Source organism: Hermetia illucens, chromosome 6 (genome assembly GCF_905115235.1).
Source record: "Hermetia illucens chromosome 6, iHerIll2.2.curated.20191125, whole genome shotgun sequence".
Lineage (NCBI taxonomy): Eukaryota > Metazoa > Arthropoda > Insecta > Diptera > Stratiomyidae > Hermetia > Hermetia illucens.
In genome coordinates, this window is record NC_051854.1 from 34,951,481 (window position 1) to 35,095,659 (window position 144,179).

At 42.6% G+C, this 144,179-nt stretch overlaps 3 protein-coding genes across 11 annotated transcripts; all 3 read right to left on the reverse strand.

Moving 5' to 3' along the window:
- Positions 1-7,729: 7,729 nt before the first annotated feature.
- On the reverse strand, positions 7,730-97,189 carry LOC119658869 (ATP-dependent 6-phosphofructokinase). Of its 9 annotated transcripts, XM_038066632.1 has the most exons (13): positions 97,117-97,139; positions 96,620-96,861; positions 79,425-79,766; positions 79,215-79,369; positions 78,956-79,064; positions 62,829-62,912; positions 59,558-59,746; positions 33,553-33,831; positions 33,237-33,400; positions 32,561-33,180; positions 13,880-14,102; positions 13,734-13,822; positions 7,730-7,845 (listed from the first exon to the last, which is right to left on the reverse strand). In XM_038066632.1, the coding sequence occupies exons 2-13, from the start codon at positions 96,773-96,775 to the stop codon at positions 7,745-7,747; spliced, it is 2,511 nt and encodes an 836-aa protein (XP_037922560.1). In that variant the 5' UTR covers positions 96,776-96,861; positions 97,117-97,139; the 3' UTR covers positions 7,730-7,744. The 9 variants fall into 9 exon arrangements, with proteins under 9 accessions (XP_037922560.1, XP_037922558.1, XP_037922564.1 ...); XM_038066630.1 differs by having other exon boundaries at positions 96,620-97,189; XM_038066633.1 differs by lacking the exon at positions 7,730-7,845 and adding an exon at positions 13,032-13,180 and having other exon boundaries at positions 96,620-97,189.
- A 16,705-nt stretch (positions 97,190-113,894) lies between these two features.
- On the reverse strand, positions 113,895-117,329 carry LOC119659082. Its single transcript, XM_038066994.1, has 2 exons — positions 117,077-117,329; positions 113,895-116,488 (listed from the first exon to the last, which is right to left on the reverse strand). Exons 1-2 carry the CDS (start codon positions 117,327-117,329, stop codon positions 113,895-113,897), a joined length of 2,847 nt encoding a protein of 948 aa, XP_037922922.1.
- Positions 117,330-117,380: 51 nt separating this feature from the next.
- Positions 117,381-119,651, reverse strand: LOC119659083. Its single transcript, XM_038066996.1, has one exon. The coding sequence runs from the start codon at positions 119,649-119,651 to the stop codon at positions 117,381-117,383; it is 2,271 nt and encodes a 756-aa protein (XP_037922924.1).
- Between the last annotated feature and the right edge of the window lie 24,528 nt (positions 119,652-144,179).

A 144,179-nucleotide genomic window follows, 5' to 3' on the forward strand; every position in this document is an offset into this window, starting at 1 on the left:
AGAAAACTTAGAAAAAATAACAGAAATCCAATATACAGGAAAGAAAACAGCAATTTCAAGTTCAATTGTACATGTTATAATCATAATCATACTTACATTCTATTGCTACTGTAAATTAAGCAAAAAACAAAACAACATCAGAAACATAATGCCTAAAAGTGAAAATCAGCCAATAAAATCCAATAAAGATGTAAAATCTGTATCCTTCGAGGACGAAGTCCAATCAAAGGAGGGATGGGTTACATGTAACGCTTACCCTATACAATAAACATCAATGACTCATAATAAAATAAGACTGAATATCCAATACTTGTAGCATAAACAAGAAAATTTTAGCAATATCGAATAACATAAACACCTTCAGAGACTAAGGAATATAAAATGCATATTCAGCAATGAGCCATTGTAAGAATAGAGTTACTGGGAAAAATTAAATAAGGCAAGATTGCAAGATCAGCAGTTTGTGTCTTCTGTTAGAAATAGTATTTAAGTAACAATTGTTAAATCGGAAATACGGGGACGATCAATTTACAAATGTGCATCTATATGTACAGTACTCGGTGCTAGGCAGTTTGTTTGTTTAAGGTAAGGATAATATCTATGTTTGTTTCGAAAAATATGAAGGAATATGGATTTCTAGCTATATCATCATCATTAGCGGCGCAACAACCAGTATCCGGTCTAGGCCTGCCTTAATAAGGAACTCCAGACATCCCGGTTTTGCGCCGAGGTCCACCAATTCGTTATTCCTAAAAGCTGTCTGTTGCACTGGCCTACGACATCGTTCTATCTACGGCAGTGCCTGCCTCGTTTTCTTTTCCTACCATAGATATTGCGCTTATAGACTTTTCTGGCTGGATTATCCTCATCCATACGGATTAAGTGACCCACACACCGCAGCCCATTGAGCCGGATTTTATCCACAACTTGACGGTCATGGTATTGCTCATAGATTTCGTTATTATGTAGGCTACGTAATCGTTCATTCTAATGTAGAGGTACAAAAATTCTTCGGAGGATTCTTTTCTCGAACGCGGCCAAGGGTTCACAACTTTTCTTCCTATGAACCCAAGCCTCCGCGGAATACATGAGGACTGGCAAGATCATTGTCTTGTACAGTAAGAGATTTGACCCTATGGTGAGACGTTTCGAACGGAACACTTTTGCAAGGTCTGTTGGTTTTCATCAACCGTCCGTGGATTTTATCGTCATAGCTGTTATCGGTTGTGATTTTCGACCATAGATAGGAGAAATTATCAACGGTCTCAAAGTTATAGTCTCCTATCCTCATTGTTCCCCTTTGACCAGTGCGTTGGCTGGTTAGTTTTTGGTGCTGGCGTTGCCACCACGTATTTTCTCTTTCTTTCATTGATGTACAGCCAAAGATCTCGCGCCGGTAGCCACCTACTCGATCTGGATAAAGGCAGTTTGTACGTTTCGGGTCGTTCTTCCCATGATGTCGATATCGTCAGCATAGACCAGTAGTTGGGTGGACTTAAAGAGGATCTTGACCCTTGCATTTGCCTCAGCATAATGGATCAGTTTTCCCAGGGCCAGGTTAAAGAGGACGCACGATAAGGCATCCCTTTGTCGTAGACCGTTGTTGATGTCGAATGGTCTCAAAAGTGATCCTACTGCTTTTATCTGGCTTTGTACATTGATTAGGGTTAGCCTTAAAGTCGATGAAAAGATGGTGCAACTGATGTCCATATTCCACCAGTTTCTCCATCGCTTGCTGCAGAGAAAATCTGATCTGTTGTTGATTGGCCTCTTTTGTATGAGCCAATGATTTTGTGAGCGTATGGAGCTACCTGACCTAGCAAGATAGCGGAGAATATCTTATAGATGGTACTCAATAACGTGATGATACATAGCTCCCTTTTTATGTATAGGACAGATAATGCCTCGTTGCCAGTCGCTAGGCATTGATTCGCTGTTCCACACCTTGAGCATAAGTTGGTATAATTGGTCGCATCCATCTTTAAACAATTCGGCTGTAATTCCACCGGCTCCTGGTGACTTATGATTTTTAAGCCGATATATTGCACGGAATGTTTCTTCTATACTTGGTGGTGGCAGTATTTGTGAGCCACCTTCAGTTGGCGGGACCTCCAACTCGCCGATGTTCTGGTTGTTCAACAGTTCACCAAACTATTGAACCCATCGCTCCAATATGCCCATTCTGTCGGAAATCAGGTTTCACTTTTTGTCTCGGCAGAATGAACATCGAGGTGTGTAAGACTTAATCTTGCTGACTTGTTGATAAAACTTCCGCGCCTAGTGCGGTTGCTCCCTGTACTTTTCGAGCTCCCAGACCTGTTGGTTCTCCCACACTTCCTTTTTCCGTTTGTGAAATCACTGCTCCGCTCGATGGAGCTCGTGATAAGTAAGTGTAGCTATATACCGATGGGAAAATGTGCATAGAAGTTTCTTACATAAAATGAACACAAAACTTTTACATCCGAAGCCCGAGCTTCCGGTATTCTTACTTGTTTATATTTTTAGGTTGGGTAGTTCCTGATAATACATTTTTGTCACTCCTTACCCGCGCATTTTACATCTTACGTAAAAATGAATATAAGCTTTGCAAATTACTAATCAAGAGCTTTCGTTTGATACTCTTCATTATTATATTCTGTGAAAAAAAAATGTACATCCCCTCCATAAATTTATGTTACTCATTGCATACGTAGAATTTCATATTTCCAATCATCATCATCATCAATAGCGCAACAACCGGTATCCGGTCTAGGCCTGCCTTAACAAGGAACTCTAGACATCCCGAGGGCCACCAATTCGATATCCCTAAAAGCTGTCTGGCGTCCAGACCTACGCCATCGCTCCATCTTAGAAAGGGTCTGACTCGTCTTCTTTTTCTACCATAGATATTCCCCTTATAGACTTTCCGGGTGGGATCATCCTCATCCATACGGGTTAAGTGACCCGCCCACCGTAACCTATTGAGCCGGATTTTATCCACAACCGGACGGTCATGGTATCGCTCATAGATTTCGTCATTGTGTAGGCTACGGAATCGTCCATCCTCATGTAGGGGGCCAAAAATTCTTCAGAGGATTCTTCTCTCGAACGCGGTCAAGAGTTCGCAATTTTTCTTGCTAAGAACCCAAGTTTCCGAGGAATACACGAGGGCTGGCAAGATCATAGTCTTGTACAGTAAGAGCTTTGACCCTATGGTGAGACGTCTCGAGCGGAACAGTTTTTGTAAGCTGAAATAGGCTCTGTTGGTTGACAACAACCGTGCGCGGATTTCATCATTGTAGCTATTATCGGTTGTGATTTTGGACCCTAGATAGGAGAAATTGTCAACGGTCTCAAAGTTGTATTCTCCTATCCTTATTCTTCCTGTTTGACCAGTGCGGTTTGATGTTGTTGGTTGATTCGTCTTCGGTGCTGACGTTGCGTTTGGGCACTGCAGTGGGAAAGCAGCGGAATGGAAGGAAGTCTATTAGAGGCTTCTGCGCAGTTGCATGTAGTTTTGGCCAACGAAGGTAATGCCAGCACCTTCCGAAAAGGGGTTTTTCTCCAATTGTAGGGCAGATCTTTGTCAGCCATTGGTTAGTTCGTGGAATGCCCTGGCACGCTAGCGAGGACTAGACTCACAGCGATCACCAGCCAAATATTTTTGAACTTGACAGAGGCCACAGGGCAAGGAAACGGCAGATCCAAAGCCGACAAAGGCATCAGGCTGGTCTGCAAAGACATTGGATGAGGAAAGCTTCTTTGAAATGTGGTCAGGCCAACCTACTAAGGCACGCGGGCCCACGGTCTTGCATGTGACACATTCCATCGGCAAAGCATTTGAAGTGTCCATGCCTAAGAGATACATATTCTGCAGTAGAAGACGCAACTACAGATAGAATAGTGAATTGGTCTTGGATCAGCGTGTCACTGAGCTAGACGGCTCAGAGGGGACAGGTATGATCAATCGAGAACAAAAGAACCATACCTACAAGGAAGCTTGCAAAAACCTTAAGCTTGTTATCCAGCGGAACAACAGGGAATATTTTAAGGAGCTCTGCTCGGAACCGAATGTGAATCCGTGGAGGGGTGCCTATAGAATTGTAACAGGCTGGTTCAGAGGCCGTTCTTACCCACAGATTACGTGTCCTAACCTCTTGTTGAAAATCACTCAGGGGTTATTCCTCCAGCAAGAGAGGGACACTAACAGAGATCTCTGAATGTGACGGCAATTCAACATCCAATTGAACGAGAAGATGAAAATAGCTTGTTGATAGCAGAAAGGAGAGTTTGGTATGATACCGATGACGGATTCCAGAAGTAAGTTATCTCCGCGGGTGTCCTGCAGGGCTCTGTACGAGACCCGCTATTGTGGACTATTATATAAAATGATGTACTTAATCTTCTGATTTCGGAAGAGGGCCGATGATATAGCATTGGTTGTAGTCGCAAAGCATCAAGAGGATGTTGAGTTATACCCATTGGAAGCAATCGGTTTTGTTGAGGTCCGGTTATAGAACGTTGGACTGGCACTTGCGGAGGAAAAACTAGAAGCGGTACTCATCACAAGCGCCGGAAACGAAATCCCGGTGGTAAATTAGAATAGACAATCGCTCCTAAGCCAGCCATAAAATACTTGGGAGTGATGATATATACAAAGTTAAGTTTTAAAGAACTTGTGACAAAGGATCCACAGCGGGCCTTGACAAGGATAATGCTGAACGTTGGAGGACCGCGGTACATTTGTGCTACTTATTGCCAGGGTGCCAAGGTAGATCGTGCTTTATGCTATTTTGGAAAGGGCATTTCGCATATCATGCAATGCCCATAAACTGAGTGCGGTCTATAGGACAGCCCTAAGAGTGCCATCAGAACCGTCTCAGATAAGGCAGCATTTGTCAATCCGGGAATGATGCGGATTGACGGCATCTTGGCAGATGAGAAGACGAGCATATACAATATGAAGTTAGTCTCTCTTTTGTCGGAGACGAAGAATGCCGAAAGGGAAAAATGTGTAAATATATGCCAGGAGCATTGGGAACCATCGGGAAATGGCCGGTGAGGGCTTATCCCCCTAGAAATGGCTGGGGAGGTTAATTATAATTTCACCCAGTTTATCACGGGGCATGGACGATGGGTTTGAGGAGAGATATGGCATTTAAATTTTTTTGTTTTTTCTTACTTTTTTTTTCCTTTAATAAAATTCATAATATCGCAAGCATATTGTGTCAAAACTCCAAGCCGATCAGAGTAAAAGTGACGAAGTTATCAGTATGTGACACTTCGACTGCCTTCGGTGTCCGCGCAGTGGTTTCGGCGCAAGCAAGCTTTGCCTTCAGCGCCCGCGCAGCATTTTCACTTTTCTCGTGAGTCAGGGACCTCACCCCCTGCCATCTTGTCTGTCAATTTGGCCAAATGCGCCCTTTAACCTCGCCGCCGGAATTTAATTGAATTAATTTCAATTGTCTGTATTATTTTTGTTCTCGAATAAAGTAACCGTTTCGTTTATTAACTTGAATTCAGTGTTTTCATTAATTGGCCCCTCTATTCTTGCGGCACAAAGTCTTTAAGCGAAATCAACCTTAAATTGCAAATTCAATTAACTTTAATTTGCAAGTATTTGAACGTCCGTTGCTTCAGACCGGGTTGTTTAGTGTGCACAATTTTAAATCAATTGTTTTAGCTTTGTAGTTGAAGTTGAAGTCCTTATACGCCATAACTCAAAATCGACTGTACCAATCTTTTTGAAATTTTTTACAGTACTTCTCCAGGTATCGTTGGGAGCTTTTGTTTTTTTTTTAATAATTATTAATTTTACACTTTTTTATATTCCCCGTTTTCTCAGCGAAAATCGGATTTCTGGCTTCCAAGTGAGAAACATCTCCTTTAGCAAACGCATTCTGATTTTTTTGTTTCAGATCATTGGCAGATATCATTTACACCGTAAAACAACTTTTTCCACAGGTTCCTCCGGAAATTCACTGTCACTCAATTTCCAATAATTTACACTAGAAATTTCGGAAAATATTATTCAAATGTTCCATTATTTAATAGAAATTGACTAAATAAATTGATACTGTCTGTATCGGTAAAAAATCTTAAAATCATGCCATTTTTTCACCGATTTAACCTTAAAGGGTTAAGTCTGTACATATCGAAAATTCGGCATTTTCAATGTCTGATAGATGTATCCAATTATCCAATCGAAAAATTTTGAACCGCACTATAAATGCGCCATGAAGTTGTTTGGCGTATTAGCGCAATAACTGGTGTCCTTTGCGATCAATCCATCATCGAGCCCAACGTCTACCGAAGCGTTATGATCCGATTATTGAACAGTCACCATATGCAATGAGATGAAGTTGCTACGCTAAATCAATGGCATAATTCGCCATAATCACCTCCGAAATGACGACAAGTCGACTAGCAACGACCTAATGACCGTCCAAAACATCGATGGCTTGAAATAGTAGATGATAATAAAAATCTCTGGACTACACCCAAAACAAACGAACGGCTGAGAGAAGTAGCATGTCTTTTCTTTACGGGTTGACTCTGCTGCCGAACGAGAGCGGCTAAGAAGAGTAACAAGCGATAACGTTTTATGTTTGATAATAATCGCATCTTAGATACACAGTGGTAAAAAAAAATAATAGGGACAAATAAATATTACTCATTACTTTGGGTTTACACATTTTATTTCAATGTAAAATTACTCCGGATAGCTGAGTGGTTAGAGCGCAAGGCTGTCGTACGGAAGGTTGCGGTTTAAATCTCACTGGTGACAGTGTGACCTGAGTCAAATCACATCACATTGCCTCCTATAGGGTACTGTTATCTTATAGTGTACCGTTACGGTCTTGAATGAAGTGCTCCAACACATTTCAAGGCCCTGATCCAATATGGATTGCTGCGCCAACGATTATTATTATTATTATATAAACTGAGTAATTCTTTTAAATGTACAAGATTCAGGCTGAGGAAAGTATTAAATTATTAATATTCCTTTGAAGTATTTGAAGTAATTTATCTAGTAAATATCAAGAATTGTTTAAAATGAAAGGAGCTGCGACATTGAATCGAAAAATTCAGTACAAATTTTATTAGGGATGCTGTGTCATGATCACCAAAATCACCTTCACCGTTATGCCTACGAGTTCCAACAGCCATTTTCAAAAAACCCTACAAGTGTTTTATACGTTCATCAATTTTGTTGAATACCCGGTATCATTTCACTTTATTGGCATTTCTTCCTCGACATAATGTATCATTTTCATTTTAAGGGTGTAGGTAATCTCAAACCTACGATCATTCCAAGCAGGGAAGACCCAGACTAGCAGCTGAAAAGGAAGTCCGAATCATGACCGATCCGAATCTATGCTTTACGGTCTTAATGGTGTACTTCATCCGTTTTAACTTCAGGACGTTTAAAATATTTTCCATCGGATCAAAAAAACTTCATTTTGGTTTCGTTAAACCAAAATACGGGTAGAATGTGATTATGGGCGAATTCCAACTTTTGCTTTTTTACGTTTTTTTTGCTTTTCCCGCTTTCTTCCCCTTATATCGACTTGGAAGTCTAATGAAACGTTGTTTTTGCAATACCCTATTTTTCATAGTTTCTCCCTATTTTCGTAACTTTACCAGAAGTTCCATTTCAAATGAAGAATGATGTTTGCTGTGTCCCATTTTTGATAATTCTATTTAGAATAAGAATTGGAATTACTTTCTTCGCATAATAGATAAACTTAAAAATAACCAAGCATCATGGAACAAAAAAAGGATTCGCATTCTCATGATGTGCAGGTAGGTAGTCTCTTGCATACGTTTTGTTTACCACCAAGCAGAGAAGATCAGCACCAGTGTCTAAAAAGATATGAAAGATTTTGTGTACTTCTTTTATGAAAACATTTGAGTAAACGTTTGTCTCATTACTACCTAGAACGTAATATATGCATGTATAATATTATGTAAGAATATCCACTTTCGCGTGATATTGACATTCGAAGCCTTGAATTTGCATCGAAGCGACAACTTCGACCTACAACTTTGTTAGTAATGGTGCGATTTACAGCAAACTTGGTAGGATCATACTCTATGTTATAGCCTACTTTGCTGAAATTTCGCGATTTCAGGACGAATTATAGTAATATGGAATTATTAACTTTATTTGGATAGATATCGGTATTTCAAAGCCTACGCACCATATAGTGGCAGCCATTTGATTTTTTTCAGATTTTTCGGTTGGGTAGTTTCTGAGAACGGTGATCATCACTTTCGACCTCCCGCATTCTCTGCTTTTCCAATAAATATCAAAACTGGCACCGGGTACGGAAAGTACTAACCGCGACCTTTCATCACACTCCACACGACTATATTTGGTGAAAATAAAATTTACACCTCTCTTTTGTATGTTAAGACCTCCTTTAAATTTGACATAGAATGATATAACTCACTGAATGCCTAAGCGTTCACAGCTCTGATCTTTCCACCAAATTTCGTATTAATCACTATAAGAGTTTCTGTGAAAAATGCGTGTGACAGACAGTAAATCGATTTTAATAAGGCGCTCTCTTACACAAAACTTTAAAAAAGGCTCACCTAATAGCAGCAAAGGGTAAAAGTGTTGTGGAGAGCTAACTTCCGCATATATGGAACCTTAATATTTCACTCGAATATCAATCAATTTAGTACTCCTAGAATGAACTTAAGGGGGTTTTTCAGTCAATTTCTAAAAGTTGGTAGTACACTATTAATAAGTTTATTTGAGCAGATATCGGAATGGGAGATATTTTGAGAGCCAGATTTCATATAACCACACCAACCCGATTTTTTTCGATGTTTTGATTTGGGTAGTTTCGAAAATGTTTCCTGTCTCACCTAAGTGTGTATATTTTGACTCCTTACTTGCACACTTTATAATTCAAGGAAACGGAAGCACGAAACGAATCCTTTCAATTGATACCCCACAGACAATATTCGATGAAAAAAAAATACATTCCCCTTTGCATGTATGGTTATGTTAGCCTCTTTAAACTCCACGTAAATTTATATCACTCATTGCATGCCTGGGATTTCATAGTTGCCAGATGTCCACTAAATTTCGTTCGGATTGGTTTATCCGTATTTGAGAAACGTGCATGTAACAGACAGACAGTGAATCGATTTTAATAAGCTTTTGTTTTACACAAAACCTTAAAAACAAACCCGAAAGCTGAATGCTTCAGCTAGAAAAGATTTTGTGTATTACTACATAAACACATTTGAGTTGTCATTCGTTCCATTTGTACCTAACTCTTAACGCTTATGCATTAGTTTGTCAGACCATTCACAGCAGGATACTGACTTTCAAAGTCTTAGAATGCACGAAATGCACAAAAGTAATAACTTTGACCTATTATAAATTTGTTGGTAATAGAGCGATATCCACCAAAGTTGGCAGTATCATGTTCTAAAGTATAGTTTATATTTCTGCAAGTAATTGATTCTAGGATAAACATAAGGGGGTTATATATTAATAATAAATAAGTTTATCCAATATTTTTGGCTTTATTTAAACTGGTATTGGTATGGAGAGTATTTGGAATGTACATGTATATAGAATACAATATTTGATTTTGTGTTTAGCGTGAACATAACATCTACGTATATCTTTTAGTTTAAAAAAAATATGAAGGAATATTTTAGGTCTTAGCCATATGCGAATAGAAAAATGTGCGCAGAAACACATAAGATGAACAGAACCCCTTTCTACCCGAAGCGCCAGTTTTGTGTGAATAAAAACTAGTGTCCGGATAGCTCAGTGGTTAGAGCACTAGGCTGTCATACGGAAGGTCGCGGTTCAAATCTCACTGGTGGCAGTGGAATTTGCATCGTGATTTGATGTCGGATACCAGTCGACTCAGCTGTGAATGAGTACCTGAGTCAAATCAGGGTAATAATCTCGGGCGAGCGCAATGCTGACCACATCGCTTCCTAGTGTACCGTTACGGTCTTGAATGAAGTGCTCTAACACACTTCAAGGCCCTGATCCAATATGGATTGTTGCGCCAACGATTATTATTATTAAAAACCATGTTAAAATCAATTCAATATTTATTTGTTCGTCAGTCTATCTGCCCGTCTTTTTTTCTGTAAGCAGATAGGCATCTTCAAAAGACTGGTCTGGGCACGCCAGAGTATGGGATTTTTACCCACTAAAACTACCCTCGACTCGCCCCTGCCCCGTGGAATCAGCATAAGAAATTACATCACGGGGCGGAGTTAGCTCATTTTAGCTATTTCTCCTATCTTCTATACACGACGTTCATAACCGCACCTTCCTCACCCTTTCCACTTTTCGCAGTTTGCCCTGTATTGATGCGATCATTGTGTTGATCTCAATCCTCGTGCGAAATTAGCGTTCTACTCACCACATTTTCCGGTATCAGTGTTTCACCTAAAGTTTCCTCCTCTTGTTCCTGACTCTTCCAGACAGTGGAAAAATATCTGCTCTAAGTCCTCGAGGACTCCCTCGCAGTTTGGACAATTAGGCGAATTGTCCAATTTGACTGACGATATCTCCCATGCCTCGTCAGAAACTGGGTGAGATTATAATTAATCTCCTCATCTTGTCTCCCCAGCCACTCCTTGATGATAGGGGCCCCTCCCCGAATGGTCCTAACGTTCTTGTGATCTATTTACAGATCTCTCCCTCCGTCGCCGAAAAAGGATGGACTGACTTCAGAATACACCCTCAATGCCTTTCTCTACAAGTATACCGTGACCCTCCCACGTTCAGCAATATTCTTGCCAGGGCCATACTTGCCGGAAATCCCTTGTTACAAACATACTACACATGTTGTTCAAAACTTAACTTCGCATCTATTATCACTCCCAAGTATGATGATGATGTGATTGTCGACTTTAATTCGGCCGTAATTTCGTTTCCAACGCTTTGTGATGAGGAGCATGCAGCGCTCCCTAACGGGGCCTTAATAGAACTGACTACTTCGCAAGTATAAGTCAGCATCCTCTAGATGCTTTCCATAATTGTACATGAGAGGGACAATGTACTCCTTGGATCCATATCCATATGTCATATAAGAGCGGCCTTTCTCGGGTATACCAATTGTCAGCGGGCACTTTCGTATAAAGTTCCAATCGGCCGAATTCAATGCATTTCTCACACCCAGGGTTATCACCACGCAAATTTTAGCTGGTACTGCCCCTTCCATGAATTGCATTTTCGGTCTAGTAAGTAACCATTTTGAAGACATCAATGGTTGATCTGGTTTTACGGGACCCATCTCTCATCGTCTCATGACTACTCATCAGCTGAGCCCAGTCTAGGCCCCAACCTGGCGCTTTCGAACAATAACTCATACTCATGTCGAGTTTTGAATTAAAGAAAAATAGAAGAAAGTGGTTACGGTCACAATCAGGGTGGAGGTACGAGGTTCTGCAATCGAAAGTGACCAGCCAGAAAAACTTTTTGCGGGTAGGGTTTCATCTAGATGGGTGTATACGAGTATCTACGTCAATACCAGCGCTATTCAACTTTGGTAGTTATACATATGTAGGCTTTGGTGCATGCAGCAAAGTGGGAGTATTCAAGGTAGGCGTGTAAATATATATGTGGTAATGGACAATGTTTGTTTAGGATGAGCATAACATTGATGTTTTCAATATGTACATATACTTGAAAGTTCGGAAATACATGTATTAAGAAATATTTTGAATTTGTAGCTATCTGCGAAAAGCAAAACGTGCGTACAAAGTTCCTCACATTAGAAGAATAAAAACCTTAATACCTGAAGCGCTCAGCTGCCGGTATTCCGACTTGTTCATTAAGGTTTTGTGTAAAAATTGTTTAAGGTTTTGTGTCTGTCTGCCACACGCGCTTTTCTCAAAAACGGCTAAACCGATCCGAACGAAATTTGGTGGATATATGAGAACTATGAAATCCCACGCATACAGTTTGTGACATAAGTTTATGTGGAGTTTAAAGAGAGGCCTTGCATATATCCATAGTGGGGATGTAAAAACCTTTACATCGAATACAGTCATATGGGATATCAAGGTTTCAATTAGTACTTATGAATCTGATATTAGTTTTCATGTAAATTGTAAAGTGCGCAAGCAAGAAGTCAAATGACAAGTGAGACAGGACTCATTTTCGGAAACTACCCAACCCAAAAATCCGTAAAAAATGAGGATTGTGCGCTTATATGAAATCTAGGCCTCGAAATATTTCCCCTGTTCCGATATCTACTCAAATAAACTTACTATTAGTATACTACCATTTTTTAGAACCACCGATATTCAATACACGCACTGTATATGTACACATGTATGCTTTTGTGTACGAAATCGAAATATATATACGATCAATTTATATACGTGCATGTATAAGTATAGTATTCAATATCTACGGCTGTGATATGTACGTATATATGGTAGTTTCAAAAAAATATGAGGGAATAATTTGGGTTTCTAGCCATATACAAATGGAAAAATGTGCGTAGAAAATTTCTCACATAAGTTGAACACAAGCACCAGTTTCCAATATTCCTGTTTGTAATAATTTTCGAGCGGTTTTTTTCAATTTTTTTATAAAAACCACGTCATTTTCGCAAATATTTGTGCGCCTCTACAATGGTTTAATAACAGTTCAACTTAAAATATGCCTGACTGATAATCACATGCTTCCGCGCAATAAGTTATTGTCACAGCCAAACAAAATGACAAATAAAGTACCGTTATTGAAGATTCTTTTACAATGGTTGCTAACATAAAATATATTTCTTTTGCTGATTGAAGTGTTGATATAAATTCGTGTCTATTATTTAATAGCGCCGTTTCTTTAGATTATTTCTCTTCTCCAACATTCCTTACATGAGATCTATGAACAAGAAAAAATTCTGTCGGTTGTAATATAAGTGGTGTTCGGCATCGTCATACTTGGACGAAAATTAAGTAAATGGTAGCTTTGAATTTATAAAAAAAAATGTTTGGAGGATAGTACCTTGAAATGAGGTGCAACATTACTTATATAATGAAATAAATCAAGCTTTGATACTTTTACATATATTTCAATATCTTATACTTTCCATGTCATAACTGAAAAATGATGAAGACTTGAAATTATTACCTTCACTAACAATTTGATTTATTCTTTAGTTTCTGGTAGTCACTTTAACAGGAAGAATGCGATTCATACCTGCAATTTTCAATAAGTTTTGGCCAGAAAAATAAGTAAGTGATTTGAATCAAGATGTATTACTGTATAATAACTATAAAATAGAAAGTCGAACGGCAAAATAATACTTATCGATGGCGACAAAACAACGCGGTGAACAATGTAAATTGCATCTTAAACCCCATAGTAGCATTTGAAAAAATGATTGACATTTACCTATGGAAGGGAATCATGATTTGTGATGTGTGAAGAATGTTAATGAATGTCCATTTTTAATAATGAATCTTATGGACATCTACTTACTCCATTCTGTTTAAATATGACAAATATTGGATAAATATCTCTAGCAAAAGCATAATAAAGCATAATAAAGACTATATTCAAAAACAATACGAATGACTTCTCCCCATTATTTATAATACAATCAGCTTAGGGAACAATTATTCAAATGTTCTAACAGTATGTCTAAACGCTACAAATACAGAAAGTTGTATTGATGAACAAAAGTAACTAGAAGCAATTCATATGATGGCAGCGTCACTGGCACACTCTTCCTCCACAGTTATGTACATACCCTCCTCCTCGTAAGCAGAGTCATGTTTGGCGAGGATCCGCAATAAGGGTCGTAATTTCAGCCACCACTGTTTCTTGGGGATACGCTGCCTGGAATAAATTATCATTATCCTCAACACTGGTTGCAATATATTGTTATTAATGTACTCAAAATTAGTTTCACTTATGAGATCAGCTAATGGCGTAAATCTGTATTGACGCCGAACGATTCCAAGTAAACAAGCACTTGCAGCGTCTTCAGCTCGGATTGTGCCGTCAGGTTGCGTATTCTTTTTACATTGCTCAACAAGCCATTCAACACACTTAGCTGCCATTTTTGTGCCCATGTTGCGATCGAACGGTGATGGAGATCCACCCTGTTGCATATGACCTAAAATGGAAACAGTAGATAATTATACGTAAAAGTTTCTTATTAATGATTCCTGGAGACTAGTTACAAAAATGCAATTAACATATAAAACCCAGAATAAAACGACAATAAATCTACTGGCGTTTCGCATACAATAGCAGGCAGACGGCTTTCTGAAAAACGCACGTAATTCGTCAATATTTTCCGGTTAAAGAAAAGCGATTTTTTTTACATATTTCAAAAGTAGAAAATATTACTGCTGAAATTACATATTGAAACTCAAAATATTTCTATTCTTCTTGCAATATAACTGCAAATATAGGTATAAAAACGCCCACTAGTCGGCAACAGCTGTTCCAATCGTTCCTTTCTATATAATATCAAGGAACTTATATTGATATAGTCAACTGGGCCAAATCTACGTATAGTGTAAATATATTTACTGTTAGAAATTAATAATTTGACACAGTATACGAGAAAGAATTGGGGGACATTTCATGAGCTATGAAGAATTTGTTGTCGGGGGGAAGCACTCATAAAATCCTACTGAATTAGTTGAAATTTCAATTCTTTATTGTGGGCACTCATACCGATATGTGTATCTTCAATTTAAATAAATATTTGAAATATTTGTATATTTAGCGTTCCAGATATTACGACATGCCTATGGAATACAAAGGAATTCAGTTTCTTTCAATTCGTTAATTAATGCATCCTACCTAATCACACCCCTTCGTCAACGGAATCTAATTCAATTGACCTTGTCCTCCAGGTTGGGCCTGCGACCCGTCATACACCAAAAAACAAAACATCATGTACAGAAACAGAATGAACAGCCTCGAACACGATTAATACCACGGAAATGACCGCATAAACGAGTGAATGACCGTGCTTTTGGATCCTGGAATATTAGATTAATAAAAAAATCTGGTGTTGTCAAAGGCCTATTCCATCAGCAGTCCAGGAAACGAATTGGAATGGCTTGTCAACATATATCCGAAGAAACAGATAACGAAGTCAGAGAAGAACTTTTCGATAGCTTGGAAAGACTATACGAGTCATTGCCTCCGAATTGTCTTCATTTTCTTCAGCCTTTGTCCCGTTCACAAGCGGGGTCGGCTTGTCGTGATCTGTTTGGCCATTTGGTTTTATCAAATGCTTGATCTGGATGCAATCTCGAGGCTTTTAAATCCCCATCTAGCATATCAAGTCACCATTGTTTCGGCCGGCCTTTTGGTCGTTTACCATCGACCACGATTTTCAGACCAATCTTGGCAAGTGAATTCTCGTTAGCGCGAATTACGTGACCATACCATCGAAGACGCCTCTTTCGCAATTTTTCCACGATCCGGGCAACTCCACATCAATCGCGGATATCCTAATTTCGGATGTGATCTAAACGAGTGACGCCACTAGTCCAACGTAGCATCTTCGTCTCCATTACCGCAAGACGCCGTTCATTGTCCTTTATAGTCGGCCAATACTCAGAACCATAGAGAGCGACTGGATGGACGACATTGCGGTAAATTTTAGATTTAAGACGTTCGTTGATACGTCGATTACAAAGAACACCAGTTGTGGAACGCCACTTCATCCGGGTTGCGTTAATGCGTGAAGAAATTGCATAACGCAGTTCTCCATTGGCTGATAGCGTTGACCCGAGGTATTTAAATCGCTCAGTTCTGGGCAGATCATTGCCGCTGACAGTGATTGTACCTGTTTCATGGGGATCGGTCGTCAAAAATTCAGTTTTATTTAGATTCAATCTGAGACCGTGTTGCATGAGGCGATCATTCCATTTTTGGACAAGTTGCTCGAGATCATTTTTGCTATCAGATGCTAGGTAAACATCATCTGCATAAAGCAGCATATATGGCGCTGGACGTTGGATGTCTCGTGTGACAGTGTCCATAACAAGAAAAAAGCGGAGTGGTGAGCGGGCGCTTCCTTGATGAATACCAACAGAGACACGAAGCGGTTTTGATATACCTGCCACACTTCGAACTTTACCTTTCGGATCGTGGTAGAGCAATTGAACCCAACACACGAGTTCTTCTACCAGATGGGTGCGCGTGACACACGGTCAAACGCTTTTTCTAGATCCGGAAATACAATTGCTCGCACAGTGTTTCTCCGTGGGTAATCGCGCTCCGCAGTTGTTGAAAAATTCGGCTTGATTCAACGTTATTTCGCGAATACGGTTGTCAAGAATCTTCATGGTACGAGAAAGTAACCGGATCGTGCTCTAACTAACATCTCTAACAACTCCAACCCCTCCAACTAACTCTAACATCATCCAATTGGATTGTTGTGCCAACGATTATTATTATTCATTCATCGTTATTCCTAAGCCAAGTATCTCGGTTGATGCACCGCTTACCGGGTTTGGTGTCTCCGAGAGTTGCAAAGGCCGCTTTGTGGATCGTTTCTTTCATTTGGTTCCATTATTCTTCAACATTCGTAATGGTTGGTAATCGCGTGATATCTTTTTTTTTCTTCTCACGAAATCGCCATCATTTTATATGTGGGGAGACAGTGCGTTCCTCACTCTGTTTTATCGGTGGCTTCAGTCGCAGGACGGCAATCAGCGACCGACGTTATCAGTGACGGTGATAAAATGTCGGCGTCTTATGAGAATATAGTCGATTTGCGTTTTACTGCTCCCACTGTAAAATGTAGGAAGATGAGACAATCGCTTGATAAACCATGTATTCACAAGTACAAGGTCAAGAGTGTTCGCTAAATCGATTATACGCTCGCCACCCTCAGTGCGCGTTCGAACCCCATGGCACCTGTTATCCTCTGCCTTTTCACATACATGACCCTTAAGGTCGCGGGAAATGATGATATATACATCGGCAGGCAAGTTGCAGGCCTTTTCATCGAGAAGTTGAAAGAAGATATCTTGCTCGGCATCAAATCTGTGATGCGTACGCGATGAAGAAGTAAATAGTGCGATCAGCTGATGTAATGGGGAGTTTCGCCAGCCCGACAAAACGTTTGCCTCCTTCATGGCAGCACGGAAACCCTCTGAAATGGCAATGCCAACTGTGTATTGGGTGTGTTGACTACCCAAATAGATAAGTTTATAGCCATTTTTACCGCGTTCGCGTTCGAAATCGCAGCTTTTGGCACCAGACCATCGGATTTCTTGCAAAGCGCAGATAGCAATGCGCCTTTTCCGAAGGGTTCTTGGGAGTTTCTCGGTCTTTCCAATTAGGGTGCCAATATTTACCATACAATTTCCTGGTTGGCGTATCGCAGCACCTGCCACCAAGAAAGACCAGGTAGGATTTGTTTGTTTAGGCCGGTCTTTTGGTCGTTTCCCATTGACTTCGATGGTTAGACCAATCATGCCAAGTGAATTCTCATTAGCGCGACTTACATAACCATACCATACCCCGCCTCTCTCGTAATTTTTCCACGATCGGTGTAACCAACCCCATATCAATCGTGATATCCTCATTTCGGATGTGATCAAGGCGAGCTACGGCACTAGTCCAACTCTTCTTAGCGTTCATTGTTTTTTATAGTCGACCAATACTCAGAACCATAGAAGGCGCCAAGGCGGACGGCACCTACACGATTGATACCGGGTTGCACCCACCCTTAGTATTCCCTATGCATTCCTTATTGGAGTATAGGGATTCCACACAGTCTTTTTATTGTTATTTTCTTTTTAACTCACAGCAGCGTCAGACATCCATGACGACTGAGATTCGAACCCAGAGCAACGACATTGAGAGGCTGACGCTCAACATGAATATATAATTCGCGACAACTTCTGAGTTCTTCTCAGAAGCTAAGCTTGAAATGAGCATGGGAGTCGATGGGAAATGACTAAAAGACCGACTGAAACAACAATGGTTTCACACGTTAAATGGTAATTTGAGAGCTTCTCGACGGCATCTGGACCAGGTGTATGATTTGTCGATTTCTTGTAATTCATCGTTTATTGAAAACAAATTGAAACCCGGAAGTTCGGCGTTTCAGGTATGGGCTGAAAAATTCGTAGGCTAACATAGAAAAAAAAATTTGTTGATGAAATTTAATTTTATTATTCAATATAGTTGCCTTTGAGGGCGATACAACGATTATAGTGGTCATACAATTGTTCGATGAATAGGCCTCGGTTTCGGCGATTATCTCTCTTTATCAGCGCAAAATTTCTTTCTTTGGAGCGGGTTCACCACTTGTAGTCCACTAAGATGACGATTGTTTCGATTCTGGTGTGAAATAATGGAGCCATGTTCCGTCGACTAACACATAACAAATAATTTCGGATTTTTTATGTAGAAAAAGCTTCAAACAATCCTCAGAATTGTCAACTCGTTGTTTTTGGCCGATTTTGAGCTCGTGCGAAACCAATTTTCAACAGAGTTATCGCATATTGAAACATTCATGCACGGTATATCCAACACGTTCATTTAATATCTCTAGAACCTAAGCTATATCGATCAACTTCACATTGCAGTCATTCAAAATTATTTTGTGGGCTTTTTTGCACTGTGCACTGTGTGCATCGTCCTCGGTGCTCATTTCGCCTCGTTTAAACTTAGCAAACCTCTTCTCAACGCTTAATTTTCCTGGTGTAAAGGCCGAATAATGTTTAACAAGCCAAGCTTTGCCTTAAAGAGTATTTTTTTTGCCAAAAAGTAGTGCTTTATTAACACAGGAAATTATTTCATCGATTTTCTTAAAACTAATAAAAGTCGCTTCACTCAAAATGCTCTAGCCCACAAACTAATAGTCCGAAAACTGTGAAATCTATATTTGTGTAAAACATAACCTAATTAGAATCGAATCGATGTCTGTCTGTCGGTCACCCCCGATTTACTCAGAAACGGCTGAACCAATGTCTATGAAATGCGGTGAGAACCCCTTCACACACATTTTGCACTGGTTTTAAAGGGTGGTGTAAATCTTTTTCCACAGAATATGGTGTTTAGAGTATGAAATTAAAATGCTCAATTAGTACTTTTCGAAACTAATATTTTTGATACTGGGTGAAACAAAGGGGAGTGGGGGCTCAAAATGTGTGCCCAAAAAGTGTAACAGGTCTTGTTCTGAGAACCTATCCCATCGAAAAATCAAATTACAGCCCATTGCGATATCTGCTTAAATAAAGTTAATAACAGTATATTACCATGTTTTCGAAATTTACCCGAAAACCCCCCTTATGTTCATCCTAGAAGTACAGAATTTAGTACGGTTATAAGTAAAACATAATGCATAATTTTGGAAAGTTTGATAAAAATCCAACCATTACTAACAAATTTATAAACCCTATCTATCAACATCTATTATAACTAACTATCAAAATTGTGTATTTCATGTGAATTGACGTCATCATCATATGAACGCCGGATTTGGAGTTTAGAAATACATACGTATATCAAGGAATATTTTGAATTGGAGGGATATGCAAATGATAAAACATGAATAGGGACACACACGAGATGAATACAAAACCTTTATACCCAAAGGATCCAGTCGGGATACCTGAAACTCGGCGCTTCGGGTATAAAGGTTTTGTATTCATCTGATGTGAAGAATATTCCTTCGTATATTGCCAAATTCCAATAATTGATACTGATATACAAATAATTAATCAAATTGGAAAACCGGAATCGGAAGATATAAAGATTTTGTGTTCATCTTATGTGAGGAACTTCCTATGCACGTTTTTTTTCGCAGATAGCTACAAATTCAAAATATTCCTTCATATATGTATGTATGGCAGTAGCCGTGGTGCAGACAAAACTCCTGGAGTTGGATCGAGCTCGGAAGGCGGCGCGACGGAGACGTGACATGGACAAGCTGGTATAGCGAACCAGAGCCTCCCCCGCGAAGTAATACTTCACGGTGGTCCCGCGGGGAGCGGCGGAAGAGTGGGGGTGGTTTTAGTGGGTGTGAATCCCACACACTGCTGCAACCTGGCGCAGCAGCGTCTTTCTAAGATTTCCACCTCCATCCATAAAAAAAAAAAAAAAATATATATATATATATATATATATATATGTCCAAACTTTCAGATATTATGTGTATGTACATATTGAAGATATATATATTATTATGCGCATCCTAAGAAAACATTGTCTGTTAACCCATACTGATGCATATATACCTACGCACATACCTATCTAAATTGGTAGCATGTATTTGAATATATCCACTTTACTGTAAGCCACTTAGCAAACATAAGTACATATATAATTATAAAAGTTGCGACAAATCATACAAATGTACATATGGTATATAAGCACAAAAGTTGATTACCACTGATACTAACGTAAATTTATATCTGGATGGAACACTACCCGCAAAACAGGGTGGAGGCGATATCTAATCAAACGCTGCCTTGCGCCTCCACCCTGAGCAGCGTTACGGAAACCGACTAGGGGTGGCATTTTGCATCTTTCTTGGTGCTTACATTATTCCGAAAATAATAAACTTATTCCTAGAAAGAAAATCCAACGTGGACTTTTTATACGACAATTCGCAGAAGAGTTAGCAATGCTAATAACTGAATATCAAGATTAAGATCAATCAACAGATTATGCTAAATAGACCAACCAAATTGGTGATCGAAAGTTACGAGGGAAAACCAATAGACTTCCCGCGCTGGAAAATGACTATATGTTTGTTTACGCCGAAGTAGCAGTTTCACCTGCAAAATTACCATATCCACTAAAAAAACTCAATTGGGAACACTTTAAACGGTTTAAAAATTGAATTCTCACAAGGCGGAAAAGAAAACGCAGTGACGTCTTCGAGCGAGCAATTTGAATTTCATCTACGTGAAGGCATTCGGTTTAGTGTCTGTTACTTGTTACTTTTCCACTAATCAATCAGTTTTTAACAGGAATGTCGGAAATTGATGGGTGAATGGACAACCCTTCAAGTTACTTTACACGTTGGGGGTCAAGCAGTGTACTGCAGGATAGACTGATGCGGAACATAGCTCCCTGAGGCCAACCTATCTTTGTCTAAGGATGAGTTGTCTCTCCTCTGGGACGGTGTGTGCCTTTTCAGGGGCCAAGCCTCTCGTCTACCAAGACCGTTAGTGAGTGGTGATAGCCACACCCTGTACGAGGTGACCCTACTATTAACAAAACGCTACGGATCTAGACTGGGGAGTCGAAAAACACCTCCCCTAATCCAGGGTGTCATGCGAACCGTGCCCATTGGATAGTTTGCAGTCGGGGGTAACTGACTGTATTCGAACGGAGCCTCACTGATACCTGGTCGCCTCAGTGAGTAAGTTAGATCTTACCGTGCTACGGGGGGCTATGGCACGGCGGACCTCTTAACCCCCATACTCGTGGGAATCAAATGAGTACTAAATTGGAAAAAAAAAACAAAAACCAAAAAAGCGGGGCCCCGTACCGCACCAAAACTGGTTAATCAGGTGGAGGCACGTCTCCGAATTACTGAAAGCCAGGTGACTACACCCAAGAAGGGAGAAGTTGGGACGTCAAGCAGTGGATCCAAGGTGAGCATTGGTATACTGCGTGGACTACAGCCAACGAACACCACTGCTCAAAGAGCAGGGACCAGCAAAAGCACGTCTGAGATAAATATAACAGACGTCAGGAAGGAGACAGGTCTCAGTGGCGCCGGGGTTAAATGGTACCTGCGCTATCTGAAGGAAGGCCTGAAACCAGAAGAGGCCCTTAAGAAGGCTCAGGACAGACCTAAGCCATCTCTACCGGAGCCGAGAAAGCGGGGAGCAGCAGAGATCAGCCCGCATGAAGGGAATGCCCCCAAAAAACCCAGACCTGAACCCACGGGAGGAGAAAACCCGGGCAGGTCAGGAGTGAAGGCAGGACCCAGGAAGCCCGGCATTAGCTATGCTAGTGCGGTCAAGGGCATTCGACTGGCCATACTGCCAAAAAGGTTTCCCGAGCAAATACTCACTCGGGAGGAACAGGAAACCATTGAAGAACTTGTCGTCAAGCAGATGATCAAAGGATGGACGTCGAAACTGGTGTTCACCGGGATACGCTTTCGACCAGGCCTTATACTGGTGGACTGCGCGACGGAAGGTACCGCAGAATGGGTCAGAACCATAATTCCTAGATTGCCAGGCTGGGAAGGGGTGGAACTGTCAACATGTGCTGGAGATGATATACCAGGAGCCCACATGGTGACAGTTTTTCTCCCAAAGGCCGCGGCAATAGTAACAGAAGACCTCATGAGACTCCTAATTGCTCAGAACGAAGATCTCCATACTCGACTATGGAGAGTCTTCAGAAGCAAGGTGGAGGGAAAGGGTAAACTCCTCACGATCGGGGTAGATGACCGATCCCTAGAGGCAATTAAACGTCGGAGTTGTCATATCAACTACCGATTTGGCAACATACCCGTGCATGTGCACAAGGAAAAGCCAAGGAAAGAGACCTCGGAGGAGGCATCGGGTGGAAAACTTACCGAGGTCCCTGAAGAAGTCGCGGAAGCCATAGAGGCGGAAAGAACGGGATCAACCAGGGAAATAGACCTGCTGCCCAGTGAAGAGCAGAAGCTGGACGACCTAGACCTAGGACTGCTAGGGCTCGGGGTGGACAGCGACGCGCAGGAAAGCGCCATGTCGGAGGAGGAGGGTGACACTCCGACAGTGGAGAAGAGCTCCAAACAATAACGGAGCCAATGGCCAGCACTAGGATAGCCCAGATAAACCTCCACCATGCGAGAGCTGCATCTGCAGTGATTGCAAGGGCAAATTCCAAGGAGAACATTGGAATAGTGCTGGCTCAGGAGCCCTGGGTGTACCGGGGGCAGATTCGCGGTCTGCAAGGAGGAGACATGCAGGTAATTTGGGACTCGTCTTGTGAAAAACCAAGAGCTTGCATAATTCTCAAACGTAATCTAAAATACATATGTCTTTCAGAGTTCTTAACCGGGGACCTTGTGGCTATCCAAGTCTCATTGGAAGCCGGGAGGAGCACTCGAAAGGTAGTGGTAGCATCGGGATACTTCCCAGGAGACGAGAGCTGGGCTCCACCGGAACAAGTCGCAAAGCTGACGGAGTATTGCGAGGAGAGGGCGTTACCACTTCTTCTCGGCTGTGATGCCAACGCCCCCCACGTAGTGTGGGGAAGCAGTGACACTAATCGTAGAGGTGAGTACCTTCTCGAATTTATTCTTAGTAATAAGTTAGAAATATACAACGTAGGGAACACTCCAACATTTGTGACCAGCACCAGACAAGAGGTACTAGATATAACTCTAGGAAATACCCTAATGAACGGGATGGTCAGGAATTGGAGGGTGTCGGATGAACCCTCAATGTCTGATCACAGGATAATCAGATTCGACATTGAGGGTAACTCCGAAATAAAAAGAATAATAAGGAATCCCAAGAGAACGGATTGGGAATCCTACACAATGCACCTGAGCAACAACATTGCCCACCTTCAAGGGAGCGGTGACATCAGGAGCGAATTAGAATTAGAAACGGTGGTGGAAGATCTCAACACAATCGTCATTGACGCATATGAGGCCAGCTGTCCGGCCAAGACAGTCAAGTCATCAAGGGATGTACCATGGTGGAACAGAAACTTAGCCAGAATGAGAACGGAGGTACGAAAACTCTTTAACCGGGCAAAACGAACCGGGGACTGGCGGAGGTATAAAAATGCACTGACTGCGTATAGCAACGCCATCAGGGAAGCGAAACGGAACAGCTTTAGGGAATTCTGTGAAGGGATTGAACAGATCACAGAAGCAACTAGGCTGTACAAGGCTGTAGCCAAAGACGGGAGAATATCCTCTGTCTGCTTGAAAAAGGAAGATGGGACATTCACCGAGAATGAGGAGGACAGGGTACACCTGCTTCTCAGAACTCATTTCCCGGGGTCCTACCCCTCCGCGGCAGGCGACAATAATCTGCCTGACACCCCAACAACGAATAAAAGGGGAAGGAAAGAGAGCTGGAAACTAGCAAAAGAGGTATGCTCAGAAGCTAGGCTAAGATGGGCAGTGGGAACCTTTCAACCAATGAAATCTCCCGGAGCAGATGGCATTTTCCCTGCACTTATCCAGAGAGGCCTAGGAATTATCCTAGAGTCTCTTCTGAGGGTGGTAAGGGGGATCATAGCACTGGGTTACATACCAAGGGCATGGAGACGGGCAAAAGTGGTCTTTATTCCGAAGGCGGGTAAAAAGGATCCTTTTCACCCTAAATCTTTCAGACCAATCTGCCTAACATCGTTCGTACTCAAAACGGTGGAGAAGGTCATAGACAACTATATTAGAACTAACGTTCTAAAGCGTAATCCCTTACATCACTGTCAACACGCTTACCGGGCAGGAAGGTCAACTGAAACTGCTCTGTATCAGCTGACAGAGGTACTACGGGACGCCATTGAAACAAAAGAAATTGCACTGTGCGCGTTTTTGGATATCGAAGGAGCATTCGACAACACATCGCACACAGAGATACAGGATGCCCTGAGCCGCAAAGGAGTGGGAAACACCCTGGCACTCTGGATGGGCAAAATGCTAGAAAGCAGACAAATAGAGGTACAAACAGGTACAAATTCTATTATCATGAACACCACTCAAGGCTGTCCACAGGGCGGAGTACTATCGCCGCTGATGTGGAGTATGGTAGTGGATGAACTCCTGGACGTGTTAACTAATACTGGAATACAAGTCCAGGGCTACGCGGACGACATTGTTCTAATCTGTAGGGGCAAATATGAAGATACCCTATGCGATAGAATCCAAACTGGATTAAGGGTTACTAGTGCCTGGTGCAGGAAGGTGGGACTGCGGATCAACCCAACCAAAACCACCATAGTACCATTCACTAGGAGGCGTAAGCTGGATCACCTGAAAGCCATAACATTACATGATATGGAGGTGAAACGAGAAACAGAGGTCAAATACTTGGGAATCACGCTAGACCAAAAATTACTCTGGAAGACACATGTCGGAAAGCCACGAGGGCTCTGATGACTTGCAGATCCATAGCAGGAAAAAAATGGGATTGTAGCCCGAAGATACTACTTTGGATATATACTGCAATAGTAAGACCAATGATTACCTATGGAGCGGTAATCTGGGCAGAAAGAACCCAACTCAGCACACAAGCCAGGGAATTACATAAGCTCCAAAGGCTGGCTTGCGTGTGTATCAGTGGGGCAATGAGGACATGCCCAACGGCATCCCTGGAGGTCCTTCTGGGATTAACCCCTCTCCATCTGCACATACAGATGCAGGCAAGGAGATCAATATTCAGGATGGCCGGTAGCATGAGTGAGGCTTTAGTTGGTTGTACTAGTGCCAGTAATTGTGCAATGCAGATACGCGCGTTGAAACCAAAACACACTCAAGCAAGGCAAAGGTTTCCTGTATTTCGGGCGATTGTAATTAAATTTACCTTCGAGCTTACTTTTTATAATATATATTTGAAATACAAATTTTACTTTAAGATGATATGTTTGGTTACAAGTCAACTGTACAAATGAAAATGAAACGTAAAAATGAATGTGACCGACTTAGTCAGCGGTTGGCAACTTAATAATCAAAACGTTAGAGGCAGAAGAGAAGTCTCGCTTCATCTGTTTCTTTTCTGCCCCTAACTGATGGCACACTTTTCTCGCCGGTCCCCCACTCCCGTGGCGTGCTCCGCAAAGTGGACAGATCCGCGCCATCTATTCGTTCGCATTCGCAACATTCGAAATAAATTTCGAATGCCGCGAATCCTGCCGCGCCACAAGGCGGGGAGCTGCCTAAATCGAAGGAAGATTGATATCCTTTCTAGGCGGTATCCCGAATTACTGATACCGAGGGACAACATGACAACGAGGTTTCACTTCGATAAGAAGTTTGAAACACGTTGGAGTAACAAGACAAACTGGGAAAGCGTGGCTGCGACATACGGCTTAAACCAGCAACTGATTACTTGGTACACTGACGGATCCCTCACAGCAGAGGGAGCGGGTGCCGGTGTCATTGGTCCAAGGAAAATGTACTTTGAGCCAATGGGCAGGTACACTAGCATATTCCAGGCGGAAATTTACGCCATAGACAAATGTGCCTCCTTTAATCTGCAAAGGAACTACAGGGGGCAGAACATAGCTATTCTCACCGATAGCCAAGCAGCGATGAAGGCACTTAGGTCCAACCAGGTGAACTCTAAACTGGTATGGGAATGCCTTGAGAGACTGAATACACTCGGCTCGTCCAACAAGGTCTGGATGAGGCAGCGGATGAACTAGCCAAGAAGGGAGCAGGGATGCCTTTATACGGGCCAGAACCCTTCTGTGGAATCGGAAACGGTTTCATGGCTATGAATCTAAGAAACGAAGAAAAACGGTTGAGGGAACTATATTGGGCGGGCCTACCAGGGATGGAGCAGTCCAGGGTGCTTATTGGGGGATACGAACCCATGCGCACAAAGGATTGCTTAAACCTCACCAAAAAGAACCTCCGAATTATAGTGGGAATTCTCACTGGTCATTGTCGGCTGAACTACCACCTAGGGAAGCTAGGGATATCTACGGACACTGCCTGCAGGTTCTGTGAGGAGGAGGACGAAACCTCTATGCACGTCCTGGGACAGTGTCCGGCACTTGTGCAAAGTAGGTCGATACATCTGGGAGAACACATAATACCAGATGCAAAGCTGAAACTTCTGGAAGTGGGGAACATACTAAAGTTCCTAACGGTTACTGGCCTGCTTGAGATACTATGATCAACAGGTACACTATAACCAGTAAAAGGGGCACAATAGTTCTTCAAGGACGCGGTGCGACTTTCCCTTAACAAAATAATAATAATACTTTACATTTCAGCAGTAATGGTAGCAAGCTATATAGCAAGTTCTAACATTTTGACCGGAGCGGTAATAAAACGTACGTTTCTGAAAGATTCACAGGCCGCAAAAAAAATTGATTTGCACTGAGTGGGAATGAAATGTCAAATGCTGATAATTTCAAAAACACATTTTTTTTCAAAAACGGTCTTTGAAAGTTTCGTTAGATTGCACCACAGAAGCAATTAATGAGAATAAGGCGGGGAGTCTATTATTGTAGAGATTACTATTGCGATTCAACTGCGAGGCAGGCAACACTAGCAGCAGGGTTGTAGTAGAATCATGGCTCATTTGTAATAAGCAACAACGACAAAGAAGGCAGGCTGTCCGCGCTTGCAATATCCTCTTTTCCTCACGAAGTTTTCATATGTAATCCATTTTTTGTCACCAGTCCAGTTTTCGTCACCACCACCGAATGATCGGTGCAAGAAAGGTTCATTTTTATACCGAGGAAGCAGAGATGTGCATATAACGACTCGATCATGCAAAATTTTCTCGGTTGACTCATTTAGCACCCATCTGGAATATTTATAGACCAATCCTAGCTTCCGAGTATGGTCGGAAATGGTTTGTTGAGCTGAACTCAGCTTCTCTGCAATCTCCGATGTTGTCAAAGAGGGATCTTGCTCTATCATAATCGTGATAATAGCGTCATCGATCAAAGATGGCCGTCCTGAACATGATTTGTCACTAAGGTCTAAATCACCTGCTTCAAATTTTTCAAACCATCTTCTGCACGTTCTATTAGAAACTGTACTTGCACCAAAAACTTTCACTAAATTTCAACACGTTTCTATAGCATTTTCCCTTGTTGGAACTCGAACAAAATACAGCAGCGTAAATGAACTTTACTGGTAGCGATTTTTTCACGATTGTCGCTCACTTAACACGTACGCGCCGTATGTATCAATCTGATACAAATTGAGTTTACATGTTGAGGCCGCATGTATAGATTTGATACATATTTGGTTTACATGTATACTAATAATTATTCAACATCATCTGTAAACTGCTCAACTGCTCATAGAGAATTAAAAAAACACTCCTGGCCTGGGAGTGTGACCTACAAACTAATGGCAGTTTAAACTTGGATATAATTCGCACCTTTATCATATTTTGCGATTATACATAGGGGCGTTCTCCAACTGTTGCCACTTTCGGTCACGCTGCTCCCAGGGGAGAGGTGATGCAGCGTCTGATGAGTTGCCTTTACCCTGGACGAAACCGTCAGCCTTTTTTTCTTTTTGTATGCTTGGGTGCTATGCCCCAAACGAGAGGTCCGTGGACCAAAAAAGTGGGAGTAAGTAGCTCTCCACTTAGTCCGGTCCAAAATCAAGTGGGTGTAGATTTAAGATCCCTCATACCCCAAACAAAAATTTCTGAAATCTTTGCGATCTGCGGCATCTTCCGCTTCTTTGACTAGCTAAGGAGCGGCGTACACTACGCTCAACTTCTTAGGATTTCGCTCGGTATCGGAGTTTGAGTGCGTCATGCCCGATAAAATTCGTAGAGGCCAGTAGAGCCTACAGCCTCTCCCGTTCATCGACTCGCTTCCAGGATATCTCAATTAGCCAGATCTTATGACGCCCCTTCGGAACACGGCCGATGACCTGTGTAGCACCCGAGAAAAGAAACAGCCCAATGCTCATCGATATTCTCAAACGGGCTACTCAGTATATCTACCATCCGGTCAGCTAGATAGTTCCCCCATTGTCGAGCCACAGTTGGATCATACAAGAGGTCAATGTTGGAGGTAAGAAGTCGCAGCTCCCCAACCCTGCGAGAGGTAGTGGACGCAATACGCAAGCGAACATAAAGGATCATCAGATTGTGATCTCTTGATCAGCGCTACTGCTGATCGCGAAGCGGTCAATCTGATTGTTTGTACAGCGTTCATCAATTGAAACCTCTTTCGGGCAGGAAACAGCCACTGGGCAAAACTGACTATCCCAACGCTTCAGTCCTTGTATGGCAACACCAATCCATCCGGTTACGATACCGAGCGGTGCAAACGACTTAGGGGGAAACTCCTCCTAGCTTCGCTTTGAGCCGGTACGTAGTTGCGGTAAAATGTTGCAGCTAAACTTTAACGGTGAAAGCACGAACGAGTGGCTCAGACAGTACTGCTTTTCCTTTAACGATGTGTGATGCGACTGGCCCTGAAAGGGTATTGGCTCCTAAAACCATTCAACGCGACGTGCAGCACACGACATTTTCTTCAGTATATGGTAGGAACCGAACTGTAGAACTTCAATTTAGGAATGAACCCATTTTCTTCAGCATGGTCAGGCGAGAGATCATCCACTTAAAACGCCAAAGAGTAAAACACCATGGTGGAATTCGCATTGTCAAAACAAAGGAGAACGGCAAAGGTGCTCCTCAACCGAGCTAAGTCGGAGATAGTTGCTGGGTAGAATCGACACAAAGAGATTCAGAAAGCTCTAAAGAAGAGCATAAGGGCGACTAAACGATGATCATGGCGACGTTTTTGCGAAGAGATCAACCCTCTCGAGGCAAACTCAAAGCTTAAGCGTATGCTTGTCAAAGCACGTAGCCAGCAGTTGGGTTATTTAAAGTTTACAGAGCAGAAGATACACAGAAAGCAAATCATTTGCTAGAAGTGTACTTCCCAGGCAGGATCTATAATCTCATCTCAGAGCCGACAGGTGCATATAATCCTCAACCGAAAGATTGTATTCTGGCATGGGAAGCAGTACTACTGGAACGTGCGAAAAGAGCATTATTCCTGCTCTAGTAACAGAGGAAATGGATGCCCTATATAGACATCTGCACATTCGGAATACGCTAGGTGCACACGCTTATATTCCAAGTAACTGGCGTGATGTGAAGGTGATATTTATTTCCGAACCACCCAAACCTATTTAGACGCACTGTAGGCAACATACCAGAAGAGACGTAGAGATGATGTCCGATAAAAAAATACGCCTTAGGCGCATTAATGGATATCAAATAATAAAAATCGTTGGCGCAACAATCCAATTGGATTAGGGCCTTGTTAGAGCACTTCAAGACCGTAATGGTATACTACAGTACACTATATGAGACAATGTGGTCAGAATTGCGCTCGCCCGAGATTGTTACTCTGATTTGACTCAGATACTCATTTAGCTGAGTCGCTTGATATCCTACCAGTCACGATATAAATCTCTATGCCGCCAGTGAGATTTAAACCGCGACATTTCGCTACTACAGTCTAGTGCTTTAACCAATAAGTCATCCGGACACAAATACACACACATGAATTTCAAAGGCATCTTTAATTAAGCCTCATCCGCATCGATTTGTGACGCTGTTAATAAGTTGAATTTTTCACATGCTAGGATGGAAAAAGTTCCATATATCGGTCGGACAAAAGTCGGGTTGCCACCGGGAGGGGGTCCCTCTCCTCTGTTAAGGACAACTTGCTATGGCTCCTGGAGGACACAAAGGTTTTCGCACAAGCATTTGCGAACGATCTAGTCGTAATAATTATCGATAAGTTTGCGGGCACAGTATGTGACCGCTTGAATGCAACTCTGTATGTAATCCACAGTTGGTGTCTCCGTAACGGACTCACGGTAAACGCTAGGAAGACAGCAGTTATAAGCTCCCCACCTTAGCAGCTGATACAAACAGTCAGTAGGAGTACATTTCAACTTCAGGCCAATGTCCTACTCTGGTGCTGTAGAACTGCGATGGATAAGACCTGGGGACTTTCACCACCACGGAATCATTAGATATATACATCCATAATAAAACCAATTCTGATGCATGTATGCATCGTCTGGTGGCCGAGATTGAACTTTGCTAACAGCAGGAAGCTGCTTACGTAAATTCAGAAGCTCGATTGCCTAAGTACTAATGTAGTAAAAAGTATTACACCGACCGCGGTACTTTAAAGTTGTCCTACATCTACCTCCTATTCATTTGCTCACCGATCATATGGTTTCTAGATTCTTTGAATAAGACATATTTTGTCATAATCGCCAAAAGAGATTGGCAACGAGTGTTTTAAAATTACAGATTTAATAGTCTTCACCGAAGGGTAATGGAAAACAGAGCGGGCGGGCTGCACCATCTGTTCCAATAGTCGGGTAGCATTATCAACACTAAACAGCAACGACATTCAGTTGATGTGAAGTTGTCACTAGGTGCTGCTGAACTTTGGCAAACTGAACGAAAAATTCCTGATGTGGGTGTCAGGGCCTGGCAAGTAATGAGGAAGATGATAGACTGTCTCACCAAAATTCTGGATGCGCAATGTTGACATCCGGCCATCCACTGTTAAGTCTGCTCTGAAGGGTGAAATTGCAAGAAGTCAAGCAGCCGAATGGAGATATTTGAACTTCTACCGGCAGGCGAAAATCTTTGTGAAAAAACTCGAGGCCGACATTTTTGTTGACCCTAAAAATGAGATATGAAAACGCTAGTAAGCTTTCAACGGGACACTGCTCGTGAAATTACCAAATAGAAAAAATGAGGGCGCTGGTCTCGGCTATAGCAGTGAATGTGAGGAGAAGGAAGTAATGTCTCTGCATTTCATATACTGCTGCCCGCCCTCCTCAGACTTCGAACGAGGATACATTACTAAAGTTTTCTTGAACGAACCGCATTCTGCCCCTGGAGAATGTTCTCAGATTCGCGAAAGTCTGCGTACGCACAACAGTGCTTGGAGTTGCGGCTTAAACTTCCTCAATACAACTAGTATTAAAAACATGTAATAATAATAATAAACTAATCGTAGTAGGCGAGCTACTTTTAATACTTTATCATTATTATTGAATCATTTCTATAGTGTTGTCGTTGCCCATATTGCATATTTATTGCAAAATAGTGACCTAAAGACCACTCAACTCCACCAGAACCAAGTTTACGACCGGAAGAAGTGGCGAATTCGATTCGGCACATGCTGAAGAAATAAGAAACATGACTTTTTTTATTGCCAACAAGTTTTCATTTGTTGGAGCAGTTTGATGTTGATTTTCGTTCCACCTCCTAAACTGAAGTCAGTAGGTCCTGATTAGTTTAAATAATGACTTGTACAAAAATACCTTATTTTCTAATGATAAGCTATCGGACTTCTTATGAAATACAATTTGGTGGAAAGATGGGAGGTGTGAACCTTAGGGCATGCAGTAACATCGTTCTATGTTGAGTTTCAGGGATCTCGATTGGGACTTTTCAAAGTTGGCCTCCAATTCTTGGAAATTATTCCATTGCTAGTATATGGTAGTTACGTCTACTACTCGATAACTTTATTGGAGCATAGTATACTACTATCTTTTCTTAGGAATTCATTGAAAACCCCCTGAAGGGAGAAACCACGTTAGGAGGTTTTCAGAATCGACTTTTTATTATAAAGATCGTTAAATTAGCTATCCCAGAAAATTCTGCAAAAATTTCGAAATTCGTGGACCTTTAGATTTGATAAGCCTGGAACCGACCATTTATCGAGTTCAGGGTCAGGTTCGACGGTCCAGGATGTATTCGTTTTATGTCCTTACATAATCTTGTAGCGCAATGTAAGTAGCGTATTTATAAATACTTTGCGTCAGTCCTTTCTGCGAATGCATTTGGATGAGCATTTCAGCTCAAAACAAAAGCAACTCTATATTTAAAGAGATTTTAAAAGAAACTTGCAAAATAAGAGTCTTACCCAGTACATTTTGCCTACTCGAAAATAATCCTTTTCCTTCCTCTGAATAGAGGCGATGTATGAAATCTGTATTATAATTTTCCGAAGCTTTCTCATTGCGCAAAATTAACCCACGCTGGACCCCTTCAGCCATTTTAGAAGCCATGTGATAAACGTCCTGCTGTAAGTCCTTGATAGAAAACTTTTCTTCGTAGATGTATGCAGCGTCAGCACCTCCCGCCAAACCAGCAAGAGTAGCCAAATAACCGCAATAGCCTCCCATTGTTTCAATAACGAATACTCTCCGCTTTGTTCCTTGAGCTGACTGACGAATCCGGTCGCAGATTTCGGTTATCTCATTCAATCCGGTATCACATCCGAGTGAAAACTCGGTACCAGGGACATTATTTGAAATAGTTGACGGAATGACAACAAGTGGAATACAGAACTCCGGATAATTAGGCCGCTGATCCGCTAATTGTCCCATTGAATGATAGCCTTCAAATCCACCGATTACAAGCAAACCTTGGATCTTGTATTCACGAAGGCGTGCAGCAATTTCCTTGAATTTCCCTTCGGGTAAAGTGCGCTTTGTTCCAAGGAAAGCTCCTCCTTGTCCTACCCAGCCAGTAACATCAGACCTGAAGAAGGCATCAATCAATACAACACCTTAATTAATAATATGGATCGTCGTTACCATCCCATTTTTTTTATGTTACCAGAAACAAGGCCTTCAATGCCGTCGTGAACGGCGTACACAGTGTCACCACGGTAAATACAGTTTCTTACAAATGATCGTACGGCTGCATTCATTCCACAGGCAGGTGCACCGATGTGCATTACAGCAAACGTATATCCTTCCTAAATATAAACAAAAAATATAGACGATAATATTACCCATGCAAGTAATCAATAGTATAGAAAAAGAATTCAAAAGCCAATACGAAAATTTATAATGCAAATTCAAACAGGCAAGGTTACAGTATTCCAATAAATTGGTCGATAATACTTACGATCCCTTTTCCAGCAGCGTCAAAAGATTCCTTTGGTGGTTTCAAACGAGTTAACATTTTGTATGTTTCTAAATTTCTTTGGAAAGACGTTCCACGCAATTTTACTGCCAATTCCCAATTTTTCTCAGCCATAGCTTGTGCTACAGCTTTTGTGCGTTCAACGCATTCCATCAATGGAACACGGATAGCTTGATTTCCATCCAATGAAACTACACATGGCACACTGTCTGGCGTCGCTTCCATTAAAGCTAGAACAGCTTCGGCACCCATCCGACATCCCTGAAAAGAGAACAGCCGCAATTTTTATATTATTTAACACTCTGGAAATTGGTAAATTTTTATTGAGCTCTTCAGCTCACTTCAAAATAATGATTATAATGCATCAACCGCACATACTAGCCATCATACTGAAATGCGCTTCAACTCCTTCCTGGCTTCGAAGACGCCCGCGCTCCTCCTTTATTGCTCTGCGACAAGCACTCTTAGAGCAACCCACTCGTCGATCAGTTTTACCCCTCCTTAAGGGGGTCATCCCGTGTGTGGGATCCGCGGAATCGAATTTTTTTTTGGCATCAATTCTATCTACATATAGTGTAGAATACATTTGCAAAGTGATTTTTTTATATTCGGAGTCATTCGGAAATTATAGTGTTAAACACGTGATAAGTCACATGCCAGATTTATGTCGATCGCCGTAATAAAGCTTGTATTTATCGGTCCGAATGACGTTCGAATGATTTCGCTAAAAGGACAAGAATTGAAGCCAAGGCTGTGCATATGTTTCTTCAAGAAACCTAAGGTTTATGGACTAGGTATAGCAGATTAATGGTCAGTTAAGGTTTTATGGTTAAAAATCGCATTCTACTTTTTAAATGCGTTTTTCTCGAAACCGCATGTTGAAAATCGGCTGCCACCGTAGCCCAAAATCTATCCAACCAAATTCTTTGGAATTTTCACGACTTATTCAGAACATATTTCTACGGCCCGCAAACTAGGATAATTGCGATTCATTCAGTAATTTTTTTTTATTCATTGAAGAAGCCGTAAAAAAATGCCAAAATTCAAAAAAAAAGTTGAACACGACGCCAAAAATTTAGTTTTTAACATTTTTTAATAATCCTAGTTTGCGGACTGTAGTTAAGTCTGTACGTTAAAATGCCGTTTACTTTTTTACTCTAAGATGATCGCAGCGCCGTCTAGCGTGGCAGCAGAAAAACACCTTTTTTTGAAGATGGGTGTATAAATTGCCCTGTATTTCAATAACGAACTATGTGATTGGGCTGGAGAAATTACTATGCACGCTCAAGATATTAATAAATCTATGATGAAAAATTCGTGTTTGCATCTTTCTCCAGTTCTTCACAAAAAATTTCTAAAAAAAGCCAAAAAAAAACGGCCTTCACACGGGATGACCCCCTTAATGTAGCAATACCAAAAGAGCATTAGCACAGAATAACCTCAGTTTGAACGTGTTGAGATATATGCATTTCCATACTTTAGATAAGACAGCGAAAACGGGGCTAGCGCTTTTCATGCTTCGAACGACATCCAGTTTGTTGCTAGCTCGGCAGAAACCACCAAATTGATCGACGCCTTACTTTTCCAGTTGTCGCAATAAAGACGGGTGCCTTTCTTTGGAATCCTAACGATCATCACTTCTTTCATCATCTGGAAAAAATCTCGGATACTCAGGGTTCCCATATGAATGGAGGTGGCAGATCTGTAGGTGCAGTGATCAATAGCGCTGCAGGGTGACCGTCTAGCCCAGCGGCTCCGTTTGAGTCCATTTTTGCCGCGATGATTTCTCTTCTATTTGGAAGAACAGTCTGTATCGGCATGTTGCGGTGGCTAACCACTTCATCTACAAGGTGCGGAGCTCATCGGATGTGATACAATTAAGGGGTAATACCACGTTGTGATTTTTTTACAATTTCTTTTTATTTTCTAAAATGTTTTCTTAATTATTCAAAAATTATATAAAGTAGTTTTGCGAGGAAAAAAATTTCTTAATTGGTCGAAAAAGCCAATTTGTGAGTAAAATTTTGCTGTCGAATTGCAAATGCGTTTAGAGCGAATTCTACCATTTAACTCCAGAGTTTATGTGTTTCCAAATATTACTCTTTTGAAATAGGTAACACGATATATGACTTGCGGATTCGTCCAGCGCATCAGATGCTCCCTCACCTCTGCCCTGGAAGCAGCGTGACCGAAGTGGTTACAAGGTGGCATTTGCTCCTTTATATTAATTCAAAAACACGACATGTATATGAATTATAACGAAGACGAAAACCGCCTTGTAAAATTCAGGCTTAAACGAGGCTAACCTCGATGTCTCTGACATTTGAATGTTAATCGTGGAATAATGCCAAAAAGTCGGCCAGAAAAAGTAAAATAGGTTTCATCATGATTAATTTGTGTTTTACGCAATTGAATTGATTTTACTAGCGTTTTATTGTTATATAATATCAAACAAGCCGAAATATCCGAAGCTTGACGCGTTAGGTATAAAGGTTTTGGGTGCATCTTGTGTGAAAAACTTTCTGAGCATGTTTTTAAGGTTTTGTGTAAACACAAAACTATTACTAACAAAGTTATACTAGGTCAAAACTGTCGCTCCTCTGCAAATTCAAGACTATGAATGTCAATATCACTTGAAAGTGAATATTTTCATATATTATATGCATATTTTACACACCCAAATCTCTTTATAAAAGAAATACACAAAACTTTTCATACCTGAAGCGTCTAGTTTCCGGTTTCCCGACTTGTTTTCATTCAATATAACTAAAAAAACAAAGTATTGATATGCTTTCAAACTCCAAGAAATATATTTAGTGCCCACACGATTTTTAATAATAATAATAATAATCGTTGACGCAACAATCCATATTGGATCAGGGCCTTGAAGTGTGTTAGAGCACTTCATTCAAGACCGTAACGGTACACTAGGAGGCAATGTGGTCAGCATTGCGCTCGGCCGAGATTATTACCCTGATTTGACTCAGGTACTCATTCACAGCTGAGTCGACTGGTATCCGACATCAAATCACGATGCAAATTCCACTGCCACCAGTGAGATTTGAATCGCGACCTTCCGTACGACAGCAAAGGCACTCTAACCACTTCAGCCGTCCGGACACGTACATAAATTGATCGTACCCATATTTCCGATTTACTTCGTGCACAAAAGCATACATATGTACATATATAGCATGTATATTAAATACGATTGGTTTGATGTATAAATATATCTCTCCGAATTAGACACTAGTTGCAAATTTCATTAGCACGCACATACTATATACCTACATACACACATGTCTGCTCACTAAACAAGTCAGGAAACCGGAAGCTTGATCCTTCAGGTATAAAAGGTTCTATGTTTCCCTATGTGAGAAGCATAACGCTAAGTTCCCCATTGGCTGACAGCATTGACTCCACATATTTAAATTGCTCAGTTCTGTCAGCTTCAATAACCTGCTCAGAATTGAGCGAATTAAATATCTTGGGTCAATGTTATCAGCCAATGGAAAACTGCGTTTTGAAATTGCTTCACGCATTAATGTGACCTGGATGAAGTGGCATTCCACAATTGTGATCGACGTATGAGCGCACGTCTCAAATCTAAAATTGACCGCAATGTCGTCCGTCTGCTGCTCTCTATAGTTCTGAGCGTTGGCCGAATATAAAAGACAATGAACAGCGTATTGCGGTAATGGAGACGAAGATGGTCCATTGGACTGGTGGCGTGCCACGTTTTGATTATGATACATCCGAAATGAGGATATCCGTGATCGATATGGGGTTGCACCAATCGTGGAAAAACTGCGAGAGAGGCATTTTCGATGGTATGGTCACGTAATTCGCGCTAATGAGTATTCACTTGTCAATATGGTCTGAACATCGAAGTTAACGGTAAGCAACCAAAAGACCGCCCGAAAGAACGGTGACTTGATACGCTGGATCGGGATTTAAAAGCTTCGCGATTACATCCAGATCAGGCGTTTGATAGAATAAAATGGCAAAACCGATCACGACGAGCCGACCCCGCTTGTGAACGGGACAAAGAAGAAAAAGAAGACGTGAGGAGCGATGATGACAGCTTCGTGTCACATATTTGAAAATTCCATTGCCCTCTAGTTTTTACAAAATGATTTAAATAAATCATTTGATGGAAGGCCCTGTATTTATACCCTTTTCTAAAAGTTGGTAATATACAATTAGTAAGTTTATTTGAAGAGATATCGGAATGGGACATCTCTCGAGGCTTAGATTGCATATGTGTTTTACACTAAACCTTAAAAAGGGCTGGGGAGAAGTAGATTCTTCATGAATGTGACTTTAATATTTCACGAATGTCAATTATTCCCGGTAATTATGACCTCAGTAGCTTATTTGTATGGCTTTGGAAGCTGGAAATTGCTAAGTTTGAACTGATATAACTTTGGCGTTAATGACCAGATTTCCATGAAATTTGGCACGTGTATACGACATATTATGATCTATGCTGATACAAAATCTGGAAGCCCTAGATTGAATTTAAGGGTTTTTCAGTAAATTTCTAAAAGTTGGAAATATACTATTAAGTTTATTTGAGCAGATATCGGAATTGGACATATTTTGAGGCCTAGATTTCATCTAAGCGCACCACCCTGATTTTTAGGTTAGGTAGTTTTCGAAAATGAGTTCTGTCTCACTTTAAGTGCGTACATTTTGACTCCTCAGTAGCGCATTTTGCAATTCACGACAAAACTAATATCAGTTGCGGAAAGTATATTTAATCGAGACCTTTCATTTGATAACCTACACGACTATAGCCGGTGAAAAAAAAGTTTGAATCCCCCTTTTGCATGTATAGGGAGCCCCCCTTTAAACTACACCTAAATTTGTGCCACTCGCTGTATTCGTAGGATTTCATAGTTCCCATCTGCCGGCCGAATTTCGTTCGGATCGGTTTAGCCGTTTTGGAGAAAAATGCGTATGACAGACAGACAGACAGAGAGTGAAATGGTTGAGCCGTTTTGGAGAAAAATGCGTGGAACAGACAGACAGTGAATCGATTTTATTAAGGTTTTGTTTTACACAAAACTTTAAAAACTGAAACAAAATAATTCTTTGCCACCCTATTCATATGAACTTACTTCGTTGTGGTATTGACGAATTGATATGTGAGGTTGACGTCATACTCGTTGTAGAATGCACGAAATTCACAAAAAATAGCAAAGTTTTACCCCCTATAACTTTTTTAATAATAGTTGGATTTTCTTCAAACTTGACCAAATTGTGCATTATGTTATCTTATCCCCATACCGAATTTTGTACTTCTGGGAGGTTGCCGGGTAAATTTCTAAAATGTGGAAATATGCTATTATTAATTTTAATTGTGCAGATATCGGAACCGGATGTATTTTGAGGCCTAGATTTCGTAGAGATGCATCACTGTGATTTTTTTTAGATTTTTCGGCTGGATAGGTTTTGAAAACGAGATTTGTTACACTTTTTGGGAGTCATATTTTGAGCCTTGACTCCGCCTGTTTCACCCGATATCAAATTTGGAGTTTTAAAATGTACTGATTGAACCTTTTCATTTCATACCCCACATGGCCACATTTTATAGAAAAAAAATGTGCGCCCTCCATTCACATGTATGGGGAGCCCCCTTTAAACTTAACACAAAATGGCGCCACTTGCTGCATGTAAAGGGAACAACAGATCAAACGCTCTCACCAATTTTCGAGAAAATCAGTCAAGCCGTTTGCGAATAAATCCAGTGTGACAGATAGACAGACGGACGGACAGACAGACATCGACTCGATTCTAATAAGGTTTTGTTTTACACAAACCCTTAAAAAGGTGAGGTCAAAGTTGCTTCTGTCTAGCCAAATTACTATTCTCTAAGAAATAAAATGTCAATATAACATTGAATTGAATATTGGGTATATCCACCGTATATACACTCCGAACCATGTATAAATGGCAAGATTGTGTATCCAAGAATTCTCACACAAAAATCAACAAAACCTTTCGTACCTAAAGCGCCGAGCTTCGTTTTCCGACTTGTTTTTTCCTAATATTGCAAAAAAGGGCCCCTTAAAAATATTATATCCTCCCAAATGTTGGTTTATATTCTTCGTAACTTTGTAAAGAACCATGTCACAGAATTTCATAATGATCGGTTTAATGTAAAAAATGTCGTTTTGAAAAAAAAAAAAAAAATTGTTTGAAATATCACACTCCGGACATTAAGCCATTTATCGCTCTTAATTACAAACAAAATACAGTTACAACGAATATAGATATAATCTTCGAAGTACATAGCGCTACAAAATTTCCTGGGTACTTGGCCTGTACCCGATAATCGCTCGGTTCGGCGTTCGTAAAATCTAAAGGAACGCGAATTTCGCTTTCGCGAAATCTCTGCAGTCTATTTTAGGATAGCTAAGCTAACGCTCTATACAATAAACAAGTAAAACAAGTCGGGAAACCGGAAGCTGGACGCTTCAGGTACGAAAGGTTTTGTGTATTTCCTGGTACGTAGCACGTAATATATCCATACATTATGTGAGAGTATCCACTTTCGGGTGATATTAACATTCATAGTCTTCAATTTTCAAAGAAGCAACAAATTTGAGGTATTATAACTTTGTTAGTAATAGTGCGATTTCCACCAAACTTGGTAAGATCATGCTCTATATCTTAGCCTATATCACTGCAAAATTGCATGGTACTAGAATGAACTTAAGGGGGGTTTCTAATCAATTACAAAAAATTGTAGTAATATACTATTATTAACTTTATTTAAACAGATATCGGCATGGAAGGTATTTCGGAGCCTAGGCACCATATAGTGGCAGCCTCCTGATTTTTTTCAGATTTTTCGGTTTGGTAGTTTCTGAGAATGGCCCCCTTAAGGAAGTGATCACTTTCAACCCCCCGCGCTCCCCACCTTTCCAACGAATGTCAAAACTAAGATCGGCTTTGAAAAGTACTAATCGAGACCTTTAATTTGATACCCCACATGACTATATTTGATGAAAAAAAAATTTACACCCCCCTTTTGCATGTATGGGGAACCCCCTTAAATTCAACGTAAAAGGATGTAGTTCACTGTATGTGTGAGCGTTCACAGTTCCCACCTTTCTACCAAATTTGGTGTCAATCGCTATAACCGTCTCCGAGAAAAATGCGCGTGACGGACAGACAGACAGACAGACGGACAGACAGACAGACAGTAAACCGATTTTAATAAGGTTTTGTGTTTACACAAAACCTTAAAAAGGGAAACTGGAAGCTGGTCATTTGTCCCGTTTGTATTTAGTTCGTAGCGTTTATGCATTTAGTTTATCAGACCATTCGCTTTAATATGACACTGACATTCAAAGTCTTAGAATGCAAGCAATTTGCACAAAAGTGACTTTGACTTATTATTAATTTTGTTAGTAATAATGGGGTTTCCAGCAAACTCGGTAGTATCATGCTCTAGGGTATAACCTAATTTACTGCAAGCTCAAGGGGGTTTCTAATTTTTAAAAAAATATACGCGCCTTTCCACTCGGTGAAGAATATTTTTACATGTTTTTAACGGTAGTTATATATGTTCACTTGTTTCCATCCAAACAATTCGGGAAACCGGAAGTTGGACGCCTCAGATGTGAAAGGATTTGTGTATATTATAATAACATTTGAGTGTGAATTTGTTCCATTAGCACGTAATACGTAATATGAGCATATATTTGATGAATAGAGGAGTTCTGCAGCCAATTACTGAAAATTGTAGTAATATACTATTGTTAACTTTATTTGAAGGGATATCGGTATGGAAAGTATTTCAGAGCCTAGCATCTTCATTTTTTCAGATTTTTCGGTTGGGCAGTTTCTGAGAATGGCCTCGTTAAATAAATGATCACTTTCGCCCCCCGAACCCCTCGCCTTTCTAACAAATGTCAAAACTGAGACCACCTTCGGAAAGGAAAGTACCTTTCATTTGATACCCCATATATATATACCGGGTCAGCTACGAATATTGCAAGTTAATCTTGCAAATAAGTAGCCGCGGACAGGCAGAACGTTTTCATTTGTGTTCGTCCTCCCTTACCGATTCTTCGCTTTCAGGGGGAGTAAACCTCCTTAACAAATCCGTAATCTGGGCTGAAGGGAACGACGCGCCTACCGGATGAATTGCAGTGACGTTACACTGTATTTCAGTGGCTCCCCTCCAAATACCTTCCCTACCTTTGGAGGTAATCATGGAGCATTGCAATCAATATATATAATATAATCAATAGCCCCAATGGGCTCTGTTGCAGGGTTGACTGCCTCCCCAATACTCGTGGGAACAAAATTGGGGATAATATTTCAAATTCTTTTGATGGGACCTCAGGCACACGAAGACAGTACCCAACATGGTTAAGGGTCGTTCAACAACACCAGAGCGGCTCTTCGCCCTTGGATGTTTTGGCGGTTATGCCGTCAACCACGGGAGACCTAGGCATCGTATGGTTTGGACGAACCAGCTTAAGGAATTTATCGTCCGCGCCTATTACCGTGTAACGGATTTGGAACGCAATCCATCAGGGCACTTACACCGACTCCATGACGCGTTCATAACCTGCTTCCCGGAACTAAGTCATGTTCCGGAACAAAACGTTGTCAATCAATACCGAGTGATAGTGAAAAATAATCGAGTTGCCCTACCAACTAGGCAACAAATATTCCACGACTGAGCAAAGGAGCAACACGAATACGCCACTTATAAGGCACTCCATGAATCCAGTAATCAGGAGAAGCTTAATGACTGGGATGTCGACCTAATTTATAAAGAGGCTTTGACCGCATTCCAGGTCGCATTCACAGAGTATGCTGAGATTCTCCCAAACCTAAAGTTTACTTCGGCAACTACTAACATCATTGCTGCCGCTGACAGAATTTTGGCTGATCGTTTGGCTAGCGAGATTACTGCTACAGAGGTTCACAGCCTGATCTACGTTGCAGCCGTCGCGGTTATTCGTCTCCATAATCAACATCTCAGACCGAATAACAGAGGTATGCGCAGAAGGACTTTACCGTTCTGGGTGTTTCGACTCACAAAAGAGTCGAAAAGGTGAGAAAGGAGATTGCTCGTGTCACGCAAGCACTCCTTGGAAATCCATCACCAAGAGTGCACAGATGCGTTGCGAACATCATTGGAAACTACCATCTGTCCAATGATATGCCAATCGAAGAAATCCTCGAGGTGCTGAAGCAGGAACTTACGGTATGCTCCAATCGAATCCATAGCTATCAAAAAAGCTTTCAGCGAAGGACAGGCAACACCTTGTTCTTCCAGAACCAACGGGGATTCTACAAAAATCTCACCAACTCAGGTAGGGAAAGTAACCTCGATCTGGATCAGGCAAAAAACTTCTGGAGTGTTTGGAGCGAATCCAGCCGTTGCAATTTAGAAGCAGTGTGGCTCCCACACCTTATGCGTTCATGCGAGGCCCTCCCCGAAATGACCATGCCTGACGTAACTGAAGTCGACGTTGAAGCAGCCCTTGACAAGGCAAGTAACTGGAAGGCGCCAGGAGTTGACAAGATTCACAACTTCTGGCTGAAGCGGTTCAAGAGCACTCGCAGGATATTGGCAAATCAATTTAATCAGACGATTGCCGATCTTGATTTAGTTCCACCATTTTTCACCAAGGGGATAACTTTTCTCATCCCCAAGGAACAGGGTGCCTCTTGCCTTTCAAAATGTCGACAAATTACTTGTCTTCCTACCATCTACAAGCTCTTCACTTCAGTTCTGTGCGCGAACATCTCAAAACATCTTGATGTTCATAAATTGATAGCTGAGGAGCAAAAAGGATGCGCAAAAGGCTCCCGAGGCTGCAAACAACAGCTTATAATCGATACGGTCGCGGTAAAGCATACTGTCCATCAGAAACAAAATATTTCGACAGTCTACATCGATTATAAATCAGCCTTTGACTCCATATCACATTCGTGGTTACTACAAGCTTGCATAAAATCAACCCGAATGTCGTTCTTCTTCTGAGAACAGTAATGAAGAATTGGAGCACGAAGCTATCGGTATCCTCACAAACATCAGGAGAGGTACCAATCAAACGTGGCATTTTCCAAGGCGACTCTCTAAGCCCACTGTAGTTTTGTTTTGCTTTGAATCCACTATCTCATCTTTTGCATAAAAGCAAATATGGGTTCCAAGTCAAGCATGGCATATTGTCGAAATGTACAGTAAGCTATTTAAGGGGGTCATCCCGTGTGTCGGATTCTCGGAATAGAATTTTTTTTGACATCAATTGTATCTAGATATAGTGAAGCCCATGGTGTTTTACGTAGGCACCTGTCGTGAGATTTAATCCTACGGTCCTCTTAAGACACGGATTGATTTTGGGACCACAATCAGAGTCTCGCTGAGATAAGCAACAACGGTTCCAGACTATACCAAGTGCATGGATTAGCATTCATACTGGTGGATACAAGAATTACCTAAATCTCTACCGAACTATGGAGTACGGCACCCGTGTTGATACGCAACACCAAGTCGAGGCCCGAAGGTCTCTTCTCGCTTGAGCATAACCACAACCCCCATGAAACTCCCACTAGGGGGGCCAACCGCAAATAACCGAGCTGTCCTCACATACAACTGGAGTTCACCCGAAGTATGTGAGTCCAGGGGCTTTCCCGGTTCCCATGGTACCAGTATACCCCTGGTAAGGTTTCGTGACCAATTTGCCACTTCAGATGAGTCCCCGTGCAGACTCGGGTCTGATCGCCCTGATTACGCCTTTGGAGCATTCGCCTACTGAATCACGGCCGGCAAACCAAAGTGATTACAGCGTCTCCCGGTGCCACCACTATGGAGGTTCTCCTCGGCCACTTGGTTTTGGTTTGGCCGATAGGGTTGCCGCCCCATCTTCCACGCCGCCACCAATCTAGATAAAGTGTAGAATATATGGGCAAAGTGATTTTTAAAGTTTTCTGTGAAACAAAACCTTATTAGAATGGAGACGGTGTCTGTCTGTCTGCCACAGCCGATTTATTTGGAAGCGGCTGGACCGACTGTCATGAAAGTTGGTGGAAGTATGTAATCTGGTGTTCCCTTTACATGCAGTAAGTGGCGCCACTTTGTGTTAAGTTTAAGGGGGGCTCCCCATGCATGTGAATCTTCTTCTTCAGCCTTTGTCCCGTTCACGAGCGGGGCCGGCTCGTCGTGATCGGCTTCGCCATTTGGCTCTATCGAATGCCTGATCTGGGTGCAATCTCGAGGCTTTCAAATCCCCATCCAGCGTATCAGGCCACCGTTGCTTAGGTCTGCCTTTTGGTCGTTTACCATCGACTTCGATGTTCAGACCAATCTTGGCAAATGAATTCTCGTTTGCACGAATTGCGTGACCATACCATCGAAGGCGCCTCTCTCGCAACTTTTCCATGATCGGTGCAACCCCATAACGATCGCGGATATCCTAATTTCGGATGTGATCTAAACGTGTGACGCCACTAGTCCAACGTAGCATCTTCGTCTCCATTACCGCAAGACGCCGTTCATTGTCTTTTATGGTCGGCCAACACTCAGAACCATAGAGAGCGACTGGACGGACGACATTGCGGTAAATTTTAGATTTGAGACGTTCGTTGATACGTCGATCATAAAGGACACCAGTTGTGGAACGCCACTTCATCCAGGTTGCGTTAATGCGTGAAGCAATTTCATAACGCAGTTCTCCATTGGCTGATAGCGTTGACCCGAGGTATTTAAATCGCTCAGTTCTGGGCAGATCACTGCCGCTGACAGTGATTGTGCCTGTTTCATGGGGATCGAACGTCAAAAATTCAGTTTTGTTTAAATTCAATCTGAGAGATCAGATGCTAGGAAAACATCGTCTGCATAAAGCAGTGTGTAGGGCGCTGGACGTTGGATATCCCGTGTGACGGTGTCCATAACACGGACAAAGAGGAGTGATGAGAGGGCACTTCCTTGATGAACACCAACAGAGACACGAAGCGGTTTTGATACACCCGCCATACTTCGAACTTTACTTTTCGGATCGTGGTAGAGCAATTGAACCCAGCGCACGAGTTCTTCTGGCACGAAGTGTTGTCGTAAAGCGTACCAGATTAGTTCGTGTGGTATACGGTCAAACGCTTTCTCTAGATCCAGAAAGGCAATGTAAAGAGGGCGATGCTTCTCACGGTGTTTCTCCATGAGTAACCGCGCAGCGTGTATTGCGTCAGTAGTTCTGCAGTTCTTGACAAATCCGGCTTGATTCACGGTTATTCAATCCGATCATCATGTTTGTAACGACATTCTATGCATTTTCTTGGTCGACCTGTCGCGGGGCCTGTCATCAAGAGAGATCAGGCAGGATTTAGCATAATAGAATAACTCCAACTATACTCTATTTATCTCTTTCCCTGATCTCAGCATTTTATTTTTGTTTTACTGAGGATAGTACAGAGTACGTTGCCTCAAACCCTCCTCCTTTACCTGGGCTTGGGACCAGCATACTATGTTAATAGCATGGCGGCTCCCCATGCATGTGAATGGAGGGTGCAATTTTTTTTTCATAGAATGTAGCCATGTAGGGCATCAAATGAAAAGTCTCAATTAGTACTTTTCGAAACTGGTTCAATATCTAATTTCGGGTGAAACATAGGGGAGTGAGGGCTCAAAATATGACCCACCAAAAGGGTAACAGGTCTCGTTCTCAGAACCTATCCAACCGAAAAATCTGAAAAAAATCACAATGGAGCATCTCTACGAAATCTAGGCCTCAAAATATATCCAGTCCCGATATCTGCACAAATAAAGTTAATAATAGTATATTTCCACATTTTAAAAATCTACCCGGCACCTCCCCTTATGTTCATCCCAGAAGTAAAAAATTTGGCACGCGTGTAATGAAGAACATAGTGCACAGTTTGGTCAAATTTGAAGAAAATCCAACTATTATTAACAAAGTTATAGGGGGTGAAACTTTACAATTTTTTGTGAATTTCGTGTACTCTACAACCTGCATGACGTCACCATCACAGCAATTCGTCAATACCACAACGAAATGATTTCTTATGAATGGGTTGGCAAAGAATTATTTTGTTTTAGTTTTTTAGTCATTTGTATATGAATATCAATTACTTCAACCAGACATATGTGTATGTAGGTATATAGTATATGCGTGCTAATGAACTTTGCGGGTAATGCCTAATTCAGATAGATATAAGAAGTAAATCGGAAATATGGGTACGATCAATTTATATACGTGCATATATATGTACAGTATTCGGAAATAGGCAGTTTGTGTGTTTAGGGTGAGCGTAATATCTATGGCTGTAATATGTACGCATGTCTCGTAGTTTGGAAAAATATGAAGGAACAGGCTGGATTTGTAGCTACATACGGATAGGAAAATGTGCGTTGAAATTTCTTACACAAGATGAACACAAAACCTTTATACCCGAAGCGCGAGCTCCGGTGTTTCGACTTGTTTGATATTCGGAGTCATTCGAAAATTATAGTGTTAAACACCTGATAAGTCACATGCCATATTTATGTCGATCGCCGTAATAAAGCGCGTATTTATCGATCCGAATGACGTTCGAATGAGTTCGCTAAAAAACAAGAATTAAAGCCAAGGCTACAAATGTGTTTCTCCAAGAAACCTCAGGTTTATGGACAAGGTGTAGCAAATTAATGACCAGATAAGGTTTTATGGCTAAAAATTACATTCTACTTTTCAAATGTGTTTTTTTCAAAACTGCATGTTGAAAATCGGCTGTCACCATAGTCCGAAATCTATTCAACGAAATTCTTTGAAATTTATTCAGAACATATTCCTACGGTCCGCAAACTAGTATAATTGCGATTCATTCAGTAGTTTTTTTTTATTTATTAAAGAAGCCTTAAAAAAACACCAGAATTCACAAAAAAAGGTTTAAAACGGCACCAAAAATTTAGCTTATAATATTTGTTTAAAATCCTAACTTGCGGACCGTAGTTAAGTCTGCAGGCCGTTTACTTTTTTCTCTAAGATCAGAGCGCCCTCTAACGTGGCAGCAGAAAAACACTTCCTTTTGGAGATAGGTGTATTTCAATAACGAACTATGCGATCGAACTGGAAAAATTACTATGAACACTCAAGATATTAATAAATTTATAGTGAAAAATTCGTATTTGTACCTTTATCCAATTCTTCACAAAAGGTTTCTAAAAAATCCAAAAAACGGCCTTCACACGGGATGACCCCCTTAATGTACATTGACGACATCAAATTGTATGCCAAAGACGAGAACCAACTGCGTTCCTTGCTGGATATCACCATCCAGTTCAGTAGGGATGTCGGCATGCATGGGTTTGGAGAAATGTCGCATAAAAACAATTGTTCGGGGAAAATACACCGACAACGAAGGATACAGCCAAAATAACATCCGAGTTGAGGGTATGGATTCGAACGACGTGTACAAATACCTCGGCATATTGCAAGCAACAACACCTGCTGTGGCAATAATGAAATCTAAGTTGCTGGGGGATTTGAACGGCGTCTGGGTCTTGTCCTTAAAACTGAGCTGTATGGGAAAAATAAAATCATGGCAATCAAAACCTTCGCCTTTCCCGTCCTTCTATATACTTTCGGTGTTATACAGTGGAGTAATACCGATTTAGAATCTGTCAATAGACAGGTAAGGGTAGTTCTTGCAAACAACAACATGCACAATAGAGCTGCCGAAAAATTGAGGATCATTATCTCATGTCTTCAGGCAGGAAGGGGGGTACTTGATTCAAAAACATTGCACTACAATCAAGTGCATTTTCTTCGTGAGTTTTTCTATGAGAAACAATCCTCTAGCCAAATACATCAGGCTACCGTCATGGCAAATAATAAATTGTCTCCTTTGAACTTGAGAAGCAGAAAATGGGATCCTATGTTGAATGTTACTTCAGTCCAACAGAAGATCGACATGTGGAAAAAGAAACCCATTCACGGAGGTCATATAAAAAATTTGTTGTTGTCAGGCATTGACATCGAAGCCTCCAACAAATGGTTGACTAATGGTGTACTTTCCTATGAGACCGAAGCATTCCTAACTTCAGTTCAGGATGCTTCGCTGCCAACAAAAAATTACAAACGGTACATTCTTCACGACTCCTCAATCACCAACTCCAGTTGTAGGTTATGCAACTGTGAAGAGGCACATAACATCTGCGTGCAGGATGTTGAGCAGTACCGAGTACACCAATCGTCATAACTTCGTCTGCAAGATTCTCCATCAAAATCTTGCGTTGAAGTATAACTTAGTGGCAATCTACCATCCTTACTGTAGAACCCCCATTCCATTGGCTGAAGTGTTTGCGACAATCGGAATGTAGGAATACATTTTCGCATGGTCGCATACATTTTACGTTAAAACGCATCATCGCTGTGATGCGGAACTTTGGATGTTGCCTTTAGCCCATCCTTAGGTTGGTCGCTCCTCGGTCCGGTTGGCCGGGAAGAGGCTCCGTGGGCTTTTTTAACTATCGTAGTATAGTAGGTGGGAAGTAAACGTCCACCCGTGGATAATAATTGGTTGTAGGAAGGATACCCAGAAATAAAACCAAACATGGAGGAGCAGAAGGAGAATGAAGTTACGGTGTAGAGCTTCGGAAACCCAGTACCGGCGGTTTTTAGGAGTGAGCGAGCGGGCTCCCGGCCGTTGGATATCGACGGCCTCAGTAGTGGGAACCTTGGCTGCTGTAGCATTTAATGTTACAAGCGTACGGGAGGAACTTGAACTGGCTCCAGTGACGGAAGGAGCTCGATTCTTCGCAGATCCCTTCCCACACGGGCACAAGCCCCCACGATCGCTACCCCCAGTGGGAAGCGTATAGCGGGAGTCTTCGATGAGGAAGAATCATTGACGCCGATTCACCCGAGCGATGTTTTGGGCAATGATCAGTCTGGAGTTGCCTTTACTGCCCTCGGTAAAAAGATCATGGAGCTGTGTGAGTTTATAAAGGAGCGCAGGTACATTCACCAAAATATAAGGGCCATGATAAGAGGCATCCGTTTGGCGCACTGCAAGGCCACAGGATGAACGAGTAGGGAAGTCGCCGATTGGAAAAGTGAACCAGGCAACTCAAGTAACGCCGGTTCAAAACACAAAAGGGGAGAAATCGGGGAAGAGGCTGCGCAAGAAGCTGAATGACTCAACAGGCCAGCAAACCCCGAAAAGAAAACTCTCAAAAAGGTGGAGTTCATGAAAAGTACGTCTAAAGCTGCCAGTGAAAATATTCTAGTGGCTACCTCGAGAAAAGGAATCGGACCTTCAAAGGCGGATGCGGAAGCATGGAGGAGAGTAGAACCGCGGAAAAGAAATGATCGGAGGAAGATTAGACCGGAAGTGATTATCATTTCCAAACGAGGCGAAGAATCATACACCGACATTCTCAGGAAAGTGAAGGCAGACCCCGAACTCACAAATTTCGGACACAATGTCAGCCGCATTAGCCGATCCCAGAAGGAAGATTTTATGCACTAGTCCAAACGATTGACCTGTCGCAATGCCGGATGATAGAGTGGAAGGCCATATCAGCAAGGACTGCGGAGCTGACCAAAATTGCCTACTTTGCAAAGGAAATGAGGGTGTGGATCATCGGCACACTGCAGGCAGCAGCAGGTGCCCGGAATACAGGAGAGCCCTTAGCACAAATCGCAGATGAGGTTGCTACAAATCAACCTAAACCACTGCGAGGCGGCATAGGAGAGTAGTCTCGCAAACCATCCGCGAGAAAAACATCGATGTGGCCATAATAAGTGAACCATATCGAAACCACGGTGGTAGCGTTTGGGTCAAAAACCAAACGGGCCAAGCAGCGCTATGGGGTTTTGGAGGACAAGCCTTCGAGGAAATAATGGAGCACCCGGAGGAGGGCTTCATCAGAGCGAAGGTGAGGCGTCCACATCTACAGCTGCTATGTTCCACCAATCGCTACACTCGTCGAGTATGAGCGGATGCTTGCGGCTCTTGTTTTGGATGCAGGAGGACGTGCCAAGCAGCGGTATGGGCTTGTGGAAAACAAGCCTTCGAGGAAATAATGGAGCACCCGGAGGAGGGCTTCATCAGAGCGAAGCTGAAGGGCGTCCACATCTACAGCTGCTATGTTCCACCAATCGCTACACTCGTCGAGTATGAGCGGATGCTTGCGGCTCTTGTTTTGGATGCAGGAGGACGTGCCAAGTAGCGGTATGGGCTTGTGGAGAACAAGCCTTCGAGGAAATAATGGAGCACCCGGAGGAGGGCTTCATCATAGCGAAGGTGAAGGGCGTCCATATCTACAGCTGCTATGCTCCACCCAGCGCTAGACTCGTCAAGTATGAGCAGACGCTTGCCGCTCTTGTTTTGGATGCAAGAGGACGTTGGCCGACCATAATAGTAGGCGATTTCAATGCGTGGGTGAATGGGGCAGCTGGATAACTAATGTGAGGGGACGTGTTCTCCTTGAAGCATTCGCGGAGCTACACGTGGTACTGGCGAATGTTGGGGCCTCGTACACTTTCCGGGGAAGGGGCCTGGGGTCTGTAGTAGACCTGACATACGTGAGTGCCACTTTAGACAGTAGAGTCGCTTGGCATGTCAGTGAGGACTATACTCATAGCGACCACCAGGCAATCTGCATAGAAATCAAGGGCGGATAGAGCTCGAAAAAGAATTTTCGCAGAATGCCGGCTGGTATGCTCGGCTGGACAGTGAAAGCTTTCGAGGGGGACTCGTTTTCCGCGGTGCTCAAATCCGACATATCCCTGAATGGTACGGCTAGAGAAAAAGCCACCCAAATCACCCGATGGGTGACGGAAGCATGCGATGCTACTATGCCCAGAAGGCGGTTGCTCACCAGTAGGCAACCCAACTACTGGTGGAACAACGAAATCACAAGTTTGCGAGGCGCATGTTTTCGGGCAAGGAGGCTTTGCCAGAGGCTCAGGGGAAAACGCGGTGGCGACGGTCAAGAGGAGGCACACAGGCAACTGCGTGGCCGCCTAAAGGAAACCATCCGGAGGAGCAAAAAGAACTGCTTCAAACAGCTCTGTGACCATACCGACAAATGGCTGGCTAAATGACGGCATAATACCTCCAGTAACTGTGGAGTTGCTGCGGGAAATATGTGGTAGGTTCGGTGACAACAAGGCCCCAGATTTGGATGGCATCCCCAACCGAGCTTTGAAACTGGCAGTGAAGACTAGGCCCGACCTTTTCGCAAACACCTTCGAGGCGTGCCTAAAAGAATGAATATTCCCTGCCCAGTGGAAAAAGCAAAAGTTGGTGTTGCTTCCGAAGCCTGGCAAGCCACCTGGAAACCCAGCGTCGTACCCTCTTATCTGCCTGTTGGATACAATGGGAAAGATGATGGAGAGAGTCATCTACAACAGACTCCTGCCCATTGTCGAAGCCAGCAATGGTTTGTCGGAACGCCAGTTTGTTTTCCGACGTGCCCACTCTACGATCGACGCAACTAACATGCGGGTAAACCTGGCAAAAGGTGCACTGATTTCTGGCGGCTGCTGTGCCGTGGTTGCGTTGGATGTGAAAAATGCATTCAACTCGGCCAACTGGAATAGAATTAAAGGGGCGTTGACTGACATGAGTGTCCCGGATACTTAATACGAATTTGGTGGAAAACTACCTCTCAGAGAGGACTCTCTGGTACGGGACAGATGAGGGCCCCAGGGAATACATTGTCACAGCCGGGGTACCACAGGGATCGGTACTTGGTCCCCTGTTGCGGAATATCATGTATAATGGAGTGCTTGCTCTTCCCGTCCCAGAGGCGACAACGATTGTCGGCTTTGCTGATGACCTAGTTGTGGTTGTTGCAGCAAAACACCCAGAAGATGTGGAGGTTTACGCAACGGAAACAGTGAGAGCGGTAAAGTCCTGGCTAGAAAAGGCCGGGCTGACCTTGGCGGACGCGAAAACGGAAAGGGTCTTAATAACGAACCGCAGCAAAAATATCAGTGAAAGTGGAGGTCGGTGGACATACGGTCGTATCAAAGCCGGCTATTAAATACCTGGGGGTAATAATTGACACCAAATTGAGTTTTAGGGAACACCTAGAGTAGCATGCCAAAAGGCAACCAGTGCCACCACGGCACTTGCAAAAATGTTGCCAAATATTGGTGGGCCGAAACATTGCCGGAGGTTGGTTGGTGCTAGCCGGAGTGGTGCGCTCCATCCTGCTCTACTCATCACCTGTGTGGGCAGAAGCGCTTGCAAACTCAGAGACGGAAGCAGGTGAACTCGGTTTTGAGGGTTTGTGTGCTTTTAGAACCACATCAGATGAGGCAGTATTGGTGGTGGCAGGCATGATTTCTGTTGACATTCTGATTAAAGAAATGAGTCTCCTCTACCATGCAAGACGTATGGAGGGGCATGCACAGCGTAGAAATGCGGCAAGGTTGGAGTTGGATGATCTCTGGCAACGCAGATGGGACGAGTCTACGAAAGGTCGGTAGACGCACAGGCTCATTCCCAACATTAGGGTGTGGCTTGAGCGAATACATGGAGAGACCACCCCCCACCAATGTGGTACCCAGTTCCGCACGCGACACCCTGGTTGCTACAGGCAATATCTGCACCGCTTTGTGTTGGATGGTTCTCCGAATTGTCCCAGGTGCGATTGCATACCGGAGGATTCAGAGCATGTGATATTTCACAAGATTTGCGATGGAGAGAAGGAGCTTAAACCCGACTCCGAAGAGCTTGGTTTCGGAGATGCTGGAGTCCGAGGAGAAGTGGCTTACGCTTGGCTCCGCAATCATCCAAATGCAGGAATAATTGCTGAAGGAACAAAGAAGGAGGAAGGCCGCAAATTGGAGGACGAGTGCCTAAGGGCAAAATCTACCCCGCGAAATAATGCCTCAATGGTGGTCCCGCGGGGCTGGGGCTGGAAAGACTGGGTGGGTGCGAATCCCACACGCGCCCGCTGTAGCTCCGGCGTTCGCGCGGCGCAGCTGGGGCGGACGTGTCTTTGTAAGATTTTCCACCTCCGTGTACGCACAAAAAAAATATATATATAACAACATATATATATAGTTAAAAAAGCCGACGGACCCTCTTCCCGCCCAACCGGACCGAGGGGCGACCAACCTAAGGATGGGCTGAAGGCAACATCCAAAGGCCCGAATCACAGCGATGATGCGCTTTAACGGAAAGTGTGTGCGACCATGCGAAAATGTATTCCTACATCCCGATTGTCGCAAACACTTCAGCCAATGACGCGGTGGTTCTACACTACAGAGACATGGATCTTGAATCGAAGACAGTGCGGATCAAGACTGAAACCCATTAGGTCAGATTGTTACCGGACAGGATTCTTCGGACTATAGCACAGGTTGCAAGGATAACTGCTTTTGCATCTCCATGTATAGTCCAGCCCTAAGATCGAGCGTTTTCATCGGTTTATGTAAGTTCTGCGGGACTAATCCCGTCGCTGAAATTACTACTGGGACTATTTCGATCTTTTGTAGTCTCCAAGTCTGTTTCATATCGTCTGCCAAGGGGCCGTAGTTCCGGATTTTTTCGTGCTGATTTTCAACAGTGTTCCGGTCCAACGGTACGGCTACATCGATTATGAAGTACGCTCGTTCTTCCTTCAGAAGCAGAACTAGATCGGGTCTATTATGATTAACACTGTGGTCGGTGGCAATAGTGTGATCCTACAGTAGTTTGACCCGATCGTTTTCCAAGATTCTCTGCGGAGTATACTTATAATAAAGATGGTAAGTTGCCGCTAAGTTATACTTCAAAGCAAGATTTTGATGGAGAATCTTGCAGACGGAGTTATGACGATTGGTGTACTCGGTACTGCTCAACATCCTGCACGCAGATGTTATGTGCCTCTTCACAGTTGCATAACCTACAACTGGAATTGGTGATTGAGGAGTCGTGAAGAATGTACCGTTTATAATTTTTTGTTGGGAGCGAAGCAACCTGAATTGAAGTTAGAATGCTTCGGTCTCATAAAAAAGTGCAAAAGTACACCATTAGTCAACCATTTGTTGGAGGCTTCGATATCAATGCCTGACAACAACAAATTTTTTATATGACCTCCGTGAATGGGTTTCTCTTTCCACATGTCGATCTTCTGTTGGACTGAAGTAACATTCGACATGGGATCCCATTCTCTGCTTCTCAAGTTCAAAGGAGATAATTTATTATCTGCCATGACGGTAGCCTGATGTATTTGGTTAGAGGATTGTTTCTCATAGAAAAACTCACGAAGAGAATGCACTTGATTGTAGTGCAACGTTTTTAAATCAAGTAGGCCCCTTCCTCCCTGATGACGTGGGATAGTGATCCTCAATTTTTCGGCAGCTCTATTGTGCATGTTGTTGTTTGCAAGAACTACCCTTACCTGTCTATTGACAGATTCTAAATCGGTATTACTCCACTGTATCACACCGAAAGTGTATAGAATGACGGGAATGGCGAAGGTGTTGATTGCCATGATTTTATTTTTCTCGTACAGCTCAGTTTTAAGGACAAGATCCAGACGCCGTTCAAACTCCCCCAGCAACTTAGATTTGATAATTGCCACAGCGGATGTTGTTGCTTGCAATATGCCGAGGTATTTGAAGACGTCGTCCGAATCCATACCCACAATTTGGATGTTATTTTGGCTGTATCCTTCGTTGTCGGCATGTTTTCCCCGAACAATTGTGTTTATGCGAGATTTCCCCAAACCCAACTGCATGCAGATATCCCTGTCTGTGATGTCCTGTTTTACAGCGACCGTATCGATTATAAGCTGTTCTTTGCAGCCTCGGGAGCCTTTTGCGCATCCTTTTTGCTCCTCAGCTACCAATTTATGAACATCAAGATGTTTTGCGATGTTCGCGCACAGAACTGAAGTGAAGACCTTGTAGATGGTAGGAAGATAATTAATTGGTCGACGTTTTGAAGGGCAAGAGGCACCCTGTTCCTTGGGGATGAGAAAAGTTATCCCCTTGGTGAAAAATTGTGAAGCTTGATTAAATTGATTTGCCAATATCCTGTGAGTGCTCTTGAACCGCTTCAGCCAGAAGTTGTAAATCTTGTCAACTCCTGGCGCCTTCCAGTTACCTGTCTTGTCAAGGGCTGCTTCAACGTCGACTTCAGTTACGTCAGACAGTCATTTCGGCGAGGGCATGAACGCATAAGGTGTAGGAGCCACACTGCTTCTAAATTGCAACGGCTGGATTCGCTCCAAACACTCCAGAAGTTTTTTGCCTGATCCAGATCGAGGTTACTTTCCCTACCTGAGTTGGTGAGATTTTTGTAGAATCCCCGTTGGTTCTGGAAGAACAAGGTGTTGCCTGTCCTTCGCTGAAAGCTTTTTTGATAGCTATGGATTCGATTGGAGCATACCGTAAGTTCCTGCTTCAGCACCTCGAGGATTTCTTCGATTGGCATATCATTGGACAGATGGTAGTTTCCAATGATGTTCGCAACGCATCTGCGCACTCTTGGTGATGGATTTCCAAGGAGTGCTTGCGTGACACGAGCAATCTCCTTTCTCAACTTTTCGACTCTTTTGTTGAATCGAAATACCCAGAACGGTAAACTCCTTCTGCGCATACCTCTGTTATTCGCTCTAAGATGTTGATTATGGAGACGAATAACCATGGCAGCTGCAACGTGGATCAGGCTGTGAACCTCTGTAGCAGTAATCTCGCTAGCCAAACGATCAGCCAAAATTCTAGCAACGGCAGCAATGATGTTAGTAGTTGCCGAAGTAAGTAAAAGTAAAGATATCGGTGTGAAGAGTATTTCGGAGCCTAGGTACCATATAGTGAGAGCCTTTTGATTTTTTTCAGATTTTTCGATTGGGTAGTTGATGCATGTATGGGGACCCCCTTAATTTCGACGTGGAAGGATGTAACTCAATGTGTGCGTGAAGGTTGACAGACCTTTCCATTAAATTTGGTGCCAATCGCTATAGCCGCCTCCGAAAAAAATGCATGTAACAAACGGACAGGAAACCGATTTTAATAAGGGTTTGTTTTACACAAAACCTGAATGAAAACGATAGACAAACCCTTTTACAAACTAACTAACATCACGAAACAGTATCCAAATCCAAAACTTTAAAACAAGGAAATCTTCAAATATTCACTTATCTTCTATCTTTGAAAAATAGTTAAAGAGGTTAGGTGATGCAGAGGTAGGTTGAAAAAATTACCGCTTTCATGGTCGATTATAGCTCGCCAAATTATTGGATTCAATGGTGCAAAACTGCCATGAGACTACTTGTTACTTATTATTCTTTAAAAAAAAAAAACAAATTATTCATTTAAGTCAGTGAATTATTCTCTATCCCATATGCACATTTCGGCAGCTACGTACTACTTTCATCGATGGTGAAGACAAGAATGTTGTTCCATTTATACCTATACCCAATTTTTAATCGTAAAAGTCGAATTTAGCGCCCATCTTCACGCTCTTCCCGTTCATCAATTTTTGTCTTGATTGGCGGATAGATTCATGAAATTTTTTGACTGTCAAATGATGTTATTTTTATGACGATGGGTATAGTTATAATAAGTGAAATTTGCACAAGTTCGTGATTACAGGCCTTCGCGGCACTTTATAGCTTCATATTCACTTCGAAATGTCCAACATCAATGGCCGAACAAGCTTCATTCCAATTCTAATCATGATTACCAATTGTTAATACTTTAATTTTGTTATAACAACATAAACTTTTTAATTATATCTATTCACTTTATCGTTGAGAAATAAATACAACTGTATAAAATAAATAAAGTCAAATGATATTGATTGCCAAAATCTAGAGTCATGGCCGATTGACCCTTTTCAGTGCATTCGTTACGCAAATCGCTCGTCCCGCCACAAAATGATGCCACTCACTGCATATAAAGGCACTCACAGACCACGAATTCTCACCAAATTTCGTGACAATCGGTTCAACCGTTACGACGTAAATTGGATGTTGCAGACAGATATATACGAAACCTTAGAAGCGGTGATGATTAGGGCATAATTCCATGGCCAACTCACAGTTAACATCAAAGGCTTCATAATCAATTCTAGATGGATGAAAGCTTTTTTATAACAAATGAAAGAAAACGATTTTTTAATTTCTGTAATGGTTCCTTTTTTTGTTTGGGATATGATGGATTCTAAGTCCACATCTACTTGATGTTGGACCAGACCAGATGGAGAGCAACCTACTCTCACATTTTTGGTCCAGGGACCCCTAGTTTTGGGCACAGTAGTTTTCAAAATATTGGAAGAAAAGTGACTAATGGGTTCGTTCAGGGCAGAGGCAACTTATCAGAGGTTGCACCGCCTAGATCTAAATGAAAGAGCTCGATTACTTTTTGAAACCGACCTTATTTCTGATACCAGATAAAACATAGGGGAGTGGTGAAACAAAAGGTGTGCCCCAAAAACTGAATCATGGGGACATTTTGGTTCCCCCTTTTTAAGGTTTTGTGTGAAACAAAACCTTATTAGAATCGAGACGGTGTCTGTCTGTCCGTCTGTCTGTCTGTCTGTCTGTCTGTCTGTCTGTCACACCCGATTTATTCGGAAACGGCTGGACCGATTGTCACGAAAATTGGTGAGAGTATGTAATCTGGTGATCCCTTTACATGCAGTAAGTGGCGCCATCTTGTGTTAAGTTTAAGGGGGGCTCCCCGTACATGTGAATGGAGGGTGCAAATTTTTTTTTCACAGAATGTAGCCATGTAGGGTATCAAATGAAAGGTCTCAATTAGTACTTTTCGGATCTGGTTCAATATTTGATATTAGATGAGACATAGGGGAGTGAGGGTTCAAAATATGACCCACAAAAAGTGTAACAGGTCTCATTCTCAGAACCTATCCAACCGAAAAATCTGAAAAAAATCACAGTAGTGCATCTCTACGAAATCTAGGCCTCAAAATATATCCGGTTCCGATATCTGCACAAATAAAGTTAATAATAGTATATTTCCACATTTTAGAAATTTACCCGGCACCCCCCTTATGTTCATCCCAGAAGTACAAAATTTGGCATGTGTGTAATGAAGGATATAATGCACAGTTTGGTCAAGTTTGAAGAAAATCCAATTATTATTAACAAAGTTATAGTGGGTGAAACTTTACAATTTTTTGTGAATTTCGCGCACTCTACAACCCGCATGACGTCATCAGCACATATCAATTCCTCAATACCACAACGAAATGAATTCTTATGAATTGGGTCGCAGAGAATTATTTTGTTTTAGTTTTTTAGTTATTTGTCAACCAGATGTGTGTATGTAGGTATATAATATATGCGTGCTAATGAACTTTGCGGGTAGTGCCTAATTCAGTTAGATATAAGATGTAAATCGGAAATATGGGTACGATAAATTTAGATACGTGCATATATGTGTACAGTAGGTAATAGGCAGTTTGTTTGTTTAGGGTGAGCGTGATATCTATGGCTCTAATATGTACGTATGTCTCGTAGTTTGGAAAAATATGAAGGAATATGTTGGATTTGTAACTACATACAGACAGAAAAATGTGCGTCTCTTACATAAGATGAACACAAAACCTTTATACCCGAAGCGCGAGCTTCCGGTATTCCGACTTGTTTAATTATTTATATAACAGTATGAATAGGTGTGCATATGTATATGCTAATCAAGTTTGCGCGTTCGAAAGATATTTGATGAAAACCCACTGATTCCAGCCTAAGCCGAATTTTATATATTTATTTATAAATAAATATGGATATGGATAATTCAAATTCGGAATAGCTAAAAAAATGACAATTGTTTAAAATCCAGCATACACAATACTTTTAAACTAAATAAATTCGACAAGGCGATTTCCCAAATGAATTACATTGCGGTTCACATCATGACTACTGCTATTTTTTTCAGAAATAAAGGCGTACAATATATTGAATTACATCTGCTATTACTGTAGCTTATTTAATTTGATGGGTTTTTTCTAATTTTCAAAAATGAAAACGATAAAGCGTCGCACTTACCAGAACTCGATCAAAAGCACTTGGATTGCCACCACGTTGTACATGACCTAAAACTGTAATTCTTGTATCTTGCTGCAGTTTCTCAACAACTACTTTTTTGACGTCTTCTGCGGTTATTGGCTTCCCATCACGGTCAATGGCTCCTTCAGCAACAATGATAATATTCAAACGCTGACCAGCGCTGCGTTCCTGCATATCAAAACAAATGGAAAAATTTAAAGCCCGCAATTTTCAATATGTACACGAGTGCTAAATATAAATGTAGTGCAATAATTAGAAAATTGCATGAGAAAGGAGAAAGAGGAAGTCTATGATAATTAAAGTTTAAAATGTATATGAAGAATAATTTTATGTATTCGAGAAAATATGAAATATCTGTTTTGATTTCACAAAAGTCAAAAAGCCATGCTACAAACTAAAAAAATGTTTGATGCAATATTTTAAGAGTGATATTGGCGAAAGTATATTAACTAGAAAATAAATTTAGTTTCATGTATATATTACTCTTCATACTTAGCCGAATGTTCAAACATTAAAATGGCACTTCCTACTATAAACAAACAAGTATTGAAATCACATTATAATTGAAGGACAAAACTATGATCTTATAATGAATACATCAAAATTGTTTGAAATTTTCTAGAGAAAGTATATGTTATTATGAAAAGTTGTAACCAAGAACCCAATCATCATCGAAATAATGGTAAAATTAAACGAGGAGTTGACCTCATTTTATAATATCACGCCGAAATTTTATGGAAAAATGAAATTGTAATAAAAGGATACGATCCAATTGACATTAGACTATTATAAAGACAAAGCTTGTCTCAACTATAAAAATTAATTTACATGTCAAAAGGTTAGCGCTGTTTTTCAGTACTCTCGGGTTTATAGAAAACTTGAGTTTTTTAAATATTGCAAATAAGGTCTAGTCAAAAATGTTAGGATCATATAATAAATACGATCACTATTATGGTTATTATTTAGTTATTATTCTTATTTTCAAATTTTCAATTTATTACTTTTTTAGACATACATATTTTTTCCTACGTCTACCTGAGCTAATTTTTCACATAACGATATTTGCCAATCATTTGGAACTGGATCTTCGGGTATGAATACATAATCAGCTTCACTAGTTAAGGCAGTTACTACCGCTAGGTAACTAGAAAACACAAATGAGAATTGACAAAAATGTGCGTGTTATACATAAAAATTATATACAAATGAAATTTTCATATAAAAAAAATGAAGAAGAATATATCAAATTATCAAGTTTATTTGGATTGAAAGCAACTGAATCATGAATTTCGAAAAGGATTCATATTGAACTTGCAACATTTTTCCAAAAGACACAAAAAACTAAATAATTTTACATTGTTTGAAAACTAAATACGGAGATTTTCCTCAAAGTGCTACGTATTGAGTTGAACAAAACATACCCAAATAGGTTTCATTCTTATGAGATTCTAGGACTTTTCGAAATTTGTGATTTAATTATATATGTCTCTTCTATCTAATGCAAAAGGACAGATGTGTGCTCAAAACATATTTTTAATACAAAAAACAGAGAAGACTTCTTCTGTACGTAGCTAGAAACTCTATCTCTCGCCTTGTATATGCACCTTTAATACGTAAATTCAGTTTAATGTGAAATGAAGTACAGTAAACTAACAGGAAAAATGCAAGTTTTACCTGCTATAACATTGTAATAAATAGTAAATAAATAACTATACAAGCAGATTGATATGGGATGCAATTTCCGATTTTTTTATTGAATAGATACTGAGATGTGTAACATTTATAATATGTATAGAATTTCAATGTTAGTTGAGCCTTAATAACAGAAAACATTGAGGTAGAATATTTACCTATAACAAACTCATCTTTTCAATTTCAATAAAGTACTTCACATATACCTATTACAAAGATCTTTACGATAAACTGGACACTCGGGATGATAAAAGAGATCTGTATCGATTTGACAAAAGCCGGCACCAACGCACACAGGATATCGAACTCAACTCAAGTCAAGGAAGCAACAAAATGAACAGAACCAGAGAAATCAACGGGACCTGATGACATCGCACCTGACCTCTGGAAAACGGAAACTGGGGCCCAACACTGTGGATTAGTGAGTTCTTCAATCGAGTTACTGAGGAATGCAAAACACCAGCAGACTGGCAAAAAAAGTACCACAGTTCCAATATGGAAAAAGAAAGATAATCCAGTAAAGCGTTCAAATGATAGTTCGATCCGGTTATTGTCCCATAACAAGAGGGTTATTCAAAGCTTTCTTGACAACCGCGACATCGTTCAAACAACCGTGAATCAAGCCGCGTTTGCCAAGAACTGCGAGAGAAGCATCGTCCTCTGTACATTGCATTTCTGGATCTGGATCAAAATGACAGCCTCATGCAACACCGTCTTAAATTGAATCTAAATAAAATTGAATTTTTGACAACCGATCCGCAAGAAACAGGCACAATCAGAGCCAGTGGAAGTGACCTGCCCAGAATTGAGTGATTTTAAAATCTCAGGTCAATGTTATTAGCCAATGGAGAACTGCGTTATGAAATTACTTCACGCGTTAGCGCAACCGGGATGTAATGGCATTTCACAACTGGTGTTCTTTGTGATCTACGTATCAACGAACGTCTCTAGGCTTAAAATTTACCGCAATGTCGTTCGCCCTATCGCCCTCTACGGTTCTGAGTGTTGGCTGATTGTGGAAGACAATTAACGGCGTCTTGCGGTAATGGGGACGAAGATGGTACGTTAGACTAGTGGCGTAACATGATCACATCCGCGATCAATGTGAGGTGGCACCTATCATGGAAAAATTGTGAGAGAGGTGTTTTCGATGGTATAGTCACGTAATTCGCGCTAACCTCGCGACTGCATCCAGATCAGGTATTTGGTAGAACAAAACGGCGAACTGATCAAGGTGAGTCCACCTCGCTTCTGAAAGGAACAAAGACTGAAGAAGAGCGAAAACGCCACGACAATATTGATTTTAAGTGTACAGTTTTTTCTCTTTTCATCCCAAATCACCCCATCACTTGATAATAAAGTTGATAAAAAGCGAGGTTTTGTTTCGACTTTTTTTTTATACGACGAAACACCTTAGTAGTCTAATGCACTGTCATCAAACAGGTAGGTGGGGAAATTAGAATGCGAGGATGATTTGATAGTTACAAGTTGTTTTGTAGTGAAATTTTAGAAAAGAAAGTTTCCCTATAGTCAACATATTTGGAAAACGTCTGCTCACTGTATAGAAGAGAGGGAGTGGGGGGCGGTGAAAGTGACCATTACTTTTGCGGAACCATTCTGAAAAGTATCCCAGCTGAAAAGTCTGAAAATGTGAAACATTACTATAATAAGTAATAAGATATCATACCACTTTTTCAAAAAAGTCATATTAAAATGTTATGTGTAAATAGAACGCATGCATCGTAAGCGGATAAGCAATCACTTGTTGCCGGTAAGCTATAGTCAAGTATATATCTATATTACACATTTGCAAGACAAGTATATAAACCGACTTAAGATACATCCATGTGTTATGCTCAATATGTAATATCAATATTTAATGTTTTAGAGCACTCCATGTGAGAGGGTAATTCGTTTTTCGAATAAAAGTAAACCGGTTACAATTTAATTTACTGTTAATTTCCCATGTAATTGATTTCCCTTCATACTTTAGCAAACTTAGTGTATTTCGTTAAGACTGGCATATTTAAAAAATCAAATGATTATTTACACTATATGAGATGAAATCGCCCACGAAAATAATATTTTCCCATTGAACAGATTCGAATACCAAAAGTAACAGGATACACGCACTATAGATAGTGAAATCAAAGTAAGAATTTTTCGGATGCAATAAAACCAATGCTATATTACGCTAATACAGAAATAGATAGATTATATATATGCACCATAAACCAGGGTTGCACCTTCGATAAGGAACGTGAAGTGCTATAGATAAAACCCTCACAAGTTTTTCACCACATCATAAAAGACAAACACTGTATTGATCTCGGCTAGCTTATTTAATCCTTGGTCTAGCACCGGAAACATATACGCATCAATTAGCAGCCTAACGAAAACACTACGAACCAATTTTTCTTGGAGCAAAGAATCTGCATCTGAAATAATTTCTCTAGCAGAAAGCCAGCGCAAAGCAGCCAATAGAACAAGCAACCATAACAAAAATAGATTCTCAAGCGATGCTCGGCGTAGGCATCACCTCGACAACTGCCGCTACCACTTGTGCTACGAAGAGCGATGATGCCTTGTAATTTCACATTACATTACAGAACATTAGTTTTCAGAGAAGTAATATCATGACCGCTTTTGTAATGCGATGATATTAGGTGATGGGGTAGTGATGTTAGATAATGCTAGGTAATACCGTAATGTTAGGTGATGAGGTAATATGAAGTGGTGGTGTACTGTTTGGTGATGTTTTGGTCGCGCTCGTTGATATTAATTACATTTTAAAGGGACGTGGCACAACGAAATTTTGTCTCATTAGGTACATTGATGAAACTTTGCATATTTATTCCCAAGTATCAATGCAATACAAAAAAAAATGTTTCCAGATTTTTCCAAGCTCTTTTTTAAGCTGGTGGAATTTGAAAAGCCACAAAAAATCACTGCGTAAAGGATTTTAAAACACTGGAACTTCTGAAAACAAAAAAAAATTGTGTTCGTTGTTATCAAAATCCCTAAAGATAGAACCTAAATGAAAATCTAATGGCGGCCGTTTTTTGAAAAAAGCATATTTTTTGGTGCCATAAAATTGATGAAAATCGCAAAATTTTCGGAAAATCTTGTTGGTTGATTGACAATTTGACAAAATCGCATTTGAAGTTTTTAAATGGTATTTTTAAAAGAAAAACTTACTTAAAGTCAGTTTTCAATGCCCGCACCGTATAAGATTCCTTTCTCTTGTGCATAATGTCCAGCTTTCTGCAATCTTTTGTTTTTCGTACTGCTTCTTTAGAAGCCTCAGCCAAACAAAACAACGCTTTAATATGTCCTTTGATGTTAAATTTTCGGATATAGGCTTCAAAATAACTTTTACCTCATTATTTACTCTTTGTTTTTCTTCAGCCTTTGCCTTGTTCACATGTTCGACTCGTCATGATCGATTTCGCTATTTGGTACTATCAAAAGCCTGATGCAATCGCGAGGCTTTCAAATCCCCATCCAGCGTATCAAGTCACCGCTGCGTCCGCTGGTCTTTTGATCGCTTACCATCGACCTCGCTTTTCAGACCAACCTTGACAAGTGAATTCTGGTTAACGCAAATTACGTGACCATATCATCGAAGACGCGTCTCTCGCAATTTTTACACGATCGGTGCAACTCCACTTCGATCACGGATATCCACATTTCGAATGTGATCATGACTTGCCACACCACTAGGCGCACGCAACAGATTCGTCTCCATTACCGCAAGACACCGTTCATTGTCTTTTATAGTTAGCAACACTCAGAACCACGGCAGGACGGACGACATTGCGGAAAATTTTAAATTTGAGATCACAAAGAACACCAGTTGTGGAACGCCACTTCATCCAGTCTGCGTTAATGGGTGAAGCAATTTCATAACGGAGTTCTTCATTGGCTGGTAGCAAGTCACTGCCGCTGACAGTGATTGTGCTTTTTTCATGGGGATCGGCCGTCAACAATTCAGGTTTATTTAGACTCAATCTGAGACCGTGTTGCATGAGGCGATCATTCCATTTTTGAACAAGTTGCTCGAGATCATTTCTGCTATTAGACGCTAGGGAAATATCATCTGCACGTACTATATAGGCCGCTGGGCGTTGGATGTCCTATGTGACAGTGTTCATAGCAAGAACAAAGAGGAGTGATGAGAGGGGGCTTCTTTGATGAACACCAACAGAGACCCGAAGCGGCTTTAATACACCCGCCGCACTTCGAACTTTACTTTTCAGATCGTGGTAGAGCAACTAAACCCAGCGCACGAGTTCTTCTGGCACGAAGTGTTGTCGTAGAGCACCAGATGAATTCGTGTGGTACAATGTAAAGAGGGTGATGCTTCTCGCGGTGTTTCTCCTTGCGTAACCTCGCAGCGTGTATTGCGTAAAAAGTTACGCAGTTCTTGGAAAATCCGACTTGATTTAAGGTTATTTCAACGATTTCGTGAATATGATTGTGAAGAATGTGTTCAAAAATCTTCATGGTATGGGAAAGTAACCGGATCGGACGGTAATTTTGTTTTTACATATTGGAACTCTGGTACTTTCTTACCAGTCAGGTGGTGTTCTGCCATCCTCAATAACCCGATTGAAAAATTCACTGAGCCACAGTGTTCGGTATCAGCTCTTCGCTTCCCGGCGTCGTCACTTCCTCAACTTCAGTTGCATTGACATGTGGAACTTCTCCTAACGGAGGATGAATAAATTCTTCAATTGAAATCTGCTCGAAAGATTCTCGCCATTTATCCGCCGCGGCTCGTCGATCGATAAGCAAAGTACCGTTCTTGTCAATAACGAAATAGACGTGTTCGATATCCTGCGCGCGTTCGTTTCGGCTTTCGGCAGGTCCATACAGGTCTCCTTCGCCATCCCGAGTGTCCAGTTTACCGTAAAGATTTTTGTAATGGTCCGCTCGGGTAACAGCGATCGCTTCCTTTGCTTCCCGGTTGGCATTCTTATAAATTTGCCAATTGGCCAGCGTTTTATAGTCGAGAAACTTCTGATACAGGCGATTCTTTTCACGGACCTTGATTTCAACATCGTCATTCCAAAGCCAAGTATCTCAGTTGATGTACTGTTGGATCGTGTCTTTAATGTGGTGTCACGATTCTTCTACATTCATAATGGTTGGCTCATTTGCCGGTGGCTTGCTTCGCAAGACGGCAATCAGCGGCCGATGTTGAGATGCGATGGTCTCATAGGGAACGACCTTGCAATCACTGGCGGTGGTAAAATTTCGGCGTCTTCTTCTCATATAGTCGATTTGCGTTTTACTATTCCCACTATAACTCCGCCATGCTATTAACATAGTATGCTGGTCCCAAGCCCAGGTAAAGGAGGAGGGTTTGAGGCAACGTACTCTGTACTATCCTCAGTAAAACAAAAATAAAAATGCTGAGATCAGGGAAAGAGATAAATAGAGTATAGTTGGAGTTATTCTACTATGCTAAATCCTACCTGATCTCTCTTGGTGACAGGCCCCGCGACAGGTCGACCAAGAAAATGCATAGAATGTCGTTACAAACATGATGATCGGATTAAGTCACAGGCCTCGGAGAAATGCTAGGGCGTCCACCTCAGTCGACGCGGCAGGACGGGCCCCGGTCCTGTCGAGAAATGGGCAAGGGTTCTTGACGCATGGACGACGTCAGGACGTAAGCAAGTTAGTCCGCACACAACGAACAAAACAAATACGTGTCTGCACGCTAAATGTTGGTACCCTAACTGGAAAGACCGAGGAACTCGCAAGAGCCCTTCGGAAAAGGTGCATTGACATCTGCGCTCTGCAAGAAACCCGATGGTCTGGTTCCAAAAGCTGCGACATTGAACGCGAACGCGGTAAAAATGGCTACAAACTTCTCTATTTTGGTAACCCACACACTCAATATGGTGTTGGCATTGCCATCTCAGAGGGTTTCCGTGATGCCATTAAAGAAGTCGAACGATTTGATGATCGGCTGATGAAGCTCACCATTATATCAGCTGATCGCACTATTCACTTCTTCACCGCGTATGCACCACAGACAGGCCGACCTGATGCCGAGAAAGATGCCTTCTGGCAACTTCTCGATGAAAAGACTTGTCATGTGCCTGCTGACGATTACATAATCATTGCCGGCGACCTTAATGGTCATGTGGGTGAAAAGGCAGACGGTAACAGGTGCCATGGGGGAAAGGGGTTCGGAGCGCGCAACGAAGGTGGCGAGCGTATAATCGATTTTGCGGACACCCATGACCTTGTACTTATGAATACATGGTTCATCAAACGATTGTCTCATCTTCCCACATTTTATAGTGGGAACAATAAAACGCAAATCGACTATATTCTCATAAGACGTCAACATTTTACCACTGTCATTGATTGCAAAGTCGTTCCCTATGAGACCATCGCACCTCAACATCGGCCGTTGATTGCTGTCCTGCGAATTAAGCCACCGATAAAACGGCGTGAGGAACGCACTGGCCCGCCGCGCATTAAATGGTGGCGATTTGGTGAGAAGAACGAAGAAACGGTCTCACTCATACGATTGCCAACCATTACGAATGTGGAAGAATCATGGAACCAAATGAAAGACACGATCCACAAAGCGGCCTCTGCAACCCTCGGGGTCACCAAGCCGGGTAAGCGGTACATCAACCGAGATACTTGGCTTTGGAATGATGATGTTGAAATGAAGGTCCGTGAAAAGAAACGCCTCTACCACAAATTTCTCGACGATAAAACGCCTGCTAATTGGCAAATTTATAAGAATGCCAACCGGGAAGCAAAGAAAGCGGCCGCTGTCACCCGAGCGAACCATTTCAAAAATCTTTACGATAAACTGGACACTCGGGATGGCGAGAGAGATCTATACCGACTTGCTAAAAGCCGTGATGAACGCACACAGGATATCGAACACTTCTGTTGTGTTAATGACAAGAACGGTACTTTGCTTACTGATCGTCGAGCCGCGACGGATAGATGGCGAGAATACTTCGAGCAGATTTCAACTGAAGAATTTGCTCATCCTCCACTTCCACAATCATTGCCGACGTTTGGAGCAGTTCCACCAGTCAGCGCAACTGAAGTCGAGGAGGCAATAAAACAAATGAAATCGGGGAAAGCAACAGGACCTGACGACATCGCATCTGAGCTCTGGAAAGCAAAGAGCTGGGACCCAACACTGTGGCTGAGTGAATTCTTTAACCGGGTTATTCAGGAAGGAAGAACACCATCTGACTGGCAAGAAAGTACCACTGTTCCAATATGGAAAAAGAAAGGTAGTCCAGCAGAATGTTCAAATTACCGTCCGATCCGGTTACTTTCCCATACCATGAAGATTTTTGAACGCATTCTTGACAACCGTATTCGCGAAATCGTTGAAATAACCGTGAATCAAGCCGGATTTGTCAAGAACTGCGGAACTACTGACGCAATACACGCTGCGCGGTTACTCATGGAAAAACACCGTGAGAAGCATCGCCCTCTTTACATTGCCTTTCTGGATCTAGAGAAAGCGTTTGACCGTGTACCACACGAACTCATCTGGTATGCTTTACGACAACACTTCGTGCCAGAAGAACTCGTGCGCTGGGTTCAATTGCTCTACCACGATCCGAAAAGTAAAGTTCGAAGTATGGCGGGTGTATCAAAACCGCTTCGCGTCTCTGTTGGAGTTCATCAAGGAAGCGCCCTCTCACCACTCCTCTTTGTCCTTGTTATGGACACCGTCACACGGGATATCCAACGTCCAGCGCCCTACACACTGCTTTATGCAGATGATGTTTTCCTAGCATCTGATAGCAAAAATGATCTCGAGCAACTTGTTCAAAAATGGAATGATCGCCTCATGCAACACGGTCTCAGATTGAATTTAAACAAAACTGAATTTTTGACGACCGATCCCCATGAAACAGGCACAATCACTGTCAGCGGCAGTGATCTGCCCAGATCTGAGCGATTTAAATACCTCGGGTCAACGCTATCAGCCAATGGAGAGCTGCGTTATGAAATTGCTTCACGCATTAACGCAACCTGGATGAAGTGGCGTTCCACAACTGGTGTCCTTTGTGATCGACGTATCAACGAACGTCTCAAATCTAAAATTTATCGCAATGTTGTCCGTCCAGTCGCTCTCTATGGTTCTGAGTGTTGGCCGACCATAAAAGACAATGAACGGCGTCTCGCGGTAATGGAGACGAAGATGCTACGTTGGACTAGTGGCGTCACACGTTTAGATCACATCCGAAATGAGGATATCCGCGATCGTTATAGGGTTGCACCGATCGTGGAAAAGTTGCGAGAGAGGCGTCTTCGATGGTATGGTCACGCAATTCGTGCAAACGAGAATTCACTTGCAAAGATTGGTCTGAACATCGAAGTCGATGGTAAACGACCAAAAGGCAGACCTAAGCAACGGTGGCTTGATACGCTGGATGGGGATTTGAAAGCCTCGAGATTGCACCCAGATCAGGCATTCGATAGAGCCAAATGGCGAAGCCGATCACGACGAGCCGACCCCGCTTGTGAACGGGACAAAGGCTGAAGAAAAAGAAGACTATAAAATGCAGCAAGATGAGACAATCGTTTTATGAGCCAGGTATTCATGAATACAAGGTCATGGGTGTCCGCAAAATCCATTATACGCTCGCCACCCGCATTGCGCGATATGAACCACTTTATCCTATGGCACCTATTACCGTCTGCCTTTTCATCCACATGAGCAGGCACGTAGCAGGTCTTTGCATCAGGAAGTTGCCAGAAGGCATCTTTCTCGACATCAGGTCGACCTGTCTGTGGTGCGTACGCAGTTGTCTTCAGTTGGCGGGACCTCCAACTCGCCGATGTTCTGGTTGTTCAGTAGCTCATTAAAGTACTCAACCCATCGCTCCAATATACCCATTCTGTCGGAAATCAGATTTCCCTCTTTGTCTCGGCAGGATGAGCATCGAGGTGTATAAGGCTTCATGTTGCTGAGTTGTTGGTAAAACTTCCGCGCCTGGTGCGGTTGCTCCCTGTAATTTTCTAGTTCACAGACCTGTTGGTTCTCCCAGGCTTCCTTTTTCCGTCTGTGAAGTCGCTTCTCCGCTCGACGGAGTTCGTGATAAGTTTCTGCGCGTGCCCGCGTTCTTTGAGAATGCAACATTACTCGGCATGCGGCATTCTTCCGTTCCGTTGCCAGCTTACATTCATCGTCAAACTAGCCGTTCCGACTCCTTTTGCGGCTGGGGCGAAGTATGTTTGTGGCCGTATCCATGATAACGTTCTTCAGGTGGTTGTGAAGATTATTTGTTGATACTTCATCTCAGGTCCTCTGTTGAAAGCGGTCATTGCGGCATCCATTTCCCTCTTATAGGTGTCGCAGAGGGCTGTGTTGTGGATGGCTTCAGTGCTAAGAAACACATAACCATAAACAGGTCGGAATACCGGAAGCTCGCGCTTCGGGTAGAAACCTCAACGCACATTTTTCTATCCGTATATAGCTACAAATCAAACATACTCCTTCATACTTTTCCAAACTACAAGTCATATGTACATAATACAGCCATAGGTGTTACTCTCACCCTAAACAAACAAACTGCATATTTCCGAATACTGTACATATATGCGTGTATATAAATTGATTGCACCCATATTCCCTATTTATTTCGTACGTAGAAGCATTCATTTTTACATATATAGAACATATATTAAATACGGCTGGTTTAATGTATAAATATATCTATCTGAATTAGACACTACCCGCAAACTTCATTAGCACGCATATACTATATACCTACATACACTCATGTCTGTTTGGGGTAATTGACATTCATATACAAATGACTAAAAAACTAAAACAAAATAATTCTTTGCGACCCTATTCATACGAACTCACTTCATTGTGGTATTGACGAATTGATATTTGATGATGATGTCATACACGTTGTAAAATGCACGAAATTCATCAAAAATGGCAAAGTTTCACCCAATATAACTTTGTTAATAATAGTTGGAATTTCTTCGAACTTGACCAAGTTGTGCATTATGTTATTTCTTGCACCCATGGCAAATTTTGTACTTCTGGGTTGGACAAAAAGGGGATTGCCGGGTAAATTTCTAAAATGTGGAAATATACAGTTATTAACTTTATTTGTGCAGATATCGGAACCAAATGCATTTTGAGGCTTAGATTTCGTAGAGATGCACCACTGTGATTTTTTTCAGATTTTTCGGTTGGCTAGGTTCTGAGAACGAGACCTGTTACAATTTGGATGGTCATATTTTGAGCCCTCACTCCCCTATGTTTCACATGATATCAAATATCGAACCAGTTTCGAAAAGTATTAATGGAGCACTTTCATTTGATACCCCACGTGGCCACAGTTTTTGAAAAGAAATTTGCAATTTTTGTGTTTACCCAAAATCTTAAAAACTACCGAATGAATCGCAATTATTCTAATTTGCGGACCCTAGAAATATGTTCTGAGTAAGTTATGAAAATTTCAAAGAATTTCGTTGGATAGATTTGCAGTTTCGAGAAAAACGCATTTAAAAAGTAGAATGCGATTTCTAACCATAAAATCTTAACTGACCATCAATCTGCTACACCTAGTCCATAAGGATTTTGGGAAGAAACACAAGTAAACCCTTGGCTTCAATTTTTATGATTTTAGCGAGGTCATTCGAACCTCATTCGGACCGATAAATACGCGTTTTATTACGGCTTTATTAATTAGAAATCGACCCAAAAGAGGAGGAAAATTGAGGAAAATTTCCTTTCGTAACTTAAAAATCAGCTTAAAACAATAAAACACGGTGAGCAACTCGACCGTTTGAAGCAGGCGATTGACCAGAACCGCCCAGAATTGGTCACTAAGAATGGTGTTGTGTTCGACCTCACATATTTTTGCTGGCCCACCAGAAGCTACGGGAAGCTCGGATGGGATGTCCTATCGCACCTACCGTATAGTTCGGCATATTTGACTTAAATCGGATAATTCTAAGTAAGGTAAATAAAGCGTCAAATTTGCACCACAAATACGACATTTCTTTTCCCCCAACCCAATATTCTGACTCCTGTTTCCTGGTATTCGACATTCAGAAATTAGAAAGAAGTCTCGGGAAACAATAGATTCACTCTTTAAATAAATACAAAAGTCTGGGTGTGCTGGGGTTATATCAGTTAAAAAATTCATATATCTACTCCAATAATCGCACTCCTCAACTCAAACCTTACCTGTAATTCGCACCATAAATTCAACAAGGTCAATTCACAGAATAATTTTTCCCAATTCTATCCACATACAATCAATCACCCGATCCATTCCATACTCTAAAGATAATAAAATTCGCGAATTTGCCTAGAGGTCATCGGCCATCGAATAACGCCTAGGCATCAAATTTATCTTAAGCGCAACATTTATTTGAGAAAAGAACTATTTAAATGCACACCTGTGCATTTTCGTTGCGAGATAAAAAATTTAATTAACAAGGGCAGTTTTAGTTAGTTGTATTCAAACCCTGAATAAAAAAAGATTCATTTCCGACAATCAGGTTGTTTCATTTGAGACTCCATTACTTTGCCCTGCTTCCGACAATAGCATGAATATATGTACATATTGTCTCATCTTAATAATAATAATAATCCTTGGTGCAACAATCTATATTGGATCAGGGCCTTGAAGTGTGTTAGAGCACTTCATTCAAGACCGTTGCGGTACACCATAGTAGACTGTAGGGGGCAATGTCGTCAGCATTTCGCTCGCCCGAGTTTATTATCCTGATTTGACTCAGGTACTTATTCACAGCTGAGTCGACTGGTATCCGACGTCAAATCACGATACAAATCCGACTGCTACCAGTGAGATTTGAACCGCGACCTTCCGTACGATAGCCTTCTGCTCTAACCACTCAGCTATCCGGACACTATCTCATCTTGTTCACTAAAATCAGGAGGTTATCACCCTCATGTGTTTTCGACTTGCTAAAATGTTGCTCACATGTAATAATTACGTGCCGAATCTTTGAATATTTAAGTTATGTGTTTCATTCCATTTGAAATTTCTACACATTTTGTCCAGAACATATTTCACCGTATAATTGTTTTTACGCAAAACCCTAAAATGATCGCTTCGACGTACATACCGACTTACATACATACGTAATATACAATACTCATATTGGTTGCATTTGCAAAACAGAAATGTATACACTATACGCACAGTACACCGCATCCACGTGCCATCGAATATTGCCTCACAAACTGAGTTGACTCGCATCTCGTTGAGTCGGATGTGTAGTGTGCTCATTGTGCCGATGTGCTGTCACATCAATTGAGGCGGTTCGATTTCGTCGACTCGCCCCTTATGATGTATCGACTCACTTACAACAATGGACTGAGTAACACAATTGAGCCGACCATCTTATGAGGTATCTATCTTTACCTCTAATGGACAGCATCACGTTGGAACCGTTGTGAGGTAGTTCGATCTCTAGGTGCTACGATAACCAGTAACCTGGCTCCACCTCCTGTAGCCGCTTAACAACAATATATGGCGACAGCAGGTTCGAGTAGGCACAATGAAATGATTCCATTGTTTTGTATGTCGGTTTGTCCGCCTTGTGTATCGTTAGAAAAAAAAACAAAAAGTGGAAAACTGAAGGCTCGGTACTTCAGGTGAACAATACACTTCTTGTGTAAGAATAGTTGAGTGCAAAACTATTTCACTTGCACGTAACTCAATTCTCACTTTAGTAGGGTATTGAGATTCCGTGTTTACACAAAAACAATTTCACCAAACTTGGTAGAATCATGCTTGATACCATAGTCTATATTACTTCCATCTGGTGATTCTATGATCAACTAAAGGGGTGTTTCCATTTAAATTCGCAGAAATATGGTAACATACTTCTATAAAATTTATTTAAGCAGATATCGTTATGGAGGGTTTCAGGTCTAAATACCGTACAGGGATAGCTTCGTTATTTTTTCCAGCTTTTCCATTGGCTACTTTCTGGGAATGGCCCCGTGAAATAAACGACGACTTTCCAGCCTCCGCACTCTCCTTCTTTACAAATAATGTCAAAACAAATATTGGATTTGGCAAGTACCAATGACGATTTTTCATTTGACATCTCATATGCCTATTTTTACTAAAAAAATTAAAGACCTAAGGAGGGCAGCGAGAAAAGCGTAATCTACCAGATAACTTGTACGGATTGCGAAAAATCATACCAAGGGCAAACCATAAAGCTAATAACAATGAGGGTCAACGAACACATAAGTAAAGCAAATGTGTCGATAAAGAAAAACAGACCAATGCATGTCCCCAAATCATTAGTAATGCATAAAACGGAAGATAATTTAAGAATAATTAAGTGAGTGAATGACTTCGAAAAATTAGATACATTGGAAAGCCTCGTAATCATCATAATCTATAGGAAATCTGGGGATGAAAGGTATTAGTAAGCAATTAAATAGCTAGAAATTAAGATTTAGGTTTAGGCTGGATTATTAGCAGATCAAACTGAAACTAACCGAGGAAGAGGGCAACTGGTCCTCGAAATGTCGACATGTGATAAATAAATTTATTTTCCGCCATTCAAGGAAAATGTAGCCTTGTTTTGTTATTATAACTGTATGAAGGGGACTGAGGAAATGAACCTCTATATTTTTGGCTTCTACTACAAAATTACAACCACGCACAATACATTGTCTAGTCAACAAAAATCGAAAATAGATAATATTGGTATGGTTGGACGAGTTGCTTATTAATTCGTTTTAAAAAGCAGTCCTTAGACAATTGTTAAATATGAATGTAACATTGTTTGACTCTTCATCCATGATGACTAGCAATCGATGCGGTAGAAAAAACAGTCCACAACGTATCTTATCCGGTGAAGTTCCTCCTTTTATGGATGAAATCACTCGTCACCGTAACATGCGAACACCCGCTGGGCTCGACGGTCTCCCCGCAGAGCCACTGTTACTGATATTATTTCTTTTTGCTCGGAACCTCCGAGCTTCGCGAATATCTGCTAACTTTTATTGAAGGTAAAAATTGTATGGATGATGCCTATTCTTTTTGGATAATGCCCCGCGCCATCCATTTGCGAGTGAATTGTAAACACAAAGCGCTGATATTCAAGTAATATTTTTGCCACCAAACATGACAACCTTGATCTAATCTATGGACCAGAATGTTATCCGCATAACCGAAATAAGGATTACTGTCAAATATTGTCGGATGAAACAAAGTAACAAATTCACTTGCCTGAATAGTGAAATTATATAATAGTTCTAAAACGATAGAATGCTGTAATTTCCCAATCTCGTTCTCCAATATCCTCTCTCCAAAAATAGTTCATATTTTATTATCTAAAAAATCGTTATAATAAAAAAGAATAAAACTTTCATATTTACTCTTCTTTTTTTATAGACATTTTGCAACATCTCTCTTAAAATAATGTTTCGAAATAACGAGCAATTCTGAAAAAGTGGTCTGTTTTATTATGTTCGCTATTTCGAGATGTAACTGTATACCTATACTACTACTTAATAATTTTTGATAAGCGGTCTATCTTCACCTCTCCATTTGTCATTCCTTCAATTATTTTATCGCGCCTTTGCGCGAATTGCAAAAGGAGAACCGTAGTAAAAATTCAAAATGGTAAGCAAATGCACCTAAAAAGCGTTTTTATGTATTTACTTGATGCAAACAACATAAAGTGGATTCTGATGATAATGTCTCTATGTGCATAATTTCAAATTGTAATTACTTCATAGCTACAAAAGGTATTAACAAAAGCAAAAAAAAAATATAGTAAGCCAATAGCACTAAATAAAAAAAGACCAAGATATCTGCTATCAGAGCCAAGAAGGAAAGCAAAAGCGCATGAAAGTGAAATCAAAATAAAAAAAGTACATCATTTGGCTTGTCGTAATTAATGAACATATACAGCCATAGGAGTAAATTTTATTTTCACTTATAGTGCCTTGCCTGAGACATCTGTTGTGTTAACCTTTGTGGCCAATCAGCTTTTGGTGGACTTTCTGGGATAAAAATATAATCGGCCTCTGAACACAAACCCGCTACCAATGCTAAGTAACTGAAATATTATAGAACATTAGGCAGTTTAATCGTTTAATATTACCCTACCCTATGTAAAGTATTAAATTCCCAACATAGATTGCAGATAGTAACGATCGTTCTCATATCTACAATATAAATGACCACATTCCCAGTTCCAATTCAAACCTGATATTAGAGGGAGAAACCACAATAAGAGGTAATCAGAATCGACTTTTGTTGCATAGATCGTTAACTTAGCTATCCCGAAATATGCGATTATTAGCGAAGAACTGAGCGCTTATGGGGTACAAGCTCAGGCTTGAGAGCCCAAGAACTAGTCGCTTTATGTCCTTACGTAATCGTGTAGCGATATGTAAACAACGTATTTATAAACACTTGGCGTTATTCCATGCTACGAGTGAATTTGTATTTATTCCGTATTTTGTCTGTGATTCCAAACACGTTTTTCTTATAATTATTTTTTTTTTCGCATTTAAAATCAGGGATGTGCTTTTTTTCAAAATTAGTGAAAACAAGACGGGAACCGGAAGCTCGGTACTTCAGGTATAAAACGTTTTGTTGAATTTTTATGTAACAAAATTTGGGTAAACGATGATTTCATTTATATATAGCTCATAGTATATACATGTAGGTTGAATATATCCAATATTGAATTCAGTGACCTCAAAAATGGTGAAAATTGAAATATTTTTTTTCCAAAAAGAAGCAAGACTTTTAAATTTAATTATGTGTACTTGCATTCAAGTTCATATTCTTCTTAGTAATGTAAAATAAAAATATTTTTGGTTTCAGATTAAAATTGAATTTGCTACATGCTCCATAGTTGGAGAACTCTATGACCTTCAGCGGAGTTACTTCGCGAAACTTTGTTGCTCATAGGTTGTTCAAATTCAATAGAATTCCAATTAATTTTTGCCGCTAAGAAAAATCCCAAATAAATACGTGACGTATTTTCACGTCAGCCTGGTAATGTGATTTTGCTCCCTTTAAGGGTTAATATTTGTTTCATTTAATTTTCTCAATTTTTTCTTAATAGCTTGAAATCTGCTAAAACATCCCCAAATTTATAATCAATAATGTATAAAAATAACTTAGAAATATTCTTAAAAGTATTTTCCTGGAGCACTAACTTTTCGATATTGCAAAAAGACTCGACGAAGCTTGACTTTAAACAGAAAAAAAGTTGGAGGAGCAAGATGTGGCTATGGAATGGGAATTGTATAGTGCAAGAATACCAGACTGAAGTTGAAAAAAACTATATGGACCATATTACATATTATGATTTCGAGAAAATTACAACGATTTTAAACTTTAGAAGGGTTTTTTTTTTCTCGAAACCATGTTTTCAAAGACAAAGCAGTGAAACTTCTAAAATTTCCATCAAATTGACTTGAAAATTTAACTTCTTCATTTGATTTCCACGATTCTCACAATTAAAGAAAAGCCTTTTTTTTAAATGAAAAATCAAGTAATATTGAAAATGAGAATTTATTTGCTAAGTCCATTCTGCGAAAAAAATCTAAAATTATAATCGTGTGTTTTTCACTAGTTAAACTCATGAAAGAAATGTTTGATGCTTCTAAATGGTGATCCAAAGGAGTTTTACTATATTAATTTTTTCTTACTCCTGAAGAATTGCTCAATCAATTAGAACACTGTTTGCAGATTATAATGGGTCATATAAGAAGTAAGAATTGCAGTCAATCGAAATATTCGCCAGATTCATCAATGCAGTTTGGCCATCTTAACGGTAGTTTGCATATGTTAGCATATGTTTGAATATCAATGGCTGACAATTGAAAAACTGAAAGCAAAATTGGTTTTGGCCAGCCATTGGCAGCGATACATCATATATAAAAAGCGATATGTCATATTAAAAAGGATTCTAGAGAACAAGTAAAATCGTCGGAGGGTCGACGAGAGAGGAAAGAGAACAAAGAAGTCAAAACTGATAAAAATTACTTGTAATTTACTAATTTTTCTGAGTGAAAGAAAACGAAATTAGCTAATTCTTTACCTCTCGAAAAAGGAGTATTCTAGAATATGGCCGTTTTACGCCAATTATCAAGCATCCACCAAAATGGATTGTTTTTCATACCATTAGCGGCAAACATTCGTAAGTTGCCTTTACTTTCTACAACTGGAATAAATTAATAAATTCCTGGGATGCCAAAAGCAAATTCAGCAGAATAAGATTTATCAGAAAGAATATAATTTGAAGAAAAATGTTCGATTTGCGTGTCAATAATTATCAACAAACAATACTCACGATAGCTCAAGATTTTAATCACATCAGAAATTTTCGAACATTGTACATTGATAGAGAAAATTGTCCTTTATATAACAGTAGAAAATTTAATCCCAATTTTTTTTTACTTTTGTTCAATTTCTCAACGAATGGAACTCAAAGATGGGAACTTTTTACTAAATCCCCAAGTTGAGTTTTATTTTTTTTGTCACTGTATCATTATTTCCCAAAAAATCAACAAAAAAATAATAGTAATATATGTATAGGTTCGTTTGAAACATCAAATGGAAATGATGAATATAGCAGGTTTTATGAGACAAGATTTGAAATAAATATTTGAAAATGATATAAATTGCTTGCCTGTAATAACTTATTGCAAAGCTTTTCGGGCCAATCGTATGGCGGCGGTGACTCAGGGCAAAAAACGTAGTCAGCTTCTGATATAACACCAGTTACAACCGGTAAATAACTAAAGCAATTATAATCAAATATATAATGAAATCCGTTCATTACAATTAATGAATACAACTGCCTTTAATATTATCCATTCGAAACATTTGGTCACATTTGACATTTATTCTAACGATGGAAACTAAGTATTTCAATCATGTTCACTTACCCGCAATGGCGCCCCATGACTTCCATAATGAATGTTCTTTGATGCGAATAAGCTGTACTCACAATTGCATCAATAGCTTCGATAATTCGATGCAAAGCCGAATCAGTTCCAATAGTCATATCTGTGCCACAAAAATCGTTATCAATTGAACCAACCTGAAATAAATTATTGGTTGACACAAAATATGAATAAATTCCACGAATCTCTTACCATCCCTGCGATGTGCAAAACTCCATATTTTTGCTTTTGTTCCGGCGTTATCTTTCCATTTTGTGCTAATTCATCCAGTAAACTACTCCATTCCAAACGAAATAAATTTGCTCCCGTAAGCGAACCATCGCCACCAATGACAACTAAATTTGTAATTCCTCTGTTTACTAAATTGTAAGCAGCCTTCAAACGACCCTCTCGTTTCCGAAAATCAGCACATCGTGCAGAACCAATCACCGTGCCTCCACGGTGAATAATGCTTGACACTGATGCCCAATTCGCGTCTTGAATATTGTCTCCACCATCAACCATTCCTTGATAGCCTTCTCGAATAAAATAGACCTAAGATGCAGATATAGATGATTAAGTTTCTTTCCTTTCAAACAAAATGTGATTTTGAAGGTGTTTTAATAACTATGCACAATATACAATATACTAATCATATATTTATTTTATCTTATATTCTAAGATTATTCCTTTATTAGAAACTATTGAGAGAAAAATGTGAAGTAAAATCAGGGGGATATTTTCAAATTTCCCCTCCCATTTCAAGTAAAGTTGAAAATAAACTTGTACTACACTTCGGGAAAACAAGAAGAACCCATTTTTAACAAACCCTTATTAAAATCGGTTCAATGTCTGTCTGTCTGTCTGGCACACGCATTTTTCTCCAAAACGGGTAAACCGATCCGAACGAAATTTGGTCGACAGGTGGGAACTATGAAATCCCACGCATACAGCGAGTGGCATAAATTTAGGTGCAGTTTAAAGGGGGGTCCCCATACATGCAAAGGGGGGAGTCAAAAATTTTTTCACCGGATATAGACGTGTAGGGTATCAAATGAAAGGTCTCGTACTGTACTGTACTGATGTAAACTGATATTAGTTGGGACGTGAATTGCAAAGCGCGTGAGTAAGGAGTCAAAATGAACGCACTTAAAGTGAGACAGGATTCATTTTCGGAGACTACCCAACCTAAAAATCCGAAAAAAATCAGGGTGGTGCGCCTAGATAAAATCTATGCCTCAAAATATGTCCCATTTCGATATCTGCGCAAATAAACTTACTAATAGCATATTTCTACTTTTTAGAAATTTACTAAAAAACCACCCATAAATTCATCCTAGGACTTCTGAATTTTGTACCAGCATAGAGGACAATATTTCGTATTTCGAGGAAATCTGGTCATTAACGCCAAAGTTATAGCCGTCCAAACTTAGGAATTTCGCGCGAATTTACTGCTTCCAAATCCATGCAAATAAGATGCTGACGTCATAATTAACCGGAATAATTGACATTTGCGTGAAATATTAAGTTCGCATTTATGAAGAATCTGCTTATCTGTAGCCGTCTGTAAGGTTTGTAAGGTGAAATCTAACCTTCGAGAGATGTCCCATTCCGGTATGTGCTCAAATAAATTTACTAATAGTATATTATCAACTATTAAAAATTGACTAAAAAACTCCCCTTAAGTTCATCCTAGGTGTACTAAATTTTGACATAGAGGACAGTCTCGTGTATACACATGCTAAGTTCCATGAAAATCCAACTATTAGTGTCAAAATTATAGAAGTTCAAACTTATCAATTTCGTGCTAATTAACAGCATCCTAAGTCATACAAATAAGATGCTGACGTCATCATTAACGAGAATAGTTGACATTCGAGTTAAATATTAAAACTGCATTCAAGAAGAATCTAATTCTCCCTAGCCTTTTTTATATTAGATGTTGGTTAGATTCTTGGCAATTGCTAATAATATTAAACTCAGAATGTGAAGCGTATGAGGTTGACTATTATCAATACAGGGCCGTCCATCAAATGATTTATTTAAATCGCTTTGTAGAGAATAGAGGGCAATGGAATTTTTCAGCTATGTGATACGGAGCTGTCGCGCACTCGTCGCTCCTCACATCTTTTTCTTTTTCTTCAGTTCACAAGCGGGGTCGGCTCGTCGTGATCGGTTTCGTAATTTTATTTTATCAAATGCCTGATCAGGATGTAATCGCGAGACCTTTAAATCACCATCCAGTGTATGAAGACACCGTTGTTTTGGCCGGCATTTTGGTTGCTTACTATTGACTTCGATTATTGAATGAAATCGTTAGCGTGAATTACGTGACCACACTATCGAAAACGCCTATCTCGCAGTTTTTCCACGATCGGTGCTCCGGTGGTGCTCCATATCAATCGCGGATGTCCTCATTTCGGACGTGATCAAAACGTGTCAAGCCACCAGTACAACGGAAACTCTCGCCTTTCATTGTCTTTTATGTCGACCAACACTCAGAACTGTAGAGAGCGGCAGACGGACGATATTGGGGAAAATTCTATATTTGAGACGTTTGCTGATACGTCGATCACAAAGAACACAAGTTGTGGAATGCCACTTCATCCAGGTCGCATTAAAGCGTGAAGCAATTTCAAAACGCAGTTCTCCATTGGCCCGAGATATTTAATTCGCTCAGTTCTGGGCAGGTTATTGAAGCTGACAGTACTGAGCAATTTAAATATTTGGAGTCAATGCTGTCAGCCAATGGAGAATTGCGTTATGCTTCTCACATAGGGAAACATAAAACCTTTTATACCTGAAGCGTCAAGCTTCCGGTTTCCCGACTTGTTATTTTATTATAGTTTGTTATTTCTGCACCTGTATTAGACCTTATGTAGTCAAATCTTATTGCGGAGTTAAAAAAAGTTAATAAAGGACTAGGAATCCCTCAATTCTCAAGCAAAAGTCGTAGTTAGGGAGCAGGCTGATTTCCGTTCTGGATCCTCCTGCATGAACCACATCACCACCATAATCTTATGCAGTGGACGGGAGTAGGAGTGGCATAGAGTGACGGACGTTTTCATCACCTGAAACTCTTAATGTTGCGATCATCACATCGAAAATGAATTGCAGTGATTACATTCATATCGGAAAACGAAACCTTCTTCTAGTTCGCATCCGTTTTTTACGTATTCCTTTGATTTGCAGCAGGAAAACAACGCCACTATCCATTGTAGCCTTGCAACAAAAATTGGTTTCAACAGAAACGAATAAGTGTACCCAGGCGGTCGACATCAAATCGTAACGGCAATTTTGTGGCGAACGTCTGCACGAGTCTTGGGTGCAAAATGTACCTAAACAATGAGAGTACAAGTCAGTTGAAAAGCTCAAAGCAGCCATATTCACAGCATAGGTAATTTTTTGCCAACATTTATTTTAAAATTTAGTTGGTTCTTTGCATGTTGGTATTTTTGTTGCAATACTACAATATAAACATGAGTTATGTAATAAAACTTAATCACTTCCATTTCTGTACCGTAATAAACGTTTTTATCTCTCCACCATTGTAGACCTTTTCTCAGAAAAAGATAGTGACTAAAACTTCGTTTTCTATTTGAACAGATGTGCTTTGGTCATATGTATATGATAGAATGTGGAAAGATAGGAATGTTTATATTTGAGAGAATATACCACATCTGAACATTTATTGTACTTAGATATTGTTCCTTATTTTTAGTCTGAGTCTTAGATATCAGTTCGCTTCGAGATCTCCAGGCGAGCAGACGTGTGCTGCGGATTTGAAAAAGAAAGTGACGGTTTTTTTTCTAAAAAACAGAGATTAAGTGGCGACAAGGAACAGTGCTCTGTTAGAGCATAACAACAGTGAAAACAGTGACAAAGGAAGTATAGTGCGGTGAAATATACAGTGTGTCTCAATATTATTAAGACACCGTATATTAAAGTACAATTTACATGCGATTTTTGTTTTCTTTTAGTGAACCGGAGAAATTCTGTCATCCACGCAGGACGAGCTTGGGGACAAGATGTCCGCCAAGAGGGCGAAGACCGGGGGCCCCTCTGACGAAGAGGGGGGCCCGAGCCCCGCAGACGAGAATCGAGCAAATCTGCTCGAGATAATTAAAATTCTGAGGGAGGAGATCGCGGAGCTCCGGGCAGAGCTCAGGGCAGAACGTGAAAATGACAGAAGGAAAACCTGCGAGCCGGACAGCCCATTGAAGTGGACGACATCGTGGGATGTGCGTCTGCTTTCGCCGAAGCTGTCTTGGTAGAGCCGAATAACGTAGAAGCCAGCAACATCGTAGCCGGCAATATTGAAGCCAACAAGACCGTAACCAGCAACATCACTGCCGCAACATCGGAAGACGAAGGCCCATTCAACTTCGTCACAAGACGTAAACCAAAAACAGAGCAAGGTTAGTGCCAAAAGTGTAAAAATTCGTGGATGCACTCCCCAGGCAAATATTACCCCAACCCCCGCTCAGAAACCAAAGAAACAAAAGATACCGGCAATTACCGGATACTCATTAAATGTCCCTGTTCTACTAAGGTCCCTTAAGGCAAAAGGGATAAAGGCAACTTTCAAGAACACGAAAGCGGATAAGACCCTCATTTTCGCCGAATCCATTGAGGATCACGGCAAAATCTTCGCTCTTATTAAAGAGCAAGGCTTAAACGCCACAACGAGTACGACTCAATCCCTGAGGACGCAGTCCCTCATTATTCGAGGACTACATCGTGAAACCGATGCTGCAGAAATTCTGTCGGAGCTCAAAGCTGAGCATCCGTAGCTTAAAATCCGGTCTGAAGCCAACTTCCTGACAAATCAGGACAAAGGAGAATCCTTCTTTCTCAATGTAGTCTCAATCGGGACTTTTTATAGTGACCTTCGAGCCCTCTCAAGAGCTCAATGACGCCTTCAAGGTGAAATACATTCTACACCAGAAGGTTACCTTAGAAAAAATAAGACCGTTGGGACAGATTCAATGTTTCAATTGTCAAAATTTTGGGCACGTTGCTCAAAATTGTACATCGGTGCGTTAAGTGCACCATAAAACACCCGCGTGGCGACTGCCCACGCCCTTCAACGGAGGTGCCGCAATGCTGCAACAGCGGCAAAGTCAGACATCCCGCCAGCTTCCGCGGTTGCCCAGCATATGAAGATATGCTGGCCCGAAAAGAAGCTGCAAAGCCCGCAAATCTAAAGAAGCACAGCAGACCAAACAGGCAGTAGCACAACTGTCGCAAAGTTTGGTCAAACCAGCCGTATTTTACGCCCAAGCCATGAAACAATCACTGCCCCGGGTGGCCCCTGCACCTCCATCTCCAACCAAGTCTCTCCCAAACCAGCCGGCTGCATTCCGTGAATTGGTTGGAGCCCTCACCTCAGCCAGCACGAATGAACAAAGGCAATTCGCTGCCATCAAACTTATTCTTAATTTATGGAGTTGAGTACCGTTACTTTTAACTCCGCGTCCCTTGTATCTCACGCCAAACATGCCACTGCCCAGGTGTTGATCGACTCTCTCAAAGCAGACATTTATTGCGTTTCGAGACCCATCTTAAAAGCAGGCATAATGTGAACTTCACCGGATATAATACCATCCGGGACTTTAACAACACCGGCTCCGTCCTATTATCAAAAAAGATTATGAATTCGAGGAAGTCATCATCATCATCAACGGCGCAACAACCGGTATCCGGTCTAGGCCTGCCTTAATAAGGAACTCCAGACATCCCGGTTTTGCGCCGAGGTCCACCAATTCAATATCCCTAAAAGCTGTCTGGCGTCCTGACCCACGCCATCGCTCCATCTTAGGCAGGATCTGCCTCGTCTTCTTTTTCTACCATAGACTTTCCGGGTGGGATCATTTTCATCCATACGGATTAAGTGACCCGCCCACCGTAACCTATTGAGCTGGATTTTATCCACAACCGGACGGTCATGGTATCGCTCATAGATTTCGTCATTGTGTAGGCTACGGAATCGTCCATCCTCATGTAGGGGGCCAAAAATTCTTCGGAGGATTCTTCTCTCGAACGCGGCCAAGAGTTCGCAATTTTTCTTGCTAAGAACCCAAGTTTCCGAGGAATACATGAGGACAGGCAAGATCATAATCTTGTACAGTAAGAGCTTTGACCCTATGGTGAGACGTTTCGAGCGAAAGTCTTTATAAGCTGAAATAGGCTCTGTTGGCTGACAACAACCGTGCGCGGATTTCATTATCGTAGTTGTTATCGGTTGTGATTTTCGACCCTAGATAGAGAGAAATTGTCAACGGTCTCAAAGTTGTATTCTCCAATCCTTCTTAGTGTTTGTGTTTGACCAGTGCGGTTTGATGTTGTTGGTTGATTCGTCTTCGGTGGTGACGTTGCCACCATATATTTTGTCTTGCCTTCATTGATGTGCAGCCCAATATCTCGCCCCAATGGCCGCCTGCTCGATCTGGATGAAGGCAGTTTGTATGTCTCGGGTGGTTCTTCCCATGATGTCGATATCGTCAGCATAGGCCAGTAGTTGAGTGGACTTGAAGAGGATCTTGCATTCACCTCAGCATCACGGATCACTTTCTCGAGGGCCAGGTTAAAGAGGACGCATGATAGCGCATCCCCTTGTCGTAGGCTGTTGTTGATGTCGAATGGTCTTGAGAGTGATCCTGCTGCTTTTATCTGACCTCGCACATTGGTCAGGGTCAGCCCAGTCAGTCTTATTAATTTCGCCGGGATACCGAATTCTCTCATGGCCGTGTACAGTTTTACCCTGGCTATGCTGCCATAGGCGGCTTTAAAGTCAATAAACAGATGGTGCAACTGTTGTCCATATTCCAACAGTTTTCGAGGAAGTCGCCATAGACAATCTGCTAACTTGTCCACGGCTTTCATTAAAACGGCAGGCAATAAACGGATTCTCATTGTCTCCATTTATATTAGGTGCCAATCTAAAAATAAGGAACTGGGCCATGACTTAAAAGTCGTGAGCGATCTCCAGTTGAAATCTAATTACCTTGTCTTACCTATCTTGTAATAAATACGGAATATAAATCATTACTCTCCCGGATTAACTGTCTCAGTACGCTAACCGGTGGTATGGTGGTGTCCTTTCGAATTGACCCGCAAACTTGCAGTCATTAAGCCTGGAGTTAATATGTTCCAAAATATCAACAGGCTAACGGGGCACTACAAAGCCCGCAACTTTGTTTTAACCCAAAACAAAAGGTGAGTCTGCAGTGATGTTGAGAAAGCAAAAACACTTGGGGAATTCTTCGAGCGGCAGCTCAACGCAACACCTCCGAACCCACTGCTATTACCCATAACCTTAACGGTAAAAAGTCAGCAGGCCCAAATGGAATTACGAATTTCGTCTTAAAAAATCTTCCAGTAGCCTCCATTAAGTTCCTGCTTGCGGTTTTTAATAACTGCATTAGTAAGGGCTACTTCCCATCCACCTGGAAAATAGCCATTCGGAAAAGAGGTGCCTCCTGTGAACCTGGTAACTTCAGACCCGTTTTAATTCTATCTAACCTGGGGAAGCTTTTTGAGAGAGCATGGACCGTAGGGCTGGTCCAACACTGCAATCTTAACAACATTATTCCAGACCATCAGTTCGGTTTCTGTGCTAAACACGGAACACAGCACGGCCTGAGCTACCTCCACGATACTGTGGCCAGCAGACTTAACGTCAATAATAAATCCACGGTAGCTCGCGCTCTGGATTTAGAAAAGGCCTTTGATTCCGCCTGGATAAACGGGCTAATCTACAAACTGATCAAATACGAATTCCCAATCCCGACGATCAGACTTGCTATCAGTTTCTTCGAGGATAGACATTTTTACGTCAGTGTTGGAAATGGGATTTCCGATCTGTTGCCGGTTACTTCTGGAGTGCACCAGGGGTTCATTTCTGATCCTACTTTATACAACATTTTCACTGCTGATGTTCCCTTTCCTGACGTCCGTACAGACGACACACTCGTCTACTCCTCCAATTTTCGACCAGACAAGGCAGTTAGCGATATAGAGGATTACTTGGTTGACCTCTGCTACTACTACCAAAGCTGGGGTATTAAAATTAACTCAACCAAGACACAAGTCTGCATCTTCAGGAAGAAATCTAGATACTTAGGATCTAGATCCATACACAGGAAGGTTAAACGCCTGAAACTGGAAATACAATAGTAAGAGGGTCGAAATCGATCAAATATCTAGGAATCAATTTCAACGAATTTCTAAGATTTAACAATAATGTTAAACTCGCCATTGGCAAAGCAAATGGTGCATTGGGCAAGATCTACTTTCTTCTTCGCAAAAAAGTGAGTCTAAGCACCAAAACTATGCTGATCCTATATAAGACTCTCATCAGGCCTATCATATGCTACGGAGCCCCGTCGTGGATCACTTGCTCTTCGAACGCCATGGATAAATGCATGTCTTTCAAACGCTGTGTATTAAGACATTGCAGTGGATTGTCTTAGAATTGGAAGACTAAGAAGTGCGGCAGGAACGCCATAGTATACCGGCGAGCAAATATAGACCCCATTAGAGCATATATCCTCAACATTACCGAGTGGTATTTCAATAAACTCGAAGATCACTGCATGAGCAGGGCAAAACAATCCCACTAACGACTTTCCTTAGGCCGTGCCAGATTCTGAACCCTGACCTAAAACCAATAATGCTGTCCCTCTTCAACACACCTTGCCTGGTAGGAGTGCAAAGGGGCTAAGCACTATATGAATATTAAGTGCTATTGTATATAGTAGAATTAACTATTTTTGCAAGTAGATATAAGTAGTAATAAGGTAGATGTAAGTAAGTAAAATAAAACCTTCCCGCGTCATTAGTGCGGACGCAGTATTGAAAATAGGTTAAGTAATGTTTTAATAATATACAAAGCCAAGGAACGTTGTAAATTACAGTTTGTTTTTACACGATAAAGTTAATTACAGAGAAAGTCGGGTAGGCCAAACAATGTATAGCCACCCATTGTAATAATTTTAAGCTAGCTAAGCTAATTCTAAGCTACTTGTAAGCAAAATGTATTAGATGTCAGGCACTATTTGGAAATAAATAAAATGAAAAAAAAATGAGTCTAGATATCGAACTTGTAACATCACTCCTTGAGGTGTTTGAAAGATATTTGAAAATATAAATTTAAACTAAAAAATATTTATTTTCATTTAGTCAGAAAGAACTTTAATGGCCATATTCGAATAGGTTATGGGCCCAGTACACGCTGTGAATTAGTGTTGGTTTTGAAAAATGATTCTGAACTCAATAAACAATAAAGAAGGGCAGTGAAGAATTATGATAATTGAAAAATTGGGAATCATGAAATGTGCCAGTGGTAAAAATATTAAAGCCTTTGATAGTGAAAAATTCTTACCTTTTTAACCAAACTAAATGATATTCAAGTTTTAGAGAGTGAAGTTCCGAGAGAAATAACCGAATAGTGGAAAACTAGAATACTTAAGTGATTCCTTTTTGAGTTTTGCGAAAGAAGAAAATACAGCAAAACAAATAATAAGAAATTTGGATGCAAAATATGAAAGAGAAACCGTGACAGCCAAATCGACTTTAAGAAAGAAGTTTTTATCTTTAAAACTGCAGGGTGATAGATACTTACTTCACTAATTTTGACGATATAAATCGTGATATGTTGGCGGCTGGTGGTGAATTAGATGAAACTGATAAAGTTGCATATTTGCTGTTGTCGTTACCCAATTCATATGATGCAACAGAAACATTATCAGACGATAGCTTAAGTTTGGCTTTTATTAAGACACGTTGTACGAACCAAGACGCGTGTGCAGACGTCCAGGTCCTTGGGGTGTTAGCCTTCGTCGAAGAATGACGGGATGGTGGGGATGATTCTAATTCGGCCACGGCGTCCCGGAGCGAACGAAAAAGCCCAGTGGTAGAAAGGGCTGACCTGGTATCGAACCCAGGATCGCTGGGGAGTCTCAAGTTCTCCTCGTATACTAGCTCGGCGGAGCTGGGGACAAACACTTCACGATGGGCTGTATATAGGCAAAGTAGAACAAAGGGCAGGACTTGCGGCCTTCAGTATCCTACGCCAGCGTTCTAGCATACCATTGGATTGAGGGTGGTAAGCAGTCGTCCAATGGCGTTTGAAGCCTAGGAGTTTGCCTAACTCGGAGAACAGGATAGACTCGAACTGCATTCTCTGGTCAGTAATGACTTCGGCTAGAACTCTAAAGCGTGGGATCAATTCTTGGCAAAGGGCTTCAGTGCACGATTGTGCCGAATTGTCGGCCAGAGGTATTGCTTAAGACCACCGCGTGAACCTCTCGATGATTGTGAGGCAATACTTGTTTGGCAGGCGGCCAATGATGTCGATGTGGACCGTGCGAAAACGCTTTGTAAACCGAGGGAATGCACCTACTTCTTTCCGTACGTGCTTGGTGATTTTGCACTTTTGGCAGGCGGTGCATCGTCTGGCACAGGAGTTAACATCTTAATTCATTGAGAGCCAGAAATATTGTCTAATGAGTAGCTGATCGCTAGATCGTGTACTGCATGGAACACTTCCTTGCGAAAAGTGGCTGGAACATATGACCTAGGTCCTTTTCCAAGTTCTTGCAGAGTCTTTAGGAGGTTGATTCGAAAAGGGGAAATACCCGTAATTTGTATTTTGGGTTGTCTCTGAGGCTCTGAAGAACTGGATCATCTTTCTGTGCTTCAGCGAATGCCGAAAAATCGACCATGCCATGGATTTTGACATTTGAAATGCGTGACAAAGTGTCTGCGACTAGAAGAAAACTGACTATGAAGTCCAGGTGCCGAAGTTGGCGGGGGGACGCTTCGTAGGGCTTCTGCTTAGAAGCGAAAGTAAGAAGCTTGTGGTCCATGAACACTGCGAACGGCCTGGCTTCTAGGGAATATCGTAAGTATTTGATTGCCATGTACGCAGCTTATAGCTCCCGATCATCGGTGCTGCAGTTCTGTTGAGTTGTATTCAATTTCATGGAAATGAAGCTGAACGGTTCAATTTTTGGTCAAGGGCAGCATCTACTGCGATGTCTGAGGCATCGACGAATATGACAAACTGTGCATCTGGCCGAAGAAATGCCAGGAGCGTAGCGTTTGTCAGCTATCGTTTGGTTAGCTCAAATGCCTGAACGGCCTCTTTGGACCATGCAACCACGCATGAGTCTTTCGTCTTAGGTTCAGACATTTAGGCGTTGAGGATCGCTTGGTGCTGTGTGGCTTTGCGCAAGAAACGATGATAGAAGTTGAATAAGCTCAAAAACATTCGCATATCCTTGACTATGAAGTCTGTCATGACATGAAACTTGTCTGGATCCGAGTGGATTCCATCAGGGGCAATCGTGTCGCCTAAAAACTTTACCTACTTTTGAAGGAATTTGCATTTTTCAACGTTAAGTACAAGACCAGCATCAAGGAGACGTTCCAAATGCTCAGACTCAGAGGATGAGGCAACCAAAACATCATCTACGTACACGAAACAAAAGTTAAGGTTTCGCAGGACAGAGTGGATGAACTTCTGAAAACCTGCGCTGCATTGCACAGATCAAAAGGCATCCGTGTGAACTCGAAGAGTCCTTCAATTTCCAGAATGCCTTCTGGAGCTACAGGGATATGATGGTACGCCTTGGCTAAGCCCAAGGTGGTAACAAAACGGTAGTTAGCGAGGTTGTGCGCAAAGTCATGGATGAGTGGAATGGGGTAGCGGTGTGGATTGATCTGAGCATTCAAACGTTTGTAATTGCCACATGGTCTCCATTCGCCTTTGGGCTTCCGGACCATGTGTAGTGGAGAAGACGAGGGTATGCACATACCCTGCTTTAAAACTGGGTCGAATTCTTTCTTATAAACGCGAGTTTCTGTTGTGATAATGGACGCACCTTCGAGAAGATATGTAGTTTGAGTTGTTGCAGAGTCAGTTTGTGATTCCGTGATATATCGAGAACTGGGACGTCTGCCCCGATATCAACCAGGTAATGGTACTTGCTTAAAGGATAAATATTGTTAGGCGACGCGGAGCAGTGTTCTGGGTAGTCGCGAGGGTGGCCATCGTCTGCTGAAGCTCTGGCATCTCGTGGATTTTGTCAGCTGTGTTCACTAACACCTCCAAAGATCCGGAGTCCACATAGGCCAAGATGGCCTGGGTTCTTTCCGGGAGTCGCTGTAACACCAGCACCTTATACCCAACAGCTTCATCTCACGCAGCAGTTCGCTCATGGAAGGGTCTGATTTTGGCGACCAGTCCAGTCGATACCCGCGATCGCGAATTGCACCTCCAATTGGCGGAATCAGGGCTGTGGGTTACGTCGCCAAAACGGTGGCAGCCGTGCCGAAGGCACTTACCGCGCTGTTATCATACGACATTGCAAATTGCCAATAGCTCCTAAAAAATCAGCTAATACGGATATCATACCGATTACAAACCACTAAATTCAGCTGCTGTTGAGAAGTATCGATTCAATTCATGAATCAAGTCTGCTTTTAGTTTGTTTTTCTGTAACTTCGATCTGTCATCTGAATCTCTGAATTTCACTTTTGGTCGCAAAATCATTAACACCGTCAGGCCAATTCCAATTTGAAAGTAAGTGGCGAATGTGGATGTCTTGAATTGAGAGGACCGCAACTGATTTTGCAAACATGGTCCATTTTTGTATCGCTCTTTTTCGCCGACCACACCAGACCCGCAAGTTTTATCAACAAGTCAGCAGCAGAAGCCTTATACAATTCAACGCTCATCCTGCGAGACAAAGAAGGAAATCTGATTGCCGACAGAATGGGCATATTGGAGCAATCGGATGTGGATGGAGTATTTTGATGAACTACGAGTTGGAGGTCCCACCAACTGAAGACGACGGGCATATCCTGCCACCACTAAGTATTGAAGGAACAGTCCGTGCAATCTACCGGTTTAAAAACATAAGTCACCAGGAGCCGATGGAATTACAACCAAATTGGTTAAATATGAAAGCGACCAAATACACCAAGCAGTTCATCAACTAATGCTCAAGGCGCCTGACAGCGAATGAATCCCTGACGACTGACGAGGTATTATCTGTCCCATACATAAAAAGGGAGATATCACGCAGTGCAGTGATTATACGTTGTCTAGTACCTTTTATTAGATATTTTTCACTATCTTGCTAGGTCGGATAGCCTCATACGCCCAGAAGATCATTGGCCCATACCAAAGAGCCTTTACACGAAAGCGATGGAAAACGGCAGCAATATAGCCAACAGCATAGGCAGAGTAAAAGTGTACACGGCCATAAGAGAATTCGGTATCTCAGCGAAATTGATAAGGCTAACTACGCTGACCCTGCCCAATTTGCGAGGCCAGATAAAAGCAGAAGGATCACTCTCGAGGCCATTCAACATCAACAACGGTCTAAGACAAAGGAACACCCTATCATGCGTTCTCTTTAACCTGGCCCTCAAGAAAGTGATCCGTGATGCTGAGGTAAATGCAAGAGATACGATCCTCTTTAAGTCCACCCAACTACTGGCCTATGCTGACGATATCGACATCATGGGAAGGACGCCCCGAGACGTCCAAACGGCCTTCATCCAGATCGAGCACGCGGCGCGAGATCTTGGGCTGCACATCAATGAAGGCAAGACAAAGTGTATGGTGGCAACGTCAGCACCAAAAACGTGAAGAATAAAGATAGGAGACTACAACCGTTGATAATTTCTCCTATCTAGGGTCGAAAATCACAACCGATAACAGCTACGATGATGAAGTTCGCGCACGGTTGTTGGCAGCCAACAGAGCCTATTTCAGCTTACAAAAACTGTTCCACTCGAAACGTCTCACCATAGAGTCAAAACTCTTACTATACAAGACAACGATCTTGCCAGTCCTCATGTATTTCTCGGAAACTTGGATTCTTGACAAGAAAAATTGCGAACTCTTAGCTGCGTTCGAGAGAAGAATCCTCTGAAGAATTTTTGGCCCCTTACATGAGGATGGACGATTCCGTAGCCTACATAACGACGAAATCTATGAGCAATACCGTGACCGTCAAGTTGTGGACAAAATCCGGCTCAATATATTACGGTGGGCGGGTCACTTAATCCGTATGGATGAGGATGATCCAGCCCGGAAAGTCTATAAGGGCAATATCTATGGTAGAAAAAGAAGACGAGGCAGACCCTGAGGTAGTTCAGGATGCCAGACAACTTTTAGAGATATCGAATTGATGAACCTCGGCGCAAAACCTGGGTGTCTGGAGTTTCTTACTAAGGCAGCCGTAGACCGGATACCGGTTGTTGCGTCGTTGGTGATGATGATACCAGTTGGCTCAGCTATAAATGAGTCAAATCAGTGTAATTATCTCAGGCGAGCGCAGTGCTAACCACATTGCATCCTACACTATGCTGGAATGTACCGTAACGGTCTTGAATGCTCTAACACACTTCAAGGACTTGATCCAATTGGATTGTTGCGCCAAAGATTATTTTTAATATTGTTAGATACCAAGGTACGCCGCTCATCCGCAGAATCCTGGAATGCAGCAACGCAATGTTAAATGTGCACGCTGAGCTCCACAGCTGGATTTCGTAAGTCCATATTGGCATTATGACGACTTGTGGAGTAAGCGTATGTAGTCCGAGTCGCAGCATACAGTTTTTGTTTAGAAGGCAATACATATTTTTTGTTCTCAGCATTGCCTTCGTCTCAATATGTTTTTTCCATGTTGGTCGTACCCAGGTACAAACCGAGACACTTTACTTCATTGTGTTGAGGGTTACATCACGAATTGAGGCTTTAGCGCAGTTTTGCCAATTTATGGTGAAAGCGACATGATAGCACACGTGAATTTTCCACTTTGTAACCCATTTCTCAATTCACCTTAGGTGAATTTGTATGGATTTTGATGCAAGTTGAGGATCGGTGTGGATACTTAAAATGGCAGTATCATCTGCAAACGTTGAAGTTATCAGACTGGGATAAGTTAAGTTACTGCCTTGGGGGCTCCAGCTCCAGCAGACTTATAGGTCCGTATGATGCATCCGGAGTTTGATCTTTCCGCATTTAGGAATCTTGAAATTTCAAAACGCCTTTGTCTATTTCCCCTTTGGTTTTCAAGGGAGTGATGATTTGCAGATGAGTGCTTATATACTTACGGAAATTCAACCAGTTCGGTAATTTGGTTGTTAATTTGCAACTTGTACCGCTCGCAAGTGTTACATATTGCGCGAGTAGCCATATTGGTCAACCGCTCATAGCATGACTCGGTCATTAGCAACTCTCGCCTAACATTACCAAAGTCAATCAGGTCGAGATTTTTCTTCGATCTGCTAGCCATATGAGACGATGTTAAGTCTAGTGTCTCGAGTTAGAACATACCACAACTGACTTCTCGGGAGTGATCAGTCTGAATCACCAATAAATGTGCTTAGCATTATTATCCCCAGCGGCAAGAAACCTGTTCTCCAGTATGTAAAACAATTCTGTTAGTCTGGAGGACAATAGATCGAGGTGATGGTTACCACGCTAACATATTAATCGAATTGAAGTTGCTTTTGCTGCTTTTTACCTTCTATAACTTTGTTATAAATAGTTGGATTGCTTTCAAACTCAAATTTTGTACTTCTAGAATGAACTTTATTTGAGCTATTATGCTCTCGGATGTATTTTGAGGCCTAAACTTTGTATAGGTGCAGTACTGTGATTTTTTCAGATATTTCGACCAGATAGGTTCTGAGAACGATACCTATTTCGCTTTTTGAGGCACACATGTTGAATCCTCACTGCCCTGCGTTCCATTTAATGTTAGAAATAAGATCATTTTCGAAAAATACCAATTGAGCCCTTCCATTTGATATCGCAGCATCCTGCTTTGGCATATATGGGGTTGTGGCACGTGGAGCGGTTTACAGGCCACATATTCTCACCAAATTTCGTGATGATAGCTCCAGCCGTTTCGAAGTAAATTCCGTATTGCAGATAGGCATCGAATCGATTTTGTTTCACACAAAACCTTAAAAATCAAGAAATTCTTCTATTGTAATTATTGCAAAGTAATGTACATTTAACATTTTAGGTTACGTCGACTAAATCCTTCACTAACCAAGTCTTGTGTGCTAGTGATGATTCTTTTGAAAACTTCATAAATTAGCGTTAATAGTTAGCCTTCCCACTATATTTATATTACCATAGACTAGAAGGCGTAACAGAAGGAAAACAAATCGGAAACCCGAAGTTCGACGCTTCGACTGTGAAAGATATTGTTTATTTCTTATGTAAGTATATTTGTATGCACATTTATATCATTTGTACGTAGCCCGTAATGTACTATATATGTATATTTCGCCTGTCAGACTGCTCAGTTTAGTGTGATATTGATATTTAATACATATTTTGGGTTGCAGTAAATTTACATAGAAGATAACTTTGCCGTAATTTTATCAGTAAGAGTACCATGATCAAGCTTGGAGATATCATGTTCCACACTAGTCTATACTACTAAAGTGACTCTATAATAAACTTAGGGGGAGTTCCTAGCCAATTTTCCAAAAATAGTACAGCGGAAACTCGCAACATGTAAATATAAGCCAACTAGTCTTCCGCCATCAAAAGAAACTCCAAAAAGTTAACTTTCTCGTTCTTTATTTAATTTGATTTTTTTTTTCGATTGTCACTATGTAAATGTTCACAAGAAACAATAAAGCATTAATACACTCGACATTAAATGTTATGAAATATGTGCTTACATGCTTGTAAAAACATGGATATTGTTTTTGTTTGACAAAAAGAAAAATGTTCTTCTTAAACAACTAGAACAAGGCGTTTCGGTCAATTGGTTAGCAATGAGGTTCAATGTTTCTAATGCGGCAATTTTCAAAGGCATATAGAGGACAAATATACGAATTATATTAACATCTTTAAAAAGTTGATAATTCATAAAAGTTGAAGGTCTAAAAACAAACGGATTAATTTTCCTAAATCTCTACTGCAACATACTATTATTAACTTAATTTGAGTAGATATCGATTTGGAGAAAATTTTTTTTGGAACACTGTATCAAGGCCACATTCGTTAGTTTTTCAGATTTTTTTCGGTTGGGTAGTTTCTGAGAATGGGACTGGGAAACAAATTACCACTTTTCAGTCCCTGCAATCCCTGCCTTTCCGACAAATGCCAAAACCAAGTCGGTCAAATTCGTGTCAATCGGTTAAGCCGCGTCTCAAGGTGCGTATGAGACAGGCGGTTATTGAACCGATTTTAATGTTTGTAAAACAAAACCTCAAAAACGAGGTTTTTGGGATTTAGCGAATAAAGACCGATGATGTTTTCCGAAATTAATTTCATGCGTGCAGGGACGATGGACTAACCGCCTTCGAATGAACACACTCGAAACATGTCCTGCGAAATTTAAAAAAAAAATAGAACTCACCTTACATCCTAAATAAATGCCCATACGAACTACTGCACGTACAGCTGCATTCATTCCTTGCGAATCACCTCCGCTTGTAAGAACAGCCAGTCCCTTTCCCTTATGCGATCCTCGTTCGATAAACCTTTGTTTGTATTCTACGCCCTTCGTCGACATTTTGACAAAATAAATTTCCTTGGAATTCAACTTCTTTATGGATTTCCACGTAGGGCTTTCTTTAAAAAGTTTCAGTGACAACTAAGCTAAAAGGAATTTCTTTGAGAATTAGCAGTAATAACCAATGTACTTTGGGAAAATCAAGGCACAATTTTGCCCAAGAACCAGTAAAACCGTTTCAAACACTAAGTCTCACTTCAACGCATGAAAGTAGGGACTGTTAAGATTCGGGCAGCAACTAATGGATATTCGAGTGAAACGCGCGTGATAAAGTCACAGTTTAATCCAGGAAAAGTACTTTTGATAAAAGGTTGGAGCAGAATCACCCCTCGATTACCTACACAATTTCGCTTGAAATACAAGAACCCAAGGTGACACACTATGCCACTTCAAGGTGACCTTTATGGGTTTCCATCATGAAATTTCACCACCACTATCTTCTCAGCTGATTTTGACATTTCATTCCACTAAATTACCACTGCCATATTTGAGCTAAAGCTAACATATAATTGCCGCAGAAGACGTACTTATTTAACATTTTTGTGTAAAAGGTGTTTCAAAACAATCGACAAACAGTATACTAGGTTATTCCTCATACAATTCTAAGCAAAAAATATAATCTGTTTTCGATTTTTTAACCCTTTAGCTGTTGCAGACATTTTCATTTCATTTTAAAAAAAAGTTCGACTTAATATGTTAAAATCCCAATAACTCAAAAACTATAATAGGGTATTGAAATAAACCCTAAATTGTAACTAAGGGTTCACTTCAAAATATGAATCCTTTTGTGTAAATAAAGTGGACAAGCTGGAAGAAATAAATTTTTAAACACAAAAATTATGTTTTTCTCTCCCAAAATTTTTCTTGAATTTAAACCTACGCAATGTACTAATTTTCTTTCAAAAATTGATTTTCCTTCTATCCTAATAGAAGTATGCTAAGAATATTTTATTGTAAATATCCAACTAGTAACAGTTTCACACCTGTAAAAAGAAGCCAAAGAATTTATAAACAAGTCGGAATACTAGAGCTGGAGCTTCGAGTATAAAGGTTTTGTGTTCATCTTATGTACGAAACTTTCTACGCACATTTTTCCAATCGTATATGGCTAAAAAATCAAAACATTACTTCATATTTGTTTCAAGTAACATATATATTACAGACGTAGATATTATGCTCACGCAAAACAAACAAGCATTGCCTATTACTGAATACTATACTTATACAGGCTGGTATATTAACTGATCGTATACATATTTCAGATTTACTTCGTGCGCAAAGCATACTTATACACATATACAGTAAGTATATTGAATACCGCACGTTTAATGTACAAATAAACCCATCTGAATTGGGCATTACCCCAAAGCTTCATTAGAATTTATCTATAAATACATACATATGCTTGTCTCGAGTAATTGATATATTAATGATTAAAAAACTAAACCGAAATTTTTCTTTGCGACCCCCATTTATGTGTCCGGATAGCTCAGTGGTTAGAGCACTAGGCTGTCATACGGAAGGTCGCGGTTCAAATCTCACTGGTGGCAGTGGAATTTGCATCGTGATTTAACGTCGGATACCAGTCGACTCAGCTGTGAATGAGTACCTGAGTCAAATCAGGGTAATAATCTCGGGCGAGCGCAATGCTGACCACATTGCCTCCTAGTGTACCGTTACGGTCTTGAATGAAGTGCTCTAACACACTTCAAGGCCCTGATCCAATATGGATTGTTGCGCCAACGATTATTATTATTATTAAAAAACTAAACCGAAATTTTTCTTTGCGACCCCCATTTATACGCCTACTTTGTTGTGGTATTAATAATAATAATAATAATAATAATCGTTGGCGCAACAATCCATATTGGATCAGGGCCTTGAAGTGTGTTAGAGCACTTTATTCAAGACCATAACGGTACGCTAGGAGGCAATGCGGTCGCATTGCGCTCGCCCAAGATTATTACCCTGATTTGACTCAGGTACTCATTCACAGCTAAGTCGACTGGGATCCGACGTCAAATCACGATACAAATTAGTGTTAGTGCCAGTGAGATTTGAACAGTGACCTTACGTACGATAGCTTTGTGCTCTAACCGATCAGCTATCCGGAAACGGATTTGTTGTGGTATTGCCGAATTAATACGCTAGGATAACGTCATATACGTTTCAGAGTGGATGAAATTAATACAACTTTGTTAGTAGGAGTTGAATTTCCTTCAAACTCAAAGTTATGCCTTATGTTATCCATTATGCCAATGCCATATTTTATACTTCTAGCATGAACTTGAGGGAGGTTTCCGGCAAAATTTCTAAAATATGCTATTATACTATTATTAACTTTATTTCTGCAGGATTCGGAATGGGATGTATTAGTAAGTTTATTTAAGTTTCATATAAGCTCACCAAATTGATTTTTGCGGAGTTCTGTCTCACTTTAAATATGCACATTCTGACTCCTTACTGGCAGACTTTACAATTCACATCAACACTAATCAGATTCGGAAAGTACTAATCGAGACGTTTCATTTGATACCCTACTTGACTACATTCGATCAAAAAAATGTTTACATCCCTTCTTTGTATGTAAACAGCCCCTATAAACCCCACGAAAATTTATGTTACTGTATGCGCGGGCTTTCATAGTTCCAATGTGTCCATCAAATTTCATTCGGATCGGTTTAGCCGTTTTGGAGAAAAGTGCATGTGACAGACAGAGACTGACCCATAAAGGCCTATCCACCGATTATCATATTCTTCATTAAGAAGGTATGTAACGTCTCTAAATTTATGTGGAAGGGCCTCATTCTAGTCAAATCTTCTTCTTCCGGTTCCTTCTACCAATTATTATATTATTATAATGACCTCCAAAAAAGGATTTATTCCTTTTGCCTGTCAATCAGTTTGGAAGAATAAAGGCCCTGTAAGTTGGTCTCCAATAATTCCAGCCCGAGTTTTAAAATCCATCGGATTTGATAATTTGCTTCACGATTCATTCATTCATTGAATTTAGAATTTTTTCTAATTGCCTCTGGCATTCAATCGCAAAAGTTTTTTGGCTTGAATAAACTCTCTTATGTTTTATTGTTCAAATTGCTTTGGAATTATGCTTATTTGAGCTTACGATGATTTTAGTAAGTAAAAGTTATATTTAGAATGGTAGCCGATTTAACGGTATTTTTTTCTACTAATTTAACTTTTTGAACTGCTCTTACGAACCCTTGGTAATAAACCCAATTACACTGAAGTGTTATTTGGTGTCTTTAAATGAATCAAAGTTAGCAAAAAAAAAAATTTGGATTACCTAACAGTTATGAAAGCTTTCCACTTATTTCATATCCTTGTGTTCAAATATTTGGGGTATTTTTTCAATGACTGGGTTTCCATTTAACCTATTATAACTACCACCAGCTAAGATCCTATTTCAAAATCCCGGGTGTCATAGTTTTCGAGTTATTGTGATTTTAGTATCTTTAATGTCAAGTTTTTATTTTAAAAAATCAAAATCCCTGGGGCAGCTAAAGGGTCAAGAAATCGAAAAAAAATGACTTTACATCAGTAATCACCTTGGACCGCACAAACGAGTCGGGTTGTTTTGAAACACCAGGTATATCCATATAACACAAAGTACACGAACATTTTTATAAAAAAACAAGTCGGAATACCGGAAGCTCGCGCTTCGGGTATAAAGGTTTTGTGTTCATCTTATCTAAGAAATTTCAAAGTACATTTTTCTATCCGTATACAGCTACAAAATTACGAGGCATATGTACATATTACAGCCATAGATATTGCGCTCACCCTAAACAAACAAACTGCCTATTTCCGAATATTGTACATTCATATGCACGTATATAAATTGAACGTACCCATATTTCCGATTTACTTCTTATATTTATCTGAATTAGGCACTACCTGCAAAGTCCATTAGCACGCATATACTATATACCTACATACACACATGTCTCGTTGGAATAATTGATATTCATATACGAATGACTAAAAAACTAAAACAAAATAATCCTTTTCCACCCAATTCATACAAACTTACTTCGTTGTGGTATTGGTATTAATGAATTGATATGTGATGATGACGTCATGCAGGTTGTAGAGTGCACGAAATTCGCAAAACATGGTAAAGTTTTACCCCCTATAACTTTGTTAATAATAGTTTGATTTTCGTCAAACTTGACCAAATTGGGCATTACGTTCTTTGTTGTACGCATGCCAAATTTTGTAGTTCTAGGATGAACATAAGGGGGGTGCCGGGTAAATTTCTAAAATGTGGAAATATAATATTATTAACTTTATTTGTGCGATTTTCTTCAGATTTTTCGGTTGGATAGGTTCTGAGAACGAGACCTGTTACACTTTTTGGGGGTCATATTTTGAGCCCTCACTCCCCTATATTTCACCCAATATCAAATATTGAACCAGTTACGAAAAGTACTAATTGAGGCCTTTCATTAGATACCCCACATGGCTACATTCTGTGAAAAAAATTTTGCACCCTCCTTTCACATGTATGGGGAGCCCCCCTTAAACTTAATACAAAATGGCGTCAGTTGCTGCATGTAAAGGGAACAGCAGATCACATACTCCTACCAATTTCGTGACAATCGGTCCAGCCGTTTCCGAATAAATCGGCTGTGCCAGGCAGACAGACTGACGGACAGCCATCGAATCGATTCTAATAAGGTTTTGTTTCACACAAAACCTTAAAAATTGTAAATATTTTCCTATAATTTCTATTAAAAAATAAGCTAAATATTTAGGGCAGCGACTTTTGCGAAAAATCGGTTGCAACTTAGAAATAACGGCGTCCTAGTTGATGGCGCGGGGATAGAGCGTCAGCCTCTCAATCTCACTGCTCCGATTTCGAATCCTACTCGGCATGGGTGACTGTGTTTTTCTTATGTTTGCCTCGCGTTGTGTATGATGATACTGAAACTGAAGCACAGTCTGAAGGCCCAAACACAATTACGATGCGTACGGAATGCGGACGAGAGAAGTTGTGGACCGCACTACGTCCACAGTAGATCTACTATAGGCAGTACCCTTACAAAAATGACCCCACTTGCAAATGTGCTTGCAGAAGCTTATCTGTACACATCAGAGACGCTAAACCACAGTTAGATACTAGACAGCTACCTCACTCCCCCTTGCTCCTCAAGGGGGGAAATCAGTGTGAGTACACACGATTTCAAATTGTTTTGCTCTTGAGCATGAGCGAGATGTACCGGAAACCCGATCAGCTGTGTTTGACATACCGCCCGCACTTGCCAATGTATTGGTGAGATTGGCAAGTTTTTGCTTATGTATAAGTGAATACGTGAAACAACTTTTTGCTATATGGGTGAGCACGCCGTAGTACCAGAATAGCAAAAGCTCACCGATCTCTCTCTTACCAATGCGATTTGACAAAGATTATGCCTTTTCCTTGTTTAGCGTCTCTGATGTGTACAGATAAGCTTCTCCAAGCACATTTGCAAGTGGGGTCATTTTTGTAAGGGTACTGCCTATAGTAGATCTACTGTGCGCTAAACAAGGAAAAGGCATAATCTTCGTCAAATCGTATTGGTAAGAGAGAGATCGGTGAGCTTTTGCTCACAGTAGATCTACTATAGGCAGTACCCTTACAAAAATGACCCCACTTGCAAATGTGTTTGCAGAAGCTTATCTGTACACATCAGAGACGCTAAACAAGGAAAAGGCATAATCTTCGTCAAATCGTATTGGTAAGAGAGAGATCGGTGAGCTTTGAGATGTGTACTGTGAGATTCTGGTACTACAGCGTGCTCACCCATATAGCAAAAAGTTGTTTCACGTATTCACTTATACATAAGCAAAAACTTGCCAATCTCACCAATACATTGGCAAGTCCGGGCGGTATGTCAAACACAGTTGATCGGGTTTTCGGTACATCTCGCTCGTATTCAAGGGCAAAACAATTTGAAATCGTGTGTACTCGCACTGATTTCCCCCCTTGAGGGGCAAGGGGGAGTGAGGGAGCTGTCTAGTATCTAACTGTGCTTTTGCTATTCTGGTAATACGGCGTGCTCACCCATATAGCAAAAAGTTGTTTCACGTATTCACTTATACATAAGCAAAAACTTGCCAACCTCACCAATACATTGGCAAGTGCGGGCGGTATGTCAAACACAGCTGATCGGGTTTCCGGTACATCTCGCTCATGCTCAAGAGCAAAACAATTTGAAATCGTGTGTACTCGCACTGATTTCCCCCCTTGAGGGGCAAGGGGGGAGTGAGGTAGCTGTCTAGTATCTAACTGTGACTACGTCGATAAGGTCCCGTTCTGATGACAGATTACATCCATTTCCAATATGGCTGCGCTTCTAATTTTCGCCTGTTACTTTTGAATATAAATAATTTGATTGAATTCGATTTGGAAACTGTGGAACGCACTATTTGTGTTGCAAGTGCTAGTCCCATCGCTTCCATTCATAATAAATGAATTTAAGCCGGGGGTATGTGCACTATTAGTGGCATTTCATTTTATGATTTCGATAACATAAGGAATGGCCGCAGGTCGATTGTCCGCGCACAAAATCGCGGCATTGCACATAATATTCAAGTTTCTACAATTAGCGTATTGATCTTCCTATATTTTATGTTCTGAAATTCATACAATTAAATGCCACTAAGAGTGCACATAATTCCGATTTAAATTTATATTTTATGAATGGAAGCGATGGAACTAATGCAACTGACATTAATAATTAGCACTTGCAACGCAAATAGTGCCTTCCGCAGTTCTTAAAACGAATTCAATCAAATTAATTACATTCAACACTATCTGTGGAAAGCGCCGCCATATTGCAAATAACGCAACGAACTATCTGTCACGCAGGGCAAAAGTTCAATTTTCCGCATTGGACTTGTTGTATATTGCCTGATACAAGTCCGTGTAATGAACTTCATTTGACAGCTCTCTCACTCCGAACACACGCAGTCATTCCGCTGTTGCTTTGGGCTTTGACTGTGTAGATGTCCTACACCCCATTAAGGAGTGAACAAGAAAAACTATACCTTCGAAAAGGTGAAAATCAATATATTTTAACTTAACATGACATTATCATTCGCGGGAAATCGATTTCATTTGCAATTTCTGCTATATTAAACAGAACAACTGATCTAACTATCTGTTCAATTTGATTTGTTGATTGTTGTATTCAACTGAAACAAAACAAGTCGGGATACCGGGAGCTAAGACCTTTGGGCATGAAGGTTTCCTCTTATGTGAGGAATTTTCTATGAATTATAAACACAAAACCTTATTAAAATCGTTTTACTATCTGTCTGTCGTAGACGGTTATAGCGGTTGACACCATATTTTTTAGAAAGGTGGGAACTGTGAATGCTCACACATACAGTGACCTACATTCTTTTACACTTCTTTTAGGAGGGGGGTGTAAATTTTTTTTTCATCAAATATAGTCATGTGGGGTATCAAATTAAAGGCCTCGATTAGTACTTTTTGAAGCCGATCTTAGTTTTGACATTTGTTGGAAAGGTGGGGGGTTGAAAGTGATAATTTCTTTAAGGGGCCATTCTCAGAAACTACCAAACCGAAAAATCTGAAAAAAATCAGGAGGCTGCCACTATATAGTGACTGGGCTCTGAAATATCTTCCATACCGTTATTTGTTGAAATAAAGTTAATAATGGAATCTTATTATAATTTTTTGTAATTGGCTGGAAACCCCCCTTAAGTTCATCTTAGCACCACGTGCAAGGATGTAGGCTATAATGTAGAGCATGATCCTACCAAGTCTGGCGGACATCGCACTATTACTAAGAAAGTTATAATACGTCAAAGTTGTTGTTTCTTTGAAGATTGAGGACTATGAATTTCAATATCATCCGAAAGTTGATACTCTCACATAATATATGAATATATTACGTGCTACATACTAAGAAATAAACAAAACCTTTCGTACCTTTCCGGTCCAGCTTCCGGTTTCCCGGCTTGCTTAATTCATGCCTAGCAACAAATGCAAAGTATTTCTTCATATATTGAGAAACTAAGATATATGTGCAGTGAGGAAAACTGGAATTCGGACACCATCATAAGAAATATGTAGTGTTCAAAAAAGCGGTAAAAGGTGTGTTGTTCGGTACAATGCGAAGCAAATTCATGGGAAAGGATAAAACAAAACCCTTACTTTGGTTTTCTACAATTTTGTTAATAATAATTGAATTTGCTTCAAACTTGCCACAATTATTTCGTACGTTATCCATATACCTACCATCCTGACGAAATTTGGACTTCTAGAATGAATATGGTGATACACCACTATTAACTTTAATTGTTTAGATATCGGAACGGAATGCATTTTAAGGCCTAGCTTTTGTATATATGCATCATTCTGATTTTTCGGATAGATAGATTCTGAAAAAATACTTGTAGATCTGCTTGATTCCTTTATGTTTCAGGCAATATAAAAACAAGTCTGGAAGCTGGAAACTTGACGCTTCAGGCATAAAAGGTTTTGTGTTTCCTTTTGTGAGGAGCATAACACAGTTCTCCGTTGGCTGATAGCATTGACTCAAGATATTTAAATTGCTCAGTGTTGGCGGCTGCAGAAACCTGAACTGAGCGAATTAAATATCTCGAGTCAATGCTATCAGCCAATGGAGAACTGCGTAAGAAATTGTTTCACGCATTAATGCGACTTGGATGAAGTGGCATTCCACAACTGATGTCCTTTGTAACCGACGTATGAGCGATTCTCAAATTTACCGCAATGTCGACCGTCCTGTCGCCCTCTATGGTTCTGAGTGTTGGCCGACTATAAAAGACAATGAACGGCGTCTTGCAGTAATGGAGACGAAGACGTTGCATTGGACTGGTGACACGTTTTGATTACATCCGAAATGAGGATATCGGCGATCGATATGGGGTTGCACCAATCGTAGAGAAACTCCGAATAAGGCATCTTCGATTGCATGGTTACGTAATTCGCGTTAACTTCACCAAGATTGCTCTGAACATCGAAGTCAATGGTAAGCGACCAAAAGGCCGCCGAAACAACAGTGGCTTAATACGCTGCATGGGCATTTAAAAGCCTCGAAATTACATCCAGATCAGACATTTGTCAATAGGAATCCCTCGGTAGAGTTAATATATTTTCGAGAGAATAAGTTGGGACTCATGCAATCAGTTTATTTGAAAGCAAAGGAGTTCGTTGAGAGAGTTCATCCTTCTCTTACTCCTGAGGAGAGACAAACAGAGGTCGACCCGTTAACTTTGGGGCCAGTTAGGGAGCAAGTCCCTAAACTCCCGCCAGTGACTCAAAATTACATAGATCCCGGTGAAGGAAGTTCGAATAGGGGGGCCGTCCCAAGACAAGTTGAAACAGAGTTATTAGAACGAGACTTGGATCTAGACGTCAACGACAGACTCCAAGGTGAAGCGACAGCTAGGGATCTGCCCAGGAGTTCAGGCAGGTGTGAAGTTGCGTTCGGAGGGGCATGGGGGGCCTGTGATAAGGATAGACAAAATTATCCAACGTGGAGAGACGAACCGCGTACATCTAATCTTGGGCCCTTCCCCACCCAACTACGACCGGACTATTTATTAGACCCTAGTCAGCCCCGCCCAGAATATTTGCGGACTCCTGGACCAAACCGCTCAGAATCCTTCTTGGATCCCAGCCAGACCCGGCCAAACCATTTTGGTCCTTCGAGCCATTTTTCCCCTTGGAACTCAGGATATCGTTTTAGACCCGCCCTACCAATCCCAGATATTCCAATATTCAGTGGGGATATCAGTCAATACGAACCATTCAAAAGCCTCTTTAACTCTGTATACGATGGTTCTGAAATCGGTTTTGCGGAGCGCTTAACGATGCTTCAGAGCAAGTTAAGAGGCGATGCAAAACGTGTAATCGACCATTTAGGGATATACGGAGAGAATTACCAACAAGCATGGGTTCTTCTTGACCGAAGATACAGTAATCGTCGGGCCTTAATAGAAAAGGAAATTCAGGCGTTAGTTGACTTACCTCAGATAAACCAAAGGGAGGCTAGATCGCTGGGAAGAGCATTGGATACCATGCGTTCCGCAGTTCAGAACCTACGGAAAGCAGGATTCAATGCAGATGAAGGTATTCCATTCATTCCGTTCGTCCTGACGAGGAAAATGGATATGACAACTCGGAGGGAGTTCGACTTAACGTTACGAGATCCAAAAATGCCCGTTACGATAAACGACATCGACCAATTCCTAGAAAATAGATATGTGGTCATGTCCCCCGGTTGGGATGGTCTTAGTGGGATATCCAAGGCGGAGGATCTTGGGAATAAGAGAAAAACCCAGAAGGAGATAGCCTTGCTCTCCAAGTCGGATGGTGAAAAGAGAAACTGGATTAAATGCTTCTTATGTATGGGGAAGCACTTCACAGCCCAGTGTCCTCAATTCATTGAAAGTACCGACAAGGAGAAACTGCTCCGCCGTTATCATGTTTGTATTTATTGTCTCTCCCACAAATATATCAGGGGGGAAGCGTGCAATAAACGCAAGAATCTCCAATGCGAAATATGCAAAGGGCAACATCTTACTACCATGCATCCGTGCAAAGGGGATAATCCGTCTTCTGCTGTTCATCATGCCAAAAATTCGACAGCATTGTCATGGTCCGGAACCGTTTTTCCAACAGCTGTCGTTAAGCTAGAGGCAAGAGAAGGACATGCCGTTCCAGTTCGGTGTTTGATCGATCAAGGCAGTCAGAGCAGCTATATAACCGAAGATCTAGTACAGAAACTTCGGTTAAAAAAGAAAAAGACCAACATCGAAATTTCAGGGGTAGGTGGTGTGTCAGCAGGGAAAGTGTCAGCGGTTGTGTGTCTCACCCTTAAATTGGACGATGGTTCCGAGGTCAGCAGTCAGACGGGTAACTAAAGGTTCCCTTCCACAGGTACCGCCGCAAGTAAAGGCATTGTTTCAAGGGAAGAAGTTGGCGGACCCCGTAACGGAACATGCATCTCATGTTCCAGTTTTATTAGGGTCTAGTATCCTTCCACAACTTTTCGTGAATGGAGTAGAAACCGTAGATAGTTTCCTGCTCCAGAACACGAAATTGGGATGGATTGTGTCTGGTTCGGCGGAATCCTCGGTATCGAAGTTCACCTCAACACATGTCACTATCAAGGAATGGGAACAGGACTTAAGGGCTTTTTGGGATATGCCCCTAAGTAGAGATGAATCTAGTCGCATAGATGACGAAATTTGTGAGGACCTATTCGTAAAGGGTCATTACCGAAAGAACGATGGCCGATACGTGGTACCGACCCCGTGGCGACAAGATAATATTAAACTAGGAAACTCGTACCACAAGGCTGTGTAGCACTATCTCGGTCAGGAGAAAAGGTGGTTGAAAAACAAAGACCACAAGCTCAAATCGGATGAGTTTATGGAAGAATATTTTAATTTGGACCACATGGCTGAAGTTCCAAAGGGTCATCAATCTGACACTAGCGGCGAGGTATATTATATCCCGTATTTAAGCGTGGTTCGCCAAGAGGCCACGTCGACGAAATTGCGGAATGTCTTCAATGCTTCCAGTCCGACATCAAATGGTGTGAGCCTTAACGAGATGATCCATCCCGGTCCAAAGTTGCAAAACCATATTTTCGACATTGTCACTAGAATACGCAGGTTTGCGTATTTATACTCTAGTGACATTACTAAGATGTATCGGCAGATACTTTTGAGACCGGAGGATCAGATCAAGCTTAGGATTCTGTGGCGGGCGAAGCCTCAAGAACCGATAAGAGAGTTTTACTTGAAGACGGTGACCTACGGGTTAGACTGTGCACCCTGGCAAGCAATTCGAACGCTTCACCAGGTGGCAGACGACAATGCTCCTGATGAGGAGATCAACTGGATCATCAAGAACGCGTTCTATATGGATGATCTGTTATACGGGGCGTCCAGTATAAAAGAAGCTCAAGACGTCATCCGAAAAATCACAGAAACTCTAGGGAAAGGCAAACTTCCGCTATCGAAGTGGGTGACGAATTGCCCAGAAGTTCTAAAATATATTGACGAAAGTCACCGAATTAGTTCATATGTTGAGGTTGACAAGGCAGATAAGGATCTTAAGATCCTTGGCCTACACTATAGTCCTGGGGATGACTGTTTCCTGTACAGTATCAAGCCAATTTTAAATGTTAGGTATACCAAACGAAGAGTGCTTAGTATAGCTGCTTCTATTTTCGATCCTATTGGTTGGCTGCTTCCAGTTGTAATGAAACTGAGAATAGAAATTCAACGTCTATGGCAGGAAGGTTACGACTGGGATGACATTATTCAGGAACCGTCCCGAAGGCAACTTGAAAATGTGTTCTCGTCCTTAGAATACCTGAATGAAATTCGGGTTCCACGTTGGAGTGGACACACCTCCAAGGATGAAAAGATGGAGCTAGTAGGCTTCAGCGATGCATCCGGTGATGGTTACGCCGCGGTCATCTATAGCCGACGCAAAATGGAGACGGGTTACATCGTGCGGTTGATCGCAGCCCGAGGGCGCGTCACGCCTTTAAAGACACGATCGAGTATAAGCTCCAAAGCATGCACGGTCCCTAAACTCGAGTTGGAAAGTGTAGTACTATTAACGGAATTGTTCAACGACGTCCGTAAAAACCTTGGGACTAGCCCAGTAAAGTTCACGGCGTATACCGATTCCGAGGTGGCTCTCTGCTGGATTCGGAGTCGGAAAGATATCGAAAACAAATTGGTTAAGCGACGAGTAGCCGCGATCCATAAGTATTTGTCACCCACAGATATCCACCACGTTAGGTCAAGTCATAACCCTGCAGATTGTGCATCTAGGGGCATGTGTCCCCGGAAATTTGTAGCTCACAAGTTGTGGTTCCATGGACCGCAATTTTTGCAAGGGGAACTCCCTCGCACGGAGCTCGTCGGTTCTGGTGCTGAAACAGTGACTCATCTAGCAGAAGTTGCTTCCGAGCCTACGCCTGATCCAGATTTCATTCAGCGATTCTCAAGTTTACCTCGATTGATAAACACAATCGCGAGATGCCGTCGATGGAGATCGGGAGCTTCCGGTACGTTCTCAGCTCAGGAGTTGAAGCAATCGGAGTGGGCAGTCGTCAGGTATCAACAAAAACTACTCTTCGGGAGGCAAATTTTCAGAATTCAGAAGGGATTGAATATCGAGAAAAACCATTGGCTGTCCACGCTAAACCCTTTTGTCGATCAGGTATCTGGGGTTCTCCGAGTGGGAGGAAGATTAGAGCAGGCGCTCATCCCGTTTGAGCAGAAACACCCTATAATTCTCGGGAAGTGTCACCTAGCTGACCTCATAATTCAACATGTTCATAAGTTTCACCAACATTGTGGAACAGGACTCACAATGGCTATCATCCGAGAAAGATATTACATTCCAGCGTTGCAGCAGAGGGTGAAGAAGTGGATTAGGGGATGCGTTAGGTGCGTTCGAATGCGAGGAGCCACTATAATCCCGAAAATGGCAGACCTTCCTCCCGAGCGAATCAGGTCATCCGCTGTTTTTGAAAATGTGGGAACCGATCTGTGCGGACCATTTCAAATAAAAGCATCAAATTTACGGACCACAAAATCTATGAAGGTCTACATAGTGGTCTTCGTATGTATGTCTACTAAAGCGATACATTTAGAGCTCTGTACGGATCTTACCACAAATGCATTTTTGGCTGCGTTTCAAAGGTTCGTAAGCCGGCGAGGCCAGCCGAAAATGGTTCGCTCCGACAACGGCACAAACTTAGTAGGGGCTTCCAAAGTGCTCAGGGAAGCCTGGGGAAAGTTGACCAGTGAATGCTAGGAGAGGTTGGCTCAGCGTCAGATCGTATGGCATCATAACCCCCCAAGAGCCAGCCACTACGGAGGGCTGTTTGAGGCAGCAGTGGGGAGTCGCGTGGGGAGAAGCGGTATAAATGGAAGGCCCCCGGTAGGCAACTGAGGCCAGGTGAACTTGTTCTAATCAAAGAAAGTGATCACAGGCCATTAGATTGGAAGACCGGGCGAGTGTTAGAAGTTTTTCCAGATCTACAGGGCACCATCCGTCAAGTAAAACTAAAAACTGCTGGTAGGGACAATATACATCGTGCCGTGCATCAGCTCGTTCCCCTTCTTCCAGAAGAGGAAGCTGAGCCCTCTCAAGCGCAGGAAGCAGATGATAATGCGTTAGAACCGGACAAGGTTCCACCTAACATTCCCTCCCGAACGCGAAGCGGAAAAGGATGGAAGCCGTGGTCTCTAGCGCAAGTGGCTACTCTGCTGTGTATATGCCTAATGCCCGCCACAGTGGTGTCCTGGGCAGTGGACCCGGTCTTGGAAACCAGAATTTTGGAATTGCGATTAGTGCAGGTAAAGGCATTTGACCTAAAATATACTATTGCAACCTCAATAAACCTCACGCGTGATCTCGACACAATGTCGCAACAGTTGGAAAAGTTCCATAGGATATGTGAGCGGCAGATGGTGGAGGAAGTCCAAGAACATTGCAACGAGCTGAAACTTGCAAGCGAGCTCCAAGTCGCTGATGTTAATCGACGGTTGACCGCTTCCTATAAGGTCAACCGAGTTAGGCGGGCCTTTGGTATAGTCCCCCTAATATCAAGTAGTTTATTGAAAACAGGTGCCAAGTATATCCCAGGTCTCTTAGCGGCGGGGACAGTAGCTTACCTTAGTTATCGAGACATAGCTATTCGCGAGGAAGTGAAAGCTCTTAGACATCAACAGACAAAAATCGCAGCGTTAACGTTAAACATCACGGACCTAGAGTACCATCAGGTGGAGAACCAGATAAATCAGCTAATGGAGCAGCAGGGGAAAGAAATGTTAAGGCAGGAGCTGTCGGAGTTCTCCCTAGGAATTAAAACATTAATTAGCGAAATCGTTGCCAAACATGAGCAATTACGAAACATTCGACCTACCAAGGAACTGGCGGCTTTTATAAGCCAGGTTAATAGGGAGGTCCCTGGGGTAGTCCTGCCGAAACAAGATGAGCCAGAAAGAGTGTTCGAGGTTAATCCAGTGTCTGCAGGCTTCTCGTTACGATCGAATATACAATTCCTCTTGCGTATAAAGAGGAATTTAGACAGGTAGCAGTTATTACACCTCCAGATTCTAAAAATAACACTTGGGACTTGGGGACAACGATACCATTCCGCATCCTATTCGTTGGGCCCAATGCGGACAAGTTTTTCTTCGAGGAAGAGTCTACAGAGATTCTTCCTCGTCTATATGAGACAAAATTGTTACGCTCTGGACCATCATGTATTAAGGAAATTATACGGGGAGGCCAACAATTAAAGGATTGGTGTTCGACCACGCGGTGGAGCAATGAGACCTACATCGGTCGCATTAGCCCCCATGTTGGAGTGATATTCAAAGGGCAAGTTGATAAAATACCAATCACGTGTAATGACACTCAGTTAGAAATTCGGTTTCCTGTTTCTCTAGTAGAGCTCGACTATTGTACCATGGGCGAGGTCCCCTTCCAGATAAAAGAGATTCCACGAGCCATTACAGTAAACTGGACAAAGGTGTATGAAACAGTCACTCCTCGGTTTAATCTTCCATCAACCGAGATCAGTCTCGTCCGGGACAACGAGCACCTTATAGCCACATTAAAGAGAGAACTCGATGGAGTAATTAATGACGATAATGTGTTCAAACAATACATTCCGCACGGTTGTACATTGGCAGGGTTATTAGTAGGGGCCGTCATCGTAGGAATTTGGGTATGGTTAGCCAGAAAGAAGCGAAAGGGGGATGACGATCACCCTACCTTTATAAGCCATCTAGCAACAGCGGATCGGCAGCACGGGAGATGGGGTCAAGAATCGACAAACCCTATAGGTACCGTGTCACACGCAACTTCCTCAGTCTAGAATTCCTGTGTATACATTCCCATGTAAAAAAAAAAAACAAACCCGTAGTTGGATCCGAAATTGTATTGTAAATAAATGAAATTAAATAATAATCACTTACCTACGTAAAATTCTTGTGTATAAATGGCTTGTAAATAAGTGACTAATACAAATTAACAACAGACCGGCGGCAAAAAGTCACGGTCAAGAACAGTAGCATGGTTTCAGGGTATCAGATTTGTTTTGATTGTTTTTGTTTTTTGTTATGTTGGGTGACGGTCGCTTGATATGTTGGTTTGTGTTGTTGTTGGTAGCATGAGTGCAAGCAAAAATGAATGCAGACGCGTGCAAAAGTAATTCAATGTCTGGGGCAGCCGGTGCTCTGTTTTCAAATGTGCAAAGTCGTGTCGAGGTACGTCATCGTGAAATTGAGCTGATGAGGTATTCCCTAGGCATTGAATCGCTTTCGAGTAATTTTGATTACTACGCGTGTAATTTAATTACTACTAATAGGTACCACACTTAAGTGCACAATGAAAAAAAAAAAAAACGAAATATAAGTAATCTGAGAACAATTAACTGAGAGTAAAAATATTGCAGAAATAGTAAGCATAAAACGAAATGTGGTGATCTTGTGAAGTATGAATATTTTCTAAATCAACACGAAAATTAACTATAAACACAAAATGCATATGAACATTGTCTCAATCCTGATAGGTCCACTCGGTGATACACCGGGTGAGTCTCTCTTCTTGATCAAGTGAAACACCTGCTCAAGTCAAAACCAAGTAAAGTTCGTTTTCAAGTCTGTCTGTATGTTCATTGGGTGAAACACCGAATGAGTCTGTCTTTTCTTAATTGGGTGAAACACCGAATCAAGTTCAGTCCAGTAGAGTATATTTCCAAATCTTCGAAGTCTCCAGCAGCCTCACTGGAGAAGAATAAAAGGCTTAGTTCTTCGGGACTTGAAAATACACTAAATTCTTTATTATAATAATTGTTCTCGCTTAAATAGGTACAAAAGTGCTTACGCGCTAATATCAAAAAGTGTACAAAAATGCTTACTTGCTATGAGAAAAATTACAAATTGCTTACATGCTAAATATGCGTGCATGCGGAAAATATTCACCTTGGATATGCAAATATTTTTTGCATGCACCGGATGCGCGTGCAGACGGTTTTTTTTACTGCAGCCTGAACATCCTCCCCTCCGTTGAGCGTTAGGTCAACCGTTGTTCTGGATCAATCGTCCACAGTAGCAGGTTTACAGGGGAGTGCGAAATTCTCTTCTTCTTCGCTCTTGAACATCGAGTTGCTTCTGAGTTTTGCGTGCAGGTATCTATAATCCGTTCCGTTGATGGAGCTGGGGGTTTTTGCTGCGAGGAGTCTTCCGTGTCATTCGGTTCTACCGGTAACGGTGCTAAGTTATGAATTGCTCTCTGTAGGACTCCTGACGATGTTTTGATCCCTGCTATTCTTATTAGACCATCTCGACCTTTTATCCCCTTTATTATTCGCCCCAATCTCCACTGCAGAACGGGAATATTGTCTTCTTTGATAGCCACCAGCATTCCAGGTTTTACGTTTTCGCAGCTCTGTTTCCATTTTTGACGCTGTTGCAGTTCCGACAAATATTCACTTGACCATCTTTGCCAGAATCTATTCTTTATATCGTTGATTTCCTTCCATCTTTGCGGTAAATTTGCCTTTACTGCTTGGGCGTGTACATCAATTGGGTTCGTTAGTGGTTCCCCAATTAAGAAATGGCCTGGAGTTAATGCCGTAAGGTCTCTCGCCTCGGATGATAGAGGTGTCAGTGGCCTTGAATTCAAAATAGCCTCGACTTCGATTATTAAAGTTGCCATTTCTTCATACGTAAGTTTTGCTGGGGACGTGTTTCTGATTAAAAAGTGTTTGGCAGATTTTACTGCCGCCTCCCACAGGCCACCGAAATGAGGCGATCTTGGTGGAATAAAATGAAAATCAATACCCTTGGGTGTGCAAAAATTGATCAGTTGTTCTTGGGATTGTTCCCCGTATATGCTTTCGTTTAATTCTGCTAGTTGATTTTTGGCGCCCACAAAGTTAGTTGCATTGTCGCAATATAGATTTCGACAATGTCCTCTACGTCCAATGAAACGTTTCAGCGCATTGATGAAGGCTTCTGTCGTTAGATTCGTCACTAGTTCCAGGTGCACCGCCTTTGGTGCAAAGCAACAAAAAACAGCAAGGTACGCCTTTTGCGGACGATTGCCTCTCCCCTTAAAGTGAATCCATAGAGGGCCGGCGAAGTCGATACCAGTATTCGTGAATGGTCTGGCTGGTTGTACTCGATGGGCGGGCAGGTTTCCCATGAGCTGCGTCATGAGTTTTGGTTTCACCCTTGCGCATTTCATACAGCTCTGCACGATAGATCTGATGGCTGCTTTGCCCTTGATAGGCCAAAATCGTTGTCTCGCTATTGCCAATAAGGCTTGTGGTCCGGCGTGAAGATGCTTATGGTGCAGATCATTTAAAATCAATCGAGTTACGTAATGGCCGTAAGGAAGGACGATCGGGTGTTTGGTATCATAAGTTAAATTTGAAGCTTCAAGCCGACCGCCGACTCTCAAAAGTCCGAATTCGTCTAAGAATGGATGCAGACTGCTCAATGGATCGCTGTTGTTTAATTGCTTGTTACATGTTAGTTGCTGCATAGATTCTCGATACACATGCCATTGAGCTTCCTTTACTATTACTCGCAAGGCTTCCTCCATTTCGCTTGCAGTTAAGAGCGATTTTTCTCGTTCCTTGTGGTTTGTTGTTCGTGCATTCCTAACGAACCGTAGCACATGTGCCATTATGCGTTGCAGTCGTTGAAAAGAGTTTTGATGGTCGATTTGATTGATAAGGGAAATTGAGTCCTTCACCATGGCCAATACCATTTTTGAACGTTTTTTCTCCAAGGTGGTATCTACACTATGAAACCTTTCCGGCCAGCACTCTTCAGTCCCATGAAGAAATATAGGCCCATAGAACCAGAGGGCATAATTCTGCAGTTTTCCTGGAGCGACACCTCTCGATACCAAATCTGCTGGATTCTCCTTTGAATGTATGTGCCTCCATTGCTTGGGTGAGGATTTTTGTTGTACAGCAGCGACTCGATTAGCCACGAACGTATAAAATGACGATGCTTCTGCATTGATCCAATTTAGGACAATTTCGGAGTCGGTCCAGTAAAAGCAATTATAGTCTGGAATTTCTATGTCCCGTTTAAGCCGATGAGCGAGTTCAGCTGCTAGCCTTGCTGCACACAATTCCAATATTGGTAGGGTCACTCGTTTTAATGGTGCCACCTTCGACTTTGCACATAAAAGACGAACTGTGCGAACCCCATCTGACTGAATAGCTCGTAAATATACCGCTGCACCATACGCCTTTTCCGAAGCGTCCGAAAAGACATGTAACTGTATTTTTTCAGGTACCTTCCCTCCAAATATGTGACGAGGTACCTTAATTTGATTCAGCCCCTGCAAGTCATTATAATATCTTGACCATTCCGCCTGTAGTTCTAAAGGAATTTCTTCATCCCAACCTATTTTGAGACTCCACAGCCTTTGAAGGAAGATTTTAGCAGTAACTGTAACTGGTGCCATCAATCCTAGCGGATCGAACAGATGAGCGATATCGGATAGCGCTGATCTCTTTGTTACTTTCTTAGATTCCGTGTATGGGCATCTAATTTGAAATTCATCTGTCTTAGGAGTCCAAACTAATCCTAGTGTCTTCACGTTTTCCTCCCTTTCTTGGGTTATGTCCAGTTGGAGTGCCTGATCTTCAACAGGAATGTTGTTTAAAAGATTCTTGTTGTTTGCACATCACTTTCGAAGCTTAAAGCCGGCCGATTGCAAGATTGTGCGAAGTTGATGTTGCGTCTCAATAGCTTCTGTCAAGGTGTTTGCACCTGACATCACATCGTCCATATAAAAATCCCGTCTTAATGCAGTCGAACCGGATGGGTATTTGTGCATTGTCTGTGATGACAATTCTTGTAGGCATTTGGTGGCTAGATATGGTGCAGAGGAAGTACCATATGTGACCGTGTTCAGCTGATAACATCTTATAGGTTCATTAGGCTCATTTCGCCATAGAATTAGTTGAAATCTCTTGTCTTCCTCCGACACCTGGACTTGTCGATACATCTTTTCGATGTCAGCAGTAAAAACAAAGCAAGGCAGCCGAAATCGTACGAGAATGGTAAATAATTCGGATTGGATGGTAGGGCCTGTAGCAAGTACATCGTTCAAACTATATCCAGAAGAGGTTTCCGAAGAGGCGTCAAAAACTACTCTAAGTTTAGTGGTGGTGCTCTCTGGCTTCAGAACGCTATGATGGGGAAGAAAGTAATGAAGACTCGGAATACTTCCTTCATCTATTTCCGTCATATGCCCCAGTTGCTTGTATTCGTCCATAAATTCATTGTACTGTTTGCGTAGTTCTGGGTTTCGTGCTAATCTCCATTCTAATTTGAAAAGTCGCCTCTCCGCATTGCCCCTAGATTTGCCGAGTTTTGCTGGATCCACCTTGAAAGGCAGTTTCACAATGAAACGTCCATTGTTCGTTCGTTTCATGGTTTGAACAAAATGATTTTCACACTTTATTTCTTGTGTTGTCATCGCAAGGTTCTCTGTAGATTCTGGTTCCTCCAATTTCCAAAAACGCTCGATCTACTCGCTGAGCTTGGAATCATCGGTGTTGAGGATGCCACATGTAACGTCTTTCTGATAGGATGTTGCAACCCTTCCAGCAATTATCCAACCAAAGACCGTGTTTTGCAGCAGTGGCAGGTTCCTTGATAGCCGCATCTGCCCTGTAGCTAATAGTTCGTAGTAGATGTCAGCTCCGAGAAGTAGATCAATACGCCCTTCCCGGTCAAAATGAGGATCGGCAAGCTGAATGTTGCCAGGTATGGCCCAATTCCTTGAATTCAGACCTTGCGATGGTTGAGAGGATGTTATATGTGGTAAAACTATAGCGTCTATCTTCCGTGCAAACGTAGTGATTCTTGATTGCAATGACAACGTTACCTTCTGTTGCGATTGTTGCGACGCTCCGCCCAGACCACGAATGTGTATATGGTAACTAGTTGGTTGTAGTCCCAGCTTTCTCACAGCCGTTTCTGTAATTATGTTTATTTGGGAGCCACTATCCTGCAGAGCTCTCATTTCTATCGACTTGCCCTTTTGGTTTGTCACCTTGATGAGTGCAGTAGCTAATAGAACAAAAGGTCCCTCTGATGCTGATATTTCCGTTGATAATGCAATAGAATGGTTGACATTTGTAGAACCCTTGTCCTTTACAATACTTGATACTTGACCTTGCTTGGTGGCGTTGGCTGTTGTTTGAATTGCGGTGATAGAGGGCGTTGTTTTGTCTTGATTGTTGGCGTCCATATGTAGTAGAGTGTTGTGCTTCTTTCCACATTTAAGACAACTTCCTGTGCTGCATTGTGCACTTCGATGTCCTTCCCGTAGGCAGTTCAAACATAGCCTCAGCTGCTTGATTTTGGCTACTCGATCCCAAATGGACAATTGTTTAAAGGCTTCACATGTGTAGATTCGATGGCTTCCCTTGCAGTTTTTGCACTGTAAAGATTGACTGTCCTTGGTGGATATTAAAGCCGAGGTTCGGTTTGTAGGTTTGTTTTGAGTCGTACTCCTCTTGTCGCTACACAAGGCCTCTAAAGACTGAAAGCGTCTTTCCAAAAACGCGAGAAATGCATCAACCGGCTGCAGTTCTCGTGGTGAAGTCAAAGTTTGTTCGTATAAGGCGTGCGTAACCTTGTCTAACTTCTTCAGTAAAATATGTAATAAAATGGGATCCCAACTAGCTATATTGATATTAAAGTTCTTGAGTCCTGCTAGACATTCCTTCGTAATGTCATGAAGTTTTTTCAAAGCACTGGGGGAGTCCGCAGTAATCATCGGCTGCTGTGTGAGCCTATCCAATAGCGTGGCTACCATCAATCGTTGATTGCTGTAGCGGTTTGTTAGCGTTGTCCATGCAATGTCATAATTTTCGTCAGTGATGGGCAGATGACGTATAAGTCGCTCTGCTTCACCCTTTAGATTGGTCTTCAAATACCACATTTTCTGAGCATTTCCCAATTGCTGCTCGTGGATCATCTGGCGGAATAAGTCGTGGAAGGATTGCCATTGTGCATAATCGTCGTCAAAGGCAGGAATTGTCACGTTTGGCAAGTTGATGCTTGGAAAGGCCCTTGTAGCGGGAGCTACGCTAGGCTCTAGCTTTGAACAGCATTCAGCGAGAAATATTAAAGTGTCTTGAATTCGCTCTTCGAGGTTGAGAAAATTCTCCTCGTTGTACCCTAACTCATTTGGATCGCTGGAATATTGCCATATATTCTGATGGCCTTGACGCAACTCTTCCCAGTACTTTGATAAAGTAGCTGTCTTCAATTCGTAGTATGATTTGGGTTGTGCCTGTTCAACTGTGTCGATGCCGCTAATAATGTTTTCCACAGCCCGTATCCTTGATTGCTGTTGCCTTATTAGTACCACGACATCGCTGGGAAGCTCGTTCTGAGCATTATTTGCTGCCGTGGCAGCCCTTGTATCTAAAGCACCCGTGGCTGATTTACCCAAATCGATATTCAACTTGGACGTGCCTTCCAAACCCTGAAGGCGTTCCGCAATGTCCTCCTTGTACTTGGTGTACTCGCGCTGCATTGAAGAGAAATATTGTTTCTCGAAATATGGATGAGCTGGAAGATAATGCGCTAACTCTTCAAGCTCTTCATTTCTCTCCGAAAAGGCTGTCCAGAGATTTTCCAATTGTTCCAATCTCGTCGTGAGATATTCCCTTGTCTTACGAGCTACCGAATCTTTCCGGTAGTTACTCAAAAGACGCTGAATCTCCTGGCCCGTCACATCTTGTTGTTGAGTAAGATTATTAACTTTCTCAAGTATCGCCTCCATGATTGGCTAAGATAATTCCACAAAGTTATTAACTCGCCTCGTGTCCTTTTAATGTTGTGATCGGCCGATCACGTCGGGGTCACCAAAAAATGTGTCAATCCTGATAGGTCCACTCGGTGATACACCGGGTGAGTCTCTCTTCTTGATCAAGAGAAACACCTGCTCAAGTCAAAACCAAGTAAAGTTCGTTTTCAAGTCTGTCTGTATGTTCATTGGGTGAAACACCGAATGAGTCTGTCTTTTCTTAATTGGGTGAAACACCGAATCAAGTTCAGTCCAGTAGAGTATATTTCCAAATCTTCGAAGTCTCCAGCAGCCTCACTGGAGAAGAATAAAAGGCTTAGTTCTTCGGGACTTGAAAATACACTAAATTCTTTATTATAATAATTGTTCTCGCTTAAATAGGTACAAAAGTGCTTACGCGCTAATATCAAAAAGTGTACAAAAATGCTTACTTGCTATGAGAAAAATTACAAATTGCTTACATGCTAAATATGCGTGCATGCGGAAAATATTCACCTTGGATATGCAAATATTTTTTGCATGCACCGGATGCGCGTGCAGACGGTTTTTTTTACTGCAGCCTGAACAAACATAATGATAACTACATCATATACAAGCAAAATAGCATCCAATTAAACGATTCAAGTTTTTAAGGCGTTTATAAAAACGACCCCAAGTATTTATATTTGTGTAATTATCACATTCTTCATTTTCTTCCTCTTGTAACAAAGTTCTAGGGTTAAATAGCCTTTTTTATTATAATTTTTAAAGAGCAGATTCGATTATAAAAGAATGATGAACACAATGAAGAAAATAAAAACGATACATTTAAGAACAAACAAAATTGTGGACCCTTCCGCAAAAAGAAAGTTAGGCATAAGCTTTGATATGTATAATACTAACAAGACAATCGACTTCATCGAAAAAAAAACAACACATCAACACCCGGAAGACAATTCTGCATCGATCGGAGACCTACCAGGGGAGACTATTGATGGAAGGGGTTATTAAGGCGCTACGCACCACTTAGGGGTTTTCGATTTGGGCGCCATCATTTCGATCGTTAGAGGTAGAAGGATGGCCTTACACCCTTAGAATGCAAGCTGGCAGCGAGTGACACCAATACAAGGGTTTCCATATCCACTTGGGACCGTTTGCCAATAGATAACAGTCCAGGTCAAAGACAATTGGACTTTTTTGGCGCGGGAGGATGTTTAAGCGATTTCACCGGATTTTCTCCAGCAGCCGCATCTTTGGAGCTAGCCCCATGAAACCCAGTCTGCCTGCGCATTTAACCTCTTCCGTCGTTACGTCACATGCTATGCAAATGGCCTGTTTGGACATCACGAGATTCTTTTCCGCCATTGCATCAGCATGTTACTTACCAAATGGTATATTTGGCCTCGACATGACTTTCTTCCGTGTCAGCAATTCGCAGCGCAACAGCAGGTGTCGATTTGCCGCCAACAACCAAATTTATAATAATAAACAAGTGTTATTATGTTGTGTACAAGAACACTTTCTAAGCAATGTGTAAACACGGAAGGGTCAAACATAGGTGACTTAAAGAATAGCATTACTTTTAATTTGGAGTAGTCAAAAAGCCTCTGAACAGAGCTAAAGTGTTCTAACCGAGAACACTTTATTTCGCGCGGTAATTACTTTAACTCGCTTATGAAATTAATTAGTAAAAATTATTAAAAAGAAAAAAAATAGAATATTGTGCTTAGAAATAAAAGGTTTGTTGAAGTGGAGTCGCGAGTGTTTTCTTTAACTTAATCCAAGCCAACCAAGTAAGTATTATTCCTAACCTTTTAGCGTTTTCTGTTTTAGTAGTGTTTGATTACCCTATCGTTCCGAAGTTAAGTTTCGGCAACCCGGAACGAGAGCAACCACGGTCCTCTAATTAAACATCCAGGAGCTAGTGCGCGAGCTTGGCCAACGCCCAAGCAGGGTAGTTCACTGGAAGAGGCCGTTTAGGAGAACGCTGAAACAATCATGCTCTATATTATAGCCTATATTACTGCAAAATTTCATGGTACTAGGATGAACTTAAGGGGGGTTTCTAACCAATTACAAAAAATTGTAGGAATATACTATTATTAACTTTATTTAAACATATATCGGCATGGAAGGTATTTCGGAGCCCAGGCACCATATAGTGGCAGCCTCCTGATTTTTTTCAGATTTTTCGGTTTGGTAGTTTCTGAGAATGGCCCCCTTAAAGAAGTGATCACTTTCAACCCCCCGCGCTCCCCACCCTTCCAACGAATGTCAAAACTAAGATCGGCCTTGAAAAGTACTAATCGATACCTTTAATTTGATACCCCACATGACTATATTTGATGAAAAAAAATTTTACACCCCCCTTTTGCATGTATGGGGACCCCCCCTTAAATTCAACGTAAAAGGATGTAATTCACTGTATGCGTGAGCGTTCACAGTTCCCACTTTTCTACCAAATTTGGTGTCAATCGCTATAACCGTCTCCGAGAAAAATGCGTGTGACGGACAGACAGACGGACAGACAGACAGACAGACAGACTGAGGAGGAACTTATGCAAATTTGCCGGAGAATTGGTGATAACAAAGCACCCGGTCTGGATACTGTTCCCAATAGAGCCCCTCGCTGTTAAGACCAGACCCGACTGGTTTATCAGCGTGTTTGAGACATGCATGATAGAAGGAATTTTCCCCGATCGGTGGAAGAGGCAAAAACTAGTTTTGCTCCCGAAGCCGAATAAACACCCAGGACACCCATCATCATACCGACCGATTTGCCTTATCGACACGGCAGGAAAGATGCTCGAAAGGGTCATCTACAACAGACTGCTCCCTATCATTGAATACAAGGATGGACTATCGGAGCGACAATTTGGATTTCGTCAAGCCCACTCAACGATCCACGCCGTAGACGTTATTTTGAAGCTGGCTCGAGATGCGATGTCGTCTAAAAAATGCTGTGCCGTAGTGACGTTGGACATCAAAAATGCGTTCAATTCCGCAAGCTGGGAGTGGATAAAAAGTTCACTGGCTAACACGGGTGTCCCTAGTTACTTGACTAAGCTCCTCAACAGTTACCTTTCGGAGAGGACACTGTGGTACGACACGGATGAGGGATCCAAGCAGTACACCGTCACCGCAGGAGTACCACAGGGCTCAGTGTTGGGTCCTCTCCTGTGGAACGTCATGTACAATGGGGTCCTTGTCCTTCCCGTGCCAAAGGAGGCCACGATAATCGGTTTCGCAGATGATCTAGCTGTGGTTGTCGTCGCGAAACAACCTGAAGACGTCGAAATGTACGCTAACGAAACCATTAGCGCCATAAAAGCGTGGCTGGAGATGGTTCAGCTTGACCTTGCGGAACAAAAGACGGAGGCGGTTTTGATTACCAATCGTAGGAAGAGGAATACGATTAATATTCGCGTTGGTGGTCACGTCATCACTTCGAAGCCGGTTATCAAATACCTGGGGGTGATGATTGACGCTAAGATCAATTTCAGGGGACATCTGGACTATGCCTGTGAGAAAGCGGCAAATACCAGCGTATCATTAGCGCGGATGATGCCTAACATTGGAGGTCCAAGGTACAGTCGCAGATTACTTGTAGCCGGAGTGGTTCGCACCACACTATTATACGCGGCACCAGTTTGGGAGAAAGCATTAGCGTGTGAGAGTAATCGTAGGAGAGTGAATATGACTTACCGCTTAGTGGCGCTAAGGGTGTGCAGCGCCTTCAGAACAATATCAGGCGAGGCAGTGTGTGTTATTGCGGGAATGATCCCGATAGACATTCTGGCAAGTGAGACACGCTGCCTGTACGAGGCAAGGAAGATTAATCCTCTTGAAAAGGATGCAGAATGCCGAAAGGCGGCAAGGCGAGAGTCGCTGGAAAAGTGACAGAAACGGTGGGATGACTCGCAGAGGGGCCGCTGGACCCACACTTTGATTCCCCGTATTGAAGAGTGGATCCAGCGACGACACGGTGAGATTAACTACCATCTGACGCAATTCCTGTCAGGACATGGTGGTTACAGGAAGTACCTGCACCAATTCAGGCTGGATGATTCTCCCTTGTGTCCTGAATGTGGTTGCACACCTGAGGACCCGGAGCATGTTATGTTCCACTGTCCACGATTTCTCTCAGAAAGAAGGAGTCTGGAAAACTCCCTGAAAACCACTCTAAGCCCGCAGAATATCGTCGGGGAAATGTTGAAATCGGAGGGAAACTGGTGTGCGGTGAACACCGCCATCAAACAAATACAAGAGGAACTGGCAAGAGCGGAGCGCGCAAGGAGGACGCGAAGAACGGAAGGCGTGGTCGCGTAAAGCGCAGTCCACCCCGCGAAGTAATGCTTTGCGGCGGTCCCGCGGGGAAGGAAAAAGGAGAAAGTGGGGGTGGTTTTAGTGGGTGAGAATCCCACACGCTGCTGCAACCTGGCGCGGTAGTGTCTTTCTAAGATTTCCACCTCCATCCATAAAAAAAAAAAAAAAAGACAGACGGACAGACAGACAGACAGACAGACAGAAGGTAAACCGATTTTAATAAGGTTTTGTGTTTAGACAAAACCTTAATAAAAACTTTAGACACGTACCTACATTATGAAAAATAAATAAATATTTTCCGATGCATACAACAGTTTTAATTGAGTTTTGAAAAAAGGAAGTTATGCCGCCGCATCCTGTAATACCGATACCTGATAAGGGTCAATATCAAATAAATTTTGAACAACAAACTATTGTAAAGATTAATGGAATAGCATATGACTATTATAATGAAAATCATGTAAAACATTTGAAGGCTAACCAATTATGTATATATGTAAACAGAGTCTGCAATAAAGAGAAAGTAGATAACAACAAAAGTAATCAAAGAAATAGAAACAGGATTAGTAATCACCATCAATGCTGTAATAAATTGGAACAGCACCAGTGACGAAAGAAAATACACTACAAGTTTTTATTCAATTTTAATAAGTGTACAATTGTAAAATGGGGCAGATATCAATGCTTAAATTGATATCTAGTCAACAATCCTTAAATTGTTGATGGCTGCCGGGATAGGTGCAATAATCCTCAAATTATTGTACGCTGGAGGAAGCAAGAAGAAACTACTGGTTTCACTTTTCCTTGGCTAGTCGCCCAGTTTATTACTATCACTTTGTTTTTATACAAGAAATCTTATAACTAAGCAATTTACAATTTACACATTTTTGTTTACATGACCATTTAGCAATTTACAATTTACACATTTTTGTTTACATGACCATTTAGCAATTTACAATTTACACATTTTTGTTTACATGACCTATTGATTCGTTTCTGGCACAAGCGCATGTTCAGCATTTTTAAGGTTTTGTGTAAACACAAAACCTTATTAAAATCGGTTTACCGTCTGTCTGCCTGTCTTTTTTTTTTTTTTTTTTTTTTTTTCAGGAGGTGGAAATCTTCAAAAGACACTGGTCTGGACACACCAGCGTGTGGGATTTTTACCCACTAAAACCACCCCCGACTCCCTCCCTGCCCCGCGGAACCACCATAAGGTATTACATCACGGGGCGGAGTCAGCTCACTCTAGCTTAATCCCATTTCTTCTATACGCGGCGCACGTGACCGCGTTTTTCTCCTTTCCTCTGCCTTTCGCAATTTATCTTGAATTGATGCGATCATGGAGTTGACCGTATCCCAATTCTCTTGATGTGCTAGCATTTTCGGCACCAGATTTTCTGGTACCAGCACCTCTCCTAGAGTCTCCTCTAGGTTCCTCCTTTCTTCCACAAATCTCGGACAGTGGAAGAATACATGCTCTGGGTCCTCTGGGACTCCATCGCAATTTGGACAGTCGGGTGAGGTCTCCAATTTAAACCTGTGAAGGTATTGGAGATATCCTCCATGTCCCGTGAGAAACTGGGTGAGATTATAATTAATCTCACCGTGTCGTCTCTCCAACCACTCCTTGATGGCAGGAATGAGCCTGTGAGTCCACCGACCCTTTCCCGAGCGTTCCCATCGCTCTTGCCATCTATTTATGGATCTCTCCCTCTCAGCCTTCTTCGTCTGCAATAAGGGAGAGATTGGCTTCGCATGGTATATATTCGCCATCTCATCTGCCAAGATGTCAATGGGCATCATTCCAGAGATGACGAATGCTGCATCATCTGAGACAGTCCTGAAGGCAGAGCATACCCTCAGAGCTGTCCTCCTGTAGACTGCATTCAGTTTGCTAGTGTTAACTGACATCCGCAACGCCTCGCTCCAAACTGGGGTCGCATAGAGCATGATTGAGGTCACCACCCTGGCTATAAGCAACCTAGAGGTATGCCGTGGCCCTCCCACGTTCGGCATCATCCTGGCCAGGGCCATACTGGCAGTGGATGATTTATCACAAACATACTGTACTTGTTGCTTATAGCTGAGCTTCCTGTCTATCACCACCCCCAAGTATTTGATGACCGGCTTGGAAGTGATGATATGATTCCCGACTCTAACACAGGCGTAATTTCTCTTCCGGCGCTTCGTGATGAGGACCGCTTCCGTTTTTTCCTCCGCAAGCGTCAGACCAGAGCTCTCCAACCAGCATTTGACAGCACTGATTGCCTCGCTTGAGTATAACTCAGCATCTTCGAGATGCTTTGCGACAACAACCAGTGCAATGTCGTCAGCGTAACCCACCACTGTGGCTTCCTCCGGAAGGGGAAGATTAAGTACATCGTTGTACATGATGTTCCACAGTAGTGGGCCCAATACGGAGCCCTGCGGGACACCCGCGGAAACGACGTACTCCTGCGGTCCGTCATCAGTGTCATACCAGAGCCTCCTTTCAGTTAAATAACTATCGACAATTGCGGCGAGGTAGGCGGGAATACCAACCTTCGCTAGGGATTTCCGGATTAGATTCCAATTGGCCGAATTGAATGCATTTTTCACATCCAGGGTTACTACCACGCAATATTTGCTGGTACTACCCTTTCCGTGGATTGCACCTTCGGCCAAGCCAGTAACCAATTTGATGGCATCAATGGTTGATCTGGCTTTACGGAACCCATACTGCCGATCTGAAAGGCCGCCTTGGCTCTCAGCTACAGGGAGTAATCTATTATAGATTACCCGCTCTAGCATTTTCCCCACCGTGTCCAAAAGACATATGGGTCGGTATGAGGATGGTTCACCTGGTGGCTTACCAGGCTTAGGCAGAAGCACCAACTTCTGCCGCTTCCATACCGCTGGAAATATTCCCTCGGACATGCACGCTTCGAACAACTCAGCAAACATGTCCGGCCTGGATTTCACGGCAAGCTTAAGGGCCTTATTCGGTATTCCGTCCAGACCCGGTGCTTTATCGTCTCCTAATCTGCCGCAGATCTCCAGGAGCTCGTCTCTGGTGACTGGCGGGATTGCCGTCACATTCAGAGGTGGTTGGAATGTGTCGGTGTTCTCCTCTTGCTGGGGGAATAACCCCTGGATGATTTTCAACAAGAGGGCGGGGCACGTGATCTGTGGAGACGAACGGCCTCTAAATCGTCCCATCACGATTCCATAAGCTCTCCCCCACGGATTTACGTCCGCTTCTGAGCAGAGCTCCCTAAAGCATTTCCTCTTGCTTCGCTGGATGGCGAGCTTGAGGGTTTTGCGGGCTGCCTTGTAGGCGCACTCTTTCTGCCCTTGATCGATTCTACCTACCGCCCTCTGAGCCGCTCTTCTCGCTCGGTGGCAGGCTGATCGAAGGCCGGTCAGTTCATCATTCCACCAGTAGTTTGGTCTTCTACGGGGGAATGCGCACCTCCTAGGCATGGACGCATCACTTGCTTTGGCGATGCATTGAGCCAGATGGACAGCTCTTTCCGTAGAGGCGCCTGCTATATCAGGTTGATCCAACCACACCTCTAAGAAGCTCTGCTCATCCAAAGATTTTGCAAACCAGCCTGAAATCTTTTTCGGTTTCGGTCATGATAGCTCTTTGCCCTGAGGTTCGACACATGTCTCAAAGAAAACTGCCTGGTGATCGTTGTGGGTGTAGCGTTTGCTGACGCACCAGGACATACCACGCGCCAACGAAGGGCTGACAAAGGTCAGGTCTACAACCGAGCCTGATCCTCCTTTCTGGAAGGTGTTTACAGCACCTTCGTTAGCCAAAACTATGTCCATCTGCGCAAAAGCTTCTAATAAACTGCGCCCCCTAGCATTTGATTCCCTACTACCCCACTCTAGGGCCCAAGCATTGAAATCACCAGCAATCACCTTTGGACTTCGTCCCTTCGCGTTGAGAACAAGATTATCAAGTATTTGCTCGAATTCAGACAGTGTCAAACTTGGCGGGGCGTAGCAGCTGTATACATATACACCACTTATTTTCGCCCACACGAAGCCACTGCCTGCCTGACTTGCAGTACATTGTATGGCCAGTCGACCGCAAGCCCATATCGCCGCTCCACCAGTCGAATCTTTGACCCATACGCCACCGTGACGGTGTCTATACGGTTCGCTTATGATGGCGATTTCCATCTCAGATTCGAACGTGGCCTGTTCAAGTAAATCCTGAGCGACCCTGCAATGATTCAGGTTTATTTGAATAAACCTCATTTTCTCATTGCAGTGAGCGCCTTCCTAAATTCTGGACATTTACCACTCCCGGCAATATGCCGGTTATCCTGTCCCTCTTTTACTTCGCACAATAGGCACTTGGGGTCCCTATTGCACTCTCTGGCAATATGGCCTTTCTCCCCACACCTTCTGCATCGATCGGATCGATCAATGCTGCTGGTGCATGCCTTCGCGAAGTGTCCAAACATGAGGCATTTAAAGCATCTCTTCAGTGAAATTTGTTCCCTTAAACGGCAGACAACCCATCCAATCCGAACCCTTTCGGCAGCCAATAACATCTGTGCTGCCTCCGCTGGTACTCGTATTGTGGCTGTTTGAGTACCACCATAGGCTTTTCGTAAGCCCACAATAGACTCCTCGGTGAGTTCTTTCAACTTGAATTGCTCTTTCAGAGCAATACAAATTTCTTCTTTCGATGTTACTTCATCGAGATCCTTACATTGAAGGTAGATCTCATGTTTTTGGGCACGCACTGCGGCATTCTCCCCAAGTGAGTTTTTCACTTGAGTGCGAAAGTCATCAGTTTTGCCCACGCTGGATCTTTTCAGCTCGAACATGAGATCCCCTTTCTGGGTTCTTCGGATTCGGTTTACATTTCCGCTCAGATCTTTTAGGTCGGGATCCGCTTTGACCTTTTTGAGTATCTCCGCGTAGGACAGATTGCCCTTACTGGAGATAACAATTACATCTGGACGAGTTCGCACTTTTGCCTTTCGTTCCGCTTTTTTGTTGGTAACTTTAGTCCATCCATCATTTTCGCTGGTCTTAGGCTTCGCAACGCTGGTCGAGTTTCCTAGATTCGCTGTACGGTTTCCTCCTTCTGACTTGTTGGTGTTGGTTTTCCGGATGTCCTGTCCGCCTTTTTTTCTCTTAGGCGCCTGCTGATTACTTAAAGGATCCCCCTCTTTTTCACGTACTCGTTTATTTCGCTGGGATTCGATGGTAGTACGGTTAGGCGTCACTTGGGTCGCTTGTGATACTGTTGGCACAGCGGGGTTCGGCGTGTTCTTATTATTCTTTTCCTCCATCTGTGATCTATTATAGAGAACTCTAATAGCCCTCACCATATTCTTTATGGCTTGGTGCACGTTGTGCTTGTCCTTGATAAACTCGGACAGCTCAACTATTTTTGCCCCAAGCTGGGTGAAGGGTAATTCCTCCGGATCGGGACTCTGCTCCCTATAAGTCCCGGCAGGGTTACTCCTTTTACATGGTCCTTCACTTTTGGCCTGTACTTTATCCTTCATCGTCTTTGGCATTGGTGGAGATCTCAAAGTTGATGAGCTTCTTTTGAATGGATCTCTTCCTTGTTCCTGGAGCACCTCCTGCTGTCGAGCATCTTGAACATGTGCGGTGGGTGTTGTCACTGTTTTTGTTGTCCAAAAAGCTGCTTTTAGTTCATCTTTGTTTGGTCTTGTTATTGGTGTTCTCGGTAAAGTCGTACTTCGCTTGAATACTTCCTTCTCCAGATCCAAATCACTTGTAGCATTATATGCCAAGGTGGCCAAGTTGTCCACCACCGAGGCACTGCGGTCGAGGGATATCGACGACCGGGAGCCCGCTTGCTCACTCCCAAAAGCCGCCGGTACTGGGGTTCCGAGCCCCTGCACCGTAAGTTTCCTCCTTCTCTCGTCTTCCATGGTGGTTTTATGTTCTGGGTATCCTTCCCATAGCCATTTTGGTCCGCGCACCAGAGATGAGCAAACACTAGCCCATGCACAATCAAAAAAGAAAAGTGCATGAACACATATTTACACATCAATAGGTATGCCCCTATCCGCCAGCTGGGGTCGCGCCTGATGGGAGATCTGGCCACTCCTCACAGGTCTGTCTGTCTGTCTGTCCGTCTGTCTGTCTTTTTTTTTTTTTTTTTTCGGCGTTGGAAGGTGGAAAGGTTCAAAACCTACTGCTGGCTCCTGCCACACAGTTATGTGAGACTTCTACTCACTAAAACCACCTCCTTCTCATTCCACTCTCCCCACGGAACTCCTATCAAGTATTGCATCGCGGGGCTGGATCAGCTTTTAACTGCGGCTCATTATGGTTCTCTCCCTTCCTTGTTTTCGTCGTAGTTCTTCCTGCCTAAGCTGTTGGTGAATAGCTTGCAGTTCCCTTACAACCTGGTTCCAGGCATCCGTTGACTCCAGCATAAACTCCACAATGTTTTCGGGTGTTAAACGCCTGTCTGCGACCGCTTCCATTCTTGCTCGGTGCGCGGTGCACCTGGGGCAATCAAATATGACATGCTCCGCATTCTCAGCCACGTTACCACATCTTGGGCAGCATGGTGATTCGTCGTGACCAAATCGATGTAAATAGGCACGATAACCTCCATGTCCACTCAAGAATTGTGTTAACTCGTGGCTTAATTCCCCATGGTTTCGTTCAAACCATCTCCGAATATCCGGAATGATGCGGTATGTCCAACGACCAGTTTGGGACTCGTCCCATCGCTGTTGCCACCGTTCGATAGATTCCACCGTGCCAGCTGCCGTCGAAATGCGCTAGACTCTCCAGCTGCATACGTTTTGTCGTAGAGTCGCCGACTTTCCTTCGCCAAGATGTCTATGGGGAGCATCCCTGCTAGTACATATGCCGCTTCTCCTGATGTTGTCCGATATGCACTGCATACCCGGAGTGCACTTAATCGATATGCCATTCCCAATTTTCGGCAGTTCACTTTGTTATTCAGAGCAGTTGCCCAAACTGGAGCTGCGTAGAGTAGCACGGAGCTGACTACCCTGGAGAGCAGAAGACGTCGACTTTGTCTTGGCCCACCAATGTTCGGTAGTATCATCGAGATCGTTGTAGCGATGGAAGACGCTTTAGTTGCGGCGTACTCAATGTGTCTTTTGAAGTTGAGTCTTCTGTCAATAATTACTCCCAAGTATTTGAGCGATGGTTGGGAGTAAATTGTTTTTCCGCCAACTTTGATTTTCACAGTTGTGTTCTTTCTTCTCTTGCTAATGAGAACTACTTCTGGTTTATGCTCGGCAAGTGAAAGGCCAGAATTTCTCAACCAGGAATTGATCTCCCATATCGCTTCATTTGCATAGATCTCGATCTCGTCTTGGTGCTTTGCGACCACCGTTATTCCGATATCATCGGCGAAGCCAATAGTTGTCACGTTGTCCGGTAGGCGTAGCGTCAACACTCCATCGTACATAACTAGCCACAGCAAGGGACCCAGGACAGAACCCTGTGGCACTCCGCAAGTTGTCGGGAATATTTTTAGCCCATCGTCCGAGTCGCAGTAAAGTCTTCTCCCAAAGAGAAACTCGACCACAATGCGTACAATGTACTTCGGGGCTTGTATCTTTTCGAGTGCCTCGATGATTTTATTCCATTTTGCACTATTGAACGCATTTTTTACGTCGAGGGTTATTACTGGTGGTCAAAGGGTAGTATAGGTCCCGGGGCGAAACGTGGATTGGTACCCACGATGGAGCATAAAACCTGGGAAATGCCTGCTGAACCAACACCAACAGCTCTACTACCAAACCCTATCTCCACCTCCACGTGGTGACCGCTGGGAGCTCTTTCTTAACGAAAAGCTGCAGACGGAGAAGGATGAAGGCGAGTCTCCCGCGCCTAAAAACGGGACAAATTGTACCAACTGGTCCTCCAGGTTGGGGGTTGGGTAGGGCTGACAACCCTACACGGAAAACAACCGTTACGAAGCCACAACAGGAGCCTCGGATAGGACGGATATTAAAACGACGGACCCGGCAACGACAAAGGAACAACGATTTGCGCATTTTCTCATGGAACGTGCGCTCCCTGTACAGAGATGAAGCTGATAAGCAGCTAGCCGATACCCTGTCCCAATATAGGGCTGATGTAACAGCGTTGCAAGAGATGCGATGGACAGGGACCGGTTTCCTGGAGAAGAGCCACTACACCATATATTATAGCGGCCATCCAGTAAACCATGTGCTCGGAGTAGGTTTCTTAGTCAGCCAAAAAATGAAACCTGCTGTTATCGGCTTTGAAAGTATAAGCGAACGGCTATGCACTCTGCGCTTGCGAGGCAAGTTTAGAAATATAAGTCTCATAAACGTTCACGCCCCTACAGAGGAGACTGCAGAGTCGGAGAAGGATACCTTCTACGAGGCAGTAGAAAGAGCCCTCGAAGCCTGTCCCAGATATGATATCAAAATCATACTTGGGGATTTCAACAGCCAAGTAGGGAAGGAGCCCGTATTCAGGCGATACGTTGGCTCCCATAGCTTACACGAAAAAACAAATGATAACGGACTGCGGACTATTCAATTAGCAGGGTCACACGAAATGGTTGCTGGAAGTACCTGGTTTGCGCGGAAAGCGGTCCATAAACATACGTGGGCCTCTCCAGACGGGACCACTTTCAACCAAATTGACCACGTGTTGATCGAACGCCGCCACCTCTCAGCCTTGATGAATGTCAGAACATATAGGGGGGCCAATATAGACTCGGATCACTATCTCGTTGGCATGGTGCTCCGAGCTCGAATAACAATACCACCTAGAATCCCCTCTGACAATCAGGTGAGAGTGAACACTGAAGCCATCCACAACACAACCCTCCGCGACACCTATAAGAGGGAAATGGATGCCGCAATAACCGCAGTCAATAGAGGACCTGGAGATGAAGCATCAACTAATGATCTTCACAACCACCTGAAGAACGTTATCATGGATACGGCCACAAATATACTTGGCCCCAGCCGCAAAAGGAGTCGGAACGGCTGGTTTGACGATGAATGTAAGCTAGCAACGGAACGGAAGAATGCCGCATACCGAGTAATGTTGCATTCTCAAAGAACGCGGGCACGCGCAGAGACTTATCACGAACTCCGTCGAGCGGAGAAGCGACTTCACAGACGGAAAAAGGAAGCCTGGGAGAACCAACAAGTCTGTGAACTAGAAAAGTACAGGGAGCAACCGCACCAGGCGCGGAAGTTTTACCAACAAGTCAGCAGGATGAAGCCTTATACACCTCGATGCTCATCCTGCCGAGACAAAGAGGGAAATCTGATTTCCGACAGAATGGGCATATTAGAGCGATGGGTTGAGTACTTTGATGAACTACTGAACAACCAGAACATCGGCGAGTTGGAGGTCCCGCCAACTGAAGACGACGGACAAATACTGCCACCACCAAGTTTAGGAGAAACAGTCCGTGCAATTCATCGGCTAAAAAATCATAAGTCGCCAGGAGCCGATGGAATTACAGCCGAATTGGTTAAATATGGAGGCGACCAGTTACACCAAGTGGTTCATCAACTTGTGCTCAAGGTATGGGACAGCGAATCAATGCCTGACGATTGGCAGCGAGGCATAATCTGTCTCATACATAAAAAGGGAGATATCACACAGTGCAGCAATTATAGAGGTATCACGTTGCTGAGTACCATCTATAAGATATTCTCCACTATCTTGCTAGGCCGGATAGCCCCATACGCCCAGAACATCATTGGCCCATACCAAAGAGGCTTCACTCCAGGCAAATCAGCAACAGATCAGATTTTCTCTCTGCGGCAGGCGATGGAAAAACTGTTGGAATATGGACAACAGTTGCACCATCTGTTCATCGACTTTAAAGCCGCCTATGATAGCATAGCCAGGGTAAAACTGTACACTGCCATGAGAGAATTCGGTATCCCGACGAAATTAATAAGACTGACTAGGCTGACCCTGACCAATGTGCGAGGCCAGATAAAAGCAGCAGGATCACTCTCAAGACCATTCGACATCAACAACGGTCTACGACAAGGGGATGCGCTATCATGCGTCCTCTTTAACCTGGCCCTCGAGAAGGTGATCCGTGATGCTGAGGTGAATGCAAGAGGTACGATCCTCTTCAAGTCCACCCAACTACTGGCCTATGCTGACGATATCGACATCATGGGAAGAACCACCCGAGACGTTCAAACTGCCTTCATCCAGATCGAGCAGGCGGCGCGAGATCTTGGGCTGCACATCAATGAAGGCAAGACAAAATACATGGTGGCAACGTCAGCACCGAAGACGAATCAACCAACAACATCAAACCGCACTGGTCAAACACAAGCACGAACAAGAATAAGGATAGGGGAATACAACTTTGAGACCGTTGACAATTTCTCCTATCTAGGGTCGAAAATCACAACCGATAACAACTACGATGAGGAAATCCGCGCACGGTTGTTGTCAGCCAACAGAGCCTACTTCAGCTTACAAAGACTGTTCCGCTCGAAACGTCTCACCATAGGGTCAAAGCTCTTACTGTACAAGACTATGATCTTGCCAGTCCTCATGTATTCCTCGGAAACTTGGGTTCTTAGCAAGAAAAATTGCGAACTCTTGGCCGCGTTCGAGAGAAGAATCCTCCGAAGAATTTTTGGCCCCCTACATGAGGATGGACGATTCCGTAGCCTACACAATGACGAAATCTACGAGCGATACCATGACCGTACGGTTGTGGATAAAATCCGGCTCAATAGGTTACGGTGGGCGGGTCACTTAATCCGTATGGATGAAGATGATCCCACCCGGAAAGTCTATAAGGGCAATATCTATGGTAGGAAAAGAAGACGAGGCAGACCCTGCCTAAGATGGAGCGATGGCGTGGGCCAGGACGCCAGACAGCTTTTAGGGATATCGAATTGGTGGACCTCGGCGCAAAACCGGGATGTCTGGAGTTCCTTACTAAGGCAGGCCTAGACCGGATACCGGTTGTTGCGCCGTTGATGATGATGTTATTACTGCACAGCATTTTCCTTCTTCTATTGCAGCCTGAGCCAAGCCAGTCAGCACGCTGATTGCGTCGACAGTTGATTTTGCCTTACGAAATCCGAGTTGTTTGTCGGAAAGGCCTCCTTCCTTTTCCGCAACAGCGAGCAGCCTGTTGTATAATACTCGTTCAAATAGTTTACCAATGGTATTGACCAAACATATCGGTCGATATGAGGAGGGGTCTCCCAATGGTTTACCTGGCTTCGGAATAAGTATCAACTTTTGCAGCTTCCATTGCTCGGGGAATTCTCCTTCTCTGAGGCATGCCGTAAAAACTTTAGCAAACATACCTGGTGCTGACCTGGCTGCCACTTTCAGGGCGATATTCGGGATTCCATCTGGCCCTGGGGTCTTATTTTCAGCCAATTTACTTGCTGCATCAAAAATTTCCTCTTCTACCACTTCAGGGATTTCGTCGGGGTTTACATGCACTTTAGGCAGATTTGTGTAGTTCACATCCTCTGGGAAGAGAGTGTCCACTATGTTTTGTAGTAATTTTGGACAGGTAATCGGTGGGGAGCGCTTGCCTTTCAGTGATGACATTACAGACCTGTAGGCGCCACCCCATGGATCAGAATCAGCTTCGGTACACATCCGCTTGAAATGTTCGGATTTGCTCTTCGTGATAGCTACTTGCAATTTTTTCCTCGCGTTCTTGTATTGCATGTGCAGCTCAACGAATTCAGGTTGATTTCTTCTACGCTGGGAGCATCTCCTAGCTCTGAGGCAGTTTTTCCGACATTCCTCAATTTCTGAATTCCACCAGAAATTGGGATTTCGTCTTCGGAAAGCGCTACGCCGTGGCATAGAGGCATCGCATGCTCGCTGCAATTTTTCCGCGGCCTGTAAAGCTTTTTCTTGTGCGCTTCCCGATACTAATGTGTCATCTAGAAGTACCTCCTTGAACATTTCTTCATCGAATTTGTTAGTTACCCAGCTCATCGTTATTCTTTTTTGTGGCTTCATGTAATTCCTACGCGAGGTTTGGAAGACAATAGCCTGATGATCGCTGTGTGTGTACTCTTCGCTAACATGCCACTGCAAGTCTTTGATAAGGGTGTCACTGACGAAAGTGAGGTCTACTACCGATTGTAATTCTCCCCTCCGGTATGTGTTGGCTCCCCCAGAGTTCGCAAGTACGACATTTAGACGCGAGAATGCCTCTAGCAGTATTTGCCCCCTTGCATTTGTTTTTCTGCTTCCCCATTCTTCTGCCCATGAGTTGAAATCACCGGCAATTATTTTGGGATTATAGCGCCTGGCGTCAAAAGATAGTTTCTCAAGCAACAAAGTGAATTCCTCCAGCGTAAGGCTCGGGGCTGCGTAACAACTATAGATGTATATACCTCCTATTTTGGCACGTGCAAATCCGTTCTCTGGATGTTTTTTTTACATCTTCTATAGCACGACTTCCGCAGCTCCATATCGCGGCTTTGCTGTTTTTGTCAGCTACCCATACTCCGCTATGAAGATTTTCATATTGTTCGCATACAATAGCTACGTCGACATTATTTTCAAACACGCTCTGGGAGAGCAGGTCTTGGGCCGCTCGACAGTGGTTCAGATTTAGTTGCATAAACTTCATTTGTGCCGTCTGTCTGTCTGTCTGTCTGTCTGTCTGTCTGTCCGTCACACGCATTTTTCTCGGAGACGGTTATAACGATTGACACCAAATTTGGTAGAAAGGTGGGAACTGTGAACGCTCACGCATGCAGTGAATTACATCCTTTTACATCGAATTTAAGGGGGGTCCGCATACATGCAAAAGGGGGGTGTAAAATTTTTTTTCATCAAATATAGTCATGTGGGGTATCAAATGAAAAGCCTCGATTAGTACTTTTCAAAGCCGATCTTAGTTTTGACATTCGTTGGAAGGGTGGGGAGCGCGGGGGGTTGAAAGTGATCACTTCTTTAAGGAGGCCATTCTCAGAAACCGTGTCCGAATAGCTGAGTGGTTAGAGCACAAGGCTGTCGTACGTAAGGTCGCGGTTCAAATCTCGCTGGCGGCAGTGGGATTTGTATGATTACTAACAAAGTTATAATACCTCAAATTTGTTGCTTCTTTGAAAATTGAAGACTATGAATGTCAATATCAGCCGAAAGTGGATACTCTCATAATATATGGATATATTACGTGCTACGTACAAAGAAATACACAAAACCTTTCGTACCTGAAGCGTTTAGCTTCCGGTTTCCCGACTTGTTTTCTTTGAACTGCTATTATGTTGACGTAATTACTATTGACTTGTGCGAAAGTAGACCAATGTGTCGATGCACTTATTAATTTTAGCTGAACTGCTATTATGTTATTTTGTATGATTCGAACAAACATTAATAATCACTCATTCAACAATAAGCAACAAACATTTCAAAGTAAATTTATTATACCTGGAAGCCCTCAGGAAACACAACAAATTAAGGAATTCAAAATAGAAAATCTTAATGAAATAAAAGAATTAAAGTATATAAAACGATATCAGGAAACAGGAGCCATCAGCTCAACTATTGTATTATTGGTTATCTGTTTAGCCATCTTTGCATATTTCTACTTCAAATGGAGAACCATTAAAATAAAAGTTAAAAATCTTACCAATAAAATTGAGGACAATATGGAACATAAGGAGGGAGGAGGACCCTTCAGACTGAGAACAATGTTCTTTTGGTATTTATCTTTAGTCCAACTATACCTGCTTCTCGTACCCTGCTATGGTTCAGTACGTGACATTTTCCGCCTTCTTATATATTACTCTGATAATAGTTATTAATTTCTTCGGAATGTCCCTCCTGCGTAGAACATGCCAGATATAGAGTAGAGTGTTGATGTGGTCAGTGCACGAGAATCCGGAGAGGAAACTGTCGATTAAACTTCTTAGATGTTCTGTGATGCGTTTTAGGATAACTTTAGTTGTTATTTTTAAGGTGGCAGGAAGCACCAAAGATAACCCACTAGTTGTCACACTTGGAATGGGTGCCCTTGTTTGGAATTTTGACGATCATTCCCTTCTTCCACTCACTGGAAAATTTCCGGGCTTCACTTGACCTTCGTACAAATGCAGATAGCAGACTTATGATAGCTGCACGTGCAGTTGTAAGTAACCATGCAGGGAGACCGTCCAGCCCAGCGGCTTTACTTTACTTCTCTTCACTATGGAGGAACAGTCCATCCATACGGAGATTAGCCAATACATACACAAGAACTTCGCCAGATGTGATACAGTTAAGAGCCATGATTCTTTCAACTTCTTTAGCTGCTCGTCATCGTGGATTAGAAGCTGATTGTTAATATTAATGTTACCATTGAAGGGTATGCGAACACAAGTTCCTTTGTGATGCGATATACAATTCTCACATTATTGCGATCTGCGGCATTTTCCCAACAACAACTTTCGACGACAGATGACAGACGATAGACGGATGACAGACGATAGACGACAGACAACAGACAACAGACGACAGACGAGAGACGACAGACGACAGACGACAGACGACAGACGACAGACGACAGACGACAGACGACAGACGACAGACGACAGACGACAGACGACAGACGACAGACGACAGACGACAGACGACAGACGACAGACGACAGACGACAGACGACAGACGACAGACGACAGACGACAGACGACAGACGACAGACGACAGACGACAGACGACAGACGACAGACGACAGACGACAGACGACAGACGACAGATGACAGACGACAGACGACAGACGACAGACGACAGACGACAGACGACAGACGACAGACGACAGACGACAGACGACAGACGACAGACGACAGACGACAGACGACAGACGACAGACGACAGACGACAGACGACAGACGACAGACGACAGACGACAGACGACAGACGACAGACGACAGACGACAGACGACAGACGACAGACGACAGACGACAGACGACAGACGACAGACGACAGACGACAGACGACAGACGACAGACGACAGACGACAGACGACAGACGACAGACGACAGACGACAGACGACAGACGACAGACGACAGACGACAGACGACAGACGACAGACGACAGACGACAGACGACAGACGACAGACGACAGACGACAGACGACAGACGACAGACGACAGACGACAGACGACAGACGACAGACGACAGACGACAGACGACAGACGACAGACGACAGACGACAGACAACGGACAACGGACAACGGACGACAGACGACAGACGACAGATGACAGACGACAGACGACAGACGACAGACGACAGACGACAGACGACAGACGACAGACGACAGACGACAGACGACAGACGACAGACGACAGACGACAGACGACAGACGACAGACGATAGACGACAGACGACAGACGACAGACGACAGACGACAGACGACAGACGACAGACGACAGACGACAGACGACAGACGACAGACGACAGACGACAGACGACAGACGACAGACGACAGACGACAGACGACAGACGACAGACGACAGACGACAGACGACAGACGACAGACGGCAGACGACAGACGACAGACGACAGACGACAGACGACAGACGACAGACGACAGACGACAGACGACAGACGACAGACGACAGACGACAGACGACAGACGACAGACGACAGACGACAGACGACAGACGACAGACGACAGACGACAGACGACAGACGACAGACGACAGACGACAGACGACAGACGACAGACGACAGACGACAGACGACAGACGACAGACGACAGACGACAGACGACAGACGACAGACGACAGACGACAGACGACAGACGACAGACGACAGACGACAGACGACAGACGACAGACGACAGACGACAGACGACAGACGACAGACGACAGACGACAGACGACAGACGACAGACGACAGACGACAGACGACAGACGACAGACGACAGACGACAGACGACAGACGACAGACGACAGACGACAGACGACAGACGACAGACGACAGACGACAGACGACAGACGACAGACGACAGACGACAGACGACAGACGACAGACGACAGACGACAGACGACAGACGACAGACGACAGACGACAGACGACAGACGACAGACGACAGACGACAGACGACAGACGACAGACGACAGACGACAGACGACAGACGACAGACGACAGACGACAGACGACAGACGACAGACGACAGACGACAGACGACAGACGACAGACGTCAGACGACAGACGACAGACGGCAGACGACAGACGACAGACGGCAGCCGACAGACGACAGACGGCAGCCGACAGACGACAGGCGACAGGCGACAGATGACAGATGACAGACGACAGACGACAGACGACAGACGACAGACGACAGACGACAGACGACAGACGACAGACGACAGACGACAGACGACAGACGACAGACGACAGACGACAGACGACAGACGACAGACGACAGACGACAGACGACAGACGACAGACGACAGACGACAGACGACAGACGACAGACGACAGACGACAGACGACAGACGAAGGACGACAGACGACAGACGACAGACGACAGACGACAGACGACAGACGACAGACGACAGTCGACAGACGACAGACGACAGACGACAGACGACAGACGACAGACGACAGACGACAGACGACAGACGACAGACGACAGACGACAGACGACAGACGACAGACGACAGACGACAGACGACAGACGACAGACGACAGACGACAGACGACAGACGACAGACGACAGACGACAGACGACAGACGACAGACGACAGACGACAGACGACAGACGACAGACGACAGACGACAGACGACAGACGACAGACGACAGACGACAGACGACAGACGACAGACGACAGACGACAGACGACAGACGACAGACGACAGACGACAGACGACAGACGACAGACGACAGACGACAGACGACAGACGACAGACGACAGACGACAGACGACAGACGGCAGCCGACAGACGACAGGCGACAGGCAGTGGACGACAGACGACAGACGACAGACGACAGACGACAGACGACAGACGACAGACGACAGACGACAGACGACAGACGACAGACGACAGACAACGGACGACAGACGACAGATGACAGATGACAGACGACAGACGACAGACGACAGACGACAGACGACAGACGACAGACGACAGACGACAGACGACAGACGACAGACGACAGACGACAGACGACAGACGACAGACGACAGACGACAGACGACAGACGACAGACGACAGACGACAGACGACAGACGACAGACGACAGACGACAGACGACAGACGACAGACGACAGACGACAGACGACAGACGACAGACGACAGACAACGGACAACGGACGACAGACGACAGATGACAGATGACAGATGACAGACGACAGACGACAGACGACAGACGACAGACGACAGACGACAGACGACAGACGACAGACGACAGACGACAGACGACAGACGACAGACGACAGACGACAGACGACAGACGACAGACGACAGACGACAGACGACAGACGACAGACGACAGACGACAGACGACAGACGACAGACGACAGACGACAGACGACAGACGACAGACGACAGACGACAGACGACAGACGACAGACGACAGACGACAGACGACAGACGGCAGACGACAGACGACAGACGACAGACGACAGACGACAGACGACAGACGACAGACGACAGACGACAGACGACAGACGACAGACGACAGACGACAGACGACAGACGACAGACGACAGACGACAGACGACAGATGACGGATGACAGACGACAGACGACAGACGACAGACGACAGACGACAGACGACAGACGACAGACGACAGACGACAGACGACAGACGACAGACGACAGACGACAGACGGCAGCCGACAGACGACAGGCGACAGGCAGTAGACGACAGACGACAGACGACAGACGACAGACGACAGACGACAGACGACAGACGACAGACGACAGACGACAGACGACAGACGACAGACGACAGACGACAGACGACAGACGACAGACGACAGACGACAGACGACAGACGACAGACGACAGACGACAGACGACAGACGACAGACGACAGATGACAGATGACAGACGACAGACGACAGACGACAGACGACAGACGACAGACGACAGACGACAGACGACAGACGACAGACGACAGACGACAGACGACAGACGACAGACGACAGACGACAGACGACAGACGACAGACGACAGACGACAGACGACAGACGACAGACGACAGACGACAGACGACAGACGACAGACGACAGACGACAGACGACAGACGACAGACGACAGACGACAGACGACAGACGACAGACGACAGACGACAGACGACAGACGACAGACGACAGACGACAGACGACAGACGACAGACGACAGACGACAGACGACAGACGACAGACGACAGACGACAGACGACAGACGACAGACGACAGACGACAGACGACAGACGACAGACGACAGACGACAGACGACAGACGACAGACGACAGACGACAGACGACAGACGACAGACGACAGACGAGAGTCGACAGTCGACAGACGACAGACGACAGACGACAGACGACAGACGACAGACGACAGACGACAGACGACAGACGACAGACGACAGACGACAGACGACAGACGACAGACGACAGACGACAGACGACAGACGACAGACGACAGACGACAGACGACAGACAACAGACGACAGACGACAGACGACAGACGACAGACGACAGACGACAGACGACAGACGACAGACGACAGACGACAGACGACAGACGACAGACGACAGACGACAGACGACAGACGACAGACGACAGACGACAGACGACAGACGACAGACGACAGACGACAGACGACAGACGACAGACGACAGACGACAGACGACAGACGACAGACGACAGACGACAGACGACAGACGACAGACGACAGACGACAGACGACAGACGACAGACGACAGACGACAGACGACAGACGACAGACGACAGACGACAGACGACAGACGACAGACGACAGACGACAGACGACAGACGACAGATGACAGACGACAGACGACAGACGACAGACGACAGACGACAGACGACAGACGACAGACGACAGACGACAGACGACAGACGACAGACGGCAGACGACAGACCACAGACGACAGACGACAGACGACAGACGACAGACGACAGACGACAGACGACAGACGACAGACGACAGACGACAGACGACAGACGACAGACGACAGACGACAGACGACAGACGACAGACGACAGACGACAGACGACAGACGACAGACGACAGACGACAGACGACAGACGACAGACGACAGACGACAGACGGCAGACGACAGACCACAGACCACAGACGACAGGCGACAGGCGATAGACGACAGACGACAGACGACAGACGACAGACGACAGACGACAGACGACAGACGACAGACGACAGACGACAGACGACAGACGACAGACAACAGACGACAGATGACAGATGACAGATGACAGACGACAGACGACAGACGACAGACGACAGACGACAGACGACAGACGACAGACGACAGACGACAGACGACAGACGACAGACGACAGACGACAGACGACAGACGACAGACGACAGACGACAGACGACAGACGACAGACGACAGACGACAGACGACAGACGACAGACGACAGACGACAGACGACAGACGACAGACGACAGACGACAGACGACAGACGACAGACGACAGACGACAGACGACAGACGACAGACGACAGACGACAGACGACAGACGACAGACGACAGACGACAGACGACAGACGACAGACGACAGACGACAGACGACAGACGACAGACGACAGACGACAGACGACAGACGACAGACGACAGACGACAGACGACAGACGACAGACGACAGACGACAGACGACAGACGACAGACGACAGACGACAGACGACAGACGACAGACGACAGACGACAGACGACAGACGACAGACGACAGACGACAGACGGCAGCCGACAGACGACAGGCGACAGGCAGTAGACGACAGACGACAGACGACAGACGACAGACGACAGACGACAGACGACAGACGACAGACGACAGACGACAGACGACAGACAACAGACGACAGATAACAGATGACAGACGACAGACGACAGACGACAGACGACAGACGACAGACGACAGACGACAGACGACAGACGACAGACGACAGACGACAGACGACAGACGACAGACGACAGACGACAGACGACAGACGACAGACGACAGACGACAGACGACAGACAACAG

Coding starts and splice junctions, on each gene's coding strand:
- LOC119659083 (XM_038066996.1), bottom strand. CDS start 119,651: ATGGAGGCGATACTTGAGAAAGTTAATAATCTTACTCAACAACAAGAT.
- LOC119658869 (XM_038066630.1), bottom strand. CDS start 96,775: ATGTCGACGAAGGGCGTAGAATACAAACAAAGGTTTATCGAACGAGGA. Junction 79,767..96,619: donor GCATTTATTTAGGATGTAAG/GTGAGTTCTATT, acceptor TCTGCATCTTAG/GTCTATTTTATTCGAGAAGG. Junction 33,181..33,236: donor AACATAAAAAAAATGGGATG/GTAACGACGATC, acceptor TGCCTTCTTCAG/GTCTGATGTTACTGGCTGGG.
- LOC119659082 (XM_038066994.1), bottom strand. CDS start 117,329: ATGACAACACAAGAAATAAAGTGTGAAAATCATTTTGTTCAAACCATG. Junction 116,489..117,076: donor GACGGAAATAGATGAAGGAA/GTATTCCGAGTC, acceptor TTCCTGTTGAAG/ATCAGGCACTCCAACTGGAC.